Consider the following 118,452-nt stretch of genomic DNA (forward strand, 5'->3'; position numbering starts at 1 on the left):
GATTTTTTTAATGCTCCAAGTATGGGGGAAAACGAGGGGTGTGGATGAAGGCAAGAGTCTGGAATCATTTGTAATTTGATGCTTGTAAGTTGGGGCCACCTTCCGTTCCTTCCAAATTACTTATGTGGACTCTCACAAAATCCATGCTGCCATCCTATCTAAAATAGCCCCCTCCCCCAGTCCCCTCTAGCCCATCACCCTGTTTATTTTTTCATAGCCACTTGTCACCACTGCATGCCTAATACCTGGCGCTGGGCCTGGCATATGGTGGGCACTCAATACATACTCACTGAATGAATGAATTTGTTAACTTCATCCAACCCCCTCATTGTACAGACAGGAAACTAAGGCCCAGAAAGGGTGTCATTAGCACAGCTGGCACAGAACTAGGACCTTGGACTCTGGGGTCCCAGTCTCAGGGGCCTTCTGCACCACAGAACTTCCCTGAGTTGCTGCTGAGAAAAAGCCTGGCATCATTTAGGGTAGAAAGGAGGAGCTTGGAGTATCGTCCCTGAGCTGACTCTCTACGGCAGACCCACCTCAGAGCGTACCTGCACGACCTCGAGCGGGCCAAGATGGGGCTCGGCGGCATGCCTGACAGGAACCACCTGTCCTGCGCCAAGGCTGACCTGGAGGAAGTGGTCAAGGTGTGTCCGAGCCTCCAGACCTATCTGGATATTGGCCAGGTAAGGCAGCCTCTTCACTTGAGTAGCCAGTGGCTTGCTAAAAACCTATTTACTCTCTGCCAAGGCACGCCTGGGCACTGAGGACTCAGGGAGAAATACAGCTGCCCCCCGCCCCTGTCTGATACCATACCCACCTCCTACAACCATGGTGAGGATTATATGAGAAAATGCACATACAGCATTTAGAAGAGGGCCAAGCTCTTTCTAAAGCACTCAGGAAGTGAGGGCCATTACTCTTTATCCGGAAGTGCTCTCTGGGCCCAAGGAATGATTCCCAAGAGGTGACAATATCCTAATTTTACATACGAGAAAACTGAGGCCCAGAGAGTGCCTCGTTCAAGGTAATATGGCCAAGAGTCGTGGGGCTTAACTGGAATCACTATTTCTCCTTTTCCGGGCGCGGGACCATTTGCGAAGAATTGTCGGAGGGAGGGTGGGGAATGTATGAATGGAATTTTTTAAAAGCATGTATGGGAGCGGAATGCCCAGGGAGAAAGGCTCAGGCCCCCACACTCCCCACCCAGGTCTACTACTACATGGGCGTGGACGCCGTGCAGGAGCTGCTGGCGGTGGACGAGGCGGCGCTGAACCAGGCGCTGGTCTTCCTGGCCAAGGCGGGCGAGTCGGAGCTGGGCGCCACGCTGCCCGAGCTGCAGCTGCTGCGCGGCAAGTGCCTGCGCATCAAGGGCGAGGAGGCCAACGCGGCGGCCTGCTTCAAGCGCGCCGTGGAGCTGGACGACGCAGGCTCCAGCCACACCGACGGCTTCGGCTGCCTGCTCGAGGCGCTGCTGGCGCAGTGGAGCCAGGCGCAGCTGAGCGACACCGAGCTGGGCCGCGAGGTGGACGCGTGGCTGCGCCGCGCCCAGGGCAAGTACCCCGCGGCGCGCCTGCGCCAGGAGCTGCAGCGCGTGTGGCGCGGCCACACAAGCGAGGTGCTGGGGCTGGCCCGGGCCTTAGTGGCCCAGGGACGGCCGGCGCTGGTGCGGCTGCTCTTCGAGACCATGGAGCAGGACGGCGACATCGCGAGCGTGCCGCGGGGCCGTCGCTCCTTCTCCCTTTGAGGGGCGTCGAGGCCCCGCCCCGTCGTGGCCCCGCCCCACCTACAGCTGATTGGGCGCTCAAAACGGGCCTGCCCTGCCATAGGCTGGCTGTGGAGCAAAGCCAATTAGATTCTCTTTCGGGAATTGGGGTGGGGCGGTTGAGACACAAGGGCAGGAGGCTTGACCACGGAGTCACAAAGGCCTGATGAAGGAGACCGGGGGTGGCTGGGGCACACGCGAGGGACCACCGGGAAACTGCCGTTTGAACCACTGAATTGTTCAAGTACTCAGAAAAAGTAAGATGGCTGCAAGATACAGAAGATAATTGTCTCCGTTTTGGCGGCTTTTTAGTCCCCGTGCACGATCCTTGAGGCCGGAGTTCCTGTCGTTGGATTGCCGTGAGTCACGCTCTACTCTTATAATAAAGGCGCCTTTACATGAATTGACTGGAATGGGTCTCAGGCCCCGCAGCCATAAAAGCCATGCCAGAGCGGAGGCCAAAGCGGCGCAGTGAGCAGATAAGGGCAGGGTGATAGTCTACACCTGAATGCTCAGGCCTTTTGCCTACCTGCCCAGCAGTCTTCCAGCGGGCCTCATCTTTGGCCAGCTTGGTTTGAAAGGTCTGCAGACGCTCTGACATAAAGCCCATCCAGTAGAATCTTTGCTTGATTTCTCTGTTCTTAGGAGAACCTAGGGTCCCCACCCATCAGAAAGTACAGCCTGCACCCAGCCATGAACCTTCCACAAAAGAGTGAAGAAAAGTCTTGGAATTTTAGACTCTTGGACTCGTAGTCATGGAGTCTTAGATGTGGAACTTTATTGTCCAGGACTTAGGCTCTGATTGCCAGATAGAATGGCCAAGCTGGATTCTTGTGGCCCTACGTACAAGACCCAAATTAACCTAAAATTCCAGATGAAGGTCTTGCCAGACTCTGGGAATGCTGGTTGTTCATAACTGCAAGGGCAGGACCCCCATAATGGTTTGTGATTTATTTTGCACTTTCCCCCTTTCTTCGGAGAGTTATACCCATTGCTTTGCTCCTGTCCCTAATCCTCAAACTTTACCAGGGAAGGACCAGCACCCCTGAATTGCTTCTCATGTCTCCAGATGGAGAACAGACTAAGAAGTGCAGTCCTTAGAGATCACGCACTCCAGTCTCCTGTGTAGGTGAGGGTCCCGAGACTCCTAGAAGGGAGGTGGCTTGCCCGAAGTCACACCTCCTAGCCTCCCACCGCTGTACTTCATACTTACTGTCAGCATTTTGCAGGTTGGAAAAATACTAATAAACTGATTGACACTAAAGTGTTAAGGGTGTATGTGTCAGCTGTCACATGGGGCACGCTGATATCCATTAGGATAATGCTCTAACATCAACAGTGGAATCTGTGAAGTCTGGGCAGTGAGACCGCTCGAAAGCCCCCAGATTCCACCTCATTCTCATCATGTTTCATTGCCGTGGCTGGTGACCTCTCCCTCCTTCCTCTTACCCCCACTGCAGCGGAGTCCCACAGCTGACTCCAGGGCCAGCAGCACACACAGCCCTGTCCACTCCTCCCCCACATCTTTCTCCCCCCACAAGTGTGACCTGTATCCTTCCCTAGGACAGAAAACCAGCTCTTTCTTCTCCTGCTTCCCCAAACAGACAAACAATTCAAGGCAGTTTGCTGGCAAAATTGGGAAGCTGACGAAGTTTGTCTGCATCCCCAGTCTTCCCAGTTTGCTGCTTTCCTTACTTTTCCTGTCTGCCAGGTCGTTATGTCTCCCTCCATGGCTTCCTACTCTTGTCGAACCTTTTCAATAAACTTTCTTTCTGATAATCTCACCCATAACGAACTGTATAAATGGCCAACATGCACACACTAGAGCGTCTTTCAGGGGTGTCTGCATACTGGCCAAGAGCCAAAAAGAGACAGGAAACCCCATCTCCAGGACTGCCTCCTATGTGCAAGGCAGTTCATACATGTGAGCTTACTAAATTCCTCACCAGCCCTGAAGAGCAGGCATTACAGTCCTCACTTTACAGATGAGGACACTGGGCCACTGAACAAGGTCACAGATAAATATGGGAAGGGCCAGGATTTGGACCAGATCTGCCCTGTTGTGCGCTGCCTCCTGGGACAAAGCCCTTCCTCGAAGATGTGTCGTTTGTGGTCTGAAGTTAGGCCTGTGATCACCAACTCATCCCGTCACTACCCCGACTCCCTCCCCACCGGTACCGGTCTCCCTTCCCAAACTGCTTACCTCTGTGCCTTTGTGTAGCTTATTCCTCTGCTTACTGTTTTTCCTGTAATTTCTGTCCCAAGTGCTGGGCTCAAAGGTGCCTCCTCCAGGGAATCTTGTCAACTCCTTCCAGCTGTCATTAATCACTCTCTTTTATGCATGGATTGCTCTCAGGGTATTACATTTATTCCCCTCTCCTTGCGTCATAAGTATCCCAACATGAGTGTTGCCCCCGCTCAGCTCTGGAGTCTTTATGGCCCCATGATTCAGCCCCATGGCCCTGCACTGAGCCTGGCACACAAGATGGGCCCAGGTTTGTTGTTGTCCTGAGTAAACTCACAGCAGTGACATAGCTACCGCAGTCCCAAACAGGTGACTCCATCACCACCAGGTCCACAAGGGCTGAGGTTGGGGCCAGGTCTGCAGCCCAAAGACCTTGGAGACCTTGAGCTCAACCAGAAAGTATCGGCTTTCTCTTCACCTCCTTGCCACCTTCTGCCAACTCCCCCATTCTGCGATTGGCAAGAGAGCAGGACTCGGGCACGGTTGAGCAACAAATTGATGACAAATGCGCACTCGAACCCCACCCTCCAGACTCGTCGGCCAGTGCTCTCTGCCCTTTCCACGCTGCCGCCTCTGCCAGGTTTACTTCCGGTAAGTCCAGGAAGACTCCAGGCTTTCCATCCATTCATTCAGCAAATACTTACCAGGCTGGCCAAATGCCAAGCATAGTGCCAAGCTCTGGGGCTATAGTGCAGACCAGAATAGGCCGTTGCCTTCAGGGAGCTCGCCATCTAGACCAGGCGGAACAGGTGATGCAGGGTCTTGTGGGCCACAATGGGGACTTTGGAAGACCAATGGAAAGCTAGCAAAGGTTTTAGCCAGCAGCGCTGGCTATCCCTACCCCTCCACACCAGTCATACTCATCCTGCGTTAGTGGCCTTTCCCCACTCCCCTGGCCCTTGGCTCAACCTGTTCAGCAAGTCACTGCTAAGGCCAGGTGTGGAAGCCCCCCAGGAGGAGGCTAGTGGGTGGGTGATATTGACTTAATTACATCTTTGAGCCCTGCAGAACACCTCTGTCCACTAGGTGGCTGCGAGGACAACTATCATATCGCTGAAGCAGCAGGAGCTCCTTAGGGCAGCATTGCAGAGTAAAAGCCTTAATGACCCCATCATCGGAGTAATGAAGATGAATCCCAGCTCGTGCTGCCTGCCCACCCCTTCCTCTGGGTCTAGCAGCCAACATCAGGCAGCTAGAAACTTCCGTTTAGCGAGCGTGAGCAAAGCACATTAAAGATCGTGAAAACAGGTAAGATTTTTCAGTTATGGGTTTCTAGAATCTCAGTGTTGGAAAGAACATTAGCCATCACCTCTTCCAGCCTCTCCATCTAGATCAGAACTCCTCTCATGAGTGAGCGTTCTGAAAGGAGTGTCTAACCCATGTACATGCCCCTGGGAGACAGGCAACTCACTACCGATTGAGGGAATCATTCCATTTTTCAGCAGATCTTAAGTCTGCAGAGCGTGTCCCCCTATTGAGTTGAAATCTTTTTTGGGGTGCCAGGCTGGCTCAGTCAGTTAGCGTCTGCCTTCAGCTCAGGTCATGATCTCAGGGTCCTGGGATCGTGCCCTGCATCGGGCTTCCCGCTCCTCGGGGAGTCTGCTTCTCTCTGCCTCTCCCCTTGCTCGTGCTCTCTCTCTCTCGCTATCTCTGTCACTATCTCTCTCTTTCTCTCAAATAAATAAGTAAAATCCAAAAGAAAGAAAGGAAGGAGGGAAGGAAGGGAGGAAGGGAGGAAGGAAGGAAGGGAGGAAGGGAGGAATCCTTTGTCATTACTACTATCACTATCAAGTTCACCTTCAGGGCACAAGGAACAGACCCTGATAAGCAAGGTAAACTTGGACAAGTCACTTTGCTCTGGCTACTCTGCCAGTGGGCAGGCCGAGCTCTGACCCAGCCTGCAGCCCAGCCTAGAGCCCGCACAGAGTGGGTGCTGGCAGCTGAAAGCTGAACAGAACAGGGCTCCTCCTCATCCCTAATCAGGCCCCAAGGGAGCACCCTGTGTGGATGATGGTGGCTGGATGCCAAATGAAGTGAAATATCTCCTTTTCTCAGGCTGTTAACTTTTTTCTTGTTTAAGGAAGGGGAGGATAATGACATTTAACACTTTACAACTCAGCAGTAAAATGAGCAGATGGAAACAGATCCCCAGCATTGCGGGCATGCTTCCAGGGAGAAGCCCTCCCCGCTCCAGCTCTGGCTGGGCTCCGTGGGGCCAAATCACTGGCAAGGCCTGCCGGTGGAGTTAGCGCGCACCCTAACAGCCAGCTCTTCCTGCCCTGGCTCCTCCCCACTCCAGGCTGCACATGGGTGAGCCCGCCACGGCTCACGGCAGGCTCACCCTGTTCCACCCTCCCCGGGGGCACCTTTCCTACCTCTCCAGCATGCCCAGGAGGAGGAGAGGCGGAGGATGTTCTTGGAGAGACAGAGGTGAGCAAAAACTCCCGTGGAGATGTGGAAGCACTGCACCTGGCCTCTGGGTGGCCACTGAAGAACAATTTGACTGAGCAGGGGAAGTTCCCCGCAGGGCAAAGAAAGTTATGGTCATCATCATCACCATCCATGATGGTGGAAAGAGAAAGAAAGAAAAGAAAGAAAGAAAGAAAGAAAGAAAGAAAGAAAGGGAGAGAAAGAGGGAAAGAAGGAAAGAAAGAAAGAAAGAAAGAAAGAAAGAAAGAAAGAAAGAAAGAAAGAAAAAGAAAGAAAGAGAGGGAGGGGGAGGAAGGGAAAGAAAGAAAGGAAGAGAGGCAGGGAGTGAGAGGAAGAAGGAAGGAAGGAAGGAAACAAGCAGGCAGGAAGGAGGAAGGAAGGAAGAAATCTTTTCTGTCATTACTATCACTATCAAGTTCACCTTGAGAACTTGCCATGGGCCAGTCATCCTGGCACACATCTCACACACCTCGCCCTGTGTAATCCCCACAAGCCCATTAGCTGTGTATCAGCACTGTCTCCATTTTACAGATAAGGAAACTGAGGCTCCAGGAGGTTAGATGACTTTCCTGAGGTCCCTCCACACCACCTGGAATGTAGGCGGGCTAAAGAGTACTAACAAATGGCTCTTTAACTATTTGGGTTCTAGATTACTCTCTCCTCTATTACATATGTTGCTTTATAAACTGAACACTTAAAAAATCTGAATACATTTTTCGTGTTTATGTTTCCAAAAACTGTCAATAGCTCTGTGATGGGGCTTGTTCTATTTTGGTGTGTCAATTGTTTCATTAAACTGAGGCTCCTCTGTGAGTTTTATTTGTCATCCACGAAGTGAAAGAAACAAACAAAAACACCCCTACTGGGGTGGGGAATCTATTGTTTCTTTTGCCCAGCACCCTGCCCTGCTGGGGACACCACACCTCTTCTTCCTGGGCCTTCCCCCCTCTGAGTGGTGGCAGAGGGCTGCCAGTCATAATATCCTGCCCTCCCCCCCAATGCCGACATGACCCAAGTTGGGCCAATCAGAGTCCTTCCCACAGAGTTTTCCATCTGGGTGCAAGGGACAGAAGACACTCTCTGTCTGCTGGAACAGCTATCAGCAAGTGTCCCTGTTGGGATTAGGCTTAGCCACGGGCATCAAAGTCCTGAAAAGAGTATCCTAAACAAGATGGCACGTATTTATCTTGCAAGGCCGGCTCAAGTATCACCTCAGTGCCCGCCCGTGTTCCCTTCTCCCCTCACCCACCAGGTACCCGCCAAGATCGTCCTACTGCCTGCACCCGCCACTCTCCACCTGACTGGAAAAGCACTGGGTACTTGATGCCTCTGGGAGCAACCTTCAACCAGTGGGGAGAGGAAACTGGAGGATAAATCCCCCAGCCTCCTAAGCCGGGGTGGGGGTGGGGAGGACAGGACAAATGTGAAGCATGTTCCACAGTCACCCTGTGATCCTGTTGATGCCCCATTGTCCACAGCCGGAAACTGCTAGTCCGTTACCACCCCCTGTACTCACTTCCAGCGCTTTCTGCTCTCACTTCCCCACCCCCCTTCCAGCTCTTCCTGGGATCACTGCCCAAATAATCTACTTGCCCTAACGTCCTTGACTCGAGGTCTGCTTCTGGGGGAGTCCAGGTTAGGCACCTTCCAAGTCCTCCCTCATCCAGAGAGTAAGACTACCACTGCAACGTTCCCAGGGCACTGTCTTCATACCTCCAATGCAGTACATCATGGCCCATCTTGTTGTGTTCATTAAGAATAAAATAGGAAGGAATGTGCATTTATTAAGTACCAGATGTGTACCAGTCACTGTACCAGATGTTTTGTGCTCCTCCATTCATTCATTTATTCACTAATTAATTCATTTCCACAAACGTTTATTAAGCATTTGCAATACGCCGGCAATTATTTAGACCAGGAGTTGGCAAACTATGGCCCACAGGCCAGATTCGGTCTGCCGCCTGTTTTTGTAAATAAAGTTTTATTGGAACACAGCCATACTCATTTGTTCACAAGTCTCTATGGCTGCTTTAATGTTATAACAACAGAGTTGAGTAGTTGTGACAGGGACCATATGGCCTGCAAAGCATAAAATATTTACTGTCTGGGCCTTTACAGAAAAAGTTTGGTGCCCATTGGTCTAGGCAAATAAACAAAAAAACCAGGTAAGGCATTTACTATGTTAAACGGTGATAAATGCTATGAAGGAAAAAAAGCAGGGAGAAAGAGAGGATCGGGAGTGAGGGGGCAGGGGTGGGGATTGCAGTGTAAATTAAGGTGTCTGGAAATCCTGGCTGTGAGGGTGACGTTGGAGCAAAGACCTGGAGGAGGGGAAGGAGGGAGCCCCGTGGACGTGGCAGGAAAGAGCTGCTGGCTGGAGGAGCGGCAGATGTGAGGGCCACACTGAAGAATCAACAATAGTTAATCCTACATTGAGTGCTATGTACCGGCCACCCTTCCAGGGCTTCACATACATAATCTCATTTTATTAGTTAAAAGTCATCATCTCATCACACATTTAATCTTACAAAAGAATGATCTGAATATATTTCTTTTTTTTCTTTTTTTTTGAAGATTTTATTTATTTGAGAGCGAGGGAGAGCGCAGGATGGGGGAGCGAGGGGAGGGAAAGGCAGAGGGAGAGGCAGGCTTCCCGTGGAGCAGGGAGCCCATCATGGGGCTTCATCCCAGCATTCCGGGGACCCCAGGACCCCGGGACCACGACCTGAGCCCAAGGCACACGCTCAACAAGCTGAGCCACCCAGGCGCCCCGGAATATATTTCCATTACTAGTGTTCATATGGAAATTTCAGCTTACAAAGTTGTTCTGTAATGTTGTGTGCTTGCTCTTCATAACATTTCCAAGAATTTACTGACCCCATTGTATTGTAGCCAAAGACCAGAAAGGTCAAGTCCTTTGACCCAGGTCACACGGCCAGTAAGTTCCAGAACTGGAAAGCAAACCCAGACGTGTTTGGATCCAGACACTGACTCCCTCTCTCTGAGCCACCAGTCTCCAAAGGCACACACCCCGCCTCATTGCACTCACACCCAACTCAGACACTGCACCAGAGAGAAAGGGCGAGCGCCTGTTGGAAGGACCTCAGTCCCCTCATCCTCCCAGATGAGAGTGACCAGAGAGCCTGCCGGAATCACACCCACACTCACAGATGTGTGATCATTCGCTCTGTCCTGGGGCACCTATGCTGTGCCCCATTCTCGAGGCTGTGCCCGGTGCTCTGCAGAGCTCACCCCAAGCAGGTGGTCGGAAAGGACTTATGGTTGACAGGTTAGCTATTGCTGGGTTTTGTTCTGTTGCATTTTTAACAAGGCATTCCTATGAATTGAGGGAATTATTTAGGGAGACATTAATTTGACAAATAGGTATTGAGATTTACTGTGTGCAGAAAAGAGCAAAACCTTTTAACACAGTAAGCGGATTTACTGTGGCAGGGCTAGCAACGGACATGACATGTGCCCTCCCCTCTGGGAGCTGGTGGGCTAGTTGGTGGGGGGGGGGAGAGGAATTTTTTGCATGTGCTACTGACCTAGTGTGTGCCAGGCACTGTGCCAGCCAGGGCACCTTCGTCATCAATACTAAGAATAATAATAGCAAACACTCCTGAACCCTGACTCTGCACGGGGCGCCATGCTGAGCCCTTCACAGCTTCATCAGACTGCAAGGGAAAGCTGTCTCAGTTACTCTAAGGCTGCGGCATGTGAGCCTCGAGGATGTGGAGTACCCCCCACAGGCACAAGGTGAGCAGGTGGCAGAGTGAGGGCTGGCACTCGGGTCTGCTTGCCCTACTGCGTGTGCACACTCAGCCGGAACCCCAGAGAGCGAACAGACACAATTCTGAGGGGTCTCAAGAGAGGGAGAGTCCCTGCCAGTGGGGGCTTCACGGAAGCGTCCCTAACAGGATGCCCTTGAGCCAGGCCTGAAGAGCGGGCTTCCGGACAGAGGGGAATGGTCTGTTTGGGTGATCGCGCCTACAAATCTGGTTATGGGTCAAGACGTGTCTGATACAAACAAGCTGACATTGGAGGCTGAGTGTGGAGATCAGTCTTTGCACCAAACAGACCTGGAGATGATCCTTTCTCCCCCTTTTACTAGTTGTGCAGACCAATCTCTCCAAGCCTTGGTTGCCTCATCTGTAAAATGGACATACCAGTGATACTTATACTTCACAGACTATTGTGAAGATTAACTCAGATATGTTGTAAAGTGGTTAATATTGCCCCAGGCTCAGAGCAAATGCTCTCTGTGAACGATGATGACGATGACGACTATTGGCAGTCACGCTCTTCAGTTCTGAGGATTCTGGATAAAAAAGGGGCCCACCAGGGCATCAGTTAAGCATTTGACTCTTGATTTGGCTCAGGGTCATGAGATCGAGTCCCACGTTGGGCTCCACGTTCAGTGAGAAATCTGCTTGAGAGTCTCTCTCTCCCTCTGCCCCCCCACTTGCTTGCATGCTCTCTCTCTCTCTCAAAATAAATAAATAAAATCTTTAAAAAAGGGGTGGGGCTACCTTCCCAGCCTCCTTCTGGTCTCTAATGACCCTAGACTTAGGCACCAAACACGTGAACAAGTGATACACTCTGGGCCCAAGGAGAAGAGGCCACTGAAGACAAAAGGGCTCGGTGTCATACATGGTGGCAGGAGTAGGGAGTCTGAAGGAAACGGGCAGCAGCGGAAAGATGGTTCTTTCTTTATGGTAGGTGAGGGGAGCCACGGGGTCTCCCCAGTTGGAATGAACTGAAGGATGAGCCAGACGCTTGCCATTACACCTCTCACTGAACCTTCATAACGGCCCTACGTGCGCCCCGTGATTCCTGTGTTACTAATGAAGAATCCAGGTCCCATCGCTGGAAGTGGCCGGCAGGAGTCCAAGTCAAGGCCCCCTCCCTGCTCCAGTCCAGTCTGTCTGGGCCAGGCGGGGCTAAGGGGTGGGGGTGGGGGGTGGGCTCAGGAGTCCATCCAGTGGCCTGTCCCAGGACCCCGGACTCTGTCCCCTCCTCTCCCACCCTCTGCCCTGGTCTGGGCCGTTGTAGGAGTCACCCATCCCGCCTCTCTCGCCATCCTCTTCCTCCCATCTGAGTCCACAGCTCACTCAGGCGAGGAAACACAACTGCCCATGTCCTTCCCTGGTGTAAAGCCCTTCTGTTTCCTGCAGGCTGCCTTCTCCCACTGGCCCGCGTCTTCAGCAGAGGAAGCAGCCATCTTCTTGGAGTGACAATCATACTTGTTTTCAAATTATAACAAACACATGCTGTAGGGTGGAACGCAAAATGCCCAGGATTTTCTCAGAGGAGTTGTTTTGGGCTAAGCCTCAAAATAGATGCGCGTGTGTTGGTGGGCAGAGGAGTATCACTCTTCAGGAAAAACAACTCACTGTAGCTCAGAGATGAACAGAAACTCGCAGGCTGGTCCAGCAGGCTCTGGCGCATGACATCCATTGCCTTTCCAGTCGTGCTTCCACGATGCCTGGGTGTGCTCTGTGCTCCAGCCAGACTATCTTTCAGCCTTCTTCCTTACAGCGCCAGTGGTCACTTGCTTTCCCTGTGACTACATTGTCTTTCTATCTCCCCTGTCATCCTGAGAAGCTCCTAATTATCCTTTAAGGTCCATGTCCATGTCCCCTCGTCCAAGAAGCCCTCCCTGATCCCACTCCCCGCTCCATGCAGTACAGCTCTTGCTCTCCTCTCTTCACAACTTCTTACCACAGGAATCTGGAACCATCACTTTGAGAGACAGACTCTCCAGGAGATTATGAGCAACTTGAAGTCAGGAAGTTCATGAACTCTGACTTCACTTGTTCATTCAACACATACTCACAGTCCCTCTGTACCAGGCCATGGGCTCTGGATGACGGAATGACTCAGTGTGTCCTTGGAAGGGGTCTGACCTGAGGAAGAGACTATCTATTCATTCATTCATTCATTCATTCATTCATGCATTCATTCATGTTAAAACAACAATAAAAAAGCAAAACGTTTTGCTAATCCCCAAGGGGGTCAGACCCTCCGGTCAAGGTTAAGGAGACAGAAAAGATCAAAACCTGTGCCTACCCCAGGGAGCTCCCAGTCTGACCAACGGCCTGTGGAAGCAAACTGCTAAGTGCACGGCGTGTCCCCAGAGCTGTGGGGCACCAGGGCATGTGCGGGGTGTGGAGTGTGGTGTCCTTTTGCTTTGGATTTTTTGTTTTGTTTTGTTTTTTGATGACATTGAATGAATGAATGAAATTTTTCTGTGTTTTTTTTTTCCTGCTTTATGGAACTTGTAGGGGTCTAATCATAAATGAACTCTGTAAATCAGATACCCAATAAATAACTGATCAAGTAATTGATTGAAATGTCACACCAGAAGGCTGTGGCAGGGGCGCCTGGGTGGCACAGCGGTTAAGCGTCTGCCTTCGGCTCAGGGCGTGATCCTGGCGTTGTGGGATCGAGCCCCACATCGGGCTCCTCCGCTATGAGCCTGCTTCTTCCTCTCCCACTCCCCCTGCTTGTGTTCCCTCTCTCGCTGGCTGTCTCTATCTCTGTCAAATAAATAAATAAAATCTTAAAAAAAAAAAAAAGAAGTGGCTGTGGCAAAAGAGCTAGGTTCTGGGTCTCCACCACCCCTGGGCATTTCTCAATGGGGGGCAAATCTACTCTGACCACGGCTGGCTCCAGGCTGCAAACTCACAGTAAAATGCAGCGGTTCTGGCCTGCCTCCCAAGGGGGTCGTAAGCATTAATTAGTTACCATCGGTAAAGTGCTCTGAAGATGTGGGGGTGTATAAACACGGCAAGTTATTAGGCCTCTCCGCACCACGATGCTCTACAGCCTGGGAACTGCTAATTGAGAAATAATTAACACCTCGGGGTGCAGAGGACGGATGCCTGGCGTTTCCAGGATTGGAAGGGATGTAATAACATGCACTGGAGCAGGGAGAAATACAAGGTTACTGTGGATCCTGATACTGAAGATTATTCACCTCCTGCCCCCAGAGAGGAGGCATGGGGAATATTGCCTCAGTAAAACCCTTAGCATTGCACTCCTTAGGGAAAGCCTGGATCACAGTGCTGAACTGCAGAGGCCCAGTGATAGTCTTAGAGCAAAAGAGCTCAAGTCCAGCCCAGCTCTGCCTGGCCTCCTAGGTGGAGAGCAGATGCCAATCGTGGGGTCAAAATACCCAAGCTGTATTTTCTTGCACCGTAGGACCAAGGTAATGACACGCACCGACACCGCCCCCTGCAACCCAATGCCCCACAGGCCGTCCAGTCCCTTTCCTGTAGACCAGCAGAGCTAGCCCAGACTGCACATTAGGATCATCTGGGGAATACGGATGCTCAGGCCCACCCCAGGTTGATACCCAGCATCTCGGGGCTGGGGGACTGGGGCACAGGGCAAGTCCAGTGTCAGGTTGAGGAGCACTGCTTTGGCCTGTGTGTCAAGCACTGTGTTAGGAGCAGTGGGAGATAAAGATGTAAACTCTATGACACCCCATGATTCCCTCATACCAGCTCATCATTTCCTGATTCCCTGCCCGAGTGTCCTGGTCCTTCAGCCCGGCCATTCCACTCCGCTTCCACTACCATTCTTGCCCTGGTAAACCCGACTCATCCTTCAGGCTCAGCTCAAAGATCACCTCCTCAGTGAAGTCCTCCTTCCCTGCACTCCCACAGGACTTTCTTCGGCCCCTATTACAGTGATCATACTATGTTCTCCTGGCCGATCTTGGGGTCTGAGAACTTCTTGGGGCCGGTGTCTTGCCCTGGGTCTGGTACATTTTAGGCACTCAATAGACCACAGGTGTTCTTAGTTAGGTGGAGTTACATGATACATAGCTCCCTCTTCAGGACAGGTGCGGTTTTTCCCTGTGTCTAGAACATTCTTGCCCCAGAGAGCTCCAAGGCTCTCTCACCTGCAGGTCTTTACCGAAATGTCACTTTCTAGATGAGGCTTTCCCTGATCATCCTAAATTGCAACCACTCTACCTCCAATCCATTCCTTTTTCATAGTTAATTTTTTTCCCCTATGGATGGATAGTGGTGGATCCTGTCTTTATTTAAAACTTTGGTATTTTGTTCACCATGGATTTTTTTACATTAATATTTTAATTGCATAAAAAACTACTTACTTTGGTTACTGAGTTCCTGCTCCCCTCCCAAATTTCACTCTGTTGATTTACTGACTCTTTTCACTAGAATGCAAGCTACCTTGAATTCAGGCAATTTTGTTTTGTTCACTATTCCCAGTTTCTCCAAGTGGTCGGTACATGGTAGCTGCTCGAAAAAATGTCTTGGAAATGAAAACCTTAAAAACCGTCCTGGGCTTTGTAATGAAGGTATTGTTTTCTGTTTAAAAATTTTAAATGTATTTAAACTGAAAGCCTGTAAAAACCTAGGGTAGATTCCGAACGGAAAGGCCTACTGTTGCCTTAGTTACACTACCTCCAGCCTTTCCATTCCGAGAGTAGGAAGGTCCCGGGCAGTGGGAGGGAACCCCGGGCTTTACCATAGAATTACACTTCTCTAAATCCTAGAGGGTACTTCCGGAACGGTAATTTACTCTTCGCTGTCCAAGCCAATCTGTGGTCGTGCAGTATAGCCGGGCTCTTTCTCCTTAGCCAAACTTCCGGAAAACCTCTCACAGGCGTCTAGAGTGGGGTGGGAGGGGCCTGTCCCCGTGAGAGCGGCCTTGTGATTGGCGAGAAAGGCAGGAGGCGGAGTTGGGAGGGGGTGGGCACGCCCCTGGCGCAGGCGCATTGGGCCGGCGTGGCGGGCGCGCGGGCGGCGTTGACTGGCGCTTCAGTTGGTGAGCGTGGGTGACAGCAAGGATTGGGCGCGGGCGGCGGGGGGAAGAGAAGGCTCGGGCTCGGTGTCGGTTCTAGGTGCGGAGACCTAGGACCTTGGTGGCTGTGCTACCACGTGCTTCCCTCCGTGGTTTGGGGCGGGGTCGCAGTCACCTGAACTCTCGGATAATGTGTTTCGTCTGTTGTAACATGAGGGCCGACCTTCCTGCCTTGTGGACGTCGGGTCTTGTGAGTGTCTCGGTGTTCCTGGAAGTGCCAGCCCTGGAGAGACCCTCTGGGAGCGCCTAGTGGCCCGGCGAACCTTCCCATTTTACGTATGGGGAAACTGAGGCCCGGAGACTGAAGTCCCTTGACTAGGGTCGCGCAGCCAGTGAAGGCCGAGCCGGTTCGTAGAACTAGGTCTGGAGTTCATTGCTGGTTTTTGCAGCACGGTCCGAGACGGAAACCGTGGAAATTGGAGGCGAGGACCTAGCCTTCCGGGTGTGCACCTGTGCTCATCTGCAGTGTGGCTGGTCCGGTGACCGCACATCCCTGAGTTTACGCGTCTTGATGACAGCAAACACTGTGGCGCTGTTGGAAGCGCGGTAGGCACCGCTTTCCTGATTGGATTGCAGGGCCATTGTGAGTTAACTTAAAAGAGGCCCGTGCCCCAAGGGCTTGAGTAGCTGCTCTTTAAATATTTGTTGAATGACTGAACGATTCAGAGGCTCTTTGCCATAGTTGGAGGTGTGGGACACGTTAATTCCTGTACCGCTTTCGAGGTATTGTCTGTAGATAACCTTGAAAATTTGAGATAATAGTAATTATTCTACCGTCTGTGTAAGCTGAGGGGTCTGAGGACAGGGACACATTGGGGGTGAGGGCAGAGGGCTCAGGTCTTACTTAAACTATCCAGATAATTGTCACATTGCACCCCTTCACTTCGCTTTTCATTCACTAATATATTTGATCGGCAAATATTAATAATGGCCTAAATACTAGGCATTGTGCTAGGCCCTGAAATTTAACAATGTAGAAAACATCTTGAACTCCTCGTTTAATGGAGAAATAGGACATGAAGCATTGCTAACTCCCAGTGCCTGGCACACAGCAGTTCCTCAGAGATATTTTTGAAAATTATTCCAGAACAGCAAACAAAAAAGAGGTGTGTGCAATGAGGGCCCAGAGAGGGAAGTGATTATCTCTGCTTGGAGGGGCTGGAGAAGCTTCTTGCAATAAGGAGCCTTGAATGTTGCAGTTGCTGGGGTGCAGCTGGCCTCTTCCTAGAAGGATGAGCAGTTTGGGGCATGTTAGGGGAGTGGTAGGATAAACAGCTGAAAGAGTTATGTTAGGATCAAAATATGAAGAGACTTCCTATGGAAGTACCATCCCAAGAAAATTATGATGGGGAGCCATTAATGGGTTATAAGCAGGGGAGTGATTGGATCAACTGTCTCTTTAGCTATAATCTGGAGACGGGACAGACAGGGTTCAAAAGTCATTCAGTTCAGTCACCGATGGACATTTATTGAGTGTCCACTGTGTGCAGGCACCGTGCGGGATGCTACAGGTGTGACTTGGAATAAGACAGACACGGTGCCCACGTGGAGTTTATAGTGCTTTTCGCAGTGTGGTGCCTCGACCAGTAGTATCAGCATCACCTGGAAACTTGCTAGAACTACAGTTTCTCTGCCCACTCCCCAGGCCTACTGAATCAGAGACTCTGGGGCTGAGGCCCCATAATCAATGTTTCAGCACGCCGTCCAGGTGATTCTGATACCACTTAAATTTCACAGCCACTGGGCTACTGTAATGGACTGAGCATTTTTGAGGGGCTAACCCAGGATAGAGGCAGTAAGAGCCAGAAAGGAGGGGGTGGACTGTAAAGGAAGGTCAGAGACAGACTTGTCTGCTCTAGGAGGAGTCAAGGGTGAAGGAGTTTCTCGCCACTGGCCTGAGGTGGGACCTGAAGTAAGGGAGGGAGCCAGATGTGGACCACGTGCACTCCGGGGCCCACACTTTTCCACTCATCACATTAGGGCTCTGTGGTAGTGCGTCCCAACCTGTCTCAGGCCACAGGCCATGTAGGAGATGGTAATATTTGTACTGTGTACGGGGGAAATGGGTGAGACTGCCTGAGGTGGCAGGGGACCAGCTGGAGGGGCCCGCCCAGGGGTTTCAGGCTCCAGAGGTGAGAGGAGGCAGCAACTCATAGTCAGCAGACTGCGGGGCAGCTCTGCTTCATGGGGGTACTGAAAGGTAGAGGTGCTCACTGAACTTGGCAGTATAAATCAGGAACCTTAAAAGAGTTCATATGTGTTGACTCAGTAATTCCATTCCTGAGAATCTCTCCCAAATGTACCACAAAGAAAGAAAAGCCTTCTGTTGTAGATTGTATATAACAGAGAAAATGACAACTCTCTGTAGTAGGAGAGTCATTTCCGATATGCTTAATGGAATGTTATACTGCCATCAGGAATGTGAATGTTTTGTAAAATCATAGAGAAACACATGTGCTCATTGAGTAGACAGTGTCTCGTAAAGCTCTGCTCCGTGCTGAGTGGCAAGTAAGTTAGATATGATCCGTGGCCACACAGAGCGTGCGTGGGGGGAAGACAGTCACTCTGAGGGTGATCAGTGACCAGTAGGGGCTGCTGTGGGAGAAGCTGTCCTTCTGGGTGTGGGCCTGGGACAAGGAAGGCATCCTAGAGGACAGGACGGCGTCCCGAGCTACACAGAGTGCAGTCAGCAAGAAGCACACTGGGAATCCAGGCTGTCTGATTCCAGAGCCTGTGTGATCCCATGCAGTGCAGTGGTGTCTCTCTACAGTATGCTGTTATATTTTTATAAATGGAAAAAAATACTGATTTTTTTTAAAACGAGAGGTAGGACTTGAATCTGCTAGAAAATTAGAAATGGAAGGGTTTGCATCTGCAAAATCGGTGGCTGTCTTAGAAGCGTCTCGGAGACCAGACTGAGCTGGCTACGTCGCAGTGTCAGAACACAGTTAACGCTTATCTCTGCATGGCTCCGTTCTCTCCAGGCACAAGTGCTTCTCTGGACCGGGTGTCATGGAAGGGCTGCTGTCAAGATGCAGAGCTCTGCCCGTCCTGGCCACCTGCAGCCACCAGCTCTCTGGGTACGGTCCTCATAGGTTTTACCACTGTGACCCTGAGAGAGGGAAGCGCTTGGTGCTGTCCCGTGTGTTCCAGCCCCAGAATCTTCGGGGAGACCAGGTGCTCTCTCTCGAGGACAGATCTGGCGACCTGACCTGTAAGAGCCAGCGGCTCATGCTGCAGGTGGGCCTGATCCACCCGGCAAGCCCCGGCTGTTACCACCTCCTGCCTTACACCGTGCGTGCCATGGAGAAGCTCGAGCGGGTGATAGACCAGGAGATGCAGGCCATCGGGGGGCAGAAGGTCAACATGCCCAGCCTCAGCCCAGCGGAGCTCTGGCGAGCCACCAACCGGTGGGACCTGATGGGCAAGGAGCTGCTGAGACTTAGAGACAGACACGGCAAGGAATACTGCTTAGGACCCACTCACGAGGAAGCCATCACGGCCCTGGTCGCCTCCCAGAAGAGAGTGTCCTACAAGCAGCTCCCGCTCCTGCTGTACCAGGTGACAAGGAAGTTTCGGGACGAGCCCAGGCCCCGCTTCGGTCTTCTCCGCGGCCGGGAGTTTTACATGAAGGACATGTACACCTTCGACTCCTCCCCAGAGGCCGCCCGGCACACCTACGGCCTGGTGTGCGAGGCCTACAGCAGTCTGTTCCGCAGGCTGGGGCTGCGGTGCGTCAGGGTCCAGGCAGACGTGGGCAGCATCGGGGGCACTGCGTCTCACGAGTTCCAGCTGCCGGCCGACATCGGGGAGGACCGCTTTGCCGTCTGTCCCAGCTGCGGCTTCTCGGCCAACACGGAGACGCTGCACTCGTCGCAGACCGACTGCCCGGCCTGCTGGGGCCCACTGACCAAAGCCAGGGGCATCGAGGTGGGGCACACGTTTTACCTGGGCACCAAGTACTCCTCCATTTTCAATGCCCAGTTCACCAACGCCCAGGGCAAGCCGTGCCTGGCCGAGATGGGCTGCTACGGGCCGCCGCCGTAGAAGTGCTGTCCACGGAGGACTGCATTCGCTGGCCGGGCCTCCTGGCGCCTTACCAGGTGTGCCTCATCCCCCCGAAGAAGGGCAGTAAGGAGGAGGCGGCCGCCGAGCTCATGGGCCACCTGTACGACCTCATCACGGAGGCGGTGCCGCAGCTCCGCGGGGAGGTCCTGCTCGATGACAGGACCCATCTGACCATTGGAAACAGACTGAAAGACGCCAACAAGTTTGGCTACCCCTTTGTGATCATTGCGGGCAAGAGGGCCCTGGAGGACCCCGCACATTTTGAAGTTTGGAGCCAGAACACCGGTGAGGTGGTCTTCCTCACCAGAGAGGGAGTCACGGAATTTCTGAGCCAAGTGCGGGTTATCTGAAAGCCCCCGAGCCATCCCCACCCCATCCTGCAGCCTTGGTGTTCATTCTAGTGCTGCCTTTTCCTACACTCCCTTCCAGGGCCGGTCTCTCCAGAAACAAGGCAGCTCATGGAAGGGGGAGCGTGTTAGGGAAAGTGACTTTTATCCAGTCCTTTGTTTAGACTGTTTGTATTTAAAGTCCGTGATTCCATTCTCTGGGCTGACCTTGCTGCCACATACCATTCCTCTTCTATTCCAGTGTGGAGGCTTCTGTGAGGAGGCAGAGGGGCAAGAAGGATCTGCTTCTCTTGGCCCTTGGGTGAGTCACTTCCTTCCTCTCTGCCGAGTTTCCTATGTGGAGGGTGGGAGTGGCTGGTGGCCAAGGCCCTCCCAGCTCTGGCAGTCTGACCCCTGGCCTCTTGCTGCATTTGCTCTGGAGAGCAGGCCCACCAGCCCTCCTCCACTTGGACATGTCCTTTCTCCTGCCGGGGCCTCAGGTTCCCCATCTGTGACATGAGAAAATGGAACTAGATCTGTAAAGTCCTTACAGCTGTCACCGGCAGGTTCCACAAGAGGTTTGTGACAAGCAGATCTGGTTCCTCTGATCCTCCATAGTCTAAGCTACAGAGAAAGTTGATAGAATTAGCTAATGGCCCAAAAAACCACCTCCAGAGACCTGGCTCTACTGAGGCGGCTTAGCGCAGAGGTCGTGTTCTAGCGATTGAATAAAGTCAGACTGCCAGGACGAGCCTCGCCCGTTAGCGTGCGGTGGTCACGCCTGCTCTTTTAACTGTGCGGCGGCTTCCTACCTGAGACCCTTCTGTCCTTTCTTTTTCTACTATTTCTGCAGTCCACTCAAAAACAAAAAAACCCTATCTTTGGTGGCTGGGAATATGTTTGAAACCATTTCTTCCCCCAGAGGTGAGGGATAGCAGGCTTCAGGTGTCACGGTGAGCTTGTCCTGGGAGCAGAGCTGGGTCCTAGGGCCACGCCAGGGGCACATATCGAGGTCTCTGCCTGAATCATGTGGGAAACTAGGATCAGACCTGAGCCGCCCCAGCGTACTGCACTTCTTGTCTTGGCCAGTTCTCCCACCTGCCACACAGCTTCCCAGCAGCGTGTTACTGCCGCCGCTGTTACTGCTCGAGTAATCCACGCCCAAGCACAGGCCATCGGTTTCCTAGTTAATGCACGTGCCAGGCCCTGACGGCCCCCAGGCCTACCGCTGGCGCTCTGGGCCCAGCGTTCGGGTCAGGAGATGTGCATTCTGAGAGCAAACCTAGAGAGGCTGGATTGTAAATGAGGGGACCTTCCCCTTGGCTGCACTTTGGTCCCACCCAGTCCCGGTTAGGGTCTGGGGTGTGGCCTGGGCATCGTGCGTTTTAAAGCTCCGTAGATGATTCTACCGGTTGCAGCGTCCTTCTGGGCAGTGGCCGTCCCTGAGCCGCTTCGTAGCTGAGCGTTTCTTTGAGTAATTTGCTCTGTACGTTATCAGACTGCTGTGGGCTCTCTGCTTTTAATGGTCTGCTCCTTTATTTGTGGGGGGCCTGCCACATACCACGGCGCCGTGAGGCACTTTTATATCATTTTCATACCTTAAACTGTGCGAGGTGGGTGCCGTTCTTCTTTTACGGGTGAGGGCCCTGAGGCTCCGTCCGCAACTTACTCGAGGACGCCCAGCTATTAAGTATCAGCGCTGGAATCCCAGTACTGCCCAACACCTACGCCATCCCCGTGACAGCTGCGTGGCCGCTGCCTAGACAAAAGTGATCTCCGTAAATAAAACTGAGTTATTTGTGTGTAGCTGATCACATTAGCCTCAGATGAGCACTTAGAATTGTGCAAATTGGTGTTATACTATTTTTAAAAATTCTTACTGAAGGATAGTTGACACACAGGGTGACATTCGTCTCAGGTGAACCACGTAGTGATCCAGGGACCCTGTCCTTTACGCGGTGCTCCCCACAAGCGTAGCCTCCGTCTGTCACCGTGCACTATACAGTACCACCGGCTCTATCCCCTGCGCCGTACCTTTCATCCCTGTGTCCTAGTCGTCTATTATTGGAAGCCTGTACCTCCTACTCCCCTTGTTTTAATTTTAAATTTGTGCTGCATAAGCTGGTTTATGGAAGTTGGAAGGCTAGCCTAACGTAAGCACTTTCTAAAACCAGGTTTCAGGAACAGAGAGCCAATTAACTTTAAACTCTTCATAAATGTTCACGTTACAAAATAATTTGAGAACGATACAGAATCCTGGAAGTTTAGAACAGGAGGACTTGGGGCCCGCCTGTCCACCCCTCGTATTTCACAGATGGGAAGCAGGCCTGGAGTGGGAATTAACCCGCCGCACACCATCTGACTGGCAGAACACCTGACTGCAGGCCAAGAGCTGTGCCCCGAAATCAGGCTAGCTCCGGTCGCTCTTGTTGCGTCAAGAGGTCTGGCCGGATCGGCCTCTGAACTACAAACGCCTCGTAAGTGTGGAACAGGTACTGTCCTTTATTTCCCAAGGGCGTACAGTGACTGGCCCGAGGGCAAGCCGAATGGGAACCCGGGTGTCCTGATTACTAAGCCAGTGTGTCTTCTCGGAGGCCAGGGGCAGTACATTATGGTGGAAAGACCAGAACCTGGAAGAGACACAATCCTAGATCCACCACGTACCAGGGACGTGGCCTTAGCCAAATTACTTGCCCTTTATGCGTCTCTGCTTCTTCATCCGTAAGATGCGCTCATGGCAGTGCACCTCCCCGGGGGTTGCCTCAGCTCACTTGTACGTGAGATGCTTAACCCTGTGCTGTCAGGAAACACTTCCTGCACACCAGACGACAGGAGATGCCACCGTGGAGCTCAGGATCTGCTGGTAACGTAGCTCAGGACCCGGATCGAGTTTTCTTGATGCGATGCTTTGTAACCTTCCTGGGGCGTGCCATGGGCAAGAAGGAAGTAACGCCGGCGGAATGGCTCCGTCTCCTTGGAGGAAAGACAGATATTCAGACTGTCTACCTTACTCTCTTCTGTCCGAATTTGCCAGTTACCTCTTGCCATAAATTGATGAAATGGGGATGCTGGCAAAATAGCAGGCATAGAATGTATTATCATTGCTCATTCCTTGGGGAGATCTGGAAGCAACTGGCCGGGAAATATTTAGCAGAATTAATACTTTGGGGACAAAAGCTGGTGCATAACAAAACCATTGTGTAACTCAAGCCGAGAATGTAAATCAAGGGCTCCATTAATATTCTGTGTTTTAATGGAAGAAACACCTGCTGGGCTGTCAATAAAGGCATTTTGCAGAAATCTGTTGAAATTGTCGTTTACTTAACTACGTGAGTGCCAGGGAACCCCACAGAGTTCCCACCGTCCATTTCTACGCCAAGATGACAGAATGCTTTTTAGAACGGATTACTGTGCATCCAAGGGCATGTAAGGTTTTGTTTTAGAGTTAGGAAAAGTTCTATAATGTGGAGAATGGGGAACTTTTTATGATGTTATTGCAAACTTAGAATATACTTGAAAAAAAACTCAAGATGCTGCACTTAATTTAAAAGAATGACTTCCATCATAGCAGCCCGCACTAGACACTGCGGAGTCAGACTGCCTAGGCCACTTGATGGCTGTATGACCTTGTGTGAGATGCTTCCTCTTGCTTCCTGCGCATCCTCGGTGAAACAGGGACACCAGTGCCTGGCTCACAGCAGGGAGCGTGGCAGCTGCCCTTATACTAGGCCAGTTAGCCCTTTGCATATAGTGTTCGGGGGGGGGGGTTGCACGTGGGCCAGCGGAATGGGGTGGCATCTTTAGGGTCCCCCTGTTGAGATACCACTTTGGTGCAGGGATGATCTCCAATCCTACTAAGCCAGCCACTCTGAAGGCTGCTAAGGAACTTCCATAGTTAGAGCCTAACTGCTCTTGGCTAAATGAAACTGTGCAGGGCTAGGAGAGTGAGGAGGAAGCACCGAGGTTAATGGTGACTGAGGGAAGAACTTGTCAGCCAGCCTCACCCAGACAGCTTGTGGGCTGATGGGAGCCCCACCGGCAGGGTGTCGAGTGCCATGGGGAGTTAGCTGTGGGCTCTGGCTGTCTGGCTCTGCAGACTAGACTCTTCTGCCCAGGCAGACAGTCTGGGGACACTGCATGACACTGAATGCCAAGACGTTACCACAACACTGGCGTGAACGGCCAAGGGCCCCTGGGTCTCATGCCGACTCTTCAAAGGCAGAGGCCCGGTCTTGTTACAGATACCTGCTGAAGGGCTTAGAGGAGGCATGAATTCAAATCCTGGCTCTCCTTTTCACTAGCTAGCTAACTTTGGGCAAGTTACTTAGCCTCTGTACCGCCTTCCTTGTCAGTGAAATGACACCGTAAACTACTTGCCAGCTCGCGGTGTCAGGCCAAGTGAGCGAGCCGGTCCGCAGGAAGCACCCTGGATGCTGTCTGGCGCGGCCGCGTGCTCAGTAGATGGCAGCTGTTGCTAGTGAGCCAGGCCACTTGTGCACGCCCCTGGAATATGACCCTCGCCTTTGCTTGGGGGTCCTTCCAGCCCACATTCACCACCCTTCCCCGGTCCCTCTCCCAACTTCATGGCCCATGTCCGTCATGTGTGGTGGCTTCCACCCGTAATCTGTTTAGAATTCGTCACCCTTTCCTCTGGGCCAGCAGTTAGTAACTGTTTGTTGTGCACCTGCTATGTGTTGAGCGGGTGCTGTGCTAGGTGCTGGCAGTATGAGTGCACAGTTCAGGGTCCCTGACTCAGTTTACAAAGAAGTGGGAGGAACCATCCAGTAAGCAGACAATTAAAATGCAGCATGGCGAGTGTGGTGATGGTACAAGTGCCATGGGACATGTGAGAGAGGGGGCCAGGAAGGCTTCCTGGAGGAGGCAGCCAGGCCTGATTAAAGACTAATGTGGAACAGGAAAGGGAGGAAGAGTTGGGGGTGGAAGCAAGGGTGCAAGTGAGAGTAAGAATGCTCCAGGCAGAGGGAACAGAATGTGCAAAGGTCCAAAGCTAAGAGCATGGCATGACTGGAGAATAAAATAAGTGTCATAGATTGAGCACTGAGTTTGAGGCAGGCTGTTCCATGGACATCACAGAGATTAATTCATGCAGTCCTCACAGCACCTGCATGAGGTGGGTGCTACTGTGCTGTTTGAGTTGCACACGAGGAGCCTGAGGCACAGAGCCTGAGGCCATCAGCTAATGAGTGCGGGGCTGGAATTGGAAGGCAGGCAGTCTGGCTCCTCCATAGCTGAGCCGTGTCCAGGATGGCTGGGCTAAGGAGACTGGGGAGAGGAAGCCGCCGGGTGGTTAGGGCAGGACCCTGAAGCGCCTTGAGTGCCACACCAAGAGTGTTGATAAGGGAACGGGGAGCCGCTGAGGGCTCCGAGCAGGGGTGAGGACCTGCTTGTTGTGGCTTTATTTCTTCTCCTTGGAGCAGTTTCCAGTCAGAGTGCGATTTCTGATATCTCAACAGCATGACCTTGAGGGCAGAGGCTGCCTGATGCACTTGGGCCTTGAGGCCCTGCCCGTGATTGGTGCCAGTTAGGTTAAATGTTTGTAAAGCAAATGGAATAAAAGGAACACAGAATAGCAGGCAGGTGGGCTCTGGAGGGAGCTGCTTGGGTTCAAATCCTGGCTGACACTCAACTAGTGGTGAGACCGCGTGGCCCCATCTCCTTTATAAAATTAGGATCATAGGGGCGCCTGGGTGGCTCCGTCGTTAAGCGTCTGCCTTCGGCTCAGAGCATGATCCCAGGGTCCTGGGATCGAGCCCCACATCAGGCTCCTCTGCTGGGAGCCTGCTTCTTCCTCTCCCACTCCCCCTGCTTGTGTTCCCTCTCTTGCTAGCTGTCTGTCAAATAAATAAAATCTTAAAAAAAAAAGATTTATAAAAAAAATAAAGTTAGGATCATAGGCCTGAGTGCGGGGCTGTCATGATGAAGGGAAGGACTCCGGTACGTGGTTTGTACAGCGCCAGAACTCCGTGTTGACAGCCACCGTAATTTCTCTCCATTCCCTGCCTGCCCTCGTGTACCTGCCAGCAGGGTTTCAGGGGTGGCTTAAAGGGGCCTTGTCCCCCCCCCCAGGTCTCCAGCTGCCACCCCAAATCCACAGAGTTAACCACACAGAAGTCGGGTGGTCCCGCCTGTGTCCCTGACCCCTGACCCTGGGAAGGCTACACACCAGTCCTGTGGGGAGGAGGTGCCCCCAGTTTGTGCGAAAGGCTCTGCCTCACATCAGGGTTGTGGAGAATGCTGATGGCTTGGCCTTGCCCCTCCTTCCCCGAGCCTCAGTTTCTTCATCTGTAAAATGAGGCAGCGGATGGTTGGGTCTTTGAGGGAGCTCTGACTCGGTTCTGCTGGTGTCCCAGGTAGGGGCAGGCGGCTCGGGAGGCAGTGGGCGAGGGCCAGGCCCCATGCCCCATGGGACTCAGCTGCCTGCAGCCAGGGGCCTGGGGGACGGCCAGTTACTTCCAGGCCAGTGGGACCCCCGCTCTTAACCCCAGCCAAGCTCTAGTCCCAGCCTCCATGGCCGGCTCCTAAGTTGGCGCTCTACCCACTCCTCTGGAGACCAGAGGCAGAGGTCAGAGAAGGCAGGGCCCATGGCCAGGGAGGCCAGAAGCCTTCCTGGACGGGATACAAGGCAGGCACATGGGCTTGAGCCCGGGAATGACCTTGCTGATGCTTGTGTGTGTGCAGATGGGTCCTTGGAACAGGACTGTGGTTTATTTTTTTCATTCATTGGTTCCTTCCTTCCTTCATTCATCCATCCAGTCATCAGCCCCCACACAGCTCCCTGGGTGTTACACTCACCGTGTGTCAGGCCTGGGCACTAAGACAAATCCCCACCTGGCCTCTGTCCATTGAGAGCTTGCCTTCTGGAAGTTTTTGTGCAGTGTTCCTCAAACTCAGCACTGCCAGTCTGCCAGACGATGCTGTTGTGGGACAGTCCTGTGCAGCTAGGGTGCTTAGCAGCACCCCTGGCCTCTCCCCATAGATGCCAGTAGCATCCCACCAAGTCGTGACAACCAAAAAATGCCTCTAGACATTGGCAGGTGTCCTCTGGGGTGCAAGTCACCCCTGTAGAGAACTAATGGTCTGATGCTGGGGATCTGCACAGAGGTGCCACGGACAAGCCTAGGAGGTGGGTGCGGTGACTCATTTTAGAGGCTCAGAGCAGTCCGTCCTCACAGGCACAGCAAGTCAGCGGCTGCCAGGGTCCCAGCTGTGGTCTGCAGTCAGCCACGCTGTCACTTTCCTCCCCTTTGTTTCTGCCCACCCGAGCCGGATAGAGAGGCAGGGCCTGAAGCTGGCTGATAACCAGGACTGCCAGGAGCCTAAAGAAAGGACTGGGTGGTGGGGATGAAGGTTCCAGAACTTGGTTTTTCAGGGCTGTCCAGGAAAGAGGCAGGTAAGCATCATTCACAGATGAGTGAGGTGGCACCGGGACCTGCTCCACCCCAGGACATGAGGCTGCTGCGCCATGGAACCCTGCACTGGCCGCCAGGGTTGCTGCTGGCCAACTGTTTGGCCTCGTACACAGAGTGCCGAGTTCTTACAAAGAGAGCCAAGCAGTGCGTCTAGCTGGGGAGAGCGAATGGTCTCTGTATGGCCTAAGCCAGGGGAGGGTGGTGGCGGGACTTCAGCTTTCCAGCCACAAGCCACATGCAGGGACCCGCCCCTGGAAGGAAAGCTGCGTGGTTCTTTGTCAATAGTGCACAGCAAACTGCCCTTCAGAGACAGTGAAGCGCACGGCACAAAACCTCAGATCAGTGCACCTTAAGGACAACAGCTGGTTTCAGTTTAATGACGCGTTAGTTAGCTTTGCTACAGTAACAAAGCACCCCCAAATCTCGCTGCTTACAACTACAACAGACATTTATTTCTCATTCATGGTACAGTGAACGGCTGCAGGCCAGCTCCGTCAGCTCTGCTCCACGTCTCACCATGCGGGCACCCAGGCTGAGGGAACAGCCGCTAGCCGGGAAATGTGTTCTCATGGCAGAAGGAAAAGAGCATGAACTCCCCATGCGATGCTCTCCAACCTCCTGTCTGGACGTGTCTACCCGCATCCCTTTGCCTCCCCCCGGGGGATGGGGCGGGCACTGCAAGCAGTCCCGTGGCTACAGCTAAGGATATAGCCTATCCTCTAGGAAGGAGGGAGCAAAAGCTGAACACAAAAATACAACCTATGACAATGACTCAACTGCCAAAACATGTTTAAAAGGCACAAAATCCTAAAATGTGAAACCTGGAGAGGAACTCAAGAGTCTACCATCCAAGTCCATCAGTTTCCCCTACTGCACAGAGCAGGAAAACTGGTAAACTTTTTAGGGGATTTGCAGGACCCTGGTTTGTAGGTCTTCAGGGTGCAGAAACAGGAGCCAGCTTTCCTGACCTCATCTCACTCCAAGGACCTACAGCATGCCCACAGAGCAAGCCTCTCTGCTCGTGAGACACCTGGGGGTTGGAGTCCCTCAGCCTGAATGCCTTAAAATTATTTGTGTGCTTTGTGTATATGCGTGGTTTGAGGGGTGGCTTCTCTGAGGCCTCGAACACCACAAAGGTCCAGCCAGAACCATGGCACTGGATCCTGAGTCTGTGCCCACAGGCCAGGACCTCCTCAGGTCAGTTGCTGTGGTAACTGCAAGATGGTCCCTTGAGGGATAGAGCTGGTGATGAAACAGCTCACAGTGAGTCCAAGGATGTCCTGACCAAGGTGCTGAGTTTTTTATCAACAGAAGAGAGTGGAGACCAGCTGGAGCTTGGCAGTTTGACCACAGAGAATGTAGTTCAGGGAAGTCAGCAGCTCTCCCCTGACCACGACGCACGGAAGGACCGTCCCCAGGGTGGCAGAAATAAAGTGTAAGGCTCCGCTGATTCAAGTGTGCTGGACTCCAGGCAGAGGCGAGTGAGGGAAGAGATCCAGGGGGCCTGGCTCCGCCTGGCTTGGTTACTTCACCTGGTGCACCTTTCTTCCCTGGAGATAATTCCTACAAAACGTAGAGGATCCTACACAGACCAAAAATGCTGGTGTCAGGGCTTTTACGAAGTACCTGCAGTGAACACAACAGAAGGGGTTAACTGAATTGCGATCCTAATCATCCGTGCACCTTCCCAACCACATTCAAGGTGAACCTTTGGATGTCAACATTAAAATGCAAGTTTAGCATATTTATTTGTTTGGCTGTTTACATATCTGGCAAATTAGGATGACCCTCTCCCTGCTTCAGCCTAGCCAGAACATTTGGGCCAATCCGCTAGCATCATGTATGCCTGTGACTAAACACGGAATCAAACTATAAGAACATGCACGCACGCACGCATTCATTCATTCATTCATTCATTCAACAGTGCACGCCCAGGGTAACTTGGGCCCTGTGCTAAACAAACAAAAACCATCATCCTGCTTTCAAGTCCTGAGGGGCGGGAGATAAATAATTAATGACAGCAAAACAATCGCAGAAGCATTTGTGAGGTACAGCATTAGCCCAAAGGGCACGATTCCCTCTATAGGAAAGGGGAATCAAGAAAAGCTTCCTGGAAGGTGCCTTGTCCGTCTGGACTTTAATTTAGATGTGGGTAGTGATGAGGCACGGGGGAGCAAAAGCGAGGAGGTGCAGGTCACCAGAGCATTTGCTGGTGTTGGGGCATAAGGCAAGTGGAGTGGAGCAGGTTGGAGAGGTGGGCGAGACCTTGGCCTCCCAGATTGAGGACTGTTAGCATTATTCAATGTGCTTGGATCTGGACAGAGCGGTCTGTATCTTAGCTCCACCCAGTTCAAGGTCTGAAGTTGCCAGAATCCTATCCTGGATAGCCTCTTACCTATGCCAGTCATTTAAAAAGTGAACAGTTCCAACAGCATTTACATTTTCTGAGAAGCATGAAATTGGCTTTTCTCCACAGATCTGCTTTCTGTATAGATTTCTCCCCCATTTTTTGGTGATGGGGAGAGTGGACCTCAGGACTTTAAAGAATTGTAATAATTTGCTAATAATGGAAAAAATGAATAGCTAAAAAATTTGTCTATAAACCAGAAGGGAGATAGAGTGCCAGAAAAAAATCCTGCTAAGAGAAGTCATCAATCATATCTGAAGAAATCTTCACCTCCTGCCTAACAAGCCAAAGCAGAAGCATCAAGACCAGCTGGCCCCCTACCAAGTCAGTCACATCACCAATTCCCATCCAATCTGCCTCTGAAATCTCTCTCCAATCCACCCCTTACCTCATGCCTCACCATCAACTGGTACATACAAAATCTGTACACGACTTTGTAAATTTTACCTACACATACGCTGTGGCTCCACTATCAAGATAAAGTACGCTGCTGAGCAGGGCATTCAAGGCTTTCACGAATGGCCCTAGCCCAGCTCTCCAGCCTCTCTCCTACCATGCCTACCCAACCCTTATGCCCAACACATCGGGCTCCTTTAGCCTAAACGCAAGAGCATTTGCTTTGCTCAAAGCTTAGGGAAAAATAGTCTAAGAGTCTACTTACAAATCCACTGAGGGGATTCCTTTACGGTCCAGGAACACCCCAAAGTTGAACAAAGACACAAAAGCCAAATCCAGCTGGCTGCACAGCTCCTAACAAAGATTCACTCTTACAACAAGACTGCCCTTTACAGTTTACAAAAGCACTTTGACTCCTCCTCTCTCGCTGGCTCTTAAATACCTGAGAAAAATGTAGGCAATAATTAGTACTCCTATCCTAAAGATGAGAAACCTCCCTAGGGAGGCAGTGTGGGCTTACAGTCACACAGCCAGTAAATGATGGCGTCAGACTTCACAAACCAGTGTTCTTTCCATATAACGGTAGCAGGGGCCACAGGCACAACGAGGAACACGAGTGCCGACCCTGCTGTTTTCAAGTACAACAGCCAGGCAGCTTGTCCCTGCTCAGAGCAGCCCCATTCACGTCTCCCAGTCTGAGGGCGTCCTGGCTGCAGAGCAACGGGTTGAGTCACACTGAAGCCTGTTTGGCCAATGACCTGGGCCAGGATCCATGGTTGCCGTCTCACAGTTTTGTGTCCAGGGCAGAAGGGAGGGGAGTACAAGGCAGTCCAGCAGCAGTGGAATGAGACCCTGGCTGGATCCCTAGGCTGGCGCCTGAGCACCTCCCCTGGCCTACTCAGCCTCATGACGGTGGCTCACCTGGGGTGCTGCAGCACCTGCAGCAGGGTGCTCTTGGGAGCCACCTGGTAGAGTTCTGTCCCGTCTTCATCCTCAAAGTAGACCTGCAGAATAACAGAGGAGCAGGAATCAGATACAAATACAGGGCCTCAGCAGCACTAGACATGTTGAGGCCAAGCCTAGGGAAAAGCTAAAGAGATGGCAACTGTTATTAGTTGAATGACTTCTCTTTAGAGCTGTGGAATATAAAGCACTCGGTCCTTGCCCATAATACTAAAAAAGGTATTACGGGCTCCATTTTCCAAAGATAGAACGAAGGCTCCGAGAAGGGAAATAATTCACCAGTGACACCCAACTAGCAAACAGAGGAGCCAAGATTCAAGCGCAGGCCTGTGAGCCTTCACTTCCCTAGCAATACAGTCCTAGACCCCTGAGATGTTGGGGAAGCAAGCCATCTATGGTGGCCCAAAGCAGGGGAAGAGCCCGAGGAGGATGAGAAGGATGTCCATACAGGATGGTCCTGTGCAGGTGTCAAAGCCCACGCAGGGTGAGGAAGCTGTCTATACAGGAGGGCTGGCAGGGAGTGACGGTATCAGAGCCCGGCCAGTGGAGGGCAGCCTGGCTGGGAGCTGGCCAGCCGAAGCCAGGTGATAAGGGCTACCTGGTAGGATGGCGGTCCAAGATGAGGTGTCAGAGCGCATATAGGTGAGAAGGGTATCCTTGCACGGGGACGGCTGATACAGGGTGTCTGAGAATTCGACGGTACTAATGTATCAAAGCTAATTTCCTAATTTTGATGGTTGGTTGGGATTATGAAGGAAAATATCCTCGTTTGTAGGAAACTGACACTGAAGTATTCAGGGGCAATGGGGCATCAGTTGGCATCTTACTCTCAAATGGTTAGTAGAAGAGAAAGTCCTTGTACTGTAAGCTGTGATTTAAACAAAGGAAAAAAAAAGTCCCAACAATGGAATATTATTCAGCCTTAAAAACAGGCTACAATATGGATGAAACTTGAAGACACCAAGCTAAGTGAAATAAACCAGATACAAAAGGACAAACAGTGTATGGTTCCACCTATATGAGGTTCCTAGAGTAGTCGCATTCACAGAGACAGAAAGCAGAATGGTGGTTGCCAGGGGCTGGAGGGAGGGGAGACTGGAGTTACTGTTTCACGGTGCAGAGTTTCAGTTTGGGATGACGAAGTGGAGACGGATGGTGGGAATGATTGTACAACCATGTGAATGTACTTAATGCCACAGAAGCAGGCACTTAAAAATGGCTCAAATAGTAAATTTTATGTTCTGTGTCATTTGACATATTTAAAAAAATTTTTTTTTATTTTTTGAAGAGTTTATTTATTTGACAGAGAGAGAGAGAGTGCAAGCACAAGCAGGGGGAGTGGGAGAGGGAGATGGAGAAGCAGGCTCCCCACCAAGCAGGAAGCCCAATATGGGGCTCCATCCCAGGACCCTGGGATCATGACCTGAGCCAAAGGCAGACACTTAACCCACTAAGCCACCCACAGGTCCTGACACAATTTTTTTTTTAAGGCATTAAAAATTTGCCCTATTCACCCCCCGCACACCCTCCACCGCAAAAAATATCCCATCGAGGAACAAGGTAACACATCTCTTACCTCTAAATTATCAGGGCAGTATTTCCGCTCTAAGTCCCAAGAAGGCGTTTCACCAAACATCACCATTAGATGATCAATAAGCCTAAGGATGTAACATGTACTTTCTGGGTATCAATAACTCATGATCTATTTTCTACCTCACAGTCCCTGGACACCCATTCAGAGAGCTATCAAAAATGTACAAAACATGAAATGCAGGCCTAAGCTATTTTGAGCCAAAACCATCTGACTTAAGCTAAAATGTGTATGTATGTGTATGACTTGTCCTGTTACGACATAGTGATTTTCTTTAAACTGACTCAGGCTTAACATCCCTTACATTTAGCCACATTCTAAGCACTAACCCTATGAAATCACATGTCAAAATTGCTAGTTGTATTTTTTCCAATAAATACACACTTCAATTACTATGCCTATACCACCTAGAATGACTTCGTATCTCACCAGAGATATGTGTCACTGCTTGACGGACGATACTGTGGTGCTCGACTTACTAGCCCAGTTAGAATGATGGTGACACTTGTGTCTGTCATTGCAAAGCTAGTTATGGTTAGTAAAGGGAGAAATCAGCTCCAGGATAGAGAGATTATGCCAAACCAACTGTTAACCCTGTATTCTCTTCCCTCCTCAACCAAAAATCCACTTGTCCCTCTGCCGAGAGAGCAAGGAAAGAGCATGCCAGCAAGAACAGAGGGCTCTTGGGCAAGTAAGTACCTGGAGTCCTCGTGAAAAGCAGCGATGAAGTCCGACTGGGCGTGCTCTGGGTACAGAAAGAGCACGGGCCAGCTTAACCTGCCCTGCTCATCTACAGTCAGCCTGGCTCCATAGGGGTTCTCCGAGCTGAGCCCATCCAGGAAAAGCTCACCTGGACCTTCTGAGTCTGAATCTTCATCCTGACCAGCAGCTTCAGAGACTAGCCTGATGTTCCTAGCCTGGATTAAAAACAGAAATACACACAAACCTTATTGTGTGGAAGGAGGCAAGCCCATTTCAATAGCAGGGAAACCATCATACTGTGAGCTCCCTGAGGCCAGCTCTCCACAATTCATCTTCATTACCCCTAAGGCTGAGCACAGCAGGGATAACTCACCTTCATCAGGATTCTACCACATGCTGGACCCTGTGTCACAGAGACAAGCTAGACACGGTTCCTGCCCTCAAGGCCCTGCTCATGGTCTAGTGGGCAAACAGCTATGGAAATAAGTACAACATAAGGTAAGAAGTGGAGTTGCAGAAGTACAGACCATTGATAATTAATTCAGCCTGGGGGCCGGAGATGACTGGGGAATGCTGGGCCCTGAGCAATGACTATGAAAGGCAAAGAAGTTGGAGGGGTGGGGGGAGGATGGAAAGGCATTCCACCCCCAAGGAACAGCATATGCAAAGGCACAGAAAAGATCAAAAGTGTAGCATATACGAAAATGGCAAGTGTGTTGGTTTAGCTAGGACATGGAATACTAAAAATAATAATAATGCACAATGACCTAATCTTGACTGCCTCATGGAAATAAAGATAAATCAAAGGTCTGAATATAAGAGTTGTCTCTTTATGTATGTGTGTGGAGGCTAGCACCCGAGGGGAAAGTTACATGCAATCAAAATTACTGTTGATACTCCTACCATCAGGGGTTGGCAAACTTTTCCTTAAAGGTTCAGACAGAAATATTTTAGGCTTTGTGAGCCAAATGGTCTCTGCTGAAATTAACTACTTGACTCTGCCACCACAGTGTGAAAAGAGCCATAAGGGCTGTGATCCACTGGCTACAGATCCGCTGACTCCTGCTTTAAACCGTCAGTAAAATAGGGTTCCGTGTGTACGGCTGTTACAGATATCCTTACACACACTGAAGCTTGAGATGCATGGTCAAACTGAAGGAGAGAGCCAAAATCAGGTCTGTATGCGAATGGGCATTCCAATATTCTACATTTCAGAAAATGACCAAATATCTCACTGTGAATGAGGATGAGCCAGAGAACCTGGAGTATTCCATCCTGCTTAATCTGTTAACAAGAGTTAACAGACTGCTTGTTATGGGAGGGACTAGTGGAGTGCATCTTAGTAGTGTGAAGTTCTCGAAGTCAATGAGTAACTTGAATGGTGCATAATTTAATTCAACAAAGAATGAAACCAAGAGCCTACTCCACAATCTCATGGTGGTGTCATCTCCCTTGTGAAAACCAAGCAAGCCAAAGCTCCACAGGTGACTTGCTGGGTATTCAGTATCCAGGTAAAAACAAGATTTGGCTCAGACTACATCCATTTATATGCAGGGAAGAAAGGACAGGGTCAAATTTGTTGTTGTTGTTAAAGGAGCAACATCCTAAAAATTCAGGTTTTTTCCAGGATGCAGTGGCTAAGAGCAAGGACCTGGCTCTGATACACATTAGCTGTGTGAGGTTTCTTCACCTCCCTGAGACCACATCACCATCCAGCAGATCAGGAGCTAGGAGATCTACCTCAGAAGGCTACTATGAAGATTAAATAATGCTTAACCCATAGCAACTATCCAGTGTAGCTTACCCGAGATCAACATATGTACACAAGCAGGGAAGCCGACTGAACTCAGGGGGTCTGACACCAGAGCCCCTTCAGCATACTGCTTCACCAAAGCAAAGAGAAAATGAGCAAATTCATTCAGGTAAAGCATCCCAAGACAGGTTCCCATCAAGCCGGAGGATTAGCAAGACTATATGGGCCTGAGGTTTGAGAACTCACCTTAATGGCCTGGAGTAAAGCCTCGTTCCGATTCTGCTCCTTCTTTTCTTTCAACTTTGCTTTCCTGATATCCCTCTGCTCAGTTCTCTAAAAATGAAATTCAGACCCATCAGCTCTACGGAGTTTGTTTCATCTTCTGTCACCCCAGCCTGCTTCTTACTATCTCCAGTATCTGTCCAACCCAGGCTCCTGCGTCAAGCAATACCAGCAGCCTGATTCAGTTCAATTAACACTTTAAGAGCACAGGACTGGTGGCAGCAGAAATTTAAAAATGTACAGTTCTCAAACCCATGGAGCTCACAGTCTGCTGAGGGGGACAAACAATGAAATGTCTGTTATGTGTAACCCTGGTGATGTGAATCCAGTGCTATGAAATAGAGAGGACTGATGGACTGTGCCCCCACGGGGTTTAGATGGACATGGAACATTCCACCAGATGGAGGACAAAAGGGCATTCTAGGTAGAGGGACTGACATCAAGGTCTACGGGGTACTTCAACTTCTCTGGGATGGCCGGAGTATAGGAAATACTAGAAAAACCCAGGGCAAGAACTTATCAGAGGCTCTGCCCTTTCCACCCAATTATAATCCATGAGAGAAAACCATCATCAGTCTACTTAATCTGGCGGAAATATAATTTAGATTTCCTTTTCCTGCAAATCTGCCCCAAACCAGCTGATTCTGCTCTTATCCTCAGGATCGTAGATTAACAGAGGTCAGCAAACTTTCTGTAAAGGGCCAGAGATTAGTATTTTAGGCTTTGCAGACCATGTATGCTCTCTGTCATATATTATCTACTTTTGTTAGTTGTTTATAACTCTTTAAAAATGGGAAAAACATCTTCAGTTCACAAAATGTATAAAAACAGGCCACAGGCTGAATTTGGCCTGGGGGTCAGTCTGCTGACCTCTGATCTGAAATATAGTACCAGGCATCCCTCATCCTCCCCACAAAAGCCCCAAAGAGGCTAACACAGATCTTTTATTTCTCGTGAACAAAGTCTATCCTTCCAGGAGACAATGGCTGATAACTCTTGTCCATTCCTTCTCCAATCCAGTCTGCCAACAGAGCTGCAAACTCCTTTCCGCTGTTAGGAAGTTTGATGACATCACCCAGAGTACTCCACCCCACGGATACCACTAAACTACGTCCAATTCTGCGTTCACAGTTGAGCTACATTCAACCACGGTCCACATTAGAGAATGATAAATGACACTGCAGACTCTGTCCCCTGCTGTTTTTACTCTGATCTGCATGACACATGTGAGTGATGTAGCTTATGAAGTCTCATGAAGTTTGGGGTCTTGGCAGTCACATAAAGTAGAATGACCACCAGGTCAGAGGAGCCCTGAATTGTGAAGTCTGCTGCCCTTTAAAAAAACAAAAACAAAACAACTTTGTTGAGATATAATTTATAGATTATGTTTTCATTTCTCTTGGTCAACACCTCAGAGTGAAATTGCTGGGTCACAGGATAGGTGTGTGAAACTGCCAAACTGATTTCCATCATACGTACCGTTATATATCCCACTAGCAGTGCGGCAGAATTTCAGTTGCTCCACCCTTCACCAACATTTGGTACCGTCAGTCTTAAGAAATGGAATCCCACTGAGGTTTAAATTGCCTTTCCCTAATGACTAATGATACTGTGCATATTTTCATGTGCTTATTGAAAATCATCTTTTGAGAAGTGCCTATTCATTTTTTAAAAAGATTTATTTATTTGAGGGGCACCTGGGTGGCTCAGTCGTTAAGCACCTGCCTTCAGCCCAGGGCGTGGTCCCAGGGTCCTGGGATTGAGCCCCGCATCGGGCTCCCAGGGAGCCTGCTTCTTCCTCTCCCACTTCCCTGCTTGTGTTCCCTCTCTCGCTGGCTGTGTCTCTGTCAAATAAATAAATAAAATCTTAAAAAAAAAAATTATTTATTTGAGAGAGAGAGAAAAAACAAGCAGGGGAGGAGCCGAGGGAGCAAGAGAATCCTACAGCAGACTCCACACTAAGCATACAACCCGATGTGGGCCTTGATCCCAGACCCCTGGGATATGACCTGAGCCAGAATCAGGAGTCAGACGCTTAACTGACTTAGTCACCCAGGTGGCCTGCCTGTTCGTTTCTTTTGCCACATTTAAAATTTTTTTCATAGTGAATATATTTCTTCACATATTCTGGATACAAATCTTTTGTTAGATATATGCATTACAAATATTTTCTCCAATTCCATGGCTTGCCTTTTAGTCTTAACGATGTCTTTTTTAAAGTTTTGACTAGGGGCGCCTGGGTGGCACAGCGGTTAAGGGTCTGCCTTCAGCTCAGGGTGTGATCCCAGCGTTATGGGATCGAGCCCCACATCAGGCTCCTCCGCTATGAGCCTGCTTCTTCCTCTCCCACTCCCCCTGCTTGTGTTCCCTCTCTCGCTGGCTGTCTCTATCTCTGTCGAATAAAAAAAAAAAAAATTTTAAGTTTTGACTAGTTCCTATAATACTTTTGTCCAATAATTTATCTTTACCAATAATCTTGTCTTCTATGGCTTATATATGTATTTCTTAATTTTTTGAAAAATTGAGGTGAAATTCACATGACGTATTAACCATTTTATTTTTTTTTTAAAGATTTTATTTATTTGACAGAGAGAGAGAGAGCACAAGCAGGGGGGTGGCAAGCAGACAGGGAGAAGCAGGCTCCCTGCCGAGCAGAGAACCTGGTGTAGGGCTCAATCCGAGGACCCCGGGATCATGACCTGAGCTGAAGGCAGACACTTAACCAACTGAGCCACTTAGGTACCCTGATATTAACTATTTTAAAGTATACAATTCATTGTCATTTTATACAGTCACTGTACTATGCAACCATCACCTCTACCTGGTTCTCTTTTCAGTACCCTTAAAGGAAACCCCAAGCCCATTAAACAGTCACTCCACACTCCCCCCACCCCCAATCCCCAGCAACCACTAATCTGCTTTGTCTCTATAGATGTGCCTATTTTGGATGTTTGATATATGTATAGAGTCATATATATCTGGTTTCTTTCACTTAACAGTGTTTTTGAGGTTCATCTACATTGCGGTGGGTATCATACTTCATTCTCCTTCATGGCTGAATAATATTCCACTGTATGAACACACCACATTTTGTTTATCATCAGCGAATGGACATTGAGATCGCTTTCTACTTTTCGACCGTTATGAACAGTGTTGCTATGAACACTCATCTACAAGTATTTATTTTACTACTTGTTTCAATTTCTTTGGGTATATACCTAGGAGTGGAGGTGCTGGTTCATATGTTAATTCTGTGGTTAATTTTTTGAGGAACTGTCAAAATGTTTTCTTTTTTTTTTTTAGATTTTATTTATTTATTGAGAGAGAGGGAGGGAGCACGAGCAGGGGGAGGGGCAGAGGGAGAAACAGACTCCCTGCTGAGCAGGGAGCCTGATGTGGGTCTCAATCCCAGGCCCCTGGGATCACGACCTGAGCGGAAGGCAGATGCTTAGCTGACTGAGCTACCCAGGTATCGCTGTCAAACTGTTCTCTATAGTGGCTGTCATTTTACGTTCTCACCAGCAACACGTGAAGGTTTCCGTCTCTCCACATCCTTCTCAACATTTGTTATTTTCCTTTAAAAAAATTATAACCATCCTAGTGTGACACAGTATCTCACTGTGGTTTTGATTTACATTTCCCTAATGACTAATGTTAAGCGTCTTTCATGTGCTTTTTTGGCCATTTATCCTCTTTGGAGAAACGTCTGTTCACATCCTTTGCCCATCTAAAAAATGGCGTTGTCTTTTAATTATTAGGATGTTAAGAGTTCTTTATACATTCTAGATAAAGGTCCCTTAACAGATACATGATTTATAAATACTCTCCCATCCCGTGGGTTGTCTTTTCACTTTCTCAGTGGTAACCTTTGAAGCACAAGTTTTTACTTTTGATGAAGTCCAGTTTATCTTTTTTGTTTCTTGTGCTTTTTGTGTCATATCTAAGAAACCACTGCCTAATCCAAGGTCATGAAGATTAATGCCAACATTTTCTTTGAAGAGTTTTATAGCTCTGCTCTTCCATTTAGGTCTTTGATCCATTTTGCTTATAGTATGAGGTAGGGTTGGGTCCAAATTCATTCTTTTCATGCGGATATGGGAAAGACTGTTTCTTCCCCACTGAATGGTCTAGGTACCCTTGTTGAAAAGCAACTGCCTATAAATATGAGGGTTTATTTCTGAGCTCTCAATTCTATTACACTGATCTGTAAGTCTATCCCCTTCTGCCAGTACCACAGTATCTTGATTACTATAGCTTTGTAGTAAGATTTGAAATTGGGAAGTGTGAGTCCTCTTTTTTTTTCTTTTTTAAAGGATTGTTTTGGCTATTCTGGGTCCCTTGACTTTACGTATGAATATTAGAATCAGCTGGTCAATATTCTCCAAAGCGGCCAACTGGAAATTTGATGCAGACAGAGTTGAATCTGTACACCAATTTGGGGGCACTGTCATCTTAACAATATCAAGATCTGATCCATGAATGTCTTCCCATTTTTTTAGATTTAATTTCTTTAAACAATGTTTTGTATTTTCAGATTATAAGTTTTATGCTATTTCTGTTAAATTTATTCCTAAATATGTTATTCTTTTTGATGCTATTGTAAATGGAATTGTTTTCATATTTGGAATGTTCACAAGTCTACAGAATACAATTGGGTTTTGTCTATTAATGTATCATACCAACTTACTAATCTATTAGTTCTAGTAGTTTTGTAGTGGATTCCTTAGGATTTTCTATATACAAGATTGTATCATTTGCACCTATAGAGTTTTACTTTTCCTCTCCATTTTTTTTTTTTTAAAGATTTTATTTATTTATTTGACAGAGATAGAGACAGCCAGCGAGAGAGGGAACACAAGCAGGGGGAGTGGGAGAGGAAGAAGCAGGCTCACAGCGGAGAAGCCCGATGTGGGGCTCGATCCCGGAATGCCGGGATCACGCCCTGAGCCGAAGGCAGACGCTTTAACTGCTGTGCCACCCAGGCGCCCCTTCCTCTCCATTTTTGAAAGATAGGTTTGCTGGACATAGATTTCTTAGCTCACAGTCTTTCTTTCAGCACTCTGAATGTCAACCCATGGCCCTTTGGCTCCCATGGCTTCTGATGAGAAATCAGCTGTTACTTTGGGGGGGGGCGGTGGGGAACAGAGGGAGAGGGCCAGAGAGAATCTTAGGCAGGCTCCAGGCCCAACACAGAGCCTGGCACAGGGCTTGATCTCACAGCCCTGAGATGTCCTAAGCCAAAATCAAGAGTTGGATGCTCAACGAACTGAGCCACCCAGGTGCCCCTCAGCTATGTTATTGAGGATCTCTTGTATGTGAAGAGTCTCTTCTCTCTTGATGCTTTTAACATTCTCATGTTTGAATTTCAAGTTTATGATGTCTTGGGTGTAGATTTCTTCAAGTATATCCTACATGGAGTTTGTTAAGTTTCTTGGAAGGGTAGATTACTATTTTATCAAATCTGGGAAGTTTTCAGCTATTATCTCTTCATATATTCTATTGTCCCTTTTCTTTCTCCTCTCCTGGGACTCCCATGTCTATGATGATATACTTCATGGCACCCCACAGGTTCCTCAGTCTCTCTTCATGTTTCTTTTTTTTTTTTTTTAAGATTTATTTTTTTTAAAGAGAGAGAGAGAAGATGGGTGTGGGGGGAGGGGCAGAGAGAGAGAGAGGAAGAGAATCTCAAGCAGACTCCCCTCTGAGTGCAGAGCCTGACATGGGTCAATCCCACGACCCTGAGATCATAACCTGACCTAGAAATCAAGAGTCAGGGGGCGCCTGGGTGGCTCAGTTGTTAGACGTCTGCCTTCAGCTCAGGTCATGATCCCAGTGTTCTGGGATCAAGCCCCGCATCGGGCTCCCTGCTCAGCAGGAAGCCTGCTTCTCCCTCTCCCCCTGCTTGTGTTCCCTCTCTCGATGCCTCTCTGTCAAATAAATAAATAAAATCTTAAAAGAAAAAAAAAAAGAGATAATGAAAAGGGCCGTGAGGAGAGAGAAATCATTCTTTAAAAAAAAAAAAAAAAGAAAGAAATCAAAAGCCAGATGCCCAACTGACTGAGCCATGCAGACACCCCTCTCTTAATGTTTCTTTATTCTTCTTTCTGTTCCTCACACTGGGTAATCACAATTGATCTATCTTCACAGTTCTGCTCTTGAGCCCTTACGTGAACTTCCCAATTACTATACTTTTCAACTACAGAATTTCCTTTTTTTTTTTTTTAAAGATTTTATTTATTTAACAGAGAGAGAGACAGCCAGCAAGAGAGGGAACACAGGCAGGGGGAGTGGGAGAGGAAGAAGCAGGCGCCCAGTGGAGAAGCCTGATGTGGGGCTCGATCCCAGAATGCGGGGATCACGCCCTGAGCTGAAGGCAGACGCTTAACGACTAAGCCACCCAGGCGCCCCATCAACTACAGAATTTCTATTTGATTCTTTTTCACAATTTATTGATAGTCTTTATTTGGTAAGACATTGTTCTCATATTTTTTTTAGTTCTTTAGACATTGCTTTCTTTCTTCCTGGAACATATTTCAAAGTCTGGTTTAAAGTCTTTGTCTTGTAGTCTCATGTCTGGGCTTTCTCAGGGACATTTTCTATTGATTTTTTTCCCTCTGTATGGGCCATACTTTATTTCTTTGCATGTCTTGTAATTTTGTACTGAAAAACAGACATTTAAAATAATACAATGTGGCAACTTTGGAAATTGAATTCTCTCTCTTTCCTCTCCAGTGTTTGATATCGCTGTTGTTATTGTTTAGTTACTTTCCTGAACTAGTTCTGTAAAGCCTGTATTTGGTTTTATATGATCAATGAAGTCCTTAAACAGCTTAGTGGTCAGCTAATGATTGGACAGATTTCCCTGAATGCCTAAAGCCAAAGTCTCCCGCTCTTTGCTGAGGGGCTCCCTTGTGCACACTGTGGCACACCTTCAGCACTCACCCAGTTTACAATTCTGCCTCAGCCTTCCCTTACTGCTTTCACAGAGCCTCCGAGTCAGCCAGAGGTCAGCTCTTAGGGCCTTCTTAGATCCTTCCTGAGCACATGCATAGCCCAGACACACATGTGACCTCGTAGATCTCCAGGAATATGTTAGAGCTTTTCAAAGCCCCTGAAGAATCACCAGCTTTTCCTTTTAATTATTCTGGTAAGCCTACTGTTTGCCCTGCCATCCACTCTCTCAGACAACTACAATCTTAAATAACTACTTCTAATTGTTTTTGACACATCCCTCATTCCCAGCCCCTGCAAAAAAGCTCTTCATACTGGGATAGCTCCAACATGAGTCGAATAAAATCTGTCTTGTGAGTGGGGTTTTCTAGGAGACCACCCAGATGGTCCGATAATGGCAATTCTCTGGGAATGGGGCTCTGAGCGAGCTCTAATCATATTTGCCTCCTCTGGTGGCTGCCGGGCTGCTCATTTTCACCATGATTCTTTCAAGGCTACTGTGGTACCAGGGGTAGGAGATGGGAATAGGGCAAGTTAAAATGTCACAAAGCTTGCTGTGCTTAGAGGTTCAGCCATTTTTCTTGAATAAACACTCCCCAGATTGCTGCAAGCTTTTGGCTCATTTCAGAGCTCTGAAAAAAGTTAGTGACTCTGACCATTTTTGCCAGTTTTTCATAGACTTCATGAAGTAAAGAATTTTAGATCTTTATTTGGCCATTTTTGCTGACATCATTTCTCCTTGTTGATTTATCTACTTGTTCTATCAGTTACTGAGAAGGACGCTGACATCTACACCTATTTGTACATTTGTCTCCCTCAATTTTTTTGCTTCTTACATTTTGAAGTTCTTAGATACATACATATTTAGAATTGTTAAATCTTCTTGATAAGCTGACCCTTTTATCATTCAACAAAGCCATGCTTTATTTCTGGTAATATTCATTGCCTTGATGGCTGTTTCGTCTGACTTTAATATAGCTATATGAGGTCCATTGCTTACACAAGCCAAGCACGTAGGAATCCTGAGTCAGGTTATACTCAGATATAGAATAAACCTGACACTCAGCAAGCAATGTCACCCATACCCCGTGTCAGGCTTCTGGGCCCTGAAATCTTTAACTGTGTGCCTGTATCAGGGAAATATAAATCAAAACCACAATGAGATACCACCTCACAACAGTCAGAAGGGCTAAAAGTAACAAGTCAGGAAACAACAGATGTTGGAGAGGATGTGGAAAAAGGGGAACCCTCTTACACTGTTGGTGGGAATGCAAGCTGGTGCAGCCACTCTGGAAAACAGTATGGAGGTTCCTCAGAAAGTTGAAAATAGAGCTACCCTACGATCCAGCAATTGCACTACTGGGTATTTACCCCAAAGATACAAATGTAGTGATCCGAAGGGGCACCTGTACCCCTACGTTTACAGCAGCAATATCCACAATAGCCAAACCAAAGAAAGAACCCAGATACCCAACGACAGATGAATGAATAAAGACAATGTGGTATATGGGGACACTTGGGTGGCTCAGTCGGTTAAGTGTCTGCCTTCAGCTCAGGTCATGATCCCAGAATCCTGGGATCGAGTCCTACACCAGGCTCCCTGACCAGCAGGGAGCCTACTTCTCCCTCTGTCTGCAGCATCCCCTGCTTGTGCTCTCGCGCATGCACTCTCTCTCTCTCTGACGAATAAATAAATCTTTTTTAAAAAGAAAGAAAAAGATGTGGTATATACCCAATGGAATACTACTCAGCCATCAAAAAGATGAACTCTTGTCATTTGCAACGTGGATGGAACTAGAGGGTATTATGCTAAGCAAAATAAGTCAATCAGAGAAAGACTATTATCAAACGATTTCACTCACATGTGGAATTTAAGGAAAAAAACAGAGGATCATAAGGGAAGACAGGAAAAAATAAAACAAGACAAAATCAGAGAGGGAGACAAACCATAAGAGATTCTTAATCATAGGAAACAAACAGGGTTGCTGGAGGGGAGGGGGTGAGGGGTTGGGGTAACTGGGTGATGGACATTAAGGAGCGCATGTGATATAATGAGCACTGGGTATCACATAAGACTGATGAATCACTGACCTCTACCTCTGAAACCAATAATACATTATATGCTAATTAACTGAATTTAAATTTAAAAAAAAATCTGCAAAAACAAACAAAACAACAATAACAAAAAACTGTGCCTGTGCTACAGGACCTGCAAGCTGTCATTTAGGTCCACTAAGGCTTTTCCTGTGTATTAACTTGCTATGTCCTTCCGCAGTAGCCCTCTAAATACTGTCTCCTGTATATACATACCACTTTTAGAAATTCTGGCCCACACCCAGTTACCTGGGCTCAGAATTCTGTTACCAGGCCATGTGAGTTAACAGATTATCTACTTTTTCTACCATATGACCAGAACGACCTCTGACTAAAACCTGCCCCTTTGCAGGGAGAGCTGAAGGCTCCCACTGCACTGCAAATTCCCTTTCCATAGTATAAGCAGTGAAGACAGACCTAGACCAGGAATCAGGGGATCTGAAGTCTAGTTCTGGCTTTGTACTGAATAGACATGTAAGGCAGTACTGCACAGGGACTAAGCACACGGATTCTAGAGCCAGACTGCTTGATTCTGACACCCAGCCTCACCACAGCTATGACTCAGGCGGTTCCTGATCTCTCTGTGCTTTAGCTGCCTCACTACTGAAAGGCCAATTAGAATAGTTCCTACCCTATAGGGCTGTTATGTGGTTTAAATGAATTCATGAAAGTAAAAAATTTTAAATAGCACCTGGAAGATACACACAGGATATGCCATCTAAATGCTGGACATTATTTTTGGTAGCGATGGTATTCTGTTATTGTTTTATCATCACTGCTGCTATTATGTGCATTTCATCAGCAACTTCAGATGTCTTAAAGCTGGGAGTTACGCAATATTGTAGAAGCTTAAGGGTGTGTTTAAATGTTGATTTTTTTTCTTTTTAAAGATTTATTTATTTATTTGATAGAGAGAGCGTCCGCATGCACAAGCAGCAGCAGACAGAGAAGGAGACAAGCAGACTCCCTGCTGAGTGGGGAGCCCGACACAGGGCTGGATCCCAGGACCCTGAGATCACTATCCAAGCCGAAATCAAGAGTCAGACACTTAACCAACTGAGGACCCAGACGCCCCTGTTTAAATGTTTAACTGTCATCTCCCCTCCTCTCTTTCAAGAGATTTACAGTGTGCAGATTATATTATGGCAGTCTTATGCCACTTCTTATTTATTCAAATCACAATAGCCACAAATTTATCAACTCCTTGCTGTAAGTCAAGAAATGTGCTAACACACACGCGCACACCCACACGTTCTCATTTAATCCTCATAAAAACCTTTGAGGCATACATTACGTTCACTATTCTCAAAGAAGGGATTTAGTTTCAGAAATATCAAGGACTTGCCAATGGTTATGCTTTCTCCTGTCTGGAATATTGTCCACTCCTCACCCCCACCCTCCAGGGGAGTAAACTCTTGCTCAGTCTTCCAAGAGATCAGATGCAGAAATCACCTCTTTTAGCAAAACTTCTCTGCTATTGGCATCTCTGCCCTGCCCTTGTCCAGGGTAAAGTTAGACACTACTACTATATGTACTATATATTCTTGCTTGTCTCTGTCACATTATAACTATTTATTTATCTTTATTTGTCTGTATCCTCCAGAGTTCCAAAGGTGGGAATAGTTTTGGGTTTTGTTTTTAAAGAAGAAAAAGCTGACAATGACCCAAAAGACACAATCTAGGAAATACTAATTAATTAATGCTAAGTAACAAATGTCAACTAGCTAATGATTTTGCCACCAACCTTCAGCTTGTCTGCTTTAGCCCTCATTTCCAGAAGCTTCTTCTCTCTGGCATCTATCTGCAGCCCTTCATCACACCAGTTCACAGCCTCAGCAAAGTTTTTCAGTTCCAGATGGCATAAGGCACCTGTAGAACCCAGAACCCTTAGAATACGTGGACAATATGCATGGAAAGAGCTCTCCTTATGCAGGAACCACCCCCGTCCCCAACCTCCACCAGCTACCAGCCAGCATTCTGAAGGGAAAACAGATTATTAAAGCCCCTTCTACTGCATTCCCCAGACAAGGAAGAATATTTTTTGTATCTTAGATCAGAAAGATCGCTAGGGCCCATTCAGCTTAAAACTCCTGTAAGCCTCCCTGGCATTAAAGGCTTTTAAGGCAGGGAAGGCTACAGCTGAATGGCAAAGAGCACAGGGTTTGGAGTCAGACAGACCTGGGCTGGAGATCTGGCTCTATTGTGTACCAACTAGACATTAGATAAAACACTGAGCATCACTGAGCTTCAGGTTCCTCATCTGCAAATCTGAATAAAGTCCATTTCAGATGATATTTAAATAGAGACAGCGAGCAGAATTGATCTCAGCCATTCATCAAAGCAGTGGCTAGATCAAAGACCTTGGGTCTCTCCTAAAATTGTTCCTAATGGCTTCCAGGTTAAGCTGCTTCTCCCCCTCACCATGTTTGTTTTTCTCCAGTTAGCCTCTTTAGACTTTCCTCAGAATTTCCAAATATCAGAACTGTAAGGGCTTAGACGTCAACAGAATCCAATCTCATCTTCCAGAGATGAGCAAACGGACACTCAGAGTGGTGTCTTGCCAAGGTCACATGCTGAGGTAAAACTGACAATTCAAGATTTACAGACTCCAGCTTGTACCAATTCCACAGGACTACACTGACTTTACTTGCCAATCTTTGAACAGTACCTTCTTTCCCTACAGCTAAGGAACATGGATCTACCTATACCAACCCCTAACTATGCATACCTAAAGATGCATAGCTTTGGTAAAGCATTTGACTTATGATAGAGCAGCTGATCATGGGACTATAAGGAAGATTAACATATGATGAATAAAGTTTACAAAGCACCTCTGAGCTTCTCAAAGAAAAGGTAAAGTATAAAAATAATATAAGTACTATTATTACACAGAAAGGTCAGACCACAAAAGAAAATATAATCTGGGAACATCTCAGCATCAGAGTTATAAGCAAAGGTCCCATAACTTATCTTTTAATTAACATGGCATTTGAAGATCTCGCCTTTCAATCAGATAATTTGGGGAAAAAATTAGAATGTGGCTTTTGGAACTGCTTTATTTTAATTAATTTTATTATTAATTTAAAATAAGGAGTTTCAATTTCTCTACAAATTCTTAAAATATAAAGGGTTATATTATTCTCTGGGAAATGCTTTTAAAAATGGAATGTTACTATTAATAAGGACCAGGAACTTAAGGCTGCAAAAATAAGGTGATTTCATTAGTATCTTAGCACCTTAATATCAAAGCTTAAAATGCCTCAACTTTTGGTGCAGTAAGTGCCAACTTTTCCATAAGGACTATCATACTGTAGTTCTACAATACTCACCTCTTACTATTGCTTTGAGGTGGCAGGGTTTTAGCTTTCTGGCAGCTGTCACATCATTGAGAGCAGAACGAAAATTGCCTAATAGGCACCATTTAGTAAAAGAGAAAACAAGATTGAGATCAGAATATTTGCAAAATTTCATGTGTAGAGACATAGACATTCTTGTATAGTCTTGGAGAAATATAAATCAGAGCAACAGTTTTTAGAAAAAAATATAGTTGTGCTCATCAAGTCTTAGAAATATTTGTAAGACTAGAAGCCCACAGAATAACTATAAATGGCTAGTAAGCCCACAAAAAGATGCTCAACATCACCAGTGACTGAAGAAATTAAAATTAACACAAAATTAAAAACATAATATCCAGGAAGGGTGAAGACATGGGAAAAGGGCACTCTTCAGGGTAAATTAGAGAGCAAATTAGCATGCACTTGTACATATATTCTGACCCAACAATATTTTCCTAAGAACTTATCCCTAAAAATACCTGGACAAATATGCAAGGATAAATGTAAAACCATGTCAACTGCAGCAGGAGTTTTGTGAATTGTGAAACACTGGTGATACCCTAAATATCCTCAATGTAGTAATAATTAAATGAACTACGGTAAATCCACACTACTAAGTACTATGCAACCATTAAAAAGGGTAAGATAGATCTGCACATAAAAGGCATGATGGGGGGGCGCCTGGGTGGCTCAGTCGTTAAGCGTCTGCCTTAGGCCCAGGGCGTGATCCCGGGGTCCTGGGATGGAGCCCCTGGTCGGGCTCCCTGCTCTGCTGTGAGCCTGCTTCTTCCTCTCCCACTCCCCTGCTTGTGTTCCCTCTCTCGCTGGCTGCCTCTCTCTGTCAAATAAATAAATAAAATCTTTTAAAAAATAAATAAATAAAAAATAAAAGGCATGATAGGATGCCTGTGCTATATTGTTTTAACTGATCGTTCTATGTGTATAATGTCAATATGTAAAATATCAATATTTTTTATAAAACAAACCAATCTAAATATATAGACATATGTACACACAAATATATATTTGTAAATTCATTTTTAAAAAAAGGTGTGTAGGGGCATCTGGGTGGCTCAGTCAGTTAAGTGTCTACCTTCTGCCCAGGGTCCTGGGATGGAGACCCACGTCGGGCTCCCTGCTCAGCGGGGAGTCTAGTTCTCCCTCTCCCCCTTCCCCTGCTTGTACTCATTCTCTCTTAAATAAATAAAATTAAAAAAAAAAAGTGTGCAATCACACACACTGTTATCCAAATTAGAAGGGCATGAGGTAGATTTTCACTTTCTAGTTTATACTGTAAATATTACTTAACAGTTTGGTATTTACCTATTATTTTCACTTCTAAAAATCTAGTGCAGAGGTCAGCAAAATTTTTCTGTAAAGGGCCATATAGTAAATATTTTAGGCTTTACCAGCCACATATGGTCTGTTACACATTCTTGTTTTACAATCCTTTAAAAATATAAAAGACATTTTTAGCTCACAGGAGGCCAGGGATCCAGATGTGGCCTGTGAGCCATAGTTTGCCAAATCTGGCTTCAACCTTAAGAATAATCAGAATTCGTGGGAAAACTTTATCACTGTGTTCATTATTGCATTATTTACAAAAACCTAAAAGCAGCTATATACTCAATAATAGCAGAACAGTAAAGCCAACTGTGTAAACAAACACTGGTATGTCTAAATGATGTAATTTTATGTAGCTATTAAAATCATATTCACAAATATTTTTAATGACAGGTGAAACTGTTTATGTTATAAAATTAAGTGAAAAGAACTGAATACAAAATTGGAAGAACAGCAATGATATTAACTATGGAAAAAATGTATATAAAAGAGATCCAAAGACTTCTGGTTAAGGGTGGTAGATTGAACATAAGGATTTAACTAAACTTCCATTACTCTCCCCCTTCCTCCCCAAAATGCCATAAACCCAGAGAGACAAGAAGAGTAAGACCAGAGAATACATTTTAAAGCTCGAAAACAGACAATGGTTAAATGACTAATCAGGCCTAAGAAAACTGAATTCCAAGCCAGCAGAGGGAAAGCCCCAAAGCTGTCAAGTTGTACTGCAGAACCTTAAAGTACCCAGGACTAAGGAACTGACAGCACCAGGTACTGCGGGAAGTGTGCACCATTTAGTGCACTTGGAATCGAACCTGATTCTGCATACCAATCCTAGCACCGTGCACCCTTACACAATTCATTTTACTCAATTTACTGTACTTTACTACAGTTGCGTACTCTGCTGACTAGGGATAAAGCTGTTAACCTCACCTACTTACATAGTTGCTGTGAGGTCAAGAGGGATAACAAGTGTGAAAGTGCTCTGTAAGCTGTACCAGTGAGATCTCATTTAAGGAATGGCTGTGATGACTATGCCGCTGCTCCTCTGGCATCACGCACATGGTTTTCTTCTCACAAGGTGCTCCTTCTGGTCTGATTAGCCCTATACATGACAGTCTTTAAGTTCCCCCAAAGAAAGGAACTATGCAGCTGTTGCTCAATGCCTAGCACACAGTAAGTGCTTTATATATATTTACTGATTGAATAAGGAAATGAATGAAACGCCTTCAGGGAAAGGCCAGATCTGACTCATCTCCGCGACACCACTGCCTAGCACAGAACAAGAACTCGAGTTCATCTGCTAATGAAGAAAATGTATTCCTCCAGAAGTTAGAAGAATGGGTCTCTAGTCCAGGTTCTCGCACTAATCAGAGGGTCCCTCTCTGGGCCTATGTAAAATGAGGGGGTTGTTTGGCCCAAATAATCTCTAAAGTTCTATACCACTGTTACTATTTAGAATTTTATAATGAAACATGCAAAAGGAGACAACAGTTGGAGCAGACTATGGTTGGGGAGAAACTCTGCTCAAATGGTGATGGGTCCCAGCAGACTTATCCCAGCTAGACCACAAGGCTTATTCTTTTACCAGCCCCTCAGAGGCCCCGGTCTCTTTAAACTCTGTGATGAGAAACATGGGCCTAACATAACCAAGACTAGTCACCAGCAATAATGCTACCCAATAATGAATGTTTCCCAAAGTCACGTCTGCAGAATGGTCCCGCATGTTACTTAGTGTTACCTGAAAAGGGGGTTTACAAAACTTCAGGTCCCACAGAATACTCTTTGAAAAATTCTCCCTTTAAGATAGTTTCTCTCACACAAAAATCTCTTTGCTTGATCCTTCTAGCATCCTTCAGAAGAGGGTAAAAGGCCAAAAATAAAAAACAAAAACACATTATTTTTGAGACAGAAACATTTGGGCTTAAAAAAAAAAATCTCAGATCATACCAACTCATGTATTAAGGTATGTCACTCATTTGGTTCAGATAGTAAGAATTATACAGTCGATCTGGTTTCTCTTTTCACCCGGTCTACCTGGAAGATCAGTGTTCAATTAGAGTAAACTAGCCTAGCTTTCTGGGATAAGCACCTCTTTGTCTGACACTCTCAAACTCTGCACTAGCCATCAAAATGGCTTTTACCATAAGTTGACTGTTTAGAAAGCACTAAATAACAAAATAAATTACCTAGATAGTACTGTGCTGCTGCCCGGTTGGTATAAAGGACAGCATTCAAATCAGGGTCTGTGCATTTCTTCTTTAATCCTTCAGTGTACGAAATCACAGCTTTTTTATAGTCTTTTTCTTTAAAGTAATCATTCCCCTCATCCTTATAGGTCTTGGCCTGTTCTGCAAAGAAGAGAAAAAAAATAATCACTATTTCCTATTTTTTTAAAGGCTCATTAAAAATAGATTCTAAATCATACAATAATGTTACATATGATAAACCAAATAAAAGAAACCAATGAAGAAAAATAAAAAATTAGTCCTATAAAACTGGGTATAAACATGGAGAAGCAAAGTCATGTGTACTTAACTGCTACAATCAATTCCAATTATCTTACAAGGTAGATTATTAGATGCTTACCAAAAAAAAAAAAAAGGTGAATAAAGAAAAAAGTATCCTTATCCTACCTCTTGAAGGACTTTTTTTTTAATTACTGAAGAAATGGAGGGAAATTATACTTCTGTTTTTGCTTATATTTTATTCCCTAGAATGCAAATTCCTCTCTCGTCACCTTAGTAAGAGCCTACAAAATTGTTAAGAATCACTTCAGATTTCCAATGCATTGTGAGCCCACTCCTACCTCCCCCTCTTCTGTGTTCCCGCAGCACCTAGTACTTAGCTGCATGTTGGCACTTATCACATACACACAGGACAATGTGGCTATCCACTGGCGCATGAGACCTTTGAGGGCAATCTTATTCATCCCTTTATGCCCAAAGCCTAGCATTTAGGAGGTACTTTTGAGTATATGTGAAATAAATAGTGACGAGTTAGCCCAGGCTAACTACTTCTTGTTATCAGAATCTGTCTGACTCGCTCTTTACCTCAATTCAATGGAGACACAGAACAAACATTAGACTCATGTAAGATACCTTCTGGAGATCGCTCTTCGTCAAAAATAATTGACTGGAGGCAAGCCAAGTCAGGATTCTCGTTGGGATCAATTTCAGATGGCGCTTTCTTCATAAATAGGGGGACCTTTTCAAATTCCTGGAGATGTAGAGAAAGAATGAACTATAGGAGTAAGATTTTCCACAGCGCAGACCCAATTCCATATCTCTGTATCAAAGTTTTCTTACTCATCATGATTTGCAAGTCATGATTAGCCATCTCTCTCCCTATCCAGGCCTCAGTTTCCCACGTGTAAGATGAGAGCGCAGGGTAAGTAAGGATCGCTAACGATTCTTCCTGCGCTCACAATCTTACAAGGGCGGTGGGAATCACCATTAACTGAGCGCTCTTATGTTCCCGGCACTTTACCCACCATATCCCTTCAATTTTGCCGCAATCCTACGAGACTGTAGCTATACTTAAGGAAATTTTACAAATGAGGACACGGGCTCAGAGAAGTTAAGTAACTGGGCCAGCAAGTGGTGGAGTCACAGGTCTGTCGGACTCCCAAAACCCGGACGCCTAAAATGAAGTGGCAGCTGAAGACAGCCCTCAAAACCCCGAGGCCGATTTCCTAACACTCCCAAGCTGAAACCACCCATCGGCCGGCAGCGCCAGAGGGCCGGGGGTGCGGGAGGCGCCTGCCCGCCAGGCCCGGGGGTCGGGACGACAACCCCCACACACGTGCGGGGCCCGGGCCGCCCACCTCCTCCCACTGGTCCTCGTGGAAGCCGCCACGGTAAGGCTGGCTCTGGAACTTTTCCAGGAACGAGTCCATGGCATCGTCGCCGGCGACGTCCACCTCAGGTAGCTCCATAGCGACGACTCAGGTCTCCCGCCACGGTGCCGGCGGCGAGAATTGCGCGCCCACTTCCGGCAGCGCGGGTGCCTTTCCCTCAGTCCTCCGGGCCGGGCCCCGCCCGCCCGCGCGCCTCGGGTTCCGCCCTTTTGGGGCCCAGCAGGCCGGCCCCGCCCCTCCCCGACCGGCCCCGCCCCCGTCCCGCCCCCTCAGCTGGCCGCCGCCCCGCCCCGAGCGGTTTGGTTTGGTGGATAAACCCAGCGCCCCACAATGCCCCACTATCACTTCGTTCGCTCGTTTGTTCAGCCAGTGAATAGATGCTTCCTAAGCTCCTTGTGTGCTCAGGCCTATTGTCGCTGGGTATACAGGGCTGGGCAAAGCAGATCAAACACTCACCGCCCCCCCACCCCCGCCCCCGCCCCGCTCTCTGGGAGTTGATAAGAGAGTGGGAAGAGGCAGACAGTAAACACATAAGATGTGAGAGGTTGTCAGGTGCTAGCAAAAGCTATCGGGGAAAAGTTTTTATTTATTTTTTAAAAGGTTTTTTATTTATTTATTTTGAGGAAGAGAGGGGAGTGGAAAAAGAGAGCACATGCGCAGGGGGAGGGACAGAGGGAGAGAGTCCCAAGCAGACCCCTCGCTAAGCAGGGAGCCGGTGGGGGGCTCATCTCATGATCCTGAGGTCATGACCTGAACTGACATCAAGAGTTGGAGACCCAACTGACTGAGCCACCCAGGTGTCCCTATTGGAGGGGACTGGTGCAGTTTAAACCGGGTGTGCTTGCATGCAAACAAATGGGGAGTTCCGGAATGGCCAGGGCCTGTCTGGGGAAGAGCGTTCTCTACGGAGGGGACTGGCAGTGCCCAGCCCCAGGGAGGGGAGCTGGGGATGGGGGTGGAACAGGTAGGAGGGATGATGGGTAGTGACTCTGAAGACTTGGGTCTTCCTAAGAGTGCAGTGGTACCTTCCGAAGAGTTTCAAGAAAAGGGGCTATGGGATCAGACATGCCTTTTTCTGAGGTTAACCACCTCCCTATCCACCCCAGCTGAGATGGAAACAGGATCCCCAGGCCAGGTGCGCCTTCCTGCAACCGTGGCCATCTGCTGGGACCCTGCACTGGGGCCTCTAGCCTCAGGGAGCCCACAGCCTGGTCTAGAAGGAAAGGCAGACAAGCTGCAGACCAATCTGAAGCAGGGCCTTTCACAAGTCTGCACAGTGGAGGCATAGAAGGGTGGGTGTTACCTCGGGGAGTCAGCAAGCTTTCACAGACCCACATTCTCTGCAGAACTGAGAGCGGAGATGAGGAAGATCTCCCCAGATGGATGGGGGCTGGAGGGGAGTTGAGCATTTTAGGCAGCAGTGGGAGTCCCTATGCAGAGAGGCAAGGTGGGTGCAAGAGCCTGGCATGCTGGGTACCACAAGAGTCAAGAGGAAAGGCCAGCAAGATGAATGAGGGCCAGAGGACAGTCAGACCTTTATCTCGTAGCCCTTTATCTTGCAGAAGATAGCAAGGCAGTGATAGACCTAAGGGCAAATTTGTCTTAGGGAGGCCTGGGTTGCCAGGTGAAGAATTGATGGGGGAGGCTAGATTAAGAGATTGACAAGGCTGCTGCTGAGAAACCAGGGAAGAGAAGAGATGGGAGACCCAGCAGTGGAGTAGGCAGGCTTGGTCCTGAGCTGATCCCAGGGTGAGAGAGACAGCAGGGCTAAGGATGGCATACGGAGGGCTGTGAGCCTTCCAGGGCCATGCCTGTGTCTTTCCTCTTCTAGCCTGGCCCCGCCCAGCACGCCTGGTACAAGGGCCTCCTCCCTTCCAAATCCAAGGCTCCTTTTCCGTACTTTCTCTTCCAGCCTGCTCCCTAATGGTTCCCATTCTCATTCTCCTCTTCATTGTCTTTTCTCTTCTTGGGTACAGATCCTTTGGCTTTCATGTTTTGATTCGTGTAAAACCCTGTGAGGTAAGAATTCGTTTACAGGTGATGATGGGGGCGGGGTGCCTCAGGAGGTGAGGGAAGTGACTTGCTGAGTGCCTTTGGACCCTTACCACTCAAGACTACTTGGGGGCCTTGGCCAGTTACTGAGACTATCGGCCTCTACTGTGCTTCAAAGACCCAGAACGGGGCAGCTGTCCTTTGTCAAAGCCAGCCCAGACTTGGGTTCTGGCCGATGAAGGCAGCAGTGTCTTTGGGTGGAAAGGGCTCAGACATGGGAGTTGGAAGACCTTTGGAACCCACACTTCAGTTGATTTTCTTGTGTGACCTCGGACAAGCCCACTCATCTTCGAGCCTCGTCCTCATCTGTAGAATGTGGCAGTGAAGCCAGCCCGCCTTCTCCGTAACTCCTATGGCTACTGTGAGACTCCAGGCAGGCCACGCATGTGAAATTCTTGGCAACGGAAAAGGCTATGCACAAGGACCACCCCCATTTCCTGCTCTCTCTTAGGCCCAGAATCCTGATGGTCTTGGCCTGCCATTTATTGACGCCAAGCCTCTCAAGCTCCCCACATCCAGCCTGACCTCCTTTCCCCCTGAACCTGCTTCTGGTCTTGAGGGACCACCCAGTGGGGGGGACACCCTTGACCCAGTCATCCACCCAGAAATGCAGGCACCGTCCTCAGTGCCTCAGTCTCCCTCCCCCTTCCTCCCTCCTGTCAACCACCAGGTTCTGAAAATTCCTCTTCCTCCGTCTCCCAAAGGTCCGGTCCCCCTCTCCATCCTACCCTGCAGTCCAGACATCCATTCTGCCTCCAGCCTGGTCATCCTGTGTCCTTGTTCACCACCCTGCCCCTGCTTTCCTTCCACCACAGACTGAGCTTTCTTCCCCTCCCTTTTATCATTTATTCCCTTTTACGCCCCAGAGCCCTCCTCTTTACTCCTTCCCACCAGTGTGTTTTAAGGTGTATTTACAGTTTGTAAGGGTTCTTGCAAAATATGACTTCTTTTGTGCATACGTTTCTTACGTACTTGCCCCGTTAGCACTAGGTTTTAGGTCCCGTCCGTGGTGCTACACGTACCCCGGCCTCTAACTGCTGCATGGGTTCCACGGCGCCCATTCCCTCCCTGACCATGGATACCCGGCTGCGTCGTCTCCCAGACACCACAAATAATGCTGCAGGAGACTTCCTCATACGTCTCTTTTTCTGGACCTGTGGGAGGAGCTCCACGATGTGTGCTCACGAGTGGAATTGCCAGGTCACGGCATGCATCACCTTAGTACGACTGAATAGGGACAGATTCGTGTCCAGAAGAGCTACACCCATCCGCCCTCCCACCAGCCAAGTCTGTGGGGTTCCTGATACTCTGGAGGAAGAGCTTTCTAAAGCTGATATTTGCCCACATCTCTCCCTGGCCTGACACCGCACCATGCCTTTCCGCTGCCCCCTGAAGACTCCCTTGTTCACACAGCCTCCAATGCCTCAGGTACCTGAACCCGGCCCTGATCTCCCCCTACACACTCTAGGATCCACTGAATCTACGTATCCGCAGTTGGTCCTTGGTCCCGAGTGCCTCGCTTTCCTCCATATATGCATATGCCCCTCCTGTGTTCATCTTTCCAAGCCTCCTTGTGGGGAGTCTTGTCTCAGGGAAGCCTTCCCTGACACCCCAACTCCCAGCTGGCCTATGTACATCCTTTGGACTTCACAGCTCCCGTGAGTCCCTTCATCACAGCACTGGGCTGTTGGCGTCATTCCATGTCTCTGATACTTCCATTAGACCAAAGTGTCTCAACCTGGGCCCTTCTGACCATTTGGGATGGATAATTCTTCACTGTAGGGGCTGCCCTGTGCACTGTAGGACGTTCAACCCTGTCTCTGGGCTCCACCCAACCACCAAAAATGTCTCCAGATATTGCGAAATAGTCTCTGCAGGTCAAAATCAGCCCTCTTGAGAACGGCTGCATCAGAGTATGAGTCACTGGGCCTGGGACTGATCTTGCTCTCCTCCAGCACCCAGAGCAGGCCTGGTCCGGGTTAGGCGCTCAGTGAATGTGACCCAAATAAGAGACAGTCAATCTCTGAGCAGAGACCCAAGAGTAGAACTCAGAGCTCAGGGCTCCAGGATGTGCTGATGTCATGGGGGGGGGGGGAGTCTCTGCTTTTCCTTCCCTTAAAGCCACCCCAGTCATCATCCCCTTTTGTTCTTCTACCCTCCCTGTGGGAGAGGGGACACTGAGGCAGGCAGGAGATTTGCTCTGTGGCCTTAAGGAAGCCACTTCACCTCCCGGAGCCTTGGCTTCCCCACCTATAAAACGTGGACAAAACAGCCTGTGTGAGTCTGTCGATGTTGACCGAGGCAACAGTGAAAGCCGCGCTCATCTCGCAGATCCGTGGCACAGAGCCATGGCGTGTCCCATGAGGAAACACTCACAGGGAGAGGTAAGCCACGTGGCATTTATAGGGGGCATGGCTGTGGTCGTGGCCACCCCTGAGGAGGGCTGGGGGCTCAGGGATATCACTGCTTCAAGGACATCTTCCAGGAGCCCAGGGCCTGCATGATCCAGGAGCGCCGCTGGTGGGACGTGGGCAGGTTCTCGCAGCTGGGGCTCCAGCGGTGCGTGGTGGCCGGGTCGCACACCCACGAGTCCCCGTGCGGCAGCTGCCAGGAGTTCCGCCGGCAGCTGGCCAGGATGTGGTCCTGGGCCTGGGCCGCATAGATGCACACTGATGCTTCTGGGTCGTGTCTTAGGTTTTCCAGAGCTGGGTGATGGGGAGGGGAAAGGCCACCTGTTAAGACCGGGTCCCCACATAGGTCTCACAGCCCATCCTTCCTTCTCCCTTCTGTGCCTTGACTCAGGCATTCTGCACAGCATCCCCTCATCTCACCTTCCTCCCAGCTCTTCAAACCATTCCTGCCTTTCGAAACCTGAATCAAAACCTGCCTCCTCCAGGAATCCTTCTGGGACTGCCCCAGCCTCAGGCTCCCATCAGTTTCCCCGGTTACAAAATTAATCTGCCCAGTAAGTCTGAACTACTCGCCCTGCGCTAAATGGTTTGAGGCTTATTTTCTAGTCTGGTTCCCTGGATTATAAACTCCCCTAGGGTGGGGCTGTGTATTCTCTGTTTTGGTGACCCCTTAACACTACTCACCGTGGATAAAGACTAGCACAGCTAGGCTGGGCTGAAGCCAATTGTTTTGGGACCTATCCCTTCTGTTTCCTGTTCACCCGCTGTGGGCCACTCATTCCCTCACTGGCCCCTGAGATCTCAAAGATGCAGGGCACGACTTACCTGCTTTCACTTTATTCAGACGGTCTTCTGTCATTATGCTCTCCATGCAGGGGACCAGGGACCCTTGAGTGTAATCCAAGAGGTGAGTGTATCCGCCTCCTGACTCTGACCCCCACCCTCGGACCAGACCTCCTAAGACAAGCTCTCCTGCCCTTCTTGAGTCCCATGAATGAGGACATAAAGGAGAACTTCGTTTTGACCCTGGGACAGATTCCCCAAGAGGGGTCCTGGGAGAGGTGGCAGGTCCAGAGGGCAGGGATGGCACCAGGGCAGGGACAGGATCTGGGCTGCAGCTGACTCTGACAGTGTGGCCCGAGGTGGTCCCCTACCCAGGCTGGCCCTTAGTGTCCTCATCGGAGACTTGGGGACGTGCAGCCTCAGCTGCCCCCTTCTCCAGGGAATTTGAGCAGCATTCACGGGAAGGACGCTGAGTGCCTCGCGTACATTCCAGGCAGGTGGCTGGGGGGTCCTGGAGGGCCTGAGACTCCCGCTCCTCGGCCACACTGTCCAGCCCGTCCCCGCTCCCTGCCTGCATGCCTGGCTCCCAAAGCACCTGCAGGTCCTTGAACGGGGCCAGGCCAGACCTCCCTCCTGTTGTGAGGCCCTTCCCACCTCTCTCTCTCTGCCTGGCTCATTCCTATTTATCCTTGACTATTAAGCTTAACATAATCACTTCTCCAGGAAATCCTTCTTGACTTTACGCCCAGAGTAGGTTAGGAGGCTCTCTGGGTTCTCAGAGCATCTGAGTTTCCCTCATCTGCATATACTGTGATCTACTCTGTGACTTATCTCTCCCACCAGACCCGAAGTCTCAAGCTTAGATGCACTCAAGGTGGGGAGGTGGGAAGGGCAGTCTCCGAGGCTCTTATATCACATGCACAACTGTATGCATGTATGCATTTTTCTAGCGAAAGTGTTCATAACTTTCTTTAGGGTTTCACCAACCCACAAGAGGTTAGAAATCCCTGCACCAGGCGGGGCGTTGTGTGGGGGTGGACGCAGCCTCTCCTCTGCTTGGTTTCCCCAGCACAGGCCTCCGACCCAGAGAACCCACTCAAATGTGAAACACTGACACTTGTAGGTGTGATTAATTTGGAGGAAGATTTAGAGAAATCAGCAACCAGGAAATAATGTCACTCCGTGTGAGAAGCTGCCTCTGAGCAGGCCCCCATATTCTGAGGGACCCCCAGTCCTGGCCATTGCTCCTGTGTCCCTGCCTGGGTCATGTTAACAGCACACCCCCACCCCCACCCCTACCATCCTCATCACCTCCGGAAGGGTTCTCTCTTTCTCCAGACTAGGCATGGTGCCTGACACAGAGTGCGACATCAAGCAACATTTGCTAACCGAACCAGTGAATGGGTGCATGGGTGACCGGACCAATGAAAACCACAAGTGAGTTGGGGAAAGGAACCAAAAGAAGCATCACTTTTCAAAGTGGGGGATGGGAACGTCATCCTCTCCAAGCTCCTGGACAGAGAGGTCTCTTGGTCCTGGTGAAAGGTGTGTGGTTATGGGGCGGGGGGGCGGGTAGCTGGGAGGAGACATTCCCACATGCCATCAGAAGGGTCTGGGCTGGAGTGGGGGATTCTGAGTAAGGGAAATCTAGTTGTTTTTTTCCCCAAAAAAGGCAGAGGTTGGGATTATGGGAAATGTGGAGTGAGCTGATGTTGAGGGAGCAGCTTGACTAGCCAGGCTTCACATTTTTAAAAAATATTCTCATCTAATCTGTGAAACAGGAGTTAATCCCCATTTTACAGGTGAGGAAACTGAGGCTCAGTGGCAGTAAATGACTCAGTTGGGGTCACACGGAAAGGGGATCATGGAGCTGAGATTCTACTTCACTCTTTCTACTGCACAGCTTGGCCCCTCCTGACATAGTCAATGGTAGGCTCCCGTTGGGCCTGGACCCATGCTGTACTGGGGGTGGGGGGCAGGAAGCAGAAGCTCCACTGGGTACAGTTGCCAAGGTTGAGACCTGCACAAGGAGTCCAGGCTGGATCCACCCTGTGGCCCATTTCCCAAGCAGGGATCTTAGAGGAGGGAAGACCTTTCTGATTTGTACCATGACTCTCTGCTGGCCAAGCCTTGAACCCAGAAGGACTGGATGCTTCCTTCCAAGGGGAGGAAGCCAAATGGAGGGCAGGCAGAGTCCCAGCAGCCAAACTAGTTCTGCCAGGTTACCTATGAACATGGCTGAGTACTTCCGGAGGGAGGCCCGGGAATTCTTGGCATACTCCAGGCTCTGGCTGAGGAATGTGAAGGCGCTGTCTTGGTGGGTAGTCACCTGGGACAAAGAGAAAGCCCAAGAGTGCTGGGCCCTCAGAGGGACTAATTACCCAGCCACCCTTCCCAAAGCTAGGAATGGTGACCCTGTCAGGAGCCAAGCCCTGGCCCCTTGCCTCCTGAACTTCTCTGCCACCCATCCTGGCCTCTGCCTGAGGCCCCCAGAGGCCAGGCCTCATCTTCTCTTAGCGGATTGCAACAACCCTTTCCATGGTCTTCCTGCCTCAGGTGTATCCTCCTCCAGCCCACGCCCTGCGGGAGCTCGAAGGGAAGTTCTAAAATAAAAAGTCATGCAAGAACATGATAGATAAGGAGACAGCTCTGATCAAGGTGAAGAATTCAAGTTATAGAGCAGTGACAAATAAACTAGAGAGTTAGAGAGGTCTTAAAAGTCTTTCAGAGCCAGACAGGAATAAGGCTTACTTATACATCAGATAATAGGAAGCCAGAATCCATTCTTGAAAGAGCAATGACCAAGCAATGTTTTAGGCAAAATAGTCTGACAATGGTGTTCAGGATGAGTTTGATCAAGTAGAAACCAGGGGGCAGACATTCTGCTAAGAGGTTGTGGAGGGAGATGAAGAAGAATCTGATACGATTACACTGCTGTTGACAGTTTGCATGTCAGGGAGTCAACTCAGGGCCCGGTATCAAAGCCTTCCTGACTGTGCTCCTCAGCCTCGGTCTCCACCAATGTCTCTACCTACTGTGCACACTCTGCTCCAGTGCAAGGATGTGGCCCAGCTCCCCCAGGATCTGTGCCTGGTACAAGCGATTGCTCCTGATTGCAGTGCCCTTCCCTGTCTTCTCCGTCTGATGAATCTCTCTCATTCCCTGGGGCTCAGCTCAGAAGCCACCGCCTCCCTGAAGCCTTTCACAACTCTCAGACAGAGCGGATCTCACCACTCTTGTCATGTCACCTATGACACTGTGCTGTGATTATTTATACCTATCTCCCCCACCAATCCAGAGCTCCCTCAAGAAAAGGGGCTGGCTCACTCAGCTCTGAGTCCTCAGCATCCTGGACAAAGCTTGGTGTGGTGTGATGCCCAGAAAGCGCTGGCTGGCTGGCTGGCTGGATGGATGAATGGGTCACCTCCCCCTCCTTAAAGCTAAGGCTAGAAGTTGACCTTCATATGAGCAAACCTGTTGATGCTGGAAGAGCAAAAACAGAGACTCTAGAGGGGCCTAATGTAGAGGTCACAGGCTGCCACCCACAAACCACGAGGAGCTGGCAGAGCAGTGACCAGCAGTGTTTTCAACAAGCTAAATCGATCGCTAATTAACGTCTTATAAAAATGGTCTCTAGCTTTTCTTGGGAAAGCAGAGGAGCTGGCAAGAGTGGCCTGCACCGTGAGCAGAGCACCCACTCAGGCTTTCAACAGGGCCTGGCTCTCCAGCTTGCCACAGGTCCTACCACTTCCATGTCACTCAGGATCATTCTCCACTGGGTCCCTGGTCACTGGTGGTATTTGAATTAGTGCCCTGGCCAAACGCCTCCTCTAGGCCTCTTTTCCCCTCTGTGAAATGACAGTAATATTAGACCCTGGATTGCAGAGGTGTTGAGCATTACTAATAAGGCTGATGTCCAGCCCTTCTCTTACTCCTAGGAACCATCTGTTACTCTGCATATTTTCATTAGATTGGTGTGGGGGGTGCTGGCATGCCCCACCCGGATCTCCCTTTGGTGAGAAGGATTACTCCCCCAACACTGGGGACTTCCTCCGCGGAAGAGAATTGCCGGCCCAAGGTCACGTCCCTTCCCAGGGTGGCTGGCATCCAGTAACAAATGGACACGGGGGTGTAAAGACCTGGCCCCTGGCCCCACATGTGGAGCATCTCACTGCAGTGGTGGCTGAGACCTCCCCCAAAACAACACTGCAGCTTGACCTCTCCTCCTGTCCGTGCCCTCCGTTCCACAGGTGGCTGTGCCCTAATAAACCTCCTGCCTGCTAATCTCCGGTTCTGAGTCTGCGTCCTGGGGCACCTGTGACAGCAGGGAAGGTAGGGGACTAGATAGCAAAGCTTTCCAAATGGCGTGCAGAGGGACTGGGCTGCATCCCGCAGATGCATTCCACGGCACGTGGGGGGCCTGCTCCTACCTCAGGATGCCCTCAAGTGTTACCTAGAAAGGGGGTTCGGTGGTTAAATAAATTTGGGAAACCATGGATTTAATAACCATGGAATATCTCAGCACAGACCATCTCAGAGCCTTTAGTGAGCTGCAAGTATTGCAAACCCCCAAGAGGAAGATGGCGAGGCAGTGTTTCCCATACTTATTTGCTTAGAACCTCTTTTCTCCCCTATGGGGCATTTCCTGTGGGATGGGTGTCACAGAGAATACACCCTGGGAATTGCTCATGCAGAAAAGGGAACCAACGAAGCTCTTGAATCAGGGATGTAACACAAACAGACTCGTGTTTGAAGCAGACCGCTCTGGTGCCCGGCAAGGCGGAGAGAGCCAGGGGGTCGCTGGATCCACAGCCCCTGAACTAAGGGCAAAGACTGTGGGGCAGGGAGCAATAAAACAGATGCAGAGATGTTTAGAATATTTAAGATTGATCAAATGTGGAAGGCGACTGACATGGGAGTCTAGGATAATTCTAGGTTTCTGCTTTGGGGATCTAGAGGGACAGAGCAGATTGAAATGGGAAGGCCGTCCACTCAGAAGAGGCATGCTGAGCTTGAAGTGCGTGTGGGTGGGCGGGGAGGTGTCCGACAAACCACCAGAGAGGGCACCAGAAGTGAGAAGCCAGAAATGCCAATGAACGTCCAGGAGCCGAGAACGTGTGGGTAGTAGCGGAATTGCCGGTCAGGATGCTTGTGCAAAAAGAAGGAAGAGGAAAGGGGAAAGCTTTGCCCACCTCCAGCACACTCGTCGGGAACCGCGGTAGTCTTGAAAGCACTCACCAGGTACTTGCATATTTTGGTCACCGTCTGCTGCTGGTTGTCCCAGGACTTCCGGCTGTAAGCTCTTTTTGGCAATTCCCATGCCATGAGGCAAGAACAGCGGAACAGGGTCTTTATACATTTCTGGGGACCAACAGAAAGGCAATACCAGAGCTGGGGAATTCCAGGACAGCCAGAAAATATTCAAAAAAAAAGGTTTCATGAAACTGGATTCTGGAAAAATCAACACCTATTTGAAATGCACAAGCGAAGTCGTCCGTTTTGAGGAGGAGTTCTGACGTGGGTGCCTTTGGAACACAGGCTTGTCCATCACAAATCGTTAGTGATTCTGGCTCGGTTTCCGTAAAGGGAGGCCCGGCCGCAGGGCCCGCCGCCTACACACACTCACCTGGCTCACCTTGGCGTTGCCCTCTTGCATGATCAGCAGCAGGGGCACGAAGGTGCTGACCAGCTGCTGCTCCACGGCTGGGGTGCGGGGCGACCGCAGCTTCTGGACCACCTTGCCGTACAGGTTGATGCAGGAGGCGCGCACGTCCTCTCGAGGCTGGGGCAGACCCGGAGGCTCAGGCGTGCTCCCTCCTCCAAGAGGCCGCCTGGGCCTATGAGCCCCACGTGGAGGCACGAGGCCTTCCTTCCCCTCATTCCAGCGGGGCACAGAGATGGTGCAGGGCGGAGGCCACCTGATGGGGCCGATCCGGGGCCAGCGCCCCGCTCACTGGAGCCTAGGTCCGGAGTTCTGCCCGCTCTCCCCAGCCAGGGCCGCCTGCTAACCTAAAAGATGTCTTAGCACCAAGGGGGAAAATGCCCCCTTCTGCTGGAACCAATCAAAACACGTGCCCCCTCCCGGTGGGCCAACTGCGATGAGGCAAGGGTCTGGGGAGACTTGATGACAAAGAGCTCTCTCCGTGAGAACCGATTAGAGAAGGATCTTTCTCGGTGCAAAAAGACAGAGGCCTGTTGGAACGAGGTGCACCTTCCCCTGGGCTGACTCCGCTCTGCGCGGCCTCAGCGGGCCACGGGAGCTGCTGCAGCCTGCAGAGTAGTAAAGAGCTCCCCTCCCCCAGCCCCCCCCCCCACCGTGGGGTCCCTTACATCACTGAAGTGGGGCAGCAGGATCTGCAACATCTCCACATAGACCGAGGTGTCCGCCAGCTTCCGGTCCTGCCCCTTGAAGATGGTCTTGAGGTTGTGGGCCGCCTCCACCACCAGCAGCCCATCCATGCTCTTCAGGCCCTTCACCATAGAGGGCAGGAGGGCCTGCACCTTGGCGGTCTGTGGGGCAGGACCATTTGGGATGCGGGCTCCCACCTGACAGTAGGGGCTCACAGGTGGGAGACCTAGCCTCTGATTCACTGAGATGACCTTGGTGGCGCAGGTGCCCCCTCCAGGCCTTTGGGGATGCCATCCCACCTGCCTGGAATGCCCTCACTTGAGCTCTTGCTGTCCCCAAAGTCTTCTTTGACCTCACTGGCTCCTTCCAGTCTGGACACCTAAGGCCCTTTGTCGCCACCCCCTTGTCGGCACTAGGTAGAGAACTGCATCATTAGTGAGCTTTCTGAGCCTACACCCCGGCCCTTGGTCCCCTATACCATGAGCTGCAACAGGGCCTGGCAGAGGAAAACAAAGCACTGTTCAAAATATTCAGACGCACCAACAATCTGGGCCTCCGTGTCCTACTCTGTAAAATAGGCATAATTACTGCCATCCCCAACCCCTCCTACACATACTGCCTTCAGGGTTATTGTGAAAAAACTGGATTAGAAACTATACAGTGTACGGGGAACGATTAAAGCCTATCCACTTTACAGATGGGGCAACTGAGGCACGGACAGAAATGGATTCCAGCATCTGAGACTCAGTGACGGCCAGGCTCCCTCTTTCCTCCAGCTCAGGGCCTGGCTGGGCCGGGCTCTCCTCTGCCCTCTGCTCACCTTCTCCGTCCTACGGGCCAAGATGACCAGGCCTCGGATGGACAGCACCTTCATGACGGGGTCCTGGTGGCTCAGGCCCTCCGCCATCCGCCCCAGAGAGTACTCCTCCGGGATCCGCCGCACCTGCTCCAGCCACAGCAGCTGCGGGATAATGGCAATTACTCCCTGAGCCAAGCGCGGGGCAGCCCCGTCTCCCCGCGCACTGGTAGTGCCCGCTGGTTGACCCGGGGCTGAATGTGGGGCGTGAGGGATGGCTATCGGGTTAGTGCTGTCCAAAGCAAGCCACGTGAGTAAGTTTAAATTTTCTAGTAGGCACATTAAAAAAGCAAAAAAAGAAACAGGTGAAATTAATGTTACTAATGCCTCTTATTTGACCCAATATAACCAAAGTAGTATCATTTTGACATGTGATCAATATAAACATTATTGATATATTTTACACTCTGTAAAAAATTTTTTCAAACCAAGTCTGAAATGTGGTGTGAATTTTAAACTTACAACACATTTCAATTCAGACAGACACATTTCAGGGGCGGCACAGGCCCCATGCGGCTCGTGGCTATCATACTGGACGGCACTGGTCTCGTTAGTGACAGCCACTCGCTCCTGTCTTCGCCCAGCCGTCAGTGTTGGTGACCCTGAACTCTGTCCTCTCCGCCTGGCTTCCCTCTGCCCGTTGTCCTCAATGAGCTCCTCTGCTCAGGATTTTAACTGCTGTCCCCAGGCATGTAACACCCAAGTCACCATCTCTAGTCTGTGCTGCTGTCCAGAGCGTGCGACTGGGAAAAGCAACAGTTTTCCAGACATCTGCACCCGACGTCCATCAGCAGCTCGTGGCAAGGCGGAACGGGTCGCTCTCCAGCTGCCTTTCACCATCGGGCCCAGCTTGCTTCTAGGGCCTCATTCACTCCATGCCCACCCTAGAGCCCACATTCTTACCACCAACCAGCTTCTAACCAAGCGGTCCATTTTTTGTGGAATGATCCAGGCTGTTCTGTCCTCTCTGTGCTGGCAGGATGCCCTGGGCGCCCACCTCCACTCCAGCCCCGACTCACCTTGCATGGGTCCATCTAAAACTCAGCTCCCCTTGAAGCTGTGTTTGACAATGCCCCCCGGGCTCCCCTGGGTGGACTGCCCCCTTCCCTGGGCCCCTGGAAGCCCTGAACATGGAAACCTGAATGCCCCTGGCTGCTTAGGCCTCTGCCTCCTGCATCGCCCTGGGGCTTCCCTGAGGACACACGCTGAGCATTTCTGCAGGGCTCCTGTTACCTAACACGAGCTCTGGGGGACAGTATGTGCTTAGGGAACACTTCTGGTGCAAGAGTTCAGGTCCAACATGAAATCTGGTTCCTTTCCTCTTTAGAATTGCCCTTCCTCCTGTGTTCCCATCGCCGCGTCTAGCACCACCCCCCCCACCCCGTTTCCCAGCCTAAACCAGGCATCACCCCCATCTCCTTCCTCTGCCCACCACCCTCCCACCCACGGCAGCCAACTAGTCTTCAGTTCCTGCCCGGTCATCCTCCTAAACACCTTCTCCCATCTGTTCTCTGGCCTTACCGCTACTGTGACTATTGAGACCCTGAGTCGCTATGGTGAGGAGAGAGAGCTGGGGAGAGGGGCAGGGCCATGGCTCAGAGGGGGAGGAGGTTGTAGAGGAGGGCTCCACCCACCGCCCTCCCTCTGCCCATCCACACAACTGACACTCAGGCCTGCTCCGCCCAGGGTTCCGGGCTGCACACTAGAGATGCAGGGAAGAGTACTGATGATGATGATAATAATAATAATAAATAATAATAATAGCAATACAGCTGACTCCCACTCAATACTTCCTAGATGCAGGCACTATCCTAAGAGCTTTACAGGAACTCATTTAATCCTCATCAAAACCCTTAGGGCGTCTGGGTGGCTCAGTCAATTAAGCATCCGGCTCCTGATTTCATCTCGGTCATGATCTCAGGGTTGTGGGATTGAGCCCTGAGTCGGGCTCCGAACTCCGTTGGGAGTCTGCTGGAGATTCTCTCTCTCTCTCTCTCCCTCTGCCCATCCCCCTGCTCGCATGTGCTCTCTTGCAGGCTCTCTCTCTAAAATAAATAAATCGTTTAAAAAAACCCTATGAGGTGGGCAATTCATTATCCCCATATTGCAGATGAGGAAAGTGAGGCACAGGCAGGTTCCGGGACTTGCCAAGGTCACACAGCTCCCTTGAGTCCCCCTGCTGCTGGGAGCAGCAGGCTCACACATAGACGATCACAGCCTAGTTGGCTGGGGAGGCCAGGGTGGTATATGTGAGCTATGTCAAGGTGCCACAGTGAATGTGGTGGGCCTGGCTCTGACGGAGAGCAGCCCACCTCTTCTGGGGAGCGGGAGAAGGACTGAACCTGGCTGAGGATCCTTGTTCCAGGGAGGAAGGCCACAGCTCAGAGTTTCAGGGGAATGTTCAGGAAAGGTTAAGCCTAGCGCCCCTGACCTTGTGGTGGACATGGGAGCACCCCTGAGGTCTGGCAAGGTGCAATGGCCACCATCCCCTTAAGAACCACAAGTGGTAGCCACTCACAGACTTAGAGAGCAGTGGCTGACCAGGAATGAGGATCCAGACAGACAGACTTAGTCAGATTCTCTCTGGACTCCTTGAGCTGTGTGACCTTGAAGCATGCCCCCAGCGTGTCCTCCTGGCGCTGCCACATTCTACTGGTGCCTGCAGGACCAGGCCAAGTGTTCATCTGGGCACTCACCCATCCATCCACCTACCTGGGGAGCTTTCAGGGCTCGAATGGGGAGGCAATGCAAACACGACACGGCCCCTCCTCCCCAGACTCACAGTCCAGCTGGAGAGGCAGGAGAGATGCAGGAAATGCCTGGAGGGCCATGCTGCCTCCTGTCTGTCTGGCCAACTTTACTCACCTGTCAAGGCTCAGTTCAGATGGCACCTCCCCCAGGAAGCCTTCCTTAACCTTCTACTTTCCAAGCAGAAAGTGAACCTCCTACCTCTGAACCCCACTGAAGCCCCTGATGATGGAGGTCTTGCCCCCAGCATGACAACCAGCAGGTCACAAGAGACAGCAAGAGTGGCAGTTAGGAGAGCGGCTTTTACAAGTGTCCGTCGACAGATGAATGGATAAACAAAGTGTGGTAGATACATACGAGGGAATATGATTCAGCCTTTAAAAAGAATGAAATTCGGAGCCCTGTTAACAACACGCATGAACCCTGAAGACATAATGTTGAGTGAAATCAGCCAGACACAAAAGGACAAATACTGCGGGGTTGGGCTCCCGTGAAGCCTACAATGGCGAGCTCAGAGCCACTAAGCGGCACCTTGGTTGCCCGGGGCTGGGGAGGCCGAACGGGGAGGCCGGACTTCATGAATTCAGTTTCAGTTTGAGACAGAGGCTGCACTTGGGAAGGAAGATCAACAGCTCTGCGGACGGCGCTGACGGCTGCACGGCCGTGTGAGCGTACCTCATGCCACTGGGACATACCCTTAAACATGGCAAGAATGTGAACTTTGATGCTATGTGTATCTTACCACAATTTTTTCTAAACCAGAGAGAGGCAGAGAGGGAGAGAGTGGGTTTGAGAACCCAGGAGTCTGGGTTCGAATCCTGAGTCTGCCACTTCACGAGCTGTGAGGTCTTGGAATATTAACTTAAATCTGTGCCTCAGTTTCCTCCTCTAAAATGGGGGATGAAATGGCATCTGCATCATAGGATTATTATGAGGATTAAATGAATCAATATGGGTAAAACTCTAAGAACGTGCCGGGGAGACAGAAAATGCTCAATAAATGTTAGCTATTATTGCTGGTGGGTCTCCTCTTCTTTGTCTGACTCTAACCAACCCCCGATTCATCTCTCCCAGAACCCCCTAGTACCCTGCGCACACTCAATTCAGCTTAGATGTCACTTCTTCCAGGAAGCCCTCCCTGATGCTCCCACCACCACCACCACCTCAAGTCTCCTGTTCTCCCACCACACTGCCCCCTCAGAGCACAAGGCACTCCATGGCACCCCATTTTATAATTGGGGCATCCTCTGGCTTCCCTGCCACACTGAGAATTCCTTGAGGGCTGGGCAGAGTCAATTTCATATTTGTACCTCCAACCTTGTAGCTCTGGTCTGGTGCTCGGCACATAGCAGTGCCCAGCAAGTGTTGGGGGTTACCTGGGCATGGAGGGAGTCTGGAAAGAGTAGAACGGGGTGACGGGGTGGAGAAACGAGCAGCAAAGGGAGATCCTATGAGGTCTTTACATTCTAGAGCAATCATGCTCAGGAAACCCTCCATGGTTAAGTACTGTTTGCACAGGAGAAATGACCGGTAATGTGAACCGAGGCCCGTGCTCCGGGAGGCCGGGGAGGAGCCTCGCCCAGTGCCCGCGGCCCGCTCGGTACCTCCACGTAGAAGGCGGTGGCAGTGATCTTGTGCTTCTCGTCGCCTCGCTCCAGCAGTGGGATGAGCAAGTAGAGCAGGCGGCAGAGCTCCTGGCAGGAGTAGTGCACCATGGCCCTGGGGGTGAGGAAGGGTGAACAGTCCCCTCCGACTCTAGCCTCACACTCTAACTCTGAGCAAGTCAGGGGCACCTGGATTCCTGGGTTCCCAGGATTTCCCACCCGGACAGGGCCTCAGAGCCCATCTAGTTTAACTGCTCTGTTTTACCGATGGGGAACCGGAGTCTCAGGGTGGGAAAGCTTGCCCAACAGCACAGAGCACACAGCTCTCTGCATGATGCCTAGAGCATAGCAGGTACTCAATAAAGGCAATTGTATCCTGAGTCCCCTGGGGACAGCACCACCCTAGGCACTCGGGGTGCAAGGCTCAGGAACACACTATTCCTGCAGGAGCCACAACATCCCGTGGGAGGTTGTGTATGGGGGCAAGGGAAGACCCCCGTCTGGGTCCCCAGGTCATCTCCTAGCATTGCCACTTCCTGGCTGTGTGACCTTTGATACATAACTGTCCCTCTCTGGACCTTGGCATCCCGCTGTGGACAATGTGCGCTGATAATCTCAACCCCACCAGTCAGCGTAAGCTGTGAACGCTAACCTGTGCTGAGCCCTCCCCGTATACCAGGGGCCGTTCAAAGTACTTTAACTCTCATCCTAAGCCCTGGAGACGGGTCCTATTATTATTTCCACACGACTGAGGGGGAAAACTCAGAGAGAGGCAAGAACTTGCCCCGGGTCACCAGCTGAGAGGTGGTGGGCTGGGAATCGGACACAGGCAGACCGGCCCCAAGGCCACACTCAGAACTACTCGGCCATAGCAGCATGTCTGTATGAGTGTAGGAACTAGGGTCCCCACACGGTGAGGAAAGGTGCTTTGTAAGTAAGGAAGCGCTCTGCAGTTGCCAGGGGCTGTCCCAGCCCGTTAGCGTCCGCCGAGGCTATGTCCAGCCACCGAGGTAGACCAGACCCCACTGCTTAGCAGAGGGGATGGACTGAGGGAAGGGTCTTGCCCAAACAGAGATGCAAACCCAAGTCTGTCTCCCTCCCCCCACCCCCTGCGCGGGGCCATCCCAGCCTCACCTGGCCAGCAGGGACACTCCCCGGTGGTGGTTCTCCGCCTGCCCCATGAGCTCCCAGCCGCCCTGGTCCTCCAGAAAGGTGGCCTCATATGAGCAGCCCATCCTCAGCAGCAGGGTTTTCACCACTTCTGGCCAGACAGGCTTCTCCGGGCCGCGCTGCTTGAGAGGTAGTGGTCATCGGTGTATCCACCAAAAGCGGCTTTTAACAAATTATTATTAGCTTTGAGAAAGAGAGCCAACAGAAGCAAACTTCCCCAAATGGTGCTTCATCCTCCCTTTTCTCCTGGGCCTCTTTCCCCGGAGGGAGAAGTGGAGCCAGGCCCCGGGACCTGCCTCCCTCTCCCCCTCCTCTCCCTTCCATGCCCATGACTGGGCAGCACTCTGGGGGGCAGTCGTCCCTGCTCACTTGTACACAGTCTCCTGTTGGCCCGAGGCCTTCAGGGCACTTAAGGAGGGAGTCCCCAACCTGGAAGCACAGCGGAAGGCCCTGGGTGGTGCGTGTGTGTCAGCGGGGCGGGGGGGGGGCTTTTACAACCCATGGATTGAGGAGGCTGGAACCCAGGCCTCCGTGCTTTTGAAGCTCCAGAGCCAGCTTGAGCAGCCGGGGGGTGAAGGAGCAGGAGGGGGTGCGGCCGCGTGCTGACGCCCCGCTAGTCCTCGGCGCGGCGCCGCGTGTCCACAGATGTGTACGTGTACGTGTACGTATATATGTATCCCTTTATTAAAGTGAAAACGGACAATGTGTGGAATGAAGTTTACATTTAAAGAAAGTTTTCTAGAAATGTAAAGTCTCGTTTAAAGAGTTTATCACGTATGAACATACCTCAGGAGATACTGAGAGTAGTTCTCATGATTCAAGACAAAGCAGAAAGCATTTTGGAAATCAGGTGATGTTCAAGAATTTGCTTTTAATTTTCATGTTTGGGGTTTTGCAAGGACTAGATCCAGTGTGAGACGTCGAGCTCCTGCTGAGGCCCAGGCTTTCAGAACCATGCAAGCTTCATGCTGAGTCTTTAAGACTCGTGCTGTCAGTTACGGTCCTGGACCAGCAGAGTCTCTCTCTCTCTCTCTCTCTCTCACACACACACACACATAGGGAGGGAGAGGGGGAGGCAGACTCCAGATGTTGCCCACCCTAAGAGCCCAGGGCTCGCCCTCCCCAACTCCCTTCCCCCACCTCTTTCCTCACCCAGAAACACTGGCTGAATAGCTGAGTTTTACGCGTTTTCCTTAGGAGAAGGAAGGTTCTACCTTCCATGTCAAGCATCAGTACCTTCAACTAAGACCGAATGAGTCACCTGTGTATGTTCTCCTCTGTGACTTGACCATCCTCCTCTCCCAGTGTGTCCCCATCTCCAGGAGCAGCTGGTCACCTTCTCACTACCTGGCTTGGGGACAGCTCTGGGCTCAGGAACTCCACAGGGAGCGACATGACTTAGAGGTTTCCGACAGTCGCAGCTTTTACCCAGACCCCACCCACGCCAGCCCGGTTTGTGCATCCGAGGAACTCAGAATTAGGCTAAAGCTTTGGGACGCGGTGCCACACCATTCCTAACTAGGCTGCTCCATTCTTCCACCATTTCCTTGATCAGACTCCAAATTTTAGCAAAAATGACCCACCTTCCTTCCTTCCCACCCCACTCCCAAAGATAGACCTCTACGAGCCCAGATGGGGTCTGCGCGATTTTGTAAAAAGGCAGAGGTGGGGGCGAGGGGGCGGCTGCGGGTGGTTGTGCAGGTCCTTTGGCTCTGCAAAGGCCCACTCTGCAAGCTTCACCTTCCTAGAAGGTTCTCAGCTCTTCCCAGAGAAGAAGATCAAACGTTGCCCTGTCCCTGCAGTGGGTTGGGGCAGGGGTTCTGGGGCAACGACACAACTCGGAGCTGCGTCAAAGCCCGAGGCTGCCGCAGGGCGCAGCTGCTAGACCTCACGCGGGGGACAGGGGTCTCTCTCTAGCTCCCCTGCCCGGGGCCTTGCTCAGGGAGGCCCTCCGAGTCGAGAGATCGCACCCTTTATTACTCGACGGTGGAGACCTTTTCCATGGTGGGTTCCTCTTCCTCCTCCTCCCCCAGCACCTCCTCTACGTCCGTCTACGTCCCTCTACGTCCCTACGAGTCAGGGGCGGGGCCGCGGCCTTGGCACCGGGTGTCACGCTGGGAGGCGGGGCCTACTTGGTCCTTACAACACACCTGTGGGGCAGGAATCGCTTACCCCATTTCATAGGCAAGCCCACCAAGCTGCCAAGGGGTTAAACCTTTACCCGAAGGACAAAGCAGAAATGATGGAACCAGTACTCAAATCCGAGGTGTTCTGACTTCAAGCCCAGCCTCGCAACCTGTGCCCTCAGCCCCTCACGGGGGACCTCCCCGAGCATCCCCACAGCAGAAGCCAAAGGAGAACAGACTGAGAAACTTGACTGCATACAAACCCAGACCTGAATGGCCAAGACCATAAAATAGTCACCGGTTAAGTGGAATACAACTGACAAAGACTTCATGTCCTTAGCATATAAAACGCTCTTACAAATTAACAAAAAAAATTCCCAACAGTCCTATATAACATTGGGCAAACGTTGCTCACAGACAAGGGAACATAGGGACACCTGGGGGCTCAGCTGGTTAAGCAGCCGGACTCTGGGTTTCGCCTCAGGTCATGATCTCAGGGTTGGAGCCCCCCACCCCCGAGTGGGGGCTCCATGCTCAGCAGGGAGTCTGCTCGAGATTCTCCCTCTCCCTCCCCCTCTGCCCCTCCCCCACTCACACATGCACTCGCTCGCTCTCCTTCTCTCAAATAAATAAATAAAATCTTGAAAAAAAGAAAACCCGAATGACATTTCCACCTCAACCTCAATCATAATAAGAGAAATGCAAACAAAAATGACAGCATTTTTTTTTTCCACTTTCAGATCAGCGAAGATATAAATATCTTCTGTTCCACTGGGCTGGCCAAGGCATGGGAGACAGCCGTTCTCACACCCTCCTGGATGCGGTGACTTCTGGGCGAGGCCATGTGGCAACCTAGGTGCTTGAGGGGGAACTCCATTTTCCCCTTCATCACTCACTGGTCAAGAACATTTTCCACCACGTGCTTCTGTCCCAGCTCACGAGTAAATGCAGAAACCCTTTGATGCACTCAGTCTCCTTTCAGGAATCCGTCCTACATTGTACACTCACACGCGTGCATAAAGACATATAAACGAGCTCACCGCAGCTTTGTCGGTAAGCGCAAAGTGCCTAAACCAAGAAGATTCTGGTTAAATAAAGCATGGCACCTTGGAATGCCACTCAGACGGATAGTGTGTGTCTGTTACAAATAATGGGGCAGCTCTGTGTGCGTGCTCTCGGAAGCGCGCATGCTAAAAGCAAAGTGTGTGACTGTAAAGTACACCACTCTGGGTGGAAGAATAGAAACAGAAGCGTGTGCTTATCTCTGCATCGGCCACCTGTGGAAGGATACGAGCGAACCTAGTTCTGGGGAGGCTCACTGGGGAAGGAGAGGAAAGGAGACTCACTTTCAATGTCTTTTGGGATTTTTACCCATGTGCCTATATTACCCATATGGGTTAATAATTAAAAATAAAATGGTGAGGAGCGCCTGGGTGGCTCAGTCGGTTAAGCATCCGACTCTTGATCTCAGCTCAGGTCATGATCTCAGGGTCGTGAGTTCAAGCCCTGCGTGGAATCCACTTAAAAAATAAAATAAAATAATAAAATAAATAAAATAAAATAAAAAGGTGGGCCTTGGATACAAATCTAATACAAATAATATGTCTAGGGAGGGAGGAGGAAACATGAAATTGTGAGCTCCTTGGGGGAGGGCTGGTTCTTTGCCGTCGTCCAGCGCCAGGCAGGTCTGACACACACACCACAGCAGGTGCTCCCAAATAGTTGTTGTCCAAAAATAATTGGCTCTCCTAAAAAAGACGCTTCTGTTTTCTCTTTTAGTCCCAAAGCTAATTTCTACCGATTGACTGCCCTCAAGATTTTAGAAGGGCCCTTGCTAGGCAGCCCTCCCCCAGCCGGGGACAGCAGGACATACCGCACGGGTACGAAGATGGAAGGCCGAGGGTCCTTCTTGGCGTCCTTGCAGAAAGCCATGCGGCCAGGCAGGTGGAGGCCGATGTGGTAATGGACCTGAACGAGCAGGGCCAGGAGCAGCTGCGGGTAGATGCGCCTCACGCGGCCCACGCAGCTGTTGACCGACAGGAGCTCACACAGGCCGCTGGCTGCCTGGGGGCAGAGGGGAGGCTGGCTGGAGACTCCCGGCAGGGGCCTGGACTGCTTCTCTAGCACCTTGGACCTGGCTCTTTGCTCTTCTCTGGCTCAAGTTGGGAGGGCCCAGATCTCTCCACCCCCCACTGCACCCCAACTCCTGGCTCTCTGGGTGAGCCCTACCCCAGAACAACGGCCTGCCTCTTTGGTGTTGACACACCCCTGGAAGAATCGGGCGGAGGGCTGCTCTGTCACCCTTTGTGGGGTGGAGTCTCGATCCCATGGTGCAAGTGAGGAGACATGCTCAGAGGGACAAGCACTTGGTCCAGGTCACGCGGCCCTTGGGAGCAGAGCTGTGACTGGACCCCAGGCTTTCAGACACCTGGACACAGCTGTATCCATCCTGCCCTGCCTTTTCCTCACTCATAACACAGGCACGGAGAACACGGTGGGACACCAGCTGTCCCCTCACTTTGGGCAATTAAACCTGGCCGCTCTCACTGCCACCGCTGGACTCTGTCACTCCACGCCTACTGCCTACTGATCCGTCAGTCCCCGCACCAGCCCACCGAAGTCCCGGGAACTTGGCTTTATTGGCGTTTGGCCCATGATGCTCCCTGGGACCTGATCGGCGCTCACTGTCCCACTTCTCCACCTGCCATCTAGCCTCCCACTCGGTCCACCGAGGCCTCTCTAACTGGCAGGAGAACAATGCAGGGGCCGGGACGGGAGGAGGTGATGGGCTGGGGTCATGAGATTGGATGGCTCATTCTGGCCCCACCACTCCCTGACCCTCTCTGAGCTTCCGAGTCATTCGTCCTCTGTAAGGGGGGTCGCGGATCCCCTCCTGCCAGCCCCACAGGTGTGGTGGAGAGTGAATGAGGACAGAGGTGAAAACGCTTTCCAAAGAAGTGACCAAGGTCTGTGCTCCCATGCTGCTGGCCCAAGGGAAGAGTATTTGATTGTGAAGTGACCGAGCCCGCGGCATAGTCCCAGGGAAATAGGGGACACAACGCAGGCTGGATGAGAACAAGGATTGGCAGTCGTTTGCACTTTACAGCCTAGGAAGCCCTTCCACACACACCATTTCACTCTTCTGGAAAGGGAAGATAGACAAGGCAGGACTCTTCCTGCCCATTTTACAGGTCAAAATACCACGGCTAGACAGGGGGAAGTGACTGACCGAGATCCTACAGCGAGGCAGTGGCAGAGCTAAGATGAACCTCAGACTCAAAGCCTTTACGTTTCTCAGTAGACCAAAGATAACAATTGCGTCCAAAGAGCACGGTCTGCGCTGCAGAGAAAAGTCTCTAGTGATGTGCCATTGGGCTCTGCTCTTGGCTCAATCTTGCTCACGTTGTTTATCAACATCATGATATAAAAATTAGTCTGGGCTGTATCCATGCTCAAACTATGCTTGAACAAAGGCACAAATGAGTGACTCAAGAATACACTAACATACACTAAGAGAGGAGAGGCTGAATGACCGAATCAGGGAAGGAATGGAGGCTCATGCCTTATTCGTAGACCTCAGTGCTGGGAGAGAGAGGCAGAGAAACCCGGTGGGGAAGCACAGGATTCAGAGGTGGGAGATCTGGGCTTGAGCCCTGGCCCCACCACTCACTAGCTCTGTGACCTTGGCAAAGACCTGGGATGTGACCGCGCAACGGCGTCCTTCTCTGTAAAGGGGTTACCACCTTCCCTTCCCTCCAACAGAATGTCTTGCTCTCTACTGAATCCCCAGAATTCATGAGTGTGCCTGGCACATAGTAGGTGCTCAATTAATGTTGTTGAATAAATAAATCAGTCCAACGAAACTTTTTTTGAGCATCTACTATGTGCCAGGTGTATGTCAGCCATTGGGGATATCACGGTGAGCAAAAGAGGCTCGGGCACTGAATTCATGCATCTCACAGATTACTCAAGAGACCCCACACATCAAATCACAATTGGGGTAAACTCCTCGAAGATAAAGTATGTGAAGCGAAGTGTAATATGCATAGATTTGATGATGTCAGGGAGATAAGGGAGGGCTTCCCTGAGGAGCTGATGCTTGAATTGAGAACTGAGGGATGAGCAGAAGTTAGGTTAGCGGAGAGCAGTTCAGGAGCGGTAACAGCATGTGCAAAGGCCCTGTGACAGAGACAGCATGGTGTGCATGAATTTCTGACAAAGAACAAGGCTGGAGCCATGCGAGTAAGAGGGACCATGGAGTATGGCAAGGCCTGAGTGGCGCACAGGGCCTTGCAACACAGGTAGGAACACTGTGTTATTCTCAAGGGCAATGGGAAGCCATTGAGGGGATTGAGAAGAGCAGATGTGCATTCTCAAAGATTTTTTGGCTGTGGTACAGATTGGAGGGGCTGGGGTGGAAGCAGAGAAATAAGCAGGGGTATTATCCAGCTGGCTAGGACCAGGGTGACAATGGCAGAGGCAGAGAGCAATCTGTCCCCCTACCCAGTCCCCTTCCTGCCGTCAGAGCCGCCTTTCCCTCTGTGCTCCCAGGGCTGAGCTCGGAGCCTGGCAGCAAGCATGTGACGTCACTAATCAGTGAATGCGTTACGTCATTTTACCTGGATGACCACCACAGAAGGCAGACTTCCTCATTATCATTCCCGGTACAGACGCAGAGGAGAAGTCACTTGCTCGGGTCCCAAATGAGTACCGGTAGCCAAGCCAGTTCTCAGAGGCAGGTCTGTGAGACCCCCCTCCCGGGCCGCCGCCCTCCCTGTGAGCAGCAGCACTGTGCCGGCCAGTGGGTCACAAACAGGAGCCGGAGACCGACCTGCCCAAGCCACCCGAGCGGGGCACCGGGAGCGGGACGTGCCCAGCTCGGCAGGAGGGGAGCGGCGGGGAGCGCAGGACCCCGCGGCCATGGGGTAGGCGAGGCGGGTGCTCACCGCTAGGGGCACGATGGAGGCCCGGCCCTTCTTGGTGAAGGGCTTCTCCTTCAGGCTGGTCAGGAGCAGGTCCAGGAGGTCTCGGACGTCACAGCTGGGCTTGCGCAGTATCAGCTGCCTCCACATCTCTGCGCCGTTGCTGGGGGGTCGGGGGTGGAGATGGTTAGTGGGGACCAGGGTGCTCTGCCCAGCCTGCCTCCCAGTGGTTTGGGGAAGGAGAAGGGAAGATGCCATCAAAATGGTATCCATGGGTGTGCCAGTGAGGAATGGTCCAGAAAACACTCTCTAAGAGGCAGGGGGCTAACGATGATTGAAAACCCTATTTCCCAGTATCATGCCAAGTGCTTTATACACAATTTATGTGGCAAATACGGAGCATCTGCTGTACCCCAGGCACCAGGCAAATCTCTAGGTATATAGATGTAAACAAGATAGTCGAGACATTCAAGTTCACTGAATTCTTAAATGGCCCTCAAGGTGGGTTGTTACTCCCATATTACAGATGCGGAGTTGGGGCTCAGAAAGGTGAAATCATTAGTCTAAGACATCACAGCTAATGAGCAGCCGAGTCAGGAAGTGACCAGGTCTGGTGTCTTCAAAGCCAATGGTCATTCCTCTATGCCAGGGGGCCCCTTGGGCCCTGGACCTTGCATTGGTCACATAATATCAAGGCGTGCCTGCACCTGTCTCCTTACAAGGCAGTACTCCAGGCAGGGGAAAGCCTCTAGGCCAGCCAGCACCAGCCTGTGGGCATTCCTATCGATTGTGGGGAGCTGAAAGCCAGTGGTGCACGAGAGGGTTAACGGAACCCCTTTCCCCTTCCGCATGAGCATTTGAACCTTCCATTAACTTCCTAGCTCTGTTCCCCTGGAAACCTGATAAAGATAGTATGTCAACTATGTTGCTAGGCAACATTGCTTATGGTGAAAATGACCCAATTGGTACATTGCATCTGGGCTGGGAGGAACTATAAATTAACTGTAAGAACCAAAGAGGCTGTAACGTTGAGCTTCCCACGGAGCAGTGACTCTTGGGACTTGGCTTGTCCCCGTGGGGACCCCAGAAGCAAAGTCTATAGATCTTTTGTAAGAGAGAGCAGTTCTTAGGAGCCCTTTCAGCCAGGGCAGCTCCTACCCCTTTCCCCGGGGAGGCCCAAGGGTCCAGCTCTTAGGCCCAGAGGCAAGACAAGGGTGAGGCGTGTGAGGCATCCAGGGCACAAGATGGAAGGAGGCCATCTGTCTCGGGCTCAGGCTAGCACCAGCGTGGCACCTGAGAGCCGGGCCTCCTCACATCTCGTCCCAGCTCTGTCTGGCCTGTTGCACGGGCTGCTGCAAGGACGCCTGGGCGGAGGAGCCCCCGACACTGCTCTGTCTTACATGCTCAGCAACTCCACTGTCAGATGTGGCCCTGCCAGTCTTGTGACTCTGAAGGTTGGTGATTCCAAGAAGAAACCCCCTGGGGGGGGGGGGGAGTGTGGCCAGAAAGGGTGAAATTCTTCCAGGTGGGAGCACAGGGACATGGCCCCCTGGCCCTCACCTTCCCAGCCGGTCTCCCTGGCCTCCACGAATGATGCCAACTGTCCCCACTAGAAGCACAGCTCGGCACAATTCTGCACACGCTCACTATCTTAGGGCGTGGGCTGCACACTTGCTGCCTTGTTCTGTTCATTCAAAGGTGTGGGAGTGTTTCCTGGGCTGGGAGGCTGGAGCAGTCAGTCTGGGCTCTCTGGCCACAGTGCCCTCTGCCCCCGTCAGACCACGAGCTCCCCGAAGGCCGAGAGCAGGGAGCATTCCCCTGCACGGTCTGGCCCTGGGCACACACTCAGCCCAGCTGGTTACACTGCTTGTCACCACAAGCCATCTGGAGTGGGAACCATGCAGGGAGTATTTCCCCCTTTTGCCTCTGGGGGAAAATGAAGCCCAGAGAGGGCAAGTGAACTCCCCAAACCACACAGCAGCTAGAGGCAGAGTCAGGACCAACACTCAGGCCTCCTTTCTATGGCATCCTTAGAGCTCTGGGCTTGGAGTTGGTCAAATCTGAGTTTAGGACCTCATGCCGTTGCTTGCCCACTGGGTGCCGAGGACAGGGAACTTCCCCTCAGCTTCCCTACCTGCAGAGTGGGGTTGTACTAAGGAGAGAAGGTGTCCGTGCTCGGCACGGACATCCAGCAGTGGGTCGGAAGTGCCTGATGGTTGTCATAAGCACCACAGATCATACGGAGAAGGGGCCAGCTTTGAGGGCCAGGGCCTGCTCTGGGTGGGAGGACAGGCTCCCAGCCCAGGATGGGGGCTGCTCCAACCCTCTGAGGTGTGGTGGCAGGAGCCCCTCAGTTGGTACCTGTCCAGCGGGAGGGGGCACGTGAGCAGGGCCACAACCACCTCGGTCATGAAGGAGCTGGCCAAGAGGGAGATGGGCAGCAGGGCCACCTCGCGGGCCCGCGGCTCCTGGATGTGGTTCAGCTGCGCGTAGATGCCCTGCATGATTTCTGGGATCTGGGGCACAGCCAGAGCAGCCGTGAGCGGCCAGGCAGCCGGGTGAAGCCCAGGCATGGGGAGAGCAGGGAGAGGGGAGGAGGAAGGACGTGGGGGTGACAGGATAAGGGGCAGGGGAGAGGAGAGAGAGAGAGAGGAAGGCAACAGGAGAGAGATGGGGAGGAGGGGAGCAGCGTTCCTTCCCTGGGAGACAGCCAGTTGTCCTCACTGCCTTCCCCACCCCCCACCAGATCAGTAAGTGAGTTCTTTCTCCCCTGTAAGTGGGAGGGACCTAAAACTCAGCCACCACCACCCCTGCCCTGTCCCCAGTGCTCAGGGGTTCCCGCACCCCCCACCCTGCCACTGCCAGATGGCTGGTCCCAAGGGCTGAGCAGGCCCTGTGGGGTCTCTTGGCTCAGCCCCTGCCCCCAGGGAGCTTACCACCTCCAGCACCCTGTGGCGGTACCATTCCAGTACCGAGCTGAGTGTGACCTCCGAGGCCAGCTGCATCATCTCCCCAGAGTCCTTCCCCCGGGCCTCCGAGCTGCCTTTCAAGCCTTCCAGGGCTGCTAGCAACAGGTCCTTTACCTGCTGGGGCCCCAGGAAGTCTCCAAACTCCTGGAACAAAGGCACAGAGATACTGATACCCACGGATGGACCCCAAGCGAGCCACACACACATGCACAGCCCCACCAGATACACGCGGAGGGCAGCAGGGCAGGCCGTGCAGACTCTGTGGGTATCCAAGCCTTTGGGCAGGAGCTACAAAAGAAGGGGAGACATGGCCCCTGCCCCCAGAATGGAATAACATGCTTTTAGGCACGGACCAGAGCAGGAGGGGGCACTCAGGGTGGGCCCCGTGTGGTTGGGGAAGGCTTCCTTAAAGGGGACTTGAGCCTGGAAAGATGGAAGAGGGGGAGAAGACATTGGGGTGGGCTGGCACTGCCCCTCTCCCCCATTCCCAGGAAGGCCCAGAGCTGGTGGGCAGCGGGCAGTCACCGCGATCACACGCAGAATATTCTGGCATGGGCTGACAGGGTTGTAGGGCCCCAGGAATCGCTTGTTGCTCTCGTACAGCTCCTCCTTATTGGTCTCTTCCTTATCTCTGGTTCCTGCAAGAAGAAAGCCTCAGTGAGCCCCGACCACCCTTTTTTTTTAAAACTTTTTGTTACACATAGATGTCGGAAGTACACTAATCATAGATAACCAGCTTGGTACGATTTTACGGAGTGAACACATCCAGGTAACCAGCACCCAGGTCAAGCAACAGAACACGATCGGCACCCCAGAGGCCCCTCTTCGCTCTCCTTCCCATCCCCTGCCCCCCCACACACACTCAGGTAACCACTGTTCTGACTCCTAAACCCACAGGCTGGATTTCTCGCTGTTGGACGCCATGTGGCATGTTCTCCTGTGTTCTCCCACGTGCCTGGCTTTCCCCCGACATCATGCGGTGAGAGCCATCCACGCTGTTGCAAGGAGCGTCAGCTCGTTGGTCCGTGGTGCTGCCTCATTTCCCGTGGGGTGAATACTCTACAGTTTATTTCTCTCGCCTACTTCTGATGGACATCTGGGGCGTGTCCAGCTATTGGTGCCGCTACGAACATTCTGGTATGCCTAGTCCGTGCCTTTCGGTGAACGTACGTACCCATTTGTTAGGTATGTAGCCAGGAGTGTACCTGTTGGGTCCTAGGGTAGCTGTAGCTTTGGCTTCAGGGGATGCTGCCAAATGGTTTTCAGTCGGACCCACTATGTGCCCACCCGCAGCGCACGAGCGTTCCAGTGGCTCCATGTCCCACCAGTGAGCTGTCGGTTTGATTTCGGCCGTAGGTATGTGGTGATTCTCTTTGAATTGCAATCCCCCTACCCTGGCCTTCCCAAAGCCCCTTTTCTGATGTGTTTTCTTTAGTGCTCATCGTTATCTGACTTCACTACACGTATCACTTGTTTATTTTGTTCATGGTCTCCTGACAACGAGAAGGGCAGCGCAACAGGGAGGATTATTTGACTGCATCGCTGTGTTTTCAGTGCCTAGACTAGACCTGGCACAAGGTGGCTTCATGCTTTCTGTTGAAGGAAACACATTTCAGGCTCATTTCCTAAGGCCTTACTGAGACGTGGCCTGGGTCCTACCTGGTTCCCTGGGGGTATATAAGATATAAACACAAGAAAGGCCCATCGAGGCAGAGGGACCTTATGGACCCAGTGTGTGGGTTATTTGTAAAGGAAAGAAGTTTGAGACCTGGAATCAGAAAGACCCAAGTTCATAGCCCAGCTTTGCTGCTCCCTATACTCAGGGGGCCTGGACAACCACTTCACCCTTGAGAGTGTGGGTCTGGGGTCACCAGGTAAAATACAGGATAGCCAGTTAACTGTGATTTCAGATTGCCAGGTCACTCTGGCTCCGGGGAAGTTCACACAACATGCAAAGGCCGGTGGTTGGGATCATGGAGAAAGGAAGGGGGCAGGTAGCCACTGAGGTCGGACACCAGCCCGGTGACTGGGTCGGCCCATTTCACATCCCCAGCTCCCTAACCTGGGTCTACAGGTTGTAGCCACTCCGATTCTAACGTGGGACCTGTTCTTTGTTCATTCACTCAGTAAACATCCACTGAGCACCCACCATGTGCCCAGGCCCAGGGCTAGACCGTGGGAATGCAGTGGTGACGAAGACACAGCCTTGCCCTGCGCTCGGCACATGAAGGCTACCATGCCCACGTGTGCACGGTGCCATCGTAAGAATGTGACAATGGGAGCCACAGATTACGCTTGGAAGGACGAGGAGGGGCTCAGAGAGCAGGACGGCTTCAATCAAAATAGGTTTGTTTGTAGCCTCTGTGCTCTGGGTCTGTGGGGACTGTGGGCTTCTGCAGACCCCGTCAGCCCCTGTGGTGGGCTCCTCCAGCTTCTCCCCATGCCTTGCTGCCAAGGCTTCAGCCGATCCCCAGGCTGAGCCCCCGCTAGACGTCTTGCCTCCGAGGCACCCCGAAGGACTTACGTTTTGGGAGCTCCAGGATGGTGTAGAGGATGATGATGCCGTCCAGAGCCTCCCGGCCAATCTCCTCGTCAGGATCCCCGATGCGAAGGATGAGCCTCCCCAGCAGAAGCCCCAGCGCCGGGAAGCCCGACGACATCTGTTTGTGTCATAACTTCAGGGACCGAGTCTTATAGGTTCAATACTATTATGCAATACTCTTATGTAATTAGTGAACAGAGCTGGATGGTCTGGCCCTGATAGGAGCGCCTCTGAAAATGACAAGGGCCACCTGGGAACCTTGGGACAGATGCACCGGCTCCCTTAGAGCCAAGAAGATTCTCCCCGAGAGTGTCCTCCCCTCCCAGGGACCACTCACAAGGAAAGGCAGAGTCAGAAGCGTGTGGTTCAACACAGAGACATTGCTGTTCACAGCCCGTGCTCGCTCATGGGCCTTCCCGGAGTTCATCCAGGGCCCCAGGGGCTGTGAGGACAAGGGCGAGACTCAGGTCAGCCTTCACCAGTCAGCAGGAAGCTTCCAGGAGGACATAGAGGCAACTGTCCACTGCCCCCCTCCTCCTCCTCCTGGAGCATAGGGAGACATGGGGTCCAGAAGCTGAAGCTAGGACTGGAAGACCAGTGGGAGGATGAAAGTCAGCGAGGAGAGAGATGATAGCTGGAGAGTCATGAGGATAGACGAGAGAGGGAGGGATGAGAACGGAGAAGGCAAAGCTATGGTGGCTGCTAGAACAGGGGCACGGGGCACAGGGAGAGTGACGGGCCCGAGTTTGCAACAGGGCCTGTAAGAGGGCCCCGGGGGCAGACCGCTAGCACAAGGTGACATCCAGAAGTCAAACCACTCCTTCTGGGCACAGCCTCCCCACCGCTCCGGGGCCCGTTCTCCTTTCCCCTCTGCCCTTGCTCTCCTCCCTGCCCCCACACCTCCAAGATGCTCTTCAGTCCAGCGGGAGTGGGGTCCTCCACAAAGAGGGCTTTGAGCAGTGTCTGCAGGGCTTCCAGGGTCTGACGGTAAAGTGTCTGTGGACAGGAGGAGGACCAAGCCGTTAGGAGGCTCTGGAGCAGACCCAGCCTGCAACCCCGACTATGGATCAGGGGAGGAGGGGCACTCGGCCCATGGGAGCTGCTTTCCTGCCCCTCCTCGGAGACTAACTTGAGGTGTGATAGTGGACAAATTACTCCCCGCTCCCCGCCATGGGTTACAGTTTCCTTATTAACAAATCGGTGCAGTGCCTGGGTTGCCGAGTCCGTTAAGCGTCGGACTCTTGGTTTTGGCTCAGGTCATGATCTCAGGGTCTTGGGACTGACCCCGGCATTGGGCTCTGTGCTCAGCGCGGTGTCTGCTTGGGATTCTCTCCTTCCCTGTGGCCCTCCCACTCTCACTCTCTCTCTCAAATAAATTTTAAAAATCTTAAAAAAAAAAAAAAAAGGAAATTGGTGATTATTATCCCTGCAGTCCTACGTTAAAGGAGGAGGAAGAGGAGCCCCAACATTGACTAAGGATCTACCATGGGCCAGGTCAGTGCCTGGTGATTTGCACAACCATATCACTTTGTCCTCAAAGTGTTTTTCTTTTTTTTTTTTAAAGATTTTATTTATTTATTTGACAGACAGACAGCCAGAGAGACAGGGAACACAAGCAGGGAGAGTGGGAGAGGAAGAAGCAGGCTCCCAGCAGAGAAGCCTGATGTGGGGCTCGATCCCATAACACCAGGATCACGCCCTGAGCCGAAGGCAGACACCCAACGACTGAGCCACCCAGGCACCCCTCAAAGTGTTTTTCTCATTTTGCAAATGAGGACTCACTTGTCCAAGCTCACAGGACAAGGTGATTTTGAGTCATGAGGAACAAATGAGAGGATGGGTGGGACAACGGCACTAGAGCTGTAAGAGCCTGATGAACGGGAGGGCCAGCCTTCCTTTTATTATTGTCTCTGGGAAGTTCTCTGATGCTTTCTTTGCTTGCTACCCCTAGACCCAAATAGATTTTCCAAGTTGCCCCTGCAGGGAGCCACGTCTCCCCTGCCCAGGTTCCCTCTCCCTTAGCCACACCACAGTCCCAGAATGGTCTTAGGAAGGTGCAGGCATTACATACACATAAGGCTGAAGAGAGGGTTTGAGCCACTCTGGGAAGACCCTCTGTCCCCTGCCTCCTTTCCTTCTGCCAGCTCGTCACATCTGTCTGTCTCCCAGGTTGTCCTTGTCCAGGCTTCCCCATTCTGTGCACACCAAGGTTACCCCACAACCACCAAGCCGGCCCCATTTGGCAACTCCCTCCCCTTCCCCTCCATCCAGGGTACATCACTGCTCAGCACTGACCTCTGCTGTCTGGGCCTGGTACTGCAAGAGGGCTGCCTGGTCTCTTCCCAGGCAGCAGGGATTCCCCCACCTTTCCTTTGGGTCTTGTCTCAGTGCACCACCTCCTGGGACCCAGAGCCCTCCTGCTGCCAGTGTGGTCTGGCCCCCACTGCCCTCTAGCCTCGCTTCCCAGCACTCTTGCCTCAACCACTGGGCTCCGGCCACATGGCTCCCTTGTCATTCTTGCAGTCACCTTGTTCCCATTGTCCTCAAGCCATTGAATAGACTGTTCCCTCTGCCTGGCATGCCCTTCTTTCTGCCACCCCCCCCCCACCAGCTAACTAATTCTTCTTTAACCTCTCAGCTGCAGCATCATGACCCCTCACCCCCACCTAGGGCAGGACATCCATCCTAGGCTCTTTATAGCCCCAAGTACTTCTGGCTTGCAACATTTACCACTGCTACAAACGTGCATTTATTCATATGATTCTTTGACAATGTCCATCTCCCCGCTGCCCTTCCTCTACTGTATCCCCCGGCCCCTGATGTTTCGGAGTGGGCACTGTGCGTATTTGCTGAATGAAAGGATGAATGAATGTGCCTCCCTCTGGGCGGAAACTCCTCTCCCTGAACCTCCCCCACTGACCCTACATCCTGCACTAAGGGTCACCTCTACCCACTTCCGGGACCACCCACCAAGGTTGGAAGATGCTCACAGGAGCCCCTTGACGTTCTACCCTCCCCCCAGCTAGGCCTCACCCCAGCTCACCCAGTCCTCAGCCCTCCTCCCCCAATCCCTGCCACCTCCACGGGCCAACACATGCTCGCATCCCTCTCTTAGGGCAAGACCCACAAGGGGACAGAGCACCCCAAATGAGCAATCCCTTATTCCGAAGATTCACTCATTCACCAAATATTTATCAAGTGCCTGCTCAGGCCATGAGAGGTGAGGTCATGCGGCTTGAGTAGGAGTGTGAAGATTTACATCCATCTTCTGGAACGCTCCTTTTCTCCCCACTGGGAGATCAGAAATGCACCTTACTCTAAGGACACTGACAGCCCTGACGACTCACCTGTATGGTCTCAGCCTTGGCCTCGTCTTTCTCCTGCATGGCCTGCACAGAGGGGAGGGAGAACACACTCTTCACGCACGTGTTCACCAGCTCTGATCTTTCTTGCCCACCCAGGGCGGGCTGGGTGTGACTGGCGGAGACACAAAGCAAGGGCACGCAGTGAGGGAGGGGGCCTGTGGCCGGTGGCAGGCAGCTAAGGATGCAGGGCTGGGAGGAGGGGGCCTAGCTGGGGGCTTGGGCATGGCCTGAGCAAGATGAGGTGGGGAGGGGGCAAGTGGGTGTGGAGGATGGATGGCCTGCCAGCGGACGGTGCTTGAGAGGGAATCCAGTGGCTCCTCCTGGATCTGCCTCTGGACAGGGGACCACAGAGGGGCCAGTGAGGGGGGCAAGGCCACCGTTCCGCAGAGGGTGCAGGCCGCGGCAGCCCCTCAGCCTGGACGGAACTCCCCACCTCCACACCATGCAGGCCTCCAGTGGGGGAGCCAGCTCATGGCTCAAACCCTGTCCTGAGCTCCGTTCAAGGCCACCAAACACATCCCACACCTTAGCCAGCCGCACCCCACACACAGGGCCCAGCAAGACCCGGCTTCAGCGGCCTTGCAGTAAGCAGGTGTATTTAAACCATGGACTGCCCGCCCAAAACGCCATGAATGGATCTTGAAGGGGGTCCACGTGAATTCCTTTTAAAATGTCCTAAGGACCCCTGGGTGGCTCAGTCAGTTAAACGTCTGCCTTCGGCTCAGGTCATGATCTCAGGGTCCTGGGATCGAGCCCTGCGTTGGGCTCCCTGCTCAGTGCAGAGTCTGCTTGTCTCTCTCCCTCTGCGCCTCCCTCAGCTTGTGAGCTCGCTCTCTCTCTCTCTCTCTCTCTCAAATAAATAAATAAAATCTTTAAAAATAAAAAATAGGGACGGGGCGCCTGGGTAGTGCAGTCGTTAAAGCGTCTGCCTTTGGCTCAGGGTGTGATCCCGGCGTACGGGGATCGAGTCCCACATCGGGCTCCTCCGCTATGAGCCTGCTTCTTCCTCTCCCACTCCCCCTGCTGTGTTCCCTCTCTCGCTGGCTGTCTCTCTGTCACATAAATAAATAAAATCTTAAAAAAAAGAAAATAGGGGCCCCTGGGTGGCTCATCAGTTAAGCATCTGCCTTCAGCTTGGGCCCTGATCCTGGGATCCTGGGATCTGAGCCCCAGCACTGGGCTTCCTGCTGAGCGGGGTCTGCTTCTCCCTCTCACTCTGCCCCTCCCCTGCTCATGCTCGCTCACTGGCTCCCTCAAATAAATAAAATCTTCAAAATAAATAAATACAAAATAAAAGCAAAATGTCCTAATTACTTCTCACTTTTGATCTCCCATCTACACACAATAGGTGCTCAATTAATGTTTGTTAAATTATCAAGGGCAAGGATTTGATCTCTTTAAGGGACCCAAAGCTAAATACAATTTTGGGGTCTTCAGTGGCCCAAACCATTCCAGTAGATAACTGAGAAGTGAATGTATTTTGCAAAAAGGTAAGGAAACTCTTGGAAGTTTCCCACCAGGAGCAATCTCTGGGGGAAATAATGTATTAAATAATAACGACTGCTCCCAGGGGTGAGGGTTCTACAGTGATCTCACCACTGGCTTGCATCCTCCCAACAAGCGAGCCCATGCCCAGGCATTATCACAGGTACTGAGGAGATGAGAAGAGCCAGGCTCACAGAACGAAAATAGCTTGCCGAGCTCCCCCAGGGGGCTGGAGGGCAGTTAGAGGTGGACCGAGGCTCACGTCCAAGCATCCTGCCTTCTCCTCTGTCCTCCTCCCATCTCAAGCCTTGTCTCATCAGGGGGTGGACTGGGACTCCCACCTCCTCCCCACCCAATGCCACAGACCCGCACGGGGTTCCCACACCATCATCTTCTTCATCATGGTCTTCTTCTCTCCTTCCCCTTCCTGGCACTTCTGGGGGGCGATGGCATTCTCCACCTTGGAGGCAGAGAGGGCAAAGCCACAGAGTGAGAGCCACACTGACCCCCATCCTCAGGGATGGCCCACACACCCCCACCAGCCACCACCAACTCGTCCCCAACTGCCAGCCCCCAGCATTGGCTCCAGAGAAATGAGAAACCACGGGGGCACTTGGGGTGGGGTGCAGATTGGGGAAGACTGTGGTGGCAGCGGGGGAGGGGCTGGATAATCCCTAAAGGGCAGAGTTTGGAAGAGGACCAGACTTCAGGCACTGCAAATCACTCCCCCTCTCCAGTCTCCCTCTCTTAAGGAAGAGGAGGCAGGAGCTGATGGGACGGAAGAGGTGCTGACACCTCCCGCCGAAATCCCACGACTAATAATACCTTTCAAGGGCTTTCTAGTATCCACTCTTAAGGGCACATCCAAGTCAGGTGAAGGCATCCTTTTTTTTTTTTTTTTAAGATTTTATTTATTTATTTGACAGAGATAGAGACAGCCAGTGAGAGAGGGAACACAAGTAGGGGGAGTGGGAGAGGAAGAAGCAGGCTCATAGCAAACGAGCCTGATGTGGGGCTCGATCCCATAACGCCGGGATCACGCCCTGAGCCGAAGGCAGACGCTTAACCGCTGTGCCACCCAGGCGCCCCAGGTGAAGGCATCCTGCCACCTGAGAGAGGGGAATACCTTTACTGATGTCCAACTAATCTATGCGTCCTCATTATCTTAAGGTAGAAGAAGAAAAACTCATGAAATAAACTAACTTCATGTAGTGAAGAAAGCAAAGCAAGTGGCCCTGATGGAGTGTGGTGGGCTCGAGAGGCTGCACGTTCTTTGCCGCTGCAATCAAGAGGACAGAGAGCCCTTGAATCGGGGCTCATCTTCCCACTGGCTTGGACCAACAGAATGCCATGAAGTGATAATACGCCAATTCTTGGCCTAGCCTTTAAGGGAATTGGCCACCTTTTCTTTCTAGAGCCCAAGCACCGTGCTGCAAGGAAGCCGGGCTAGATATGGACTGATGACACCGTGTGGAAGATGAGGGTCATCTTGGATGTTCCAGCCCCTGCTCCCGAGTGACCTCAGTCTACAGCACAGAGAGCAGAAGAGCCACCTCGCTGAGCCCAGACCGTTTCGGAACTGTCATACAATCCAGCAAGCCCGCTTCTGGGTATCCAGCTGAAGAAAACAAAAGCACTCATTCTAGAAGATGCGGGCACCACTATGCTGACTGTGGCATTATTTACAATAACCAAGACACGGAAGCAACCTGAGCGTCCATCAATAGACGAACAGATAAAGAAGGTGTGCGAGATCTATACACACACACACACACGATGGAATGTTACTCAGCCATAAAAAAGAATGAGATCTTGCCACGTGCAACATGATGGACCCAGAGGGTATAGTGCTACGTGAAATAAGTCAGCCAGAGGAAGACAAATACCGTGCGATTTCACTTATATGTGGAACGTAAAAAACAAAACAAATGAATAAACAAAACGAAACAGAACAGATTCATTCTGAATGTTCAAACATTCTGGTGTTGCCAGAGGGCAAAACAGAAGGGGATTAAAAAGGTACAAATTTCCCATCATAAAATAATTAAGACACAGGGATGCAATGTACCACATAGGGAATATAGTCACTAATATTGTAACAACTTTGTATGGTGACAGATGGTAGCTAGGTTTATCCTGGTGATCACCAGGTCATGTATTTAAAGGTGGAATCATTAAGTTGTACACCTGAAACTAATATAATACTGTATTCACTTATAATATTGTATAATATATAATATAATATATTATATTGTATAATATTCACATAATATTGTATACACTTCAAGTAAAAATAAATAAAAATTAAAATTTTTCAAAAATGTCAGAATCATGAGATATTGGGCCCCACAGTCCTTATTCCCCCAGTGGAGTGAACATTTAGACCACTAAGTCTTGAGGGTGGTTTGCTAAATAACAACTGATAAACTGCCAAAGTGATGATAGAGGGATAGTTAATAGACTGAAGGGTCCTGGGAGGCCTCTCAGGAGAGCTGATATTTGGGCTGAGTCCTGAATGACAAGAAAGAGGTAACCATCAAAAAAAAAAGGGGGGGGGTAACCATATGAAGAACTAGAGGAAGGTCTGAAGTAACTAGAATGTTACCTCACTCTTGTATCTCTAGTGCCTGAAATGATGACTTGCACATAGTAGGGACTCAAAAAAATGTGTTGAACGACTGTAGTAATAAACCCTATTTGTTGCAGGCACCGTGCTCAGTGCTGTGCATACATTAACACAGGCCTCACTTCAATTTTATTATGCACATTTTGTAGATGAGAAGAAATCTCCTGGCAGAAAAGACAAGTGCAAAGGCCCTGGGGCAGGAATGAGTATGGCAGGTGTGAGAAACCGAGAAAGGCCAGTGTGGCAAGAACAAGGTGGACGGCTGGAGGAATGCCATGGGATGAGGACAGATACTCCCAAATGCCAGACTTCTTATTAGTCCTGTCACCCTCTCCCCATGCCCCATCCTGGGGCATCCCAGGGACTGGAGTTTGCCTGTGAAGCAGCCTGAGGGCAGGGCTTCCCCCTGCATGGCCTGGCTTGGGTGGATCCCACCTCCAGGCTCCGTCCACCAGCCAGTCTCCCTGACTAAGCATGTGTTCACACTCATGACCACCGGCCTGTCCAGTCTGTCCCCACTGACCCTCACCAAGTCCTATTGGTGCCGGCCTTCTCTGGCCTCCTGAGCCAAGACCTGGGTTGGGACTGTGACCTGAAAAGGGCCATTTCCAGTCTTTCTTCCCCTTTTAGAGACCCTCTCACAATTGATTCAGTTGCTTAAAAAGCTTTATTGAGCACCTATGATGTGCCAGGCACTGTTCTAGATGCTGGGAATAGAGCTGGGAATAAGACAGACCAAAATCCCTGATTTAGGGGCACCTGGGTGGCTCAGTCGGTTAAGCAACCGCTTTCGGCTCAGGTCATGATCTCAGGGTCCTGGGATCAAGCCCCACATCAGGCTCCCTGCTCAGAAGGGAGTCTGCTTCTCCCTCTCCTTCTGCCCCTCCTCCCCCACTCGTGTGTGCGCTCTCTCTCTCTCTCTATAAATAAATAGATAAAATCTTTTTTAAAAATCCCTGATTGATGGAGGATACATTCCAGTGTGAGAGGCTAACAAAAACCAAGATGAACTAGTAAAGCGTAGTGCATACCAGACGGTGATGAGTGCCATGGAGAAAAGAAGAGCCGAGCAAAGACACAGGGACCACTGGCGCTGGAGAGTCGGGGAGGGGAGGGGGCACCCTGGGGAAGTCAGCTGGGGGTTGGGCAGGAAGCATACCAGAGCCATCTTGTTGTCATCATCTCTCTTCCCCGGCACCTCCACCAGGCATGAGGTCACTTCATCGAAGACTCCTGAATGTCACAGTTTCAACGAGGAGACAAGAGGGAGGGTAAAGATATGAGGTAGATCTGGTGTCATAGTCCTGTCTCCCCTCCCCCACTGAACCACTCCAATCCTTATTCCCCTAGCTGCCGGACTGTGCTGCCCTCCCTGAAAGCCTTCAGTGGCAGCCCATTCCACTGAGCATAAAGCCACCATTCTTGTCAGCACCCTCGAGTCCCTGCCGGATCAGTGTCCTCTGCCCACCTCCCCAGCCCATCTCCTGCTGCTCTCCTCTCGCTCGCCGTGCTCTGGCCACACTGTCCTCCTTCCAGGCCAGGGCAACCTTCCCCCTCAGGGCCTTTGCACAGGTGGTCTCCTCTACCTGGGCCACTCCACTAGCACACCCCATTGCCCAGCTAGGGCTCCCCTCCTTCGCATCTCTGCTTGCCTGCCCCTCCTTGGAGAGGCCTCCCTGACCTTCGGAAAGGAGGGCTCACTCATCTTCTTCAGCATCCCCCTATTCTCATCCTTCAGCTGCAATCACAACGTATAATGAAACTCTGATTTGTGATAGGAGATACCTGTTTTGTCAGCCCTAGATTTCCTCATCTGTCTTCTGGTGAAGGAGGCCCTTCTCCCCTGTGGGCTACCCTTTCCCTGTAGCTAGGTGAAGCTGGATTATGCAAGCCCATCCATCACCCCGTCTTCAGATAGGGGTGGGCCTGGAACCCAAGCTTGGCCAATAAAAGCATCCCATGCCCCCAGCCACAGTGATTGGCCCAGGATGGACGCTTGGCTGAACAGGACCAATAGAGCCCCTTATTTAACAGCACTGAGGGGAACCCAAAAGAAAATGGGCCTCTTTCCTTCTGAGGGCCTGTAAGTGCCTGGAACTTGGTTCAGGGCCATCTCGGCCACCAGAGGCTTCTGGAGGTTGGAGCCAATAGAGAGAGGCAGAGACACCAATAGTTGTGAACACGGCTTGCTCCAAGATCTTGTCTCCTAGGTACCATTTTCCACTAAAAGGAACCAGCCTCCTCAGAGCAATGGCTGAGTCTGGGATTTGGGCAGGAAAGTACAGAACGAGCCTGAGACATCTGGTACCAGAAAACAAGAGATCTCAAAGAACGATGGGGACGTGTCAAAGGGACACAAATCTTGCTTAAAGGGGATCTCACTGGTCAAACTGGGGACAATTTGAGTATCACAATAAATAACGGTAGCAACAGATTATAGTTCACCGAATAACCTAAGAAGTCATGAGTCTATAGCAATATAAACAGGTGCACAAACACATGCAAATCTGATGAGCAATGGAAGAGTCACAGGGTTTCCAAGCATCTCTGCTACTACCGTCCTACTGGGTGGAGCCCGGGGACACATCTCACAGCGCGGAGCCCAGCCCCCCACACCCACATCCGCACAACGCGAGATGTCGGTAATGCCGAGGTTGAGAAATCCTGCCCCAGGAGAAGGGGTATCGAATGGAAAAGGTCAGAAGGGACGGTTCTGGGCTGCTCGGAAAGATCTGTCTTGATCTGTGTCGTAGTTACCAGTTTACATATGTAAATATTCATCGGGCGGTACTTGAGATTAGTAGTACTCTTTACATAGTTTACTGATACATGTTACATATCTTGAAAAGGTTTTAAAAAGGCTAATGCAGTTTGCAAATATGTTGTCTTTAAATATGCAAATGGGCAGGGGTTGCCTGGGTGGCTCGATTGGTCGATTGGTCGGGCGTTGGCTCTTGGTTTCACCTGCCTCGCCTCAGGTAATGATCTCAGGGCTGTGGGATGCCCCGCACTCAGGGTCCACGCTCAGGGGCAGAGTCTGCTTGTCTCTCTCCCTCTGCTCCTCCCTCTGCTTACTCTCTCTCCCTCTGTCTTTCAAATACATAAATAACACCTTTAAAAAATGCTGATAGACAAAATACTCCTCTTAAAAAGCAAAGATTGGGGGCACCTGCCTGACTCAGGCAGAAGAGCATGTGACTCTTGATCTCAGGTCAATTCGAGCCCCACATGGAGTATAGAGAATACTTAAATAAATAAAACTTGATTTTTTTCAAAGATTTTATTTATTTATTTGACAGAGAGAAGAGTGAGAGAGAAAGGACGAGAGGCAGCAGGATCAGAAGAGAAACAGACTCCCTGCTGAGCAGAAAGACTGATGCAGGACTCGATCCCGAGACTCCAGGATCATGACCTGAGCTGGAGGCAGATGCTTAACCGACTGAGGCACCCAGGCTCCCAGTAAATAAAACTCAAATAAATAAATAAATAAATAAATAAATAGCAAAGATTGACCCTAAACAGCCAAAATAATTTTGGAGAAAAAAAAACCAAAGTTAGTGGACTCATAACACCCTTCCTGATTTCAAAACTTGCTGCAAAGCTATAGTTCAAGACAGTGTGGTTTTGGCATAAGGACGTACAGACCGATGGAATAAAATAGAAAGCCCAGAAATAAGTGTAGTCAACTGATTTTTGACAAGGGTGCCAAGACCATTCAATGGGGAAAGATGGCCTTTTAACAAATGGTTCTGGGAAAACTGGATTTCCACATGCAAAAGAATGAAGTTGGGGGGATCCTGGGTGGCGCAGTCGTTAAGCGTCTGCCTTTGGCTCAGGGCGTGATCCCGGCATTCTGGGATCGAGCCCCACATCATGCCTCTCCTCTCAGAGCCTGTTTCTTCCTCTCCTACTCCCCCTGCTTGTGTTCCCTCTCTTGCTGGCTGTCTCTCTCTGTCAAATAAATAAATAAAATCTTTAATAAAAAAAAAAAGAATGAAGTTGGGCCCCTACCTCACACTATACACAAAAGCTGACTCAAACAGTAAGATTAAAAGCTAAAACTATAAAACTCTTCAAAGCACACATAGGAGGAAACCTTCATGACATTGGATATGGCAATAATTTCATGAATACAACACCAAAAGGACAGACAATAAAGGAAAAAATAAACCAACTTCATCAAAATTTAAAATTTTTGTGCATCAAAGAACACTATGGGGGCACCTGCATGGCTCAGTGGGTCAAACGTCAGACTTTTGATTTCGGCTTGGGTCGTGATCACAGGGTCGTGAGTCGCTCAGAGCTCAGCGCAGGGTCTGTTTATCCCTCTCCCTCCTCTTCAGCCCCCTCTCCTGCTCATGCACACACATACACATGTGCTCACTCTCAAATAAATAAATAAATAAATCTTAAAAAAAAGAGAGAGAGAGAAAACACTACCCAAGAGAATGAAAAGACAACTCACAGAATGGGAGAGAATATTTGCAAATCATATATCTGATAAAGAATTAAGTAGCCAGAATATATAAAGAACTTCTAAAACTCAACAACAACAAAACACAAACAACCAAATTTGAAAACGGGCAAAGGACTTGAATACACTTTTCTCCAAAGAAGATACACAAACACCAATAAGCACATGAAAAGATGCTCAACACCAGTCATCATCCGAGAAATGCAAATCAAAGCCACGACGAGATACCACTTTACAGCCTTCAGAATGTCTATTATAAAAATATTTTCAAAAAAAGAAAAATAGGGGCGCCTGGGTGGCTCAGTCGTTAAGCGTCTGCTTTCGGCTCAGGGCGTGATCCTGGAGTCCTGGGATCGAGCCCCACATCAGGCTCCTCTGCTGGGAGCCTGCTTCTTCCTCTCCCACTCCCCCTGCCTGTGTTCCCTCCCTCGCTGGCTGTCTCTCTCTCTGTCAAATAAATAAATAAAATCTTTAAAAAGAAAAAAAAAAGAAAAATGGCAAGTGTTGACAAGGAGAGATTAATAGTGCAGAAATTGGAAACCTTGTACATTGCTGGTGGAAATGCAAATTAGTACAGCTGCTCTGGAAAATAGTTTAGTGGTTCCTCCAAAAGCTAAACATAGAATTACCAGGTGATCCAGCAAAGCCACACGTAGGTACGTAGCTAAAGGAACTGAACAGGATTCAAACAGATACTTGCACACTGATGTTTATAACAGCAGCATTATTCACAATAGCCCAAAAGCAGAAACAACCCAAGTGTCCATCCATGGGTAAATGGACGAAAAAATGTGGTACACATCTTAGAATTTTATTCAACCGTAAAAAGAAATGAAGTACTGGCACGTGCTACAGCATAGATGAACGTTACGTGAAATAAACCAGACACGAAGGGTCAAATAGCATATAATGCCACTTCCACGATCTATCTAGAATGGGCAAATTCACAGAGAAAGACTAGAGTTAGCAGAGCCTGGAGAGAGAGGGTTGGGGGCTGTTGCTTTATGGTATGAGCTTCTATCTGGAGAGATGAAAAAGTTCGGGAACTAGAGAGTGGTAACGGCTGTACGACACTGTAAGTGTGACTAATGCCCCTGAATCATACACTTGAACACGGAGTCACCATACGGCCGAGCAAGCCTACTCCTAGGGGTATACCGAAGAGAAATGGAGACATGGCCACCCAAAATCTATGCATGAATGCTCATAGTAGTCCTATTCAGAATAGCCAGAGGGCAGAAACAACCCAAATATCTACCAGCTGATGAATGGAGAAACAACATGTGGGATACAGTGCAATATTATTCAGTCGTAAGAAGGAATGAAGTCCTGATCCACGCTACGGCATGAATGAATCTCGAGAACATTATGCTAAGTAGAAGCCAATCACAAAGGACCACATATTGTACGATTCCATTGACATGAAATGTCCAAAATAGATATATAGAGACAGAAAGTAGATTAGTGATTGACTAGGGCTGGGGGTCACGGGTTGGGGATGACATCTAAGGGGTATAGGGTTTCTTTTCGGGGAGATGAAAATGTTCTAAAATGGATTGTGGTGATGGCTGCCTAACACTGTGTATATTTTTAAAGCATTAAGTTGTATCCTTTTAGTGGATAAATGTTATGGTTATATGAATTATATCTCAATAAAACTGTTTAAAGAAAAAACTGACTTGCAGGGCACGTGGATGGCTCAGTCGGTTAAGTGGCTGCCTTCGGCTCGGGTCATGACCCCGGGGTCCTGGGATCGAGCCCCACATCAGGCTCCCTGCTCAGTAGGGGGTCTGCTTCTCCCTCTGCCCCTCCCCTTGCTTGTGCCCTCTCTCTCTCTCAAATAAATAAATAAATATAAAATGCACGTAGAAGGGGCACCCGGCTGGCTCCGTCGGTGGAGAACGTGACCCTTAATTTCGGGGCTGTGAGTTCAAGCTCCATGTTGGGTGTAGAGAGTACTTAAAAATAAAATCTTAAAAAAAATTGTTTTTGTTTTTAAATAAAATGTATATGGAAGAATGAGTGTCTACTAATAGCCTCCAGGGCACAGTTGGATGCTCTTGTCCTCAGAATACGTCTGAGAACTTCAAAGAGGAATTCTCACCCTACCAGACACACATTGTACCTTTGTAAACCCATATTTATAAAGCCATGGTATATTTTCAAAAATCACAATATGGGGGCGCCTGGGTGGCACAGCGGTTAAGCGTCTGCCTTCGGCTCAGGGCGTGATCCCAGCGTTGTGGGATCGAGCCCCGCATCAGGCTCCTCTGCTATGAGCCTGCTTCTTCCTCTCCCACTCCCCCTGCTTGTGTTCCCTCTCTCGCTGGCTGTCTCTATCTCTGTCAAATAAATAAATAAAATCTCAAAAAAAAAAATCACAATATGGAGTTGGTGCAGGAACAAACAAAAATATTTGGAGACATAAATAATTGGGAAAAGATCTTTACAACATCAAAAATCAATAAGGGATTCATTTGCAGAATCCCTGTGTATCCCAGGTGAGTGAGGCGCAGACAGGACGTCAAGCTTCACTCTAGTGAGGATGTCAAACACTCAGCAGAGGTGAGCTGAGCCTAGAGCCTGCCTGCCCCACGGCTCAGACTTGAACCTGAGAAGCCAGGTCTGAAATGGAACTGGAAAGAAAGAGGCATACATTTTGAAAGAAATGGATAGTTATGTGACTCATAACCTGGACATAATAAAAGCGTTATGATATGGAGATATTTCAGTTAGGGAAATTGAAGCTCAGCGAGGTTAAGTCGTTTGTCCCAAGTCACACAGCAAGCAGAGGCTGAGCACTAGATCTCTCGTTATAATTAATATGTTGCATGCTGTCCACTGTATGCTGCTCCTTCCTCTTCCCACTCCTCTTCTCTAGCCTCCCTGCCCTACGAGTCTGAATACAAAATTCTTCCAAGGTAGTGGCTCTCTGGGGCTGTCGCCCTTGCTGTACTCACCTTCTGGGATGCTTTGGAAGGCTGTGGTGTCCTCGTCTGTGGTATTAGAGGTGGGGAACCCCAGCGGGAACTGACCTGTCTCAGTGCTGCCCATCTCGCCCCAGCTCCCCAGATTCTCATCCAGGGGTATGGCATGGACGCTATTGTCCTCGGAATAATCTTGCTGGCTGCTCAGTGTCAGGGTGGACGTGTCGCTGAAGATGAGGCTGGAGCCCAGGCTGACGGTCTCATTGGAGCCCAGGATCAGGGTCATGCACGAGGCTGGAGAAAGGGTGGAGTTGGGTCCACGGGTGCTGGAGTGCAGGCTGATACCGTCACTGGAGCCAGGAATCAGGGTCAAGCATGAGGCCTGAGTGATGGTCATATTCAAGTCAGACCTGGGATTGCCATTTGAAGCCATGCTGATGGTTCCCTTGGAACTTGTGTCCCAGGCTGCCCCAAGGGCTCCTTTTGAGACAGACCCAGAGATCTTATGTGAAACCACAGTGATGGTCTCGTTGGCATCTGGGATCAGGGTCCCACCAGAACCTCGAGCTGCATGCAGGTCCAGCTTGGAGGTGGTTTTTGAGCCCACACCAAGTATCGGGTTGGAGTCCAAGTCCAGAGAAGAGTTTGAGGCTGGAATAAGGAGTGCTTTCGAGCCTGGCCTGGAGACGCACTGGCCCACAACCAGGGCCTCTCTTGAATAGGGCCTTATAAATGGGTTTGCTTCAGGCCTGGAAGGATTGGAGTTACTCTGACCCAAATCAAAAATCTTGCTTGAGAGGGAGTTGAAAGCCTCCTGAGAATTGGGCCCTGTGTGGCCCCCTGAGCTCAGACCCTGGGCCTCAGTAGAGCTGGGGCTCAGAATGAGGTTTGAGGCTGGACTTAGGGCCCTCTGGGAGTTAGGCCTCGAGACGTGATTTGAACTCGGGCCCAGGGCTTCACCTGAGCGGGAAGTGGTGATTTGGAGGGAGGCGGGGCCCGCGGTCCAGCTGTCAACAGGCCTGGGGGTGTGACCAGTCACCAGGCCAGGGGCCTCCTCTGAGACAGGACTCAGACTTGGATTAAGGTCTGGAACAAGAGCTGAGCCAGGATTCAGGGGTGGGTTCACGAGAGGAACAAGGCCCATGTCTGAGTGGGGCCCAGAGATGGTGCCGGAGGCTAAATCTGAGACCTCGGTGAAGCTGAGAGTAGGTGTCACCTTCGAGCTTTCACAGAGGACCAGACTAGACTCTGGGCTCAGAGCCATGCCCGGTCTGGTGGTCTCTCAATGCCACTGCACCCTTCTCTCCGATAGCCAACTGTTGAGCTCCCTGCAATGCGCCTGAGAGGGAAAAAGGCAAATTCAGCATGCTCCACCTTCTAAGTCATGCTTAATACCTTTCCATGGCTCCCCACCATCCTTAGGATGAAAGCCCTTGCATGACTTCTCAGGTCCTTTGTGACCACACCCAGCCCACCCTTCCAACCCCATCTACTCAGCTCTGCCCCTTGCATTCTGGGAGCCAGCCAGATCCCCTGGGTTTCTCTGACCGCACCCTTCTTCCTCTCAGCGCTCGGCCCTTAATCAACGCAATTCCCTTGGCTTGGAACCTCCTCCCGATGTCCTTTTCCACGTCCGCTCCTCCTGGCAAAATCTTCAACCTACTTTATTCCAGTGACCCATTTCGTGGTCTAGCCTCTGGTAGAGGTGGCCACAACCATGCTTATCTTGGTCCCTGGGACATGCCCAGCCTCTAGCACCCAGTGGGAAGTCCATAAATACTAGACCAAGGTAGTAAAGGGGAAGGAGGAGCCCCCTGAGGGGTTACCCTACTTCCAGCCTAAATTTCTAGAACTATTCTGCAGCTGGCTGTGGCACTGGATTCCCAAAGCAGGCCGTGGCGGTTTACCTATTCTGGGTGAGGCGGGCTACCTGGAGAACCTGGGGCAGTCCTCAAAACCAGAGCCCACCTCACACCAGCAATCTGACTGCCGGGTGAACTCCCCAACCCTCCCCCACCCTCCCCCACTTCCAGACTGGGGCTCCTCTCCCTGTGGGAACCAGGGACAGCTCACCTGCATTCATGGTGTTCTTAAGCAGGACTGGGCCCCTGGGAGGAGACACAGAAGAAGACCGAGTCAGGTGAAGTGTGTTTTCTCAATGCTTGCTGAGCAAAGTCAACAGGCCAGACATGCACATCTGCTAACCAGATCTGCCCTACACACACACACACACACACACACACACACACACACAGAGAGTTCTGGAAGTTGGGTGTTATTGCCCCATTATATACTTAAAGAAGTGGAGGTCAAGGAAAGGAAGGTCACCCACCCTACCGGCTCTCAGGGAAGCCAAGACCCTCTCTTTCTGCCAGTCAGCCACCTAAACTCCTCCATGGCTTTTTCCACTGTCTTCAGGACAGCGTCTCCAATTCTCAGCAGGACCTAAAAGGCCCTTCTGTGTCTGGCTTTAACGCCTCTTTCACTCCTCCTGCCCCTCCATACTCCCTTCCCCACTCCATTCCACCACCCCTCAATGCGTCTGTGTTTTTCCAAAGAGCCAGGCTCCTGGGTTCAGTCTGGGCCTTCCAGAAGTTGGGCACACCCTTCTCCAGACTCCTTCCCGGCTAGCCCCTATGGCTTCACCCTTCAAATTTCAGCTTAAGAGACTTCCAGAGCCCCCAGAAAGGTAAGGTCCACTTGTAAGTTCCCAGGGTGTCTTGTCCACTTGTCCCTTGTTGGCACATAATAATATCTGGTCTCTGCACTGGGCAGCAAGATCTCAGAGAGTCTAGCACAGCACCTGGCACACAGGAACTGTTCAGTAAATAAGCTACTTGCTTCATCGTTTCACGTCTTCTTCATCCATTTATTCGTTCGCTAGCTCATTTCATCGCGTATTCATGTATTATTCACACACTAACTCATTCACTAAATCGTTCGCTCATTCTATAAATTTTTCTGTGCATCTTTATAGTTTGGCTTTGGACCGACCATAGATTTGGATGGCTCTGGATTCCATCCCAGTTCAACTTTTACTAGTCTGAGTGAGCCTGGCCAAGAGACTTTCCCCCTCTGGCCCTCATCCCGCTCATCTCTAACATGGGGAGCGACAGCCTGCCACCCAGGGTGGTGGTGGTTTCGGGCCTAGCACAGAACACACGGGCTACCAAAGGCCCTCTCTAAATGATGGCTACCCTTCTGGCGCTCTTCGCCAGGCACTGTGGCCAGAGAGGAGTAAGACGCTCGGAGCCCAGTGAGAGCTGCCTTCGTCCATGCACAGCTTTGCACCCCGCCTCAGAAGCAGGACGTATCCACTTACCCTCAGCACCAGATCTGATCTGACCCGGAAGCTAATGAAATTTAAAGATTCAGGACCCCTGGCTACACAGTCCCTTTCCAAGGGTACTCTACTTAATTTGGTGTTCACAATTCTGTCTTCTTTTACTTAAAGAAGAGCCTAAAAAAAATCTTCAGGCTCCAAAAAACCCTAGATCTTCCCTTCATCACCCCTCCCACCTGTGTGCATGCAGGTGGGGGGGTGTGTGTGCACGCGTGCACACACACACACACCACGGTTATCGAAGAGAGGCATTTTCAACCTGGAAAAATACGCATCAGGTGAAGCCTCTGAGGCTGTGCGTAGGATTTTAGAAGGCCCATGTGGTTTGGGCTGTGGAAGAGAACAATCTCTACCCCTCTGACATAGCAGGAGCATAATACCAGGTCACTGGGCAGAAAGCTACAGGTCTCAACCCTGGCTGACCCTCCCTCTTCCGTGAGAAAAGAACAGGTCTCCCCCATTCTTCTTCTATTCCCTCATCCTCTTCTTTCATCTCGCAACAGACAGGCAAGACTTCAGAGCTGCCTGCCAGTGACAGGAGCAGCCCATGTCTTACCCTCCACCAAAGGGACATTGTGCATTGGGAAGAGCGGTGGTTGTGGGGGGGCTTGGGTGGGACACAGCGGAGCCAAAGGAGCTCGCTACTGACTCGGCAGCCACAAGCTACCTCTTGGCCTTTGCTTTCCAAGCCTTAGGGTCCCAAATAGGGAGGGTAGAGGACAGCTATGAAACAGCTAGCGAACCCTGTCTGAGACTGAGAGAATCACTGACTGATTCCCATCCTCTCTCCTCAGTGAACCCTTCCAAGCCTTGAACAGGGTGGTTGGAGCTCTCAGGGGGTGTAACTCTCAGTGGATCTTCTAGTTCCTCGTGGAGAACACATTTACCAGCTATATGGGCCTGGAATATGTGAAAGCACTCACACACCTACGTGTGCACACACACATCTGACACTGGGGCACCTCACACCTAGAGAATCCAAAACAGAACTTGCCATCTTTCTCCTAAATCAGACCTTCCTATTCTCTTCCATTTCTAGAAACTGGCTCTACTATACAAGACAGAAATGCTATCATCCTTGACTACTCTCTTTCTCACTTGCTGCATCCAATTTTGGCCAAGTTCTGCCAACTCTGGCTCCAGAAAAGCTCCCAAATATCTCCCCCTATCTCCATCACCACTGCCAGACCCTAGTGCAGATCCCATTGCCTAAGACCCCTATATGGAGGGACTGCTCCCAACAAGCCATTTTCCAAATCGAGCTGCACATATCTTCCTTTAAAATTGCATTCAATGGTGTGGTGCTGACATAAGGATAGACATACAGATGAATGGAATAGAACTGAGAGCCCAGAAATATACCTATGCATCCATGGTCAATTAATTTTTGACAGGGTTGCCAGTTCCATTCATTGGAGGTAGAATAGTCTCTTCAACAAATGGTGGTAGGACCACTAGGTTTCAACATGCAAAAAAATGACCTTGGACCCCTACCTCACACTATATACAAAAATTGACTCAAAAAGGATTAAAGACCTAAATATAAAAGCTAAAATTAGAAAACTCTTAGAAGAGGGGCGCCTGGGTGGCACAGCGGTTAAGCGTCTGCCTTCGGCTCAGGGCGTGATCCTGGCGTTATGGGATCGAGCCCCACATCAGGCTCCTCCGCTATGAGCCTGCTTCTTCCTCTCCCACTCCCCCTGCTTGTGTTCCCTCTCTCGCTGGCTGTCTCTATCTCTGTCAGATAAATAAATAAAATCTTTAAAAAAAAAAAGAAAACTCTTAGAAGAAAACATAGGGGTACATCTTTACAACCTTAGATTTGGCAATGGTTTGTTAGACGTGACACCAAAAGCACAAGCAACAAAAGAAAAAAAGTCAGTTAGGCATCATCAAAATTAAAAACTTGTGCATCAAAAGACATCATCAAGAGGTGGAAAGACAGCCTACAGAATGGGAGAAAATATTTGTAAGTCATATAACTGATGAGTACAGTATCCAGAATATATAAAGAACTTTTTTTTAAAGCAGGCTCCATGCCATGTAGAGCCCAGCGTGGGGCTTGAACTCACAACCCTGAGATCAAGATCTGAGCTGAGATCAAGAGTCAGATGCTTAACCGACCGAGCCACCCAGACATCCCCAGAATATATAAAGAACTCTTAAAACTCAACAACCAAAAAGCAAGCAATCCATTTTTAAAATGGGTAAATGAGACTTGACTAGAACACTTTTCCAAAGAAGATATACAAATATTTAACAAGCACACAAAAATATGCTCCACATCGTTAGTCCTCAGGAAGTTGCAATTCAAATCCATGATGAGATATTATTTTATACTCACTATAATTTTTTAAATGGAAAATAACAAGGGGCACCTGCTGGCTCGGTCAGCAGAGCATGCGACCCTTGATTTCGGGGTCATGAGTTTGAGCCCCACATTGGGCACAGAGATATCTTTTTTTTTTTTTAAGATTTTATTTATTTATTCGACAGAGATAGAGACAGCCAGCAAGAGAGGGAACACAAGCAGGGGGAGTGGGAGAGGAAGAAGCAGGTTCATAGCAGAAGAGCCTGATGTGGGGCTCGATCCCGTAACGCCAGGATCACGCCCTGAGCCGAAGGCAGACGCTTAACCACTGTGCCACCCAGGTGCCCCTAGAGATATCTTTTAAAACGAAAAGTTAAAAATTAAAAAAAGAAGAAAGAAAGAAAGAAAAGAACAAGTGCTGGCAAGGATGTAGAAAATCAACAGCCTTAAACAGTGCTGATAGGGATGTAAAATGGTGCGGCCTCTGTAAAAACCAACCTGGTGGTACCTCAGGGGGTTAAACAGAATTAGCACGTGATCCAGCAATTCCACTCCTAGCTACGTACTCAAAAGAATGGAAAATGGATGTTCCAACAAAAACTTGTACAAAAATGTTCACAGTTGCACATTCGCAAGAGCCAAAGGTGGAAACAACCCAAATGTCCGTGACCTGGTGAATGGACAAACAAAATGTTTCTTCGTGCAATGGAATATTACGCAGCCATAAAAAAGAATCACATGCTGATACTTGCTAAGTAAGGACAAACTGAAAATATTATGTGAAGTGAGAGAAGTCAGACACAAAGGCCACATCTCGTATGATTCCATTCATATGAATATCTAGACTAATCAATTCTAGCAAGACTAAAAGCAGATTAAGGCAGCTGGAGAGAGGTTGCCAGGGACTGAGGAAAGAGGAGAATGGGAAGGGACTGCTTGCTGGGTACAAGCTTACCTTGTGGAGTGACAAAAATGTTTGGGTACTAGATAGTGACGATGGTCGCACAACACTATAAAGGCACTAAATGCCACTAATAGTGAATTTTATGCTATGCAATATTGTGCCACAATTTTTTTAATGCATGTACCAGGCAAGAGGGTGTAGACTCACTTTTCCTGCTCCTCCCTTCCAAGTACAACTAAATCTCCTGGAAATGATTCAACTGAAAACCATCAATGGATTCTGAAAGCTAAGAAGAAGGCAGTGGACTGTCTAGGAACCTCGGAACTTGAGGGATGACACTGGATGCATTGCCCAGGGTTTTCTTTTTATCTCCCATGTACCCCAGACGGTGCACCAGAGAGGCCTGCAACACAGATCTGCCTCAGAGACCTGTGATACAAAACAAAATATCGAGCGCTCTTAGAGTTCCAGAGGAAGAGAAAGCATTGAAAACATTCAAAGAAGGAATAGTTGAAAACATCCCAAACTTAGTGAAGAGGATAACCACAAACAGGATAAACCCAAAGAAATCCACGCCAAAACGCATCATGATTAAACTTCCAAAAACTAAACACAATGGAAAAAAATCTTAAAAGCAACCAGAGAGCATTACATATGAGAGAACACCCATTCGAATGACAGAGGATTTCTCATCTGAAACCAGGGAGGCCAGAAAGAAGTTGCACACATTTTTCCAGTGGTGAAACAAACAAACAAACAAAACTGTCAACTGTGAATTCTAGATCTGGCAAAACTCTCCCTCAGGAATGAAGGGGAAATAAAGATATTCTCAGACAAAGGAAAAATGCATGCCAATCCAACCATGCCATTCCCCTGTAGAACCCTCTGGGACTCCTCATGGGTTTTCAGATGATGGGGTGTAGGTAAGGCTTATATTTTTCATAAGACAGATTTCTGACCTCTGCTTTGTACCTCTGAGGGGGCTAAGGAGTCAGACTTATCAAGCTCTCCCCCTTTCACCCCTCCCCGAAGTGATTATCACATAGCTGGTGGGTAGGCCAATGGTGGAGACACCCTGGTCCACAGTGTGATGGCTGTTTCTTTTACCAGGACCCTCAGCCCACAGGCCTGGCCCCTCTATCTCTCCAGCTACATCCATTCCCCAGTCCCACACTCTCAACTTCTCCCAGTGCCTCAGATGTGTTGGCCTCCTTCTTGACTTGGGGCCTTTGTAAATACTCTTTCTTCTTCCTGTAAACTTCCCCAAGATTACCCATCTAACCCTCCATCACTTCCCCTGGCTAACATCGAACATTTTAGATGCCAGTTTAGGAGTCCCTTCCTCCAGGAAGTCTTCCTGGGACCCTCCAATGTGGGTGAAATGCCCCTTGCACGTTTTCACTCTGTTCTAGAGGATCACTCTGTTTACTCGCGTGTCTCCACTCAAACAATGAGCTCGTCAGTCTCTGGCTATCATGTCACCCCTGTTTTCCCAGCACATGACACGGTGCCTAGCACACAGGGGAGGTTCAGGAACATTCGTGGAGTGAGGGAATGGATGGGTGGGTGGATGGATGGATGGATGGATGGGTGGATGGATGGATGGATGGATGGGTGGATGGATGGATGACAACTCTTCAAGATAGGTATCATTATCCTCACTTCCTGGCATGTTAATTCAGACTAGTAAGGAATCTAAAGTAATGTTGGCAAAGCCCCAGAAAATGGCAGTCAGAATTCAAACCCAGGTCCTCTCAACTGACAGCTTTTCCTACAACACCCCAGAGATTTCTGAGCCATGAATCACTCAGTGAAGCCACATCTTCCCATTTCTCATTCCCCATTCCNGCTGCCACTTAGGCCCTACCCTAGAGGAGAAGTCCAGTGAAAACAACACAACTCTCCTGATGCCCAGTTATGATGCACAAATCCAGGGCTTTGTGGTCAGCTGGACCGGAATTTGAAAGCTACTTGGTCTCTGACCAGTAGTGTGAATGTGGGCAGGTGGCCTCACCATGCTGGGCATCGGTCTTAATACTCAATCCGTAAGACTCGTGTGGGGAAGAAAATGGATAACGCACATAGTGAGGGTCACAGCACCTGACCCCCAATGGCCCCCCATAAATGCTCCTCCTCCTCATCCCTCCCCCCCCCCCGGGTGAGGATAGGGTAGGGGAACTTGAGATAAAGACCGAGTCTGGCTTCCAGGGTCTCTGCCTTCATGCCCCGCCCCCACTACCCCCAGTCTATGGCATTCCTTCCTGGGTCTTCTCACCTCCCCCAACTCCCGCCCACCATACTCTCAAAACAAGCCTAAACTCTTTTCCCAGGAGCCTTGAGCTGCGGACATAAAGTTCAGTGTGTTACCTCCACCTGGGGCATCCACATGGTAACAGAAAATTCAGCTTTAAGCCAAAGGTATGAAGTTCTAACTGTGGAATTACAGCCAGGGGAAAACTTTTACCCAGGGGGGTGGGGTCAAGGTGGTAACTGCCTTGTGGAGGCTGTGAAGGCCGCCCCCACCCCTGGGACTTTCCCAGAGCCACCCCTCAGCTTACCTTGTCTCCCCCCAGCCCAGGCTGGTGTTACGGTCTTTGTGAGGTCACCATGACTCAGGTGCTCCCAGCCAATGAGGCCCCTCCTCTCACTCACACAGTAGCTGGAGGCGGGGAGGTATCCTTTCAAAGAAGGGCCCTCCGCCACTGCCGAGAAATGATCTTACTCTAATGAAGCCCCAGTTCCTTGCCCAGCATTCAAGCCTCCCCATCAAAGCCCCTCACCATATAACCTTAGACCTTTGTTTATCTTGGGGTGACAGCCTGGTTCTGAGGCACATTGCAAGCTTAGGGCACAGCAGATCTGAGAGGGAGGCCTGCAGGTAGCGGGCTGTGTGCAAAGGGCTTTGGAATCAGGCAGTCCGTGGGGAGGAAACTGAGACCCACGGAGGGAAAACCCTGGCCCAAGGGCATGAAGTGTCCCTTATCTTTTCCCTACTCCACCCTGCCTCCTCCCCCAAGGCACAGATAACAGTGTGCAGCAGGGCGGGAATGAGGGCCGGGCGGGGAGACCCAGACCCTGAAACCTAGATGCCAGGATAAGGCAAAGACGACACTACTAGCTGCTAAAGAAAAGCTTTAACAAGGGGCACCTGGGTGGCGCAGTCGTTAAGCATCTGCCTTCGGCTCAGGGCGTGATCCCGGCATTATAGAATCGAGCCCCACATCAGGCTCCTCCGCTGGGAGCCTGCTTCTTCCTCTCCCACTCCCCCTGCTTGTGTTCTCTCTCTGTCAAATAAATAAATAAAATCTTAAAAAAAAAAAAAAAAGGAAAAGCTTTAACAAACAAGAAGTAAGCTGATTAAGATTACCAGTGACTACGCGGAAAAACTTCACTGGGCACAGTGGTGAAACTATCCACTAAACTGTATTCCGGGGATTACCCAGGCCATTCAGTCCCGCCTGGAAATCCTCCTCATCCCCCGAGGTCCCCACCCTGGGCGCCTCAGGGCTCAACAGTGAACACCCTCCTGCCACCTCAGATCTCCCTTTTCTGCACCCACCCCTCTGCCTTCCACACCCCTGCCCTGCCTGCTCCCGGCTCCGAGCCCCCCACCCTGCCTCAGGGCCCTGTGCCATCTAGAGCTCCCTCCCGCTTGCCTCTTCCACGTGGCCTACCAACCAACGTGGCCAAGTTTTCTTTCTCAGCAAAATCCTCCTTGGGCAGGAACTCCTGTCTTGTCCCATTAGCCCCTCACCCGCTCTTCAGCTGCGGTGACAAGCCTCTCCCAAGAACCCCCTCGGACTCCCCCTCTCCTCCCCTGGCCTCAGGCACCCAATTACCCAAAGGTCCTTCCAATTTTGTCCTGTCCCTCCAACCCCACACCCTCCGCTCTGGCTCAGGTCCTCATCACCAGAAGCCCAGATCTGGGCCAGCCTTCTAAATACTGTCCCACAGGGCAAGCTCTCCCCTGGGCCAGCCGCCAAAATCCTGCCGCCAGGGAGCCTTTCCGACAACCGGTTCGCATGCCTTCCGTGTCTCCCACTGCCCACGGGGCACGTCCAAGCTCTGTGGTCTGGTGTCCAGGCCCCTCCACGGTCTGCTCCTGCCTGCCTGTTTCTGCTCCCTTTTGATTTTGCTAATTCCTACTGAAACACCGTATGCAGACACGAAACTGCGCGTATCGTGCCAATTCTGATGAATTTTCCCCGAGTGCACCATGTAATCAGCACCCAGATGGAGAAATTGGACGTTGCCAGGACCCCAGAGACCTTCCAGTCACTATCCCCCACCAAGGGCAACCGCTCTCCCGACTTCTACCACCATTGGTGAGACTTGCCTGTTCTTGTAGTTCACGGAGCGGAATTGCACGGCTCACTCCTTTGTTTCTAGCTTCCCTGCTGGAATACCGTTTGTGAGATTTCACCTACTTTTGCATATGGCAACTGCTCCTTCCACATGTTGGCCCCCCTCCGGTCTCTTCCTGCTTTTTCTCTCTTTCCAGAATCTTCAGGTAGTTCGTTTTTGGTTTTCTAAGTTTTTTCTTTTTTTTTTTTTTAATTAAGTAAGCTCTACGCCCAACATGGGGCTGAAACTCACAACCCCGAGATCAAGAGTCACACCGACTGAGCCAGCCAGGTGCCCCCAGGAAGTCGTTTTTTATATTTTGTCCAGAGTTCACAGTGTTATCTCTAGGAGGGCTGGTCAGAAGGAGCTGCTTTGCATTACCAGAAGTAGAATCTCTCCTTTTAAATTGTCTCCTTATTTTTCTTTTTTCTTACTTGCTTTAGGATTTCTGAATTTGCCTGCCTTCTCTTACTCTGCTTTTCTCTCTTCTGCTTGGTGAGAGTTACGTATTTCACGTCTATTCTCTAGGGTTGCCCTAGCCATTGGAACATGCATACTAACCGGCAAAGTCTAAAATTAAGTAATAGTGTTACCCGCCTTCGGAAAACCAACAAACCAAAACCCAAACCCAAAGGACCTTACGAGAGTTTAAGTTCAGTCAGCCATATGCCAACTTCTATGCTATTGTCATCCTTTATTTCAGTCCAGTTCTGTTTTTTAAACCCTACCAATTAGACATTATCGTTTTATGTGATCCATGTTTGCTTATTTAACCAATATCTTAGCTGACCATTTTTTTTTTAAGATTTTATTTATTTATTTGACAGAGATAGAGACAGCCAGCGAGAGAGGGAACACAAGCAGGGGGAGTGGGAGAGGAAGAAGCAGGCTCATAGCTGAAGAGCCTGATGTGGGGCTCGATCCCATAACGCCGGGATCACGCCCTGAGCTGAAGGCAGGCGCTTAACCGCTGTGCCACCCAGGCGCCCCTTAACTGACCATTTTTTAAATTGAATCTCGGATCCACCACCTGGGATCGATTTTCTTCTGCCTGAAGAATAGCCTTTATCGGGGCACCTGGGTGGCTCAGTCGTTAAGTATCTGACTCTTGATTTCAGCTCAGGGTGTGATCTCAGGGTTGTGAGATCGAGCCGCACGTCCAGCTCTGCACTCAGCGAGGAGTCTGCTTGAGATTCTCTCTCGCTCTGCCTCTGCCCCTCCCCCCACATACTCACACACGTGTGCATGCGCGCGCGCGCGCTCTCTCTCTAAAATAAATAAATAGATCTTTTTAAAAAAAGAATAGCTTTGGGATACCTGGGTGGGTCAGTCGGTTAAGCATCTACCTTCGGCTCAGGTCATGATCCAAGCCCCACATTGGGTTCCTTGCTCGGTGGGGAGACAGCTTCTCCCTCTGCCTGCCGCTCCCCCTGCTTGTTCTCTCTCTCTCTCTTTCTCTGACAGATAAGTAAATAAAATCTTAAAAAAAAAGAAAAGAAGAATAGCCTTCATCATTTCCTTAATAAGAGTTTGGTAGTAGTGAGCTCTTCTAGTTTCTGCTTGGAAACAACAACAACAAACTTCATTTTATCCTCTTTCTTGAAACTGTTTGCACTGTACGTAGAATTCTAGGGTGTCAATTACTTTGAGTGCAACATTGGTAATATTAATATGCCACTGCCTCCTGGCTCCTAGCTATGCTTTGAGAAGTCAGTTTGCCAGGCTTTGGGTGATCAACCTATTATTTCCAGCTGCTTCTGAGATCTTTGACTTTAGTGTTCTGCAATTTTGCTATGACGTATGTAGTTATGGATTGCTTTTTATTTTATTTTTTCGTAGTTGGGATTCATTGTGATTCCTAAATCTGGAGGTTGGTGCTCAATCATTTGGAAGTTTTTCCACAAATATAAGAAAATAATTGCCTTTCCCTTGTTCTCTCTTCGTTCCTCTATCACTCTGATTGCACACATGCTAGCCCTTCTCTCTGTCTTCACCTCTCATACTTCCCATCTCTCCGGTTTCTGGAGAGATCTTACCTAATTCTCCAATCGGCTGTGTCTAAGCTATGTTAAGTCTTCCCATTAAATTTTGTGTTTTAATTGTATTTTTCATTTCTGGAAGTTCTGTTTTGCTCCCTCTCAAATTCTCTTGGTCATGCCGTATAGTCTACTGTCGTCCGTATTTTCAAGCTATTTTTTATTTCTTTAAACATATTGTTTTATTCTGTGTCTGGTTGTTTTGACTTCTAAAGACTTCCTGGGTCTGACTCTGCTGTTTGCCTCTCTGTCGGTTTTCACTCGCGGGGCCTTGTTTTCTTCTGAGTTTGGGGGTTGCAGACTATGAGCGGTTCATTTTCCTTGACCCTTTGCCTGGGAATTCCTTAAGTCCTGGCTGAAGCTATGTTCCTCTAGAAAGGATTTGGTTTTGCTTCTGCTAGTCACCCTGGGGCACCCCTGACTACCTGACACTAAATTCGACCATTCAGTTTTTAGAGCACTTAGGCAGTATGAACTTGGACCAAGGACCAGTGTGAGGGACCACCTGCAGTTAACCATTTTCAGAGGGATTTATTTTCCTTTAAGTAGCTTCCACGCCCACCATGGGACTTGAACTCACAACCCCAAGATCAAGAGTCCCGTGCTCTACAGACTGAGCCAGCCAGAGGCCCCCAGAGGAATTTTTTTTTTAACCCACCAAGTGCCAATATCAAAACTGGCACGTGGCTTTATTTTTCTTTAATCCTTACAAAGGGTACGGCCTTTGGATTCCATTTTCATAAACGTGTATCCTACCAACATTCCCACTTTGGAGGGAGTCCTCGCTTTATCCCTCGTCACCTCCATCTGTACAGCCACCAGAGAGGGAGCCACCAGAGAGGAAGCTCAGTGTCACCAGGGTCTGGCAAAATTCCTCAGGACAGAAGTCAGCCTTGACAGTTGCTTACCCGTCACAGCTCTTGTTTGCAGTCATTTCTCAGAGTTTCCTATGACATCGGCTGAGAGATGCACTGTAAAAGAGTATTGTATTTTATCCAGCATTTAAGTTGCTTTCCCTGGGAGGTTTGTCCAGTGTGTCTAGCTCATTGCTGCTTGAAACGTGCCCCCGGCCCCTGTCCTCCCATCCCTCCTACACAATTTCTGCTGTAGCAACACAGTGGTTTCTCCAAACTCACGGTAATGGTTCTTGCCTCCGTGCCTTTTCTCATGATGTGCCCTCCATCTAGAATCTTCTTTCCCTCCCACTCTGTTGCCCAAAACTGGGTTCACCTCTTGGTGTTGAGCCAAAGATGCAGTCAAGCCCAAGGATAGGAAAAGGAAGGGTTTTACCTGCCTCAAGAAAAGGGGCATCCCGGGGATCTTTCCCAGCACAGTGACCCCTCAAACAACACAACTGGGGAAGTTTCAAGCTAAGGCTGCACACGTATTCCCGAAGGGGCTTGTGCCGTGGGGAACAGAGCATGGAACTGGGGCAAAAGTCATGTGATGGTGACGAGCCCAGGTCAAAATCTCGAGGCCTACAAGGGTCAACATCACGAGTCTCTGACTCCAGTGGGTCCAGGATGTCAGTGTTCAGAGGGGCTGAGATCCTGCAGAGATAACTCAGAATGTGTGTCAGCTCCGTCTTCACTTCTGAACATGATGGGGCTACATCTTGACCTCATGGTGGCTGTTTGTTCTTACGTTCTTTCACAAGATGGCTGAGGGCCTAAGATGACTTTTCTTCTGTCAAGAAAGCTATGTTTGTCTTTCTTTTCCTGGGGACCCCTAACTCTTCCTGCTTACAGTTCCTCCCCCACTTACCTGTCTAACTCCTACCCATCTGTCAGAACCCAATAGGTATTATCTCCAGGAAGTCCTCCGTGATGCCCTCCCCACAGTGGGGTTAGGATTTTCTCCTCTGCTCTTGCAGCAAAGCCCAAAACACGCATGACGGCATGCTGTGGATTTCTGCTCACTGCCTTATTTCCCTCGTTATACTGAGAATGTTTTAAGGACAGAGACGATCTTTTCATCTTTGCTTGCCTGGGACCCGAGCTGGGACCCAACACCTTCAAGACGTATTTGCGGAAGAAATGAGCCTTATTCTACTCTGCGCCACCCGCCCCCGTGCCTCACTCCCTGCCCAATGCGGTTACAGCAGGAATAGAAAACCAGCGCAACCACCGTAAAGGCAAAACATAGCAAAAAATACTAATAATAAATGTGCATTAAAATGATTGGAAAAATCTTCAATAAAACAAAAACAAATTATAACTGGTTAGTGGATCTCATTGTTCATTTTAAGATAATGCTAATTTCCTTTTTCCGTGTTTCTGAATTTCCAGTATCTTTCTCATACCACTTTTATAAGGGGAAAATAATCAGCTTTTATTTTCTCCCTAAGAGAGCCTACCTACCTTTCAAGGTCCAGATCAAACACTGCCTTCCCCAGGAAGCTTCCCAGATAGCTCTGACTTGGCCTTCTCTCTGTTCCCATGGCCTTTACACTGCAACTGGAGTCTAAATGGGTGAGGAGCAGGGTCCATGTTGGAGTCTCCCCAAGACTCAGCAGGCCCCAGCTAGTGCGAGCTGGACGTTCCCAAGCTGGATTTTTCCCAGCTGAGGTATTTCAAGGCTGCATTTCCCCACACTCTACTGAGCTTCTCTGGGGGGTGGGGGGGATGCAGCTTCACGGAAGCTGGGGGTGAGGGGCTCTCAGGGCCCAGTGGGCAGAGCCTCCCGCGATACCAGCTCTAAAGATGGCTGCTCTTCATCTGAAATGTTGTTGCTTCCTGACACCCTCTCATTTTCTCTATAACGTATCAAAGGGACCCAGGTAACAAAGCCTGGGGTTCAAACCTTGGTGAGCCTTTTGTCCTTCTGAGTGGTATGGTAGGGAAAGGCATGTGGTTGGGGGTTGGGGGGACGGTGCTCAAACAGATGGCCCAGGTGCTAGGGATAGTCGGGGCTTCTCCTGCCATTTCTCAACACCAGCTTCCAGAATCACTCTCCAAAATGCAAAGCTAAGCAAGTCTGTCTCCTGCTTATCCCGTAGGTGAAGGGTTCCCACCCCACCCAGGTTGGGGCCAAGCTTCTTATCAGGGTGGCCCAGGCCTCTCGGCAACCTAGACCCATCTCCCTGAGCACCCCTACTCCACCTGGTGATCCAGTCACGCTGCACTGCCCATGTCCCCAAGCAAGCCCTCTCCCACACACATTTGCTCGCTCCCACAGTACCCCTCCCTTTGTCTGGAACATCCTTCCCTACTCCCTGCCCCCATGGTTCTCCAAGTCAACTCAGGCCATGCCTCTTCTGAAGACCACCTGGGCCCCCCAGGAGGTTGGGGCTCCTCCTCTGTGCTTCTAATCCCCTTGTGTCTCCCCGATCCATCATGCTCCCCTTGGGGGCCCTGCCATTGGTACTTGCCAGGTCTGACATCCTTCCAGGATTGAGCTCCCCTCCTTCAACACCAGCCCCAGAAAGGCGGCTCCGCATCTGAGAGGCTAAAGCCTCCTGACCCCTTGGCTTCTTCTCTCCTCAGTATGTCATGGGGGGGGGGGCAGGGCTCCCCAGAACCTGGCATGGGGCTACATGCAGACTGGGGCTCAGCAGCAATTCGCTGTCTCATGAGCAGTGTCCCAGGCAGTGGAGTCTTTTGCAGCCTGGTGTCCATTTCAGAGCTGTTCCACCTGCCAAAAGCCAGAGCTGGATAAGAGCCCTCCTCCTCCACGACGTAGCCTCCAGAACCCTCGGAGCCAAGGGAGGCAGGAAAGCTCAGAGCTCACTGGCATCCTTCCCAAGGATAACGAGCAGCACACAGTGTGTAGCTTGGAAAGACCCTTCTCTCTTTGCCTTTGGGCAGGAGATGATGTTCTCACCCTTGTCATTGGTCCCAAGCCCCAGACCTCTCTATCCAGTGTCCTCCTGCGTAGCATTCAGGGATGAGCCAGAACCCCCACGGCTCCACGAGACCTGAACCAAACTCCCTCATGAGCTGCTCTGCATGCCCCAGATTCCCTCCATCTGACCACCTGGGCATCATTCATCATTCTAGATATTCTTACACACACACACACACACACACACACACACTCACACACACTCGCTCTTGCATCAGTCACCAGTGACCCTGATAGATTTCTCTGTGAACCTCTATAAACCAAAGTCCCTATGTCCATTACAGGTGATTCTTGGACTCATTTAAACCCCAGGGTCCCGTGCCTGGGTGGCTCAGTCAAGCGTCTGCCTTCGGCTCAGGTCATAACCTCCTTGCTCAGCAGGGAGCCTGCTTCTCCAGCTGCCTGCTGCTCCCCCTGCTTGTGCTCTCTCTCTTTCTCTGACAAATAAATAAATAAAATCTTACAAAAATAAAATAAAATAAACTCCAGGGTCCCTGAAGTAGGGATAGTCTCTAACTTGCTTCCCACCCTGGATCCCCCAGGACACCCTCGGCGTGAGGTCACGGTGACTCACCCCCCAGCACGGTGGACCCGCTGCCCCAGGAGTGGCCTGTGTACCCCAGGCCAGCCTATCAGCTTCAGTCTCAGGGAGATAATCTATCAGCCACAATCTGGGATGGAAGGAAATTTCATAGCCTCCGGCAGATCTAATATCCTATCATCAACCGTTGCCTGACCTTGGTAACGTCCCGGGGCAAGGCAACACAAGGAAAGATAGTCCGGCTGCCACCTTTTGCACAGGAGAAGAACTGGGCCCAGGGAGGGGAAGACTCATGCTGCAGGTCTCAGGAAAGTCAGGTCAAGCTGGGTCTAGGCCCCCGTGCTGGGTAGTCTCCCAACTCCCAGGCAGGAGCAGACAGGCAGTGGACAGACGCTTGGTCCAACATTTTCTGACCTCTTGTTGTGTTCAAAGGTCATTTTGGAGGTGATAGGACTTTCTGCTTGACTTGTTAAGATCCTGGAAGGGTGTGGAACCAGGAAGAGGGTGGGGAGGGAGGAGGGGCCTTGGAAGCTACCTCTGCACGAGGCATTTAGGAGCCTCGGGAGCTGACAGGCCTTGGTGGAGAGCAGAGCTGCACGCTCCACGGGGCTCTTGCGTCCCACCAGATCCCAGCTACAGGGAGTCTTGGGGGACTCTGGGCCGTGGGGACTTGGAGGGCATTTCCCAGACAGGAGCACCATGGCCTGCAAGAAGGGGTGCTCGAACAGTCAAACCAAGTGGGCCCTTCTGGGCAGTGCCTGCGTGGTTCTGGTGCTCGCCATCGGATTGTCCCTGGGCTTCGTACTACAGCAGCGCCGCCAGCCAGGTAGGGCCCCGCTGTCGTGCCACCTGCTTGGCTTCCCCATCGACCGCTCTGACGGCCGCCTCTCCCGCCCCGCATCCCCACTAAGACTCTATCCCCAGCAACAACTTTCCCTTACCCCTCCGCCAGGCTTGTTGCCCTCAGCCCAGAACTCCCTTCCTTTTGGGGGATCCTGTGGGCATCTCAGACTCCTCAGAGTCTGAGTCTCAGCTCCGTTCTTTCCCCCACACCCACTCCTCCCTGTGCCCTCTCGGGGTGAAGGGCCTCTCTGCCTTCCCACCGAAACCTGGGGGCAGCCTCCACTCCCCCTTCTGCCCCATGTCTGTACTCTCAGGCCTGGCGTCTTGAGGCTTCTGCCTTCCCACCCTCTGCCCTCCCTGCCCCCGAGCTCCCAGGCCTCCGGTGTCCTTGACCCCTGCTGCAGCCCCCCTGCACACAGTCTCCGTCTGCAGCCTACTCTGCCAGCCGGTGCTCGCTCTGCAGCCCGTGAGACCTTGTTAAACACCAGCCCCCCTTGGGGCCCTCAGCACACAGCCCACCCTGTTGCTGGCATTCATGGCCCTTTACAGCCTGATCCCAACGCCCCTTTCCAGGCCTGCCCTCTCCATGTCTTCCGCTGCCATCTGTACCTGGCCAGCGGCTCTTCCTCCAGGTGACCACACTTTTTCCTTCAGCCCAGCCTTTGCTGATACTCTTCTGTCTGTCCCCCTTTTCTGTCAAATTTATACCCATCCTCAAATCCCCCTTAAATGTTCCCTCCTCTGTCTGTAAACTTCCTGACTGCCCAGGCTGGTTCGGGGTTCCTTGTGCTCAGGAGCCCACATATTTCTCTTTCTCGTAGCGCTGATGGTTCTGGGGTCCCCTTGTCCCTCGGCTAGATGGAGAGCTGGACCCACCTTGAAAGCCCAGGGAGGGTCGGTGGGATGAACAGACAGGAGACTTGGGCAGAGGTGAGAATTGAGGCTAACCGCCCCCTTGGCGTCCGTTCCAGACTGTGAGCCGGATGCGGCCTGCCGCCCCGACGCGGACATGCTGGACTACCTTCAGAGCCTGGGCCAGATCAGCGAACCGGATGGCCTGCTGGTCACCTGGTACCACGCTGCTAACGGCCGGAAGGAGATGGAAGCTGCCCTGAACAGTAAGTCTGGCTGCCAGAACTGGGACAGGCCAGGGCGGGGCTGGGAGAGATGGGGGGAGAGCAGAAGTGGGGATGAGACAGCCTCACGCATGGTTTGAACCAGATGTCTAATTAATTCCAAAGTCATCGTGGCCTGACCTCTGCCCCAGCTATCCCTTCCTTGACCTGCCTATTGCCAGCTGTCCCTGCTTGGAGGTCCTTGCCTTCAAATCCTATGGAAGCCAGAAGATGGGACTTTGAGGCCCAGTGGTATCAAAAATGAGCTGTGAAAAGCCGAGCAAAATGTAAAATGCCTCTGAGCCTCCTATTCAGAGTGATTATGGCAGCCCTGGGGTAGCAGACAAGCGACCCGGCCCCACGACATTAGGACCTTGGCCAAGAAGAAGGCCCCGACCAGGCAGTGCCCAACAGCAGGGAGCATGGACACGTACCCCTTACCATAGCTCAGGGATCCAGAGGCCCAGTTTCCTCCTTGAGGGTTCTGCCAGGTTCTTGCGGTGGACCTCTGGAAGGAACGCTGATGCACAGCTGGGCTGGAGACCCTGAGTGAGACCCTGGGGCAGAGCCAGGCTGGTGAAGTCGTCTTAGACATGCACGGACGTCCACGTGGAGAGCCAGACAGAACTGGGTTCAAATCTTACCTTGGCCCTTTACTGGCAGAGTGATTTGGTGACTTCACCTGTCCGCAGTTCAGTTTTTCCCTCTGCCAGATGCGGATTGGTAGAATTCCCGTATCATTTATCACCCAAACCAAATGATGCTGAGCCCACAGAAATACAACAGACTCTCCCAGGCAAAGGGGGGGATACGGCCACTCTCGTTCAATGAGCTACTCCATGTAAATAATGATTAACACTCAGTGAATGCCAAACCAGGGCTATCTTCTTACTTAATTCTTGTGAATGAGAAAGAAAAGGCACAGAGAAGACAAGTAACCTGCCTGAGTAACACCATCGCGGTTCGTCCCGGTGCGCATGCTTG

At 50.5% G+C, this 118,452-nt stretch overlaps 4 protein-coding genes across 5 annotated transcripts in view; 2 read left to right on the plus strand and 2 right to left on the minus strand.

Moving 5' to 3' along the window:
* TTC22 (tetratricopeptide repeat domain 22) overlaps positions 1-3,029 on the plus strand; it is a 20,331-nt gene extending 17,302 nt beyond the window's left edge. Inside the window, exons 6-7 of the mRNA XM_008699384.2 lie at positions 534-686; positions 1,211-3,029. Of these exons, the coding sequence (XP_008697606.2) occupies positions 534-686; positions 1,211-1,747 (690 nt within the window). The 3' untranslated portion in view covers positions 1,748-3,029. The remainder of the gene's footprint in view (positions 1-533; positions 687-1,210) is intronic.
* Positions 3,030-15,195: 12,166 nt separating this feature from the next.
* Positions 15,196-22,969, plus strand: PARS2 (prolyl-tRNA synthetase 2, mitochondrial). Its single transcript, XM_040627262.1, is given in 3 exon segments — positions 15,196-15,245; positions 18,266-19,314; positions 19,317-22,969. Coding segments are annotated over 2 exon segments (1,404 nt in total). The 5' UTR covers positions 15,196-15,245; positions 18,266-18,293; the 3' UTR covers positions 19,700-22,969.
* Positions 22,970-27,535: 4,566 nt separating this feature from the next.
* TTC4 (tetratricopeptide repeat domain 4) lies at positions 27,536-52,937 on the minus strand. Of its 2 annotated transcripts, XM_040627263.1 has the most exons (10): positions 52,747-52,935; positions 52,022-52,139; positions 51,110-51,271; positions 47,574-47,651; positions 45,989-46,113; positions 35,164-35,250; positions 33,162-33,379; positions 32,448-32,529; positions 30,830-30,912; positions 27,536-28,731 (listed from the first exon to the last, which is right to left on the minus strand). In XM_040627263.1, the coding sequence occupies exons 1-10, from the start codon at positions 52,855-52,857 to the stop codon at positions 28,629-28,631; spliced, it is 1,167 nt and encodes a 388-aa protein (XP_040483197.1). In that variant the 5' UTR covers positions 52,858-52,935; the 3' UTR covers positions 27,536-28,628. The 2 variants fall into 2 exon arrangements, with proteins under 2 accessions (XP_040483197.1, XP_040483198.1); XM_040627264.1 differs by lacking the exons at positions 32,448-32,529; positions 33,162-33,379 and having other exon boundaries at positions 52,747-52,937.
* A 4,354-nt stretch (positions 52,938-57,291) lies between these two features.
* On the minus strand, positions 57,292-99,712 carry MROH7 (maestro heat like repeat family member 7). Its single transcript, XM_040626689.1, has 23 exons — positions 98,222-99,712; positions 91,947-92,020; positions 88,547-88,621; positions 86,947-87,008; positions 86,659-86,806; positions 84,212-84,307; positions 83,649-83,753; positions 83,294-83,429; positions 81,295-81,407; positions 80,737-80,913; positions 80,162-80,316; positions 77,825-77,963; positions 74,752-74,942; positions 71,297-71,307; positions 70,717-70,843; positions 69,583-69,697; positions 65,195-65,335; positions 64,356-64,535; positions 63,652-63,807; positions 63,264-63,386; positions 60,252-60,354; positions 58,068-58,130; positions 57,292-57,536 (listed from the first exon to the last, which is right to left on the minus strand). The coding sequence occupies exons 1-23, from the start codon at positions 99,450-99,452 to the stop codon at positions 57,292-57,294; spliced, it is 3,966 nt and encodes a 1,321-aa protein (XP_040482623.1). The 5' UTR covers positions 99,453-99,712.
* Positions 99,713-118,452: the final 18,740 nt, after the last annotated feature.

The sequence above is a fragment of the Ursus maritimus genome, unplaced genomic scaffold, assembly GCF_017311325.1.
Source record: "Ursus maritimus isolate PB19 unplaced genomic scaffold, ASM1731132v1 scaffold_12, whole genome shotgun sequence".
NCBI classification, from domain to species: Eukaryota; Metazoa; Chordata; class Mammalia; order Carnivora; family Ursidae; genus Ursus; species Ursus maritimus.

Coding starts and splice junctions, on each gene's coding strand:
- TTC4 (XM_040627263.1), bottom strand. CDS start 52,857: ATGGAGCTACCTGAGGTGGACGTCGCCGGCGACGATGCCATGGACTCG. Junction 47,652..51,109: donor AGCAGCACAGTACTATCTAG/GTAATTTATTTT, acceptor GGTGCCTATTAG/GCAATTTTCGTTCTGCTCTC. Junction 35,251..45,988: donor CTAAAGCAGACAAGCTGAAG/GTTGGTGGCAAA, acceptor TTTCATTTTTAG/AGAACTGAGCAGAGGGATAT.
- MROH7 (XM_040626689.1), bottom strand. CDS start 99,452: ATGGCTCTGAGCCCAGAGTCTAGTCTGGTCCTCTGTGAAAGCTCGAAG. Junction 81,408..83,293: donor CATCCTGGAGCTCCCAAAAC/GTAAGTCCTTCG, acceptor TTCTTCTTGCAG/GAACCAGAGATAAGGAAGAG. Junction 57,537..58,067: donor TCTGAATAAAGTGAAAGCAG/GTAAGTCGTGCC, acceptor CCCATCACCCAG/CTCTGGAAAACCTAAGACAC.